The sequence below is a fragment of the Mixophyes fleayi genome, chromosome 3 (genome assembly GCF_038048845.1).
Source record: "Mixophyes fleayi isolate aMixFle1 chromosome 3, aMixFle1.hap1, whole genome shotgun sequence".
Lineage (NCBI taxonomy): Eukaryota > Metazoa > Chordata > Amphibia > Anura > Limnodynastidae > Mixophyes > Mixophyes fleayi.
Window position 1 is genome coordinate 29,836,313 of NC_134404.1, and position 144,179 is coordinate 29,980,491.

At 40.6% G+C, this 144,179-nt stretch overlaps 1 protein-coding gene across 1 annotated transcript; it reads right to left on the reverse strand.

The window, feature by feature from the left end:
- Positions 1-12,408: 12,408 nt before the first annotated feature.
- On the reverse strand, positions 12,409-111,930 carry LOC142143451 (cytochrome P450 2K4-like). The gene is made up of 11 exons (XM_075201301.1): positions 111,875-111,930; positions 107,633-107,699; positions 106,678-106,874; positions 99,646-99,808; positions 95,756-95,905; positions 54,280-54,440; positions 48,365-48,541; positions 25,928-26,069; positions 24,837-25,021; positions 17,833-17,974; positions 12,409-13,934 (listed from the first exon to the last, which is right to left on the reverse strand). The coding sequence occupies exons 3-11, from the start codon at positions 106,858-106,860 to the stop codon at positions 13,756-13,758; spliced, it is 1,482 nt and encodes a 493-aa protein (XP_075057402.1). The 5' UTR covers positions 106,861-106,874; positions 107,633-107,699; positions 111,875-111,930; the 3' UTR covers positions 12,409-13,755.
- Between the last annotated feature and the right edge of the window lie 32,249 nt (positions 111,931-144,179).

Consider the following 144,179-nt stretch of genomic DNA (forward strand, 5'->3'; position numbering starts at 1 on the left):
TCTTAGATTTTATTATATGGCAGCTCAATTATCTAATTTACAAGACGGGTTATATGCCACAGAAGATAGCACTTTAGTTGGTTTTCTTGGTGAGCGAGCGGGGCCATTTTGTTTACCACTCCAGGTGCTTCTGTAATACGGTGCATGGGGTTCCTGCTCTTACACCAAAGATTTGTTTATTTGGTATTTCCTTGAATGATAGTTCTTCTGAAACTCGTTGTCAATATATCTTTACCCTCTCAACACTAGCCAAAGTTATTGTAGCCCGCATGTGGATGGCAACGGATGCCCCTGATTTACAGAAATGGAAAGCTCTGGTTAATGACACCATGAATTGTATTTGCATACGGAAAGACATGTCATACACAAATATGAAAACATATGGTCTCCCTGGTATTCTTCAAAATTCACACTACACAGGCCTGAACTAGACCTTATTTAAGCTCAATTTCTTTTACTTGTCATCCTCCTCCTCTTTACTCTGTGCATTATGGCTGTAGCTCCCGAACACCCACTTTATTAAAATCTAATCAAGTTCTAACCGCTCCATCATAGTGGGAGCTGAAGGCAAGTTTTAATATATATGTATATATATTTATATTTACGTTTAATTACACACATCTTTTAATTCTTTCCCATTGGGACTTGGCTACAAAATATGGATAGGCGTAAAGTTATCCTTTCACCCTTCCTCTCTCATTAGTCTATGCAACATGACTATAGCTATTGAATACCCGCTCTATAAAACTCTAAATTAGTTCTAGATGTTCCTTCATAATGGTAGCTGATGATAAATTTGTAAAGTATCCTCTATCTATATATATTTTATCAATATATATATGTTTAATTACATACATCCATGTATCCATCTGTTCTGCTTGAATCAAACTTACTTACATCATATAACTAATTGTGCTATATGGCTTTATTTTGTTTTGTTTTGCTTTCTGTTTAATTTGTTTTATTTTATTATACTTTGTCTTTGGTCTACACCCTAGAATAAAATTTACTCGATTTAAAAAAAACATTCTTTACAGGCCCGCTCTCAAGTCTGAGACCTTGTGTCCCAACCTCAAATGCCAAATAAAGGTTATTTGCTCACCCTTATCAGGTTCTCTCAGGAGGCACCTAGCCTCCTCCCAGGTCTGAGAGACAGAGTGATCACTGCTGCAACACTTTACAGGTCCCACACAGGTGCAACTTTTAATTAGTCTGCTGTGAAACATACTCTGGGAAACTTTTCCCCACAGAACTAAACAATCTCCCTGCTGCTAGCATATACAAGGCAGGAGACCTGTGTTAAATACCTCTGTGATTAGCATTAATTCAGTGACTTTGTCACATGTAGGGACAGACACTCTGGGCACACATATATATATATATATATATATATATATATATATATATATATATATATAAAAAAGAACAGACAGTCTGGGCATACACATATACAGTCTTTTGATGAGACTGTGGAGGTAATGAGGACGTTTAAGGAATATGAATTAAATTAATTTATGATGTGGGGTTTAATAATTAAACTGGATAAGGAAGCTAATGATTATAAAGGGGGTAACTGATGAAAGAGGTTTTATAATGAGGTTGGAGTAAACAATTGAAGAGGGGTTAATTCATGATGAGGGGGGTGGTATTGTGAGGCAATCACAAAAATGATCAAGTATTATATGGGGTCACAAAGATGGTATCTGTATTGTATGGGGTCACTAGGATGCTCTCTGTATTGTATGGCGGTCACTAGGTGCTCTCACTTCAATGCTGGGTAGTTGATTGTTAAACCTGTTACACAATTTAATTGGTAGCTAGTAAACATAAATTTAACATTGTACATTTAAAGTGTACCAGAGCAGGACATATAGTTAAGTAATTTCAGTGTACTGTCAGATTTGATCTACATATATATATCTCTGTAACTCAGCTTGTTAAACATTAAAACAATACAAAAAGGAGAAAGTGAGATGTCTTGTAGTGTAAAATCATACTGTACTAACAATCTACTTATTAATAAAAGGATAAATATGCATTAACATTAAAAGAGGCTGACATCGTTCAATGGTATAAGGATCAAATAATGTTCCTGACCACCAGCAGACTGGCATTAGTCCTCGCCTATCTTTTTTTTTAATGAAATGTTGCGAGTCATTCATTTTTTTTAATGCGATGATTAATGAATATCTTGCCTTTCAAATTTCTATAACAAATTTTTGTTGATACAATTCAAAACAATAATCTTATCTTACATTTCTAATAAAATAACTGGCTGAAAACATGTCTAGATGCGAGGTATGGCGCAATTTTCAAGATGTAATGGTGCATTAGTGAACCCAGATACAGGGGTGAGGTCCAGTTTGGCTCCAGGTGGAGCCTGGAATGTCAAGTTCTGTAGCAGGGTCGTGAAGAACACAAACAGCGCTGCTTTGGCTAGGTTCTCTCCAACACAACTTCTTTTAAATTTAACTTCTTTTTTATTAAATATAAATGCTATTCATTTACTGCTTGGACTGTTTGGAGGGAGGGACATAGGTTTATTTATTAAATAGGAATACTATTAATTTAATGTTGGAGGGAAATAGATCTATTTATCAAATGTGAATACTATTATATTAAATTTAGGGCTTGAGGGGAGCCTAATTATTAAATGTGGGTGCTACTGATTTAACGCCAGGACTGGTTGGAGTTTACTACATTTCATGCATCCATATTTTTTTTTCAAAATGGGACCCCCAACATTCCAGGATCCAGATACTTTCCATGCACTGAGGCCACACTGTGCTGTCCCTGGGCATTTTATGGTAAATAATTTTTCAGAAACTACAGCTACACACACTAGGCACATATACTCAGGTACAGACACTGGGCACACATGCACTAGTACAAAAACTGGTGATGCATATACTGGTACAGACACTATGCACACATAATGTGGGCATACACATACTGGCAAAGACACTGGGCACACACATACAGGGACAGACACTCTGGGCACACACATACAGGGACAGACACTCTGGGCATACACATATATAGGACAGACACTCTGGGCAAACACACATACAGGGAGAGACACTCTGGGCACGCACATACAGGGACAGACACTCTGGGCACACACACACATACAGGGAAAGATACTCTCTGCGCACATACATACACAGACAGACAGTCTGGGCACACACATACAGGGGCAGACACTTTGGGCACACATACAGGGACAGACACTCTGGGCGCACAAACACATAGTGACAGATACTCTCTGCGCACACACATACAGGGACAGACACTCTGGGCACACACACACACACACACACACAGGGACAGATACTCTCTGCGCACATACATACACAGACAGACACTCTGGGCACACATAAAGGAGTAGACACTCTGCGCACACACACAAACACACATACATACAGGGACAGACACTCTGGGCACACACACATATAGGGAGAGACACTCTAGACATACTCATTGTGACATAATCAGGTGAACAGTTCCAATCAGGTCCAATAGGCTAATTTTCCTTTCTCGCCGCTCCTCGACTGTCTCCCCCTTCTACCAATCCCATCACTGGCTCCCCTTCCCCTACAGAATCCTCTTCAAGCTCCTCACTCTTACATACAAGGCCCTCGCCAACTCCACTGCACCCTACATCTCCACCCTCCTCTCTATTCATGCTCCATCCCGTCCCCTCCGATCTGCCAATAACCGTCGCCTCTCTTCCCCCCTTATCACCTCCTCCCATGCGCGTATCCAAGACTTCGCCCACGCTGCCCCCCTCCACTGGAACAAGCTCCCTCCCTCCATCAGAACTTGCCCTAATCTGTCCAGTTTCAAACGGGCTATAAAAACCCACCTTTTTTGAGAGAGTGGCAGAGCAAGAATTTCACATGCATAGGTAGGGTTAACATTATAAAAATGAATGTCCTACCTCGACTTCTCTACCTCATACAGACGTTACCTATTTTAATCCCCGACTCCTGGTTTCAGGGCATCCAACGTTTGGTGCGGGACTTTGTGTGGAGTGGGAGGCACCCAAGATTCAAGCACAAAACTTTATTTAGACCAAGACATAAAGTGGGCACACACATACCGGCAAAGAAACTGGGCACACACACATACAGGGACAGACACTCTGGGCACACACATACAGGAACAGACACTCTGGGCATACACATATATAGGACAGACACTCTGGGCAAACACACATACAGGGACAGACACTCTGGGCATACACATATATAGGACAGACACTCTGGGTAAACACACATACAGGGAGAGACACTTTGGGCACACACACACATACAGGGACAGACACTCTGGGCACACACACATACAGGGACAGACACTCTGGGCACACACATAGAGAGACACTCTGGGAACACACATATACAGGGAGAGACACTCTGGGTGCACACATACAGGGACAGACACTCTGGGCATACACATATATAGGACAGACACTCTGGGCACACACATACATGGACAGACACTCTGGGCACACACATACAGGAGCAGACACTCTGTGCACTCTCATACAGGGACAGACACTCTGGGCACACACACATACAGGGACAGACACTCTGGGCACACACACATATAGGGAGAGACACTCTAGGCATACACATTGTGACATAATCAGGTGAACAGGTACCATCAGCTGGGGAAGTTGGCTTTGAACAGCAGCAATAGCCCACAAAAATGCGTTATTTCTGGTACAACTGACCTCTGCTAGTTTTATTAAGCTTGTGCAAATAAACAATACATAAACAAAAATCCTTGCCTGTCCATCACTAAGTAAACATTCCTTACAGGTGAATGTTGTAAAGCATTAAGATATTTGGGTTGCATAATCATTTCAAATAGATTGATTCTCCCTGTTACAGTCAACAGGAGCCGCTTCCAAGTGGGAGACATGTGATTATATTTAATTTAATATAATCTTTTAAGTTAGGGGTCATCCAGATACTGAGGTACTTAAAACGCAGAGTCCATTCAAGAGAGATACCAGGTGGAAGCACAGATGGGAGGACACCATGAATTGGGAATATGCAGAACTTATCCGAATTTACTTTTAAACCAGAATAATGGCCAAAGTTATCTACAACTGTTGATAAATTATCCAGAGATTCACTTGTATCTGTTAGTAACTCCCAAGCCAGTACAATGAAACTCGGGGTCTACTCCGAAGGCGCGGTGTTCGCTGGAGCCCCTAGTGGTGGGGACAGACTTGGCCGTGGGCCAACAGATAGTCGAGTAACGTATACTGACTTAAGGAGAACCCATTAGCGGAATGATTGGCGAACAGAAGCGGGCCGGAAAACCAAGGTCAGAGGTCACAAGCACAGGTTCGAAATCCAAGGACAAGCGAAAGGTCAGGAGCACTAGCAGAGGAGCAAAATCTGGTTTATTCGGGCAAATAGTCAGGGTCAGAAGCGTAGGTTCAGTGGTCCAAGAACAAGCGAAGGTCATACACGGGAAGTCAATCAAAGGTAATAATCACCAAACACAGGGAGAACAAGCAGGCAGCAGAACTGAGGACAGGACTCTATAACTGGCAGTGAGGCTGCAGACCTCACTGCCCTAAATACCAAAGGCCACCAATCAGAGCCTAGCTCTGAGTCTCACACAGCCCCTAGTATTAATTAAATTAATCAGCCCACAGTCTGTGTTATTTTGCGCGCGTGCGCCCGGCTACCAGTAACGCCGGGACACAGCGCCAGAGGAGAAGCGTCCGGCCGTTGCCTTGGCAACGGCAGGGCAGGAACTGGAAATGACGTCCCGGTCGTCAAGGTGACGGCCGGGACACCAGATGGCACAGGAAGCGAGCCGCGGCGGCTGTGAGTGCCGCCGCGGCTCGTGACAGTATCTGACAGAAACAATAGCATGTCATCTACATATAAAGCAATGGTATCCGTGGCTGGACCACTTGGAGGGCCATGTATACCAGGATGAGCTCAAACCAAGCAGGCCAGTGATTCAATTGCTATTGTGAATAATGCAGGAGAGACTGGGCACCCTTGACGGGTACCCCTTTCAAGACTAAATGGGACCGAAGTGTATCCACCAACCCACACTTGCGCTGTTGGATTGAGATACAGCATTTGGATTCATTGAATAAATGTAGGTCCAAAACCAAACCTCCTCAGCACCTCCAGGAGATAAATCCATTCTACTGAGTCGAAAGCCTTGACGACATCTAGAGACACCACCACAGCCCCCAATTCGGAGACATGAGCCACCTGCAAGTGCATATACAAGCGACGCAGGTTAGTGGCAGCGGATCTGCCCGGCATGAAACCCGTCTGGTCTGGAAGAATGATCTGACTTATGACTGTATTAAGCCGGATGGCCAGAATTTTAGTGAGTATCTTAACATCTGACCCCAACAATGAGATTGGGCAATAGGAATCAGGATATAGGAGGTCCTTGCCAGGTTATGGTAAAACTACAATTAATGCTTCAGACATTGAAGAGGAAATGGTATTAGATTCCAGTAGAGAGTTAGAAGTTGAGTGACAAAAAAAGCTTTTACATTTTTTATACAGTTCAATCGGAATGCCATCCACTCCCGGGGCCATATGATTGGGAAAGGAGGTGATTGCCAACTCCATATCTTCTACTGTGAGGGGGGCATCCAGGAGGGCAACAGCCTCATTAGATAGCTTAGGGAGGTGGATGGTGCTCAGATATGTATTAAGTTGCATCTCTCTATAAGTTACCTTGGATTCATAAAGCGCACTATAGTAATTTAGAAAGGTGTTAGCAATACCCTTTCCCGTAAAATGTTTTACATGATTGTGATCAAAGATAGTCATGACAACTCTATGTAATCCCTCCTCCCTAGCCAGGCAACCCATATAACTATTACCCATGTCTGCCCCAGTGTATTGGTAATGTCACTCACCAATATATATCCCAAATCGTATATTTCAATTCATTAATTCTTTATTCTCCTCAGTCATCTGGAGTGATAATAAGCGGCACAGAATTAATTTGAATACTCTTTGTACATCTAAAGAAGAAAGTGGCCTGGCATTACCCAATCTTAAATTTTATTATATGGCAGCTCAATTATCTAATTTACAAGACTGGTTATATGCCACAGAGGATAGCACTTTAGTTGGTTTTCTTGGTGAGCGAGCGGGGCCTTTTTTTTTTTTACCATTCCAGGTGCTTCTGTAATACAGTGCATGGGGTTCCTGCTCTTACACCAAAGATTTGTTTTTTTTGTATTTCCTTGAATGATAGTTTCTCTGAAACTCGTTGTCAATATATCTTTACCCTCTCAACACTAGCCAAAGTTATTGTAGCCCGCATGTGGATGGCAACGGATGCCACTGATTTACAGAAATGGAAAGCTCTGTTTAATGACGCCATGAATGGTATTTGCATACGGAAAAACATGTCGTACACAAATATGAAAACATATGGTGTCCGTGGTATTCCTCAAAATTCACACTACACAGGCCTGAACTAGACCTTATTTAAGCTCAATTTCTTTTACTTGTCATCCTCCTCCTCTTTACTCTGTGCATTATTTTTTATAGTAACATAGTTGATGAGGTGGAAAAAAGACACCAGTCCATCAAGTTTAACCTATTTTGGATCTCCTGCGATCCTGCACTTATATTTGAAATTAATCCAGAGTAGGCAACCGCCCATCTGTTTCAATTTTGAAAATCCCCCCAGACTCAATATTGCAATCCAATTTTTACCCTATATCCACTACTATCGTTTATTTTAAATTAACGGTCGTATCCCTGGATACACCTTTCCGCTAAAAATTTGTCTAACCCTTTCTTAAACATATCTATTGAATCTGCCATCACAACCTTCCCTGGCAATGAATTCCATATCTTGACTGCCCTTACTGTAAAGAACCCCTTCCTTTGCTGGTTGTGAAATTTCCTCTCCTCTAACCTTAGGGGATGAGCATGTGTCCTGTGTATGGTCCTTGGGGTAAAAAGTTCCCATGAAAGCTCTCCGTATTGACCCCTAATGTATTTGTACATAGTAATCATATCTCCCCTTAGACGCCTCTTTTCTAAAGTAAACATGCCTAAACTGGCTAACCTTTCCTCATAACTTAATGACTCCATACCCTTTATCAATTTTGTCGCCCTTCTCTGAACCCTTTCTAGTTCCAAATTATCTTTTTTATAGAGTGGTGCTTAGAACTGTACTGCATATTCAAGATGAGGTCTTACCAACGATTTATACAGTGGCAAAATTACACTGTCTTCCCTTGCATCTATGCCCCTTTTTATGCATGCCAATACTTTTTTTGCCCTTGCAGCTGCTGCTTGACATTGAGCACTATTGCTAAGTCTACTGTCTACGAGCACTCCCAAATCCTTTTCCATTATAGATTCTCCCAAATTAATTCCATTTAATTTATAGATTGCGTTCTTATTTTTGATCCCTGAATGCATAACCTTACATTTATCTGTGTTAAACCTCATATTCCATTTAGCCGCCCAATCCTCCAGTTTATTTAAGTCCCTCTGTAGAGAAGCTACATCTTGCTCTGATTTTATTACCTTACAGAGTTTAGTGTCATCTGCAAAAATAGAAACTTTACTCTCTAAACCATCACCAAGGTCATTAATAAATATATTAAAAAGGAGTGGTCCCAGCACGGAACCTTGAGGTACTCCACTTAAGACTTTTGACCAATTAGAAAATGTTCCATTTATCACAACTCTCTGTCCCCTATTCTCTAACCAGTTTTCGATCCAAGTACAAATTTTGATTTCTAGACCCAGTTCCCTTATTTTGTAAACCAACCTCTTGTGTGGCACTGTATCAAAGGCCTTTGCAAAATCTAAGTAGACCACATCTACTGTCCTGCCCTGGTCTAAGTTCCCACTAACTTCCTCGTAGAAACTAATTAGATTAGTTTGACATGACCTATCCCTCACAAATCCATGTTGATTCCCACTAATAATTTTATTGCGTACCAAGTAATCCTGAATACTGTCCCTTAAAATACCTTCCAGTAGTTTCCCCACTATTGATGTCAGGCTTACAGGTCTATAATTCTCTGGTTGTGATCTTGTCCCCTTTTTAAACAACGGCACCACATCTGCTATTCGCCAATCCCTTGGTACTGAGCCTGATGAGATTGAATCTCTGAAAATTAAGAATAGCGGTCTAGCTATTTCCGAGTTTAACTCCATAAGGACCCTTGGGTGTATGCCATCTGGACCTGGAGCTTTATTTATCTTAATATTCTTCAGTCGCCTTTGGACTTCTTCCTCTGACAACCAAGTATTAATTAATGGCATGGTTTCATTTCCATTTTTATGTATTACTCCTGCCATTTGTTCCTCTCTGGTAAATACTGAAGAAAAAAATGTGTTTAATATCTCTGCTTTTTCCTTAGTATCATTTATCAATTCACCCACCTCACTTCTTAGGGGTCCTATATTATCTTTTTTAATCCCTTTGCCATTTATATACTTAAAAAACTTTTTGGGGTTTGTCTTACTTTCTTTTGCAACGTGCCTTTCATTTTCTAATTTAGCCAATCTAATTTCCTTTTTGCATGTTTTATTACATTCCTTGTACCTATGGAAGGACTCCTCTGACCCTTCAGACTTAAACAATTTAAATGCACGCTTCTTCCTTTGCATTTCTTCCCTTACCTTTTTATTTAGCCACATTGGTTTAGACTTAATTCTTTTACATTTATTTCCCATAGGAATGAACTTATCCGTGTATGTTTCCAACAACATTTTAAAGACAGCCCACATTTCTTCCGTATTTTTTCCTTCCAAGGCTTTGTCCCAGTCTATGCTCTTTATAGACTCCTTTAGCATATTAAAATTTGCCTTTTTAAAGTTTAAAGTCCTAGTTGATCCCTTATACTGTTGTTTCTGGAAACTAATTTCAAATGAGACCATATTATGATCACTGTTTCCCAAGTGCTCCTTTACTTGAATATTTGATATTACGTCTACATTGTTTGTTATTACTAGGTCTAGTATAGTCCGGTTCCTAGTTGGTTCCTCAACTAATTGGGACATGTAATGGTCTTTTAGCGTGCTCAGAAACCTATTTCCCCTAGCTGTACCGCAGGTCTCAGTACTCCAATCAATGTCCGGATAATTAAAATCCCCCATAATTAAAATTTGACCTAGTTGTGTAGCCTTTTCAATTTGCTGTAGAAGTTGGGCTTCCTCAATCGTACTAATATCTGGCGGTTTATATCATATCCCTATCAGAAACTTCTCTGAACTTTTTCCTCCGCTGGATATTTCCACCCACAATGCCTCTATATTATCACCAATATTCTCGTATATAACTTCCTGAATACTTGGTTTTAATTCTGGCTTAATATAAAGACATACTCCTCCTCCCCTTTTATTTACCCTATCCCTCCTGAAGAGAGAATAGCCTTCCAAGTTGACTGCCCAGTCATGTGTATCATCCCACCAGGTCTCAGTAATACCTATAATATCATACTGCTCATTCATTGCTACTAGTTCTAACTCCCCCATTTTACCTGTCAGGCTTCTTGCATTTGCAAGCATACACTTAAGTCTATTGTCTCTCTTAGGTATTTCTTTTTGCTTTAAAAAGGGCCGCTCCTTATCGGCTATGCTTCCCTTTCCCCCCTCTCCACCCCCTTTACTCTTGTTAAATTCCTCCTTACTACTCTCAATGTCTATCCCATAAATACTTGCTTGCCCCTCCCACCCCGGAGCCTAGTTTAAAATCTCCTCCAACCTTCTAACCATCCTCTCCCCTAGCACTGCAGCCCCCTCCTCATTCAGGTGCAATCCATCACGACAATAAAGATGGCAACTGACCGAGAAATCAGCCCAGTGCTCTAAGAATCCAAAACCCTCCTTCTTACACCAATCTTTTAGCCACGCATTAACCTCCCTAATCTCCCGCTGCCTCCCTGGACTAGCGCGTGGCACAGGTAGTATTTCCGAAAATACTACCTTGGATGTCCTTGCCTTAAGTTTGCGACCTATGTCCCTGAAATCATTCTTTAGGACACCCCTTCTTCCTCTAACTCGGTCATTGGTGCCAACATGCACCAAAACTGCTGGGTCATTCCCAGCCCCTCCCAACAATCTGTCCACCCGATCCGCAATATGCCGAGCCTGAGCACCCGGGAGACAACACACTGTTCGGCATGCACGGTCCCGGTAACAGATTGCCCTATCTACCTTCCTAATAATTAAATCCCCTACCACCACAATCTGCCTGGGTCCCTGAGTAACTTTGGTCCCCTCTGTGCTGGAGAGACCATTCCCCTGGTTGCTAGAGGAAGCAGTGTCATCCAACTCTACCAATTCTGAACTGCCTTCCACAGTATCTTCATCCAATCTGGCAAATCTGCTGGGATTGCCTAGCTCAGAACTGGCCTGCCTCTTCCTCCCTCTGCTACCCATAGTAACTGTTACCCAGCTGCCTACCTGTGCATCCTCCTCTATCTCTGCTCCACCCTGCTCAGCTAAAGCATCAACGGTGAGCTGTAAACTCTGCTCCAGGTTGGCAATGTCTCTCAATGTTGCAATGGTCTGCTTTAGATCAGTTACCTGGGCTTCCAAAGAGACCAATTGCTCACATTTCTCACAGAGGTATAAACCTTGGAGCACTTGCTCTAAGTGTGCATACATATGACAAGATATGCATTGAGTGAGATCATCAAGCCTGCTACTACTCATCTTATTATGGCTAACCTAACTTCTTATAGCCTACAGTGAACTTTAGTACTAGCCTTTCCTAGCCACTTACCAGATTAAACCCCTTCCTGGATTCAACTCCTTACTGGAACCAACTCCACACTTTAAACAAAAACAGCACTTGAAATCAAAAAAGCAGTGAAATCACAAGCTCAATGAAATCGCTTGCTACCTCCTGTTAAATAGAGCTTGCACTAACCAGCTGTATCAACTATGCAATTAAACCACACCCACTAGCTCTAACAGAGAGAAGGGAAAAAAAAAAAAGAGAGAGCTGTATTATGGCTGTAGCTCCCAAACACCCACTTTATTAAAATCTAATCCAGTTCTAACCGCTCCATCATAGTGGGAGCTGAAGTCAAGTTTTAATATATATGTATATATATTTATATTTACGTTTAATTACACACACATTACACACATCTTTTTAATACATTCCCTTAACAAAATATGAATAGGCATAAAGTTATCCTTTCACCCTTCCTCTCTCATTAGTCTATGCAACATGACTATAGCTATTGAATACCCGCTCTATAAAACTCTAAATTAGTTCTAGCCGTTCCTTCATAATGGGAGCTGATGATAAATTTGTAAAGTATCCTCTATCGATATATATTTTATCAATATATATATGTTTAATTACATACATCCATGTATCCATCTGTTCTGCTTGAATCAAACTTACTTAATCATATAACTATTTGTGCTGTATGGCTTTATTTTGTTTTGTTTTGCTTTTTGTTTAATTTGTTTTATTTCATTATACTATGTCTTTGTTCTACACTCTAGAATAAAATTTACTCAATTTAAAAAAAACATTCTTTACAGGCCCGATCTCAAGTCTGAGACCTTGTGTCCCAGACTCAAATGCCAAATAAAGGTTATTTGCTCACCCTTAGCATGTTCTCTTGGGAGGCACCTAGCCTCCTCCCAGGTCTGAGAGACAGAGTGATCACTGCTGCAACACTTTACAGGTCCCACACAGGTGCAACTTTTAATTAGTCTGCTGTGAAACATACTCTGGGAAACTTTTCCCCACAGAACTAAACAATCTCCCTGCTGCTAGCATATACAAGGCAGGAGACCTGTGGAAAATACCTCTGTGATTAGCATTAATTCAGTGACTTTGTCACATATAGGGACAGACACTCTGGGCACACACATATATATATATATAAGAACAGACAGTCTGGGCATACACATATACAGTCTTTTGATGAGACTGTGGAGGTAATAAGGACGTTTAATGAATATGAATTAAATTAATTTATGATGTGGGGTTTAATAATTAAACTGGATAAGGGAGCTAATGATTATAAAGGGGGTAAATGATGAAAGAGGTTTTATGATGAGGTTGGAGTAAACAATTGAAGAGGGGTTAATTCATGATGAGGGGGGTGGTATTGTGAGGCAATCACAAAAATGATCAAGTATTATATGGGGTCACAAAGATGGTATCTGTATTGTATGGGGTCACTAGGATGCTCTCTGTATTGTATGGCGGTCACTAGGTGCTCTCCCTTTAATGCTGGGTAGTTGATTGTTAAACCTGTTACACAATTTAATTGGTAGCTAGTAAACATAAATTTAACACTGTACATTTAAAGTGTACCAGAGCAGGGCATATAGTTAAGTAATTTCAGTGTACTGTCAGAGTTGATCTACATATATATATCTCTGTAACTCAGCTTGTTAAACATTAAAACAATAGAAAAAGGAGAACGTGAGATGTCTTGTAGTGTAAAATCATACTGTACTAACAATCTACTTATTAATAAAAGGATAAATATGCATTAACATTAAAAGAGGCTGACATCGTTCAATGGTATAAGGATCAAATAATGTTCCTGACCACCAGCAGACTGGCATTAGTCCTCGCCTATCTTTTTTTTTAATAAAATGTTGCGAGTCATTCATTTTTTTAATGCGATGATTAATGAATATCTTGCCTTTCAAATTTCTATAACAAATATTTGTTGATACAATTCAAAACAATAATCTTATCTTACATTTCTAATGAAATAACTGGCTGAAAACATGTCTAGATGCGAGGTATGGCGCAAATTTCATGATGTAATGGTGCATTAGTGAACCCAGATACAGGGGTGAGGTCCAGTTTGGCTCCAGGTGGAGCCTGGAATGTGAAGTTCTGTAGCAGGGTTGTGAAGAACACAAACAGCTCTGCTTTGGCTAGGTTCTCTCCAGCACAACTTCTTTTACCTAGTTAAAACATAAATAGAAAACAATGAAACCAGCTGTGGCATATGTGTGTTAACATATGTGAATAAAAGCAACATTCAATACATAATCAATAATGTTGAATGTTTTATAAGAAGTTATTAGAAAAATCAAAACAAACTAATAACTACATGTAATGTGTGCATTATTAGGCTGCATACTATAATGTTTAGATCCAAAAACAGATTATAAAGGCACATTTAATAGTGTAACTATATATATATATATATATATATATATATATATATATATATATATATATATAGGCTCAACAATCTAAAGTGCTTTATAGTGATACCAATATTTGTCAGGGGCATTCAGTGAAACCTTTATTAAACGTTTAAAAAGGTGTTTGCATTTGAGTGTCAGTGAGCCGCGCACTCAAAAAAACTTATATATTTCCTTCTTTAAATATCTAAAGTGTTTTTTCAGTGAAATCAATATTTGTCAGGGGCATTCAGGGATATCTTTATTAAGCGTTCAAAAAACAGGGATCCTGATTCATTAAGGCACGCATTCTAAGCGCACAGTGGCAGCAAAGTGGCTTAGTGGTTAGCACTTCTGCCTCACAGCACTGGGGTCATGAGTTTGATTCCCGACCATGGCCTTATCTGTGTGGAGTTTGTATGTTCTCCCTGTGTTTGCGTGGGTTACCTCCGGGTGCTCCGGTTTCCTCCCACATTCCAAAAAACATACCAGTAGGTGAATTGGCTTCTATCAAATTGACCCTAGTCCCTGTCTGTCTGTGTCTGTTAGGGAATTTAGACTGTAAGCTCCAATGGGACAGGGACTGATGTGAGTGAGTTCTCTGTACAGCGCTGCAGAATTAGTAGCGCTATACAAAATAGCTGATGAAGATGATGAGCCTGCTTTTGTTTAAAAGCGCACGTAAATTGCCTCTGCGTACTTCCGAATTCAACATGGAACGGGTCTGAAGATACGTGCGCTGATGATTTCGGGTGTAGGTCTGCTCTGTTCTACTACACAAGACATTGCAGGATAAGTCGAATGCCTTTCTGGAATATACATTTGCAAAAGAACTCAAGAAACAAAACCTGGTGAATTAATGTTACCTGTTAACAATATAAGCATTAATGAAAAAACAGTTATATATTAATATATTTTTTTCCATGAAATACATTTATTAGGATGACCTTAATGTCTACTGAACACAAAAAACTATATTAATATTATTATTCTTGTTATTATCGATTAATAGTAGTATATTACTATTCAGCCAGATCTACCTTATTTGTACTATAAACCAGCCACTTATAAGTAAAACAAGGTATTTGAAAGTTCTCCTAATTAAATTGCATTTCTTTGTGTTTTATTCAATTCTTTTTACCTGTTACTCCTTCTCTCCTTTCCTAACTTCTTTTCTGTTTTACCTCCGTCTCTCATACCCCTTTTACTTCCTTTTGCCTTCTCTGTCTCTATCTTTCTCTTACCCCCTCTGCCTCTTGTATTCAGCTGGAGCATATGGCACAGCCCCATACTCCCCTACACCCTCATACTTGCCTCAGGTAAGTGCTTGGACCCCCCCCCCCCCCCCCCCTTCCACTATTTTGTGCTAGGCTCCCATGCGCACAGACTCCGCCAGAATGCTCTTTTCCAGCAGTCTGTTCGTCCAAGCCTGTTAGTTCACAACATGTCTTATGGAAACATTTATCCTTATGTAGCTTCACAGGTTCCACCGGCTCAGGAGGTGTTTCCGGGAGACTGCCTGATTTTGGAGTCAAGAAAGACTGTACAGCCACCTGAGCATGACACAAGGGGAATAAGCTTGGTTGATACATGGGGATGGTTCACATTTCACTAAGTTTCAGTTTTGTGAAAGATTAACGTTCCATAGAATTTGTCAATCTAAATCCAAAACATTACGGGACCCATTCCTGTAGGACTGAGGTGACTACAGCTTCGACCTTGGACTGGTCTTCAATCAAGGCGACTAAGAACTTAGGGAGATGGAAGACTGATGTAAAAAAAGAGATATATCAGGCCCCCTAGGTAGGGCGGTACTCTGCTTTACCCTTGGTAACCCAGGGCTTTGCTGCTTGTCACTTTTAGTGAGGTCATGAAGGGAATTTTACTGTTTGTTCCCGGACCTGATTAGTTACGTACCTCCAGGTTGGGTTTTTTACGTTCATATGGGTTACCACTTATCCCCCTCAACCCCTTTTTTCTTCTGGCTTTAGTGTGTGATGGTTATTCCCAGTTAATTGTGATTAGAAGAAGATTTGACATAGGAATATTTTGTTTGCAGGTTTACCCGAGACAAAGATCCAAATCTAGGTTGTAGGACATTTTGTTTGTGTTCTAGCGTCCAGACATATTATGGACCATGAGTTGTCCTCCTTTCCCTGCCCTGTTGAGATTCATTGGTTAGGTAAGAAGGGTTTATGCTGGTCTGGTTTTATTGCCTTCGTGATCTCAGCAGTTGAAGAGCAGGGCCGTCCCAACATACTTGTAGTTCATTGAGGAGGGAATGATCTGGGTAAAGGAGAATCTTTAGACTTTCTGAGTAATATCAGGGAGGCTTTTCGGTTGCTGCAGACTAGATGGCCATCAGTTAAATTGTGCTAGTCAGATGTCATTCCCAGGATCTGATGAAGGGGTAATATTCCTCTCCCCATTATGAGAAGTCTGCTAAAAAAGCTTAATAGGGCTACTGGCAATGTCATTAGGACTCTTAGGGGCATGGTAATTGAACATCCCTTGATTGTGGTAGAACAGGCTCACTTGTTCAGAGTAGATTGGGGGAATCTTACGGACAAGGGTTTGTGGCTGCTCATAGAACATAGAACAGATTTAAAGTAGAGGGTTTTGTTAGGTCATTTGAAGGCAGGCTGTGTCTCCATTAGAGGACCACAGTATTGGCAGGAAAGTCTTGTGGTCAGTGGCTAATACAATGCGCTTCCATTGATTGGTCAATGGCCACTTCAAAGTAAAAGTGGCTCTTAGTCCTTTGTGTGTGGGTACCCCTTGACCTGTTTTGGGTGGGCACATCATTGTGTGTCTAGAGGGGGTGTAGTTTCTTTCATGCCAGATTAAGTTCCTGTCATTCATTAAGGGATAATATCCTTGGTTTAGTGGATTCTGGGCCATTTGGCCATCCACTCGTTGTTTAGTTTTAATCTGCTTAGATGCAATCACATTTTGCTTTCTCCACCACAATTTAAATTTTAATTAAAACTGTGTCCTTATTTGACAAATTTATATCTGTGTCCGTGTCTTTCATGAATGCATTTCATAAATACAGTAAAAATTTTAACATGTTAAAGAAGAGGTTTATTGTGCAGTGGAAAGGAGCCTTATTCAGTTTATAGATAGTCTGGTGTGCTAAAATAAACAATATATAAATCATTATGTTTCAGCATATACATACGTAGGAATCTTTGCGCACAATAAAGCTATATTGGGTTAAGCTCACTTGTCAAAGTCAAGACATCTTATGTAGGTAAGACCCTAGCCTCTGTAACTCAAATGTACTCAGGATGTCGCAGTTAAAACCTTCATGAGTCTCCATTCTTCATTCTGGTCTTAACATGTCGTGGCAGCACTTTCTCTAATAATTGTATTCACTCGTACACATATTTCATTAATTTAAAGGAGTGCACGTTGGTTTCACTGATTTATAGTAATGTCCCCGAGTACACATGGAAGAATTGACATGTAATATACAGTGTATATATATATATATATATATATATATACACACACACACACACACATATATTTACACATATTGTTCACCTTAAATGCATATGCTGATGCTAAAATTAAAATATAATACTATTCTACTTTCATGCTTTAGATACGAAGTAAATATTGTTCTTGAGTGACAGCATCAGAAAAAGGTGATCATAATGAAAATTACCTAATGAGAAAGGTATGAACGCTTCATTCTTCTTGAAATGTCCTTCTGAGTCAAGAAAATGCTCTGGATAAAACTGTTCTGGTTTCTCAAAGTAGGCTTTATCTCTCAGTGCAGAGGACAGTACTGGGATAACAACGGTTCCCTGGGGGAAATATAACAGTGTAGGTAAACACAGATTGTTTTTTAAGATAGTGATGCTTACTTTGACAAACATTTTCTGCACAGGTTTATCATGAAAATGACAAAAAGACTACTGTTAATAGATTTCAGATTAAAATTGCTGAGTTAAGCAACCTGAGTAAACATATGAAAACCATCTTCATAATGATGGAGCTGTGACATCAGAACACACAGATTAGAAATATTTTATTTATGTTATTTTGCAGCCTTATGTATTAAATGTGTACTTCTTAGATCAGTGGTGGTCAACAGACACCTGCGGAGCAGAGAATTAGGTAGACCGGGGGCAGCTGACTTCCGCATTGCGTATGACGGAAATGATGGAATCCTTGTGCTAAACTAGATTTGCGCTGGCTGGCCAGTGGTGCGGAGTCTAACGAACCCCCTGGTGTACACCAAGAACCCCCGCAAAGTGGGATGGGCTTAGCTGCTGAGGGCTCGCAGGACGCGGTACACTGGTTTGCCTCTAGAGGTAGCACTGCAGAAGAGATGACTGAAGACCACTGAGGGAGGTTGGCAGGTGAGGAATACAGGCTAGAAGGTAAATGCGGGAGATGTCCTCGGACACAGTAACACGCCGGGTCTGATAAGTAGAGCTGAATCAGCCGGCAATAACATAGTCAGGACAGGGGTATGGTACACAGGAGCAGGAGACCCGGGATGGTAAGACAAGCAGAATTGGAGCACGAAGAACAGAGGACAGGTACTGCACGAGCCAGGAGTCAGGATACACACAAGTTGCTCTGACGCTGGACAAGCATCAGAGCGAGTAAAAGAAATGGTGCACAAAGCGCTCAAGTGCAGGAGGAAAGAGAATGAAAAGTAGAGATGGTCACTGACCCCCGTGTTTTGGTTTTGGATTCGGTTTTGGATCTGGATTACCGTCGTGTTTTGGTTTTGGTTTTGGTTTTGCAAAACCGCCATTGCGTGTTTTGGTTTTGGTTTTGTTTGGTTTTGTTTTGCTATTTTGTTGGAAAATACATGTTTTTGTGCCTAAAATAACCCAATTTAGTGCTCCAACTGTTTTAGAGATAAGTAATCTAATTGTTGAGGTAATAAATCATCCAAAAAAACTGTTTAATTCTTCGTTGGTAGGCCTTCGTTTATTCTACACACAAAACAGATTGTCTTCCTCTCCATCTATGCATATTGGCAATGCAGCCATCGTCTTTGAATGTATATTACACCCTACACTTATAGTTAAATATGGAAAGAAATGGAAAAAGACAGTTTGCTTTCTGTCTCTATAGGCCCCCCTCCACTTTTTTAAAAAAACAAAAAATTCAGCCATTATAGACTGTACAATATTAATTGACATGGAGAAAGCCAGTTTGGTTTCTGTCTCTCTAGGCCCCCCTCCACTTGTATAAAATACCAAAAAATCCAGCCGTTATAGACTGTACAATATTAATTGACATGGAGAAAGCCAGTTTGGTTTTTGTCTCTCTAGGCCACCCTCCACTTGTATAAAATACTAATAAATTCAGCCGTTATATACTGTACAATATAAATTGAAATGGACAAAGGCAGTTTGGTATCTGTCTGCATCAGATCCTCTCTCCACTAGGAGTGAAATAGAAAACTATTCAGCCGTTATATAATCTAGAATATAAATAGAAATTGAGAAAGGCAATTTGGTATCTGGCTGCATCATAATCATCAACATCATCATTAGCGCCCTCGTCGCCTACACAAATCTCCCCCTCATCCTCTTCTAATTCCAAAGTGGCATCCTCAATTTGGGTATCACCGGCTACACTCGGGCTATTAAGGCACACATCAGCAGAATGCTCACGATTAGACATCCCACTGTTGGATGGACTCTCCACAGGGATTGTTGTCATTTGTGAATCAGAGCAAATATTCTCCTGTAATGCCTCACTGTTATCTTGCAGCTCGGCTTTGACGCGTAACAGTAGTTGTGCACCAATTGTAGGCTGGGTAACTTTTTGGGATCTGCCACTAATAGCCAAAGGTGAAGGCCTCATTCTCTCTTTGCCACTGCGTGTGTAGAATGGCATGCTTGCAATTTTTTTTTTATCGTCACTTAACTTTTGCTCAGTTACACTTCTTTTTCGCTTCAATACAGTAAAATTTTTTTTGGTTTTTGGTTTTTGCACTAATTTGAAAACACTCTGTTGTTTGACATCGCCTTGGCCAGATGACGTACTGGGAACACTAACATCACGACTGGTGACAGAACCTGGTTGCTCATTTAGATCATATGTGGACTGCTTTGAATCCATTCTGAGCGCAAACCACTGGGGAGTGCTAAAAATTATTTAGTAGATACTGCTGACAGATATGACTTTTGACAGCCAGAAATATTAATGCACAATTAGGGAGGACACCCCAAAAACACTGAGGAGTGCTAAAAATTATTTAGTAGATACTGCTGACAGATATGACTTTTGACAGCCAGAAATATTAATGCACAATTAGGGAGGACACCCCAAAAACACTGAGGAGTGCTAAAAATTATTTAGTAGATACTGCTGACAGTTATGACTTTTGACAGCCAGAAATATTAATGCACAATTAGGGAGGACACCCCAAAAACACTGAGGAGTGCTAAAAATTATTTAGTAGATACTGCTGACAGATATGACTTTTGACAGCCAGAAATATTAATGCACAATTAGGGAGGACACCCCAAAAACACTGAGGAGTGCTAAAAATTATTTAGTAGATTCTGCTGACAGTTATGACTTTTGACAGCCAGAAATATTAATGCACAATTAGGGAGGACACCCCAAAAACACTGAGGAGTGCTAAAAATTATTTAGTAGATACTGCTGACAGATATGACTTTTGACAGCCAGAAATATTAATGCACAATTAGGGAGGACACCCCAAAAACACTGAGGAGTGCTAAAAATTATATAGTAGATTCTGCTGACAGTTATGACTTTTGACAGCCAGAAATATTAATGCACAATTAGGGAGGACACCCCAAAAACACTGAGGAGTGCTAAAAATTATTTAGTAGATACTGCTGACAGATATGACTTTTGACAGCCAGAAATATTAATGCACAATTAGGGAGGACACCCCAAAAACACTGAGGAGTGCTAAAAATTATTTAGTAGATACTGCTGACAGATATGACTTTTGACAGCCAGAAATATTAATGCACAATTAGGGAGGACACCCCAAAAGCACTGAGGAGTGCTACAAATTATTTAGTAGATACTGCTGACAGATATGACTTTTGACAGCCAGAAATATTAATGCACAATTATGGGGGACACCCCAAAAGCGCTGGGGAGTGCCAAATATGAAGAAAAAATAATAAACCTCTATCCTCCTCTCTGCACTAGCGATTTTGGTTAGAGCAATTGCAAGAACAATATTGTATTCTCTGTCCCTGCTCTAATTAGCCTATGACTACACCCTGCTCTCTCCCTCTGTCAAATGGCGATGGATTGCTGTGGAGGCGTGTATTTATAAAGTTGAAGTATCGCGAGAACCGAGTCCCGAGATCCGACGACGTCACAATGACGTTCGGCCTCGATTTGGATTCGGAATGGGCGGGAGAGTACCGAGCTGCTCAGCTCGGTACTCGGATACCCAAAGTTCGGGTGGGTTCGGTTCTCGGAGAACCGGACCCGCCCATCTCTAATGAAAAGTGATAAGGGTTTTGTATGGCTGATAGGTAGATATGAACAATGGACATATCCAATGAAGTGTGTTGTATCGGAGGAACAAATGACAGATGGTGTAAACAGGGAACAGTGCTAATGTCCAATGTTTTTAGGCTCCATCTGCAATGCAACTAGGATATATATATTATCAATGTTCCTCAGATTGCCTCAGGGAGATGTGTGCATTGACCAGATGGTATCCGGGTGATACTGCCGTGTGCGGGGGGTGTGCAAGTACCTTAAGGCGGTGTGGATGGCGCCTGATGTTGATTCTTGGAGGATGTAAGCTGTGCTGGGGTGCGTTCAGTTGAGTGTCATCTCCAAAGCGCTGTTCATTGGGTGTTCAGGGCTTTGAGACTCTTAAGGTGATGTGGAGGGCACCTGATGCTGAATCTTGGACGATGTGAGCTATACTTGGGTGAGCTCGTAGAGTGCTATCTGTAAAGCGCTGTTTGGTAGGAGCTCCTGGCTATCAGACTCTGTTGAAGAGGTTGTGGTCTTTCGGGTGTAGCACCGTAACGAAGACTGCGCATGCACGGCTGGCAAAACTCGGAGAAAAGTAGAGCTAGATAGTGAATTTCTGGCAAGAAGCCTTATTAGTAATTAACAGATTTACACTTACATTCCAAGGAATGAATGACAGCTTTGGAACAGCAGTGCGGTTTAAATGGTAATCTCGTGATAATCTCCAATGTGTTTCGTCCAACAGGGGACATTCTCAAAGCGTAGATGGGTACTGAATGGGCTGATTTATATAAAGACCGGGAAAGCTAATGATTGGTTGGGAGCATACCTTAATCTGATTGGCTACAATACGGATAATGTGTTGTCCAGTGTTGTCCAATAATATACAGGGAAAGTTTCTTACAGACAGAAGGTACACTACACCATGACCAAATAGACTTTATACTTAAAGGCATTGAATTCATACTCACACACAACTACACCTGGTTTGATAACAACCATTATCTGCAGCACAGAGGGACCGCTATGAGCACGAGGTTCGCACCGAGTTATGCCAACCTCTTCATGGCAAAGTGGGAGGAGGATTACATTTGGAGCAGGGAGGACCTCGGTGCGAACCTAGTGCTATGGAGGAGGTACATTGATGATGTCCTCTTCATTTGGAAAGGGACCTCAATTCTCTCACCACATTCCTGGACTATATAGCTGACAACAACAGGAATATCAAAGTTACATCGCAAACCGGTAAACAGCAGATAGAGTCCTTAGATCTAGAGATCTCCATACTTAACTCCTTAATCACCAGAACCATCCACAAGAAAGTGAACATTAACAGCTACATTTTAGCCTCTAGTCATCATCACCCGAATTGGCTAGCCAACGTCCCTCGGGGTCAATTCACCCGAATACGCAGAAACTGCACGCATATTCAGGATTATGATACACAAGCAAGGGCACTTCAATCTCAGTTCATGGATAAAGCAGACAATAAAGATAAGGTTGAGCAAGCATTAACCCAAGTCAGGGAGCTCGACAGGAATGACTTACTCACATTTAAAGATAAGAAAGTAATCTCAAACTCCGCCAACGAGATACACTTTATCACTAAATACTCCATATCAGCCAGCAAAATCACGCAAGTATTTAGGAAACATTGGAAAATACTCCTGAAGGATCCCATTTTACACCATATCCTACCACCGCAGGATATGGTGTAAAATTTTCAAAAAAAGCACCTAGCCTAAGCAGAACTCTTGTACGCAACCATATCCCTCTGACACAATCCATAAAAAAAATACTTACTGATACCTCCTCCAAGCCCAGTGGATTCTACCACTGTGGCCACTGCCTGGGCTGTAAGAACATGAAAATCAAATCCACCAAGCCCATCACTAGCTTTTAAACTCACATTACAACCAAACAGTTTCCCGTAAAACAATTCCTGAGCTGCACAAGTACCAACGTAATCTGCATACTAGAATGTGCATGTCAAATGCAATATGTAGGACGGACAGTTAGGAGACTAAGAGTCCGAATAAATTAACCCATTTGAAACATTAAAAAGGGTTATTCACTAACACAGTGTTTCAGACCATTTTCAAAAAAAGCACAACTGTAACCCCGAGAGCCTCAAGTTCCTAGCCATAAAACAGGTGGGAAGAAACTGGAGAGGAAGGGATTTCATTAAGCAAATCAACAGGGAGGAGCCCGGTTGGATCTACAACCTAAAGACACACACTCCCAGGGGATTAGACATCGATTTCGACATCAAGTCCATATTAGGCTAGCCATTCCATACTGTTGACCCTCAGTTCTCTCACACCAGCACCACCATAATATTTACCATTGATGAACATCAGACTCTTGTCCTGCTCTCCCAAAATCACATCACATCATTCCTGCTTCGTCAACAAATGGGCCACCTAGTCATATGCACCTACGTGGTTCGAACTGTATCATCATGGTCTATTAATACTAGCATCCTATCATCATATTGAGAACAACAATACATACAATGACTCCTTAGTACAATGTCTCCTTATTACTGTCAAACAGATTATGTTACAAGCTGAGTTACTGCACGCATTTCCACAACCACTAATTAAGCAATTCAGTGTCATCTGTATGTAGAATTCTCAAATCCATATAATCTCAATGATTGCATTAACAGCCGGATATCGGATTAGATTGGTTTAATCTGTGGTCACAGGAATTACAGCTCCCTGAGCCGTGAGCAGAAAGCCGGGTTGAATTACCGTAATAAAAGTAATAGAGTTATCGCAGTGCTAATCTGGGGGGAATTGAATTCCCCCCTAAATCTGTCTTCACATTTTTAATTTTCTACCCTCATGCAGTGCAACATGGTGTTGCCATGGTACAAAATTGCCCTTCTAGCTGCTGATCATAAAGTTGTCCCTCATAGATGCTGATCATGTAATACAGTGCACACAATCCTCACTGAACAACCCCACAAGTCACTAACAGCCTGTATGTATTTTGCATAGATGTTGTGTATAATAATTACAGGGCCAAGACTAAATGGGGGAGGATTATGCCCCTGTAGTCAATGCAAGAAGAATTGTCGAAGCCAGGCTCTTCTACAGATGGGGAGAGGTGACACCAGAGGTCGACAACATCAGAGCCCAGGTTCCTAAAAGTATGTCACTAATGTACAGTAAGGAAGACACATAGCAAGAAGTATTTTATGACACTCACTTTTGGAATAAAATATCCTCTGAATGTGACATCTTGAGAAGTGGCATGTGGGACATTACTAGGGACAATATCACCAAATCGCTGAATTTCATGAATGACGGCGTCGGTGTACGGCATCTCTTTTCTATGCTCTGTTTGTGGCTGAGCTGATCCAATCACTCTTTCAATTTCATTTTGTACTTTTCCTGTAAGATAAAAAGATGTCTCTTTAATGCTAACACATAAGGACAATGACACCATAAGGACAATGACACCATAACTTGATCATTCATAGACAGATACATCACAGTACATGAAACTGACTAGGACAATGCTACTATAGACAAGGCAGGCCACATTCATCTTCAGACATAAGTCCCATTGCGTGCCGTATCTTGAGTAAAAATTGTTCTGCGCATGCTCAGAAACAGGCTTTATGCCGGTAAACGCAATTGCAAGCAATTCAAGTCCAAATGCAAATTACACTTTTCGACATCCTATGATTAAACGGGGGGAGGGAAGGGGCGGACGGGCATAGGCAATGTACAGTGAGGGCATACTGAGCTCGAGTGCACCCAACAGTCATCCGATTCAAACTCTGGGCATCTCTTATTTACGTGTTTTTTTTAGCCATATCACTAGCACCAGCTACATGGCAGGTGTAAGTGCCGATTTGGTAGTAATGACAGATGTGTACACATGCCAGAACATGTATTTGAAAGTAAGAGAAACTTTAAAAATGCATTTTAAATACACTAGGCATTAATAACATCCTGATATATGCATTATGTTTTAAATGTGCTTTCATTAATAATTATAGTATTAAGAGATGTTGAACAATTTAATTTTGATGGGACTTATATTGCACTTATGCATTGTGCGTATTCTGCAGTCTGCTTATGACAACACTGTTTAGCCAGAGCATGCTTATACATGTCTTCAAATAGAAACATTTCATGAGATCCGCTTATATATGAATACGGGCATATGTGCGTGCTATATCGGTCTAATTTTTAAAAAACGCAAATCGCATTCATATTGCATTACAAGATTAATCAGGCCTGACATGTCTAATCTATGACAAGACATTTATATCATGACTCATGTCTTACTTTGGATTTCAGGGTATTTCATCATTAGCAGGAGGCCCCATCGTAGAGTAGTTGTGGTCGTTTCCATTCCAGCAACAAACAGATTGACGACCAGTTCAGTTAGGTTGTTATCATGGTAATACAAAGCAGATTCTGGCTTTCCCTGCATAATATAAAAGTTAAAGTCCTTGTAACCAATGCAAGTCAAGTCCACACAGCATATCAGACCAATTAATTGTGTAACAGTCATTTTACAAGTCAGATTATTCTTCTAAGTGACAGAATATCTCTCTAACACATCTCTGCAAACGAGCAATAATTACCGTATTTTTCGCTCCATAAGACGCACTTTTTCCCCCCAAAAAAGTGGGGGGAAAAATGTGTGCGTCTTATGGAGCAAATACTGCTGGCAAGACGCTACCCTTGAAAAAGTCCCGAATGGGATGAAACTCGTTGGGATACACCCACTACACGTCATCTGTGACCCGACACGAACGCCGGGAATCCCCACTCTAACACTCAGCCTGCCGGTCAGCTGACCTGTACACGGACTGACGCAGGCACACCCCCGGAACTGCCGCGTGGCTGGAAGAGACTGAGAGCAAACAGCAAGTATCACTATATCCACCTCGTTCCATATCTGATAATAGCACTGATAACAGAACTACCTACTTGATTACTTATTATCCTCTAGTGTGATCTGGATGGATTTTTTCTACAGCAACACGTTATAGCGGTTGGATTATTTGGTATAACAGGACACGAGTTCTGTGTGGACCATCACTTAAGTATCATTAGACCACACTGGCAACGGACATCATTCTGGTCATTTTGTATTTTCAGCATCAGTTTGTACTATGTGGCTGGAGGTCACTGATAATTAGGAGTCTTAGTTAAATAGCCCCAATGGGACAGTGTAAGCCCGGTGGAAAAACAGCTAAGACTTTTTGTTTATACCACGATTTAACTAGGTGCGTCTTATGGTCAGGTGCGTCTTATGGAGCGAAAAATACGGTAAGCGGATTGTAACATAAAAAGGATTACTTTCTTGATTTTCACAAGCACAGGGAATTGTTTATGCTAGACAGTCTTGTGCTATCCTTCTCTTCAAGCTAATAGCAAACTCAAGGTTATGACAGCCACCTCTTTGCATGTTTCCAATCATGAATTCAGCCTTATAGGACAAGCTCCCAATGAAATCATATTCCACCACCAATGATGGCATACTTTACTTGCTACCAGACTATGCCACCTATCTATAGTGACAGGATAACTGCACCTAAAAGCTCTGGGAGGAGATAAAGTGATTATAGAAAAAGCAAATAATGGTAAATGTACTGAATGCTAAACTCTGCAAGCGAACTTTCTAAAAGTGAAAAAATGCAAACAGTTTTTTAACTGTTTTGAACTCAAAGGCGCAATATAATTTTGATAGCACTAAAATATCAATTACTGGAAAGAAAAGGGATATAAGAGTTAACATGTCAAAAGACTTAAAAGTAAGCAAAAATATAACAAAGCACTTGGAAGCTAGGTTTCATTGGGAGGGGAAAGACAGCAGAAAGAGAGAGTGATGCCACTATTAAAGGTTATTGGTGAGAAAACAACTAGAATACTGCGTTCTGTTCTGGAGGCCATATCTCCAGAAGGACAGCTATAAATTAAATATTGTGCAAAGAAGGGCAACTAAAATGGTTCATGGCCAGAAAGAATATAAACACATTTAGCTTGAGGCAGACAAGGAAAAAGGGGGATATGATAGAAGCTTTAATGTATACCAAGGGTTTTTACAAGATATAGGAGGGAAGTGATGGAGCAAGAGGACATGCACTAAAACGGAGGGGTAATTGGTCTTTGGGAAATTTGAGAAAAATTACTTCACCAAATGGAAAGTGGATAGGTGAAATTCCGGATAGAGGTGGTAGAGGATAATACATTAGGACATTTTAAACATGTGTGGGACTATTCTAAATAAATAACTGATAATTATAAATAAATGTGAAAAAGACTAAAGAGAAAATTAGGTGTGGGGTTATCAGGTATAAAAATAGGCAAACCAGATATATCAAATGGTTCCTAACTGCAGATTTTATGTTCCTATGTTAGCATCATCACAGAAATTTAGTTTTGTAACAGGAACATTTTTTATAAATGCATCTCTTTGTAGGGGTGTGGTCTGGTTAAGCATGGAGTAACAAGCACACTTGCAAGCTCTCCATCCTAATGTTATGTGCGTATTGTCGCTAACCAATAACGATTGTCGAACCTCGAGTTGTGTTTCCAAAGCACAGAGATTTATTCGCAAATAATAGAATATATATATGCTCAGGTGAATTAATAGTAAATACAGCCGTTACTTATCGCAGGCGCTCTGGATCCAGTGCAGTCATTCAATCCTGAAGTCTGGGGACAAGATGTCTGCACTCTGGATCACAAGCTGCTGCTTATATACACAATCACATACAGTAATACAATGAAGATGGAATAGCATGCATCTATTGGTCCAGGTCTCAGGAAGGTCCAAGGGGTCATCATCATTGGCCAGTTCAGACAAAGGAATCCAAAGGAGGGGGTCATCTCTGCAGGGGGTATGCTCTGCTCTTCCCGCCAAGATTCCTTAGTCTTAAGTAGTTCATAATTCCCTATCATTCATAACTTGCGTATGCACTCTGCGATTCCCTCGCAGAGTGAACCAAACAGTAGGATATGTGACAAGGTTCATTATGATACCACTCATGATGTTATTCCTTCAACCTGTTCCGTGTATTTCACTAATATGCATGTAACTCTGATATAACATATAAATACTACTATATTTCGATATGACTGACTATGTGTTGCAACTACCATTAATGTGTGCTATTTTATAAGTATGCGTGTTTGTGCGAATGTATGGTAAAAGACCGATTACTGTTGCTGCCACGTGTAGTGGATGCGTACGCCCTTTCACGCAGTAGCGTGCCCTTGTACGTCGTAGCGTACCGTACGCATCTTTTCAGACAAAGACAACCAAGTTTGCTAGACTTTAATTGAAATGACTTTATCCAATTTACTGAGTTCGACACTAAATACTAGAGATGTTCACTGAACCCTGTGTTCTGGTTTGGTTTTGGTTTTGGATCTGGATTAGCGTTATGTTTTGTTTTTGGATACCTATTTTTTTCTAAAATTCTTATTGTTTTTGCTAAACTCACATAATTTTGCATTTTTCCTCCTACATTATCATTAACCTCAATAAAACAAATTTCAAGTCATGTACAGTCAATTTTGACCACCTCACAGGTCACAATATAATTTTCATACACTTTCAAACAAAGACTGCAGTGACCTGGCTGGATGCTAAGCGACAGAGCAATGACACAAACACACAGCAGTTCCTAGCACATCTAGGAAACATTTACACACAGCGGTGGCAGAAAGAAAAGTGGTACAAGATGGAATTAGGCAAACTAAAGATTATATGATTGTGACAGCCCACTGGGTTGGTCATTCGCCTTCACCAGCAGGGACAGCAGAAGCATGTACCCAAGAACGTCACATTTTTCAGAGGCAGGCAGCTCTGTGTATCATCTGCTTCACTAAGAGGCATATTATTATTATAATTATTATTATTATCGCAGATTTGTAAGGCACCACAGTGCTCCACAGCGCCGTACAGTAGGGATGACAAGGGCATACATAAAACAGGACATATGTAAAACAAGAACAGACAAGGCAGACAAAATGAATGGAGACATGAAAACAAAGGATATGGCGGATCCTGCTCATTAGAGAGCTTACATTCTAAAGGGAAGAGGGCACAGCTGATAGTTGTGAGGGTGCATTAGTGTGAATAGTGTTATCGAGGATAATGTCACCTCTAAAAAAGAGATGGGTTTTCAGAGAGCATCTAAAGATTTGAAGGCTGTAGGAAAGTCTGATTGGGCGTGGTAGGGAATTCCATAAGTGGGGAGCAGCACGGGAGAAGTCTTGAAGGTGGGAGCAAGAGGTGGTTATCAGAGACGAGACAAGGCGCAGGTCAGAGGTAATACCGCTGACAACCTGTTTGAAAAACTAAGGGATGTCATTGCAACATGGCTGATCCTGCTTAGACTCTCCTGAGGATGTTATTTCTGATAACGCCACCAATATCGTAGGATTTTTAAGGGGGGTTCCCCCCCACCCAAAAAAAAAATAATTAGAGAGAGAGCTGCTGATTTCAGCTGCACTGTACTATACAGCAGCCGTGGCGCTGTCAAAGAAGCGTCCGCGGCTGCATAGTACAGAGCCGCTATGTGGGGGCACCTCTTTAGCGGAGGGGATGGTTTTCTGGAGACCCAGAAATTCCGCCTGTGTGCACCCCTTAATATTGTTAGATCATTACAGCGGGGGGAATTCTATCACATTCCCTGTTTTGCTCACACAATCAACTTGGTGGTACAGAACTTTTTAAAAAATGACAATGACAAGCAGGCAATGCTGTCTGTGTCCCAAAATATTTAGGATAATTTTCGGGATTCTGCAACAGCATGTAGGAGAATGCAGCAGCTGCAAGAAGAATAGAATTTAGGGGGAATGTACTTAAGTTCAGCACAGTGGAGAATACTTTCTGTGTTGTGCAAGGTGCTGAAACCACTCGAAGTAGTCACCTGTGAAGAGAGTGCGGACACTGTTAGCTAGAGTCAAATGATTCCCCTAATTAGACTTTTTGAGAAGCAGCAAGAGAAATTGAAGGAGGAAATGAAACAAAACAATTTCGCTAATTATGTTGGACTTTTAGATTAAGTACTTTATTCGCTTCACCAGAATTGAAGAGTTATCAACATCTTGAAATCGGATCATTACATTTTGGCAACTGTGCTTGATCCTAGGTTTAAGAGCTATGTCTTCTCTTTCTTTCCAACTGACCTAGATCTCAAGCGATGCAATGAGCTCCTGGTCAACAAGCTGACAGCTCAAGTGGTACATGACACATTGATGTTTCCTCCTTCAGTTTCTCTGGAAATTGCTGCTAGGAAAAACCTTAGCTTTCCCAAGACATCCAGTGGTGATGCAGATGAGTCTGCATATCATTTTGACATTTGGGGGTAAATGTATCAAGCTGAGAGTTTTCCGGCAGGTTTGAAAAAACAATCAGATTCTAGTTATCATTTATTTAATACATTCTACAAAATGACAGCTAGAATCTGATTGGTTGCTATAGGCAACATCTCCACTTTTCAAACTAGCCGGAAAACTCTCAGCTTGTTACATTTACCCCTTACATCAAAGTACACAGACTTCTGTGATGGTGGATTCCAGCGGGGATGAATTAGTATTGTTTCAGGATGATGTACACACTGATGAGGGTTAATATGATAACAGTATAGATTGCAGGTGCTGAGATCTTGCTGAGAGAAGTGAGCTAGCTGATGCTGGTATGCTTAGTAATAGTTTGGGTACAATAACATGTTGGCAATTTTAAGTTTTTCTACTGTAAACTTTCACCTTTATTAGAGAGGTGTTTTTTTCTTTAAGAAGGTACAAGCTTTTTCTGTGCATTTTTGTTTCCCTAAATTAAAACCACTATACACTTGAACATAGGCTTTAGCACATAAAGTAGAGGGATTAGTATCATCATGACTGAGACTGGAGAGTGACAAGAACAATGCCACCCCTCCCGTTTGTGTATGACCTATGGCACAGTAGAATGTCACTGGAGACTTTTAAGAACACTTACAGCCCTATTATTGCAATTTCTGTTTCCGCACTGAAACCTGCCACCTCTCCTGTTTCTGAGTGATATGACTCATACTGCCAAGTCGTATGGCACCTCTGTGCTTATTTATAAACGGCTCCCTTTTGTTTTAGACAAAATCCAAACTAACTCTGGGGGTCGCTATATATTTATTAATGCCACTATTTATTGGTCCCCGGTGCTTAATCTTTGCCATAGAATGGTGAGGTCCTTAAGAAATGTGATGAATTTATGTCCCTAATCCCTGACCTGCCAATTATCTTCTGCATAGGGGATTTTAATTATGAACAAAAGTGTTGATAGCTGGAGAGAACATATTTTTCTACTCAGACTGCCGCAGCCTTCACTGCCCTGATTGAGGAAGTCAGGCTCTTTGACGATTAGCATTTGCAGCACAATGACTATCCAATTTTCCTGTTTTTCCACCTCTTGCAATGCATTTTCTAGAATTGACCTGGAGCTTCTCTCTCTTTCTTTAGTACCTGCTGTGCAGAAAATAGAATATAGAGCTAGGGAATTTCTGACTCCTCTCCCCTCTTGTTATCCATAGATTTTAATATTAACAGTGGTCAGTACTTCTGGAAATTGAATCCTTTCTGGCCATCCTTAACGGGCACATTGTTGGTCCTGATTGCCCTGAGGGAAGAGTTCTTTGCTACTAACACACAGTAGGCCCTACCCCAGTGGTATGGGGTGCTTTTAAGGCCTACCTCTGAAGCACTCTGAACACTAGGGTGGCAGACATCAAGAAATCCTCCAGGCATAGGGAACAAGAGTTGGAACAGAAGTGAAGAGTTCTTGAACTGGAGTATATTGGTACCCGCCCTGATGCCGGGCAACTAGCTCAAAAAGTGTGGGCTGATTAGGTCCTTGACAAGTCTAAGATAAAACTGCTCTTTTCTAAGCATGCTCGTTATGCACAGGGAGATAGGAACAGTAGCTAATTAGCTTATATGGCATGATCGGAGAAGGCAACACAGCTGTTTTGGTAATATTGGATAGAGGAGAGGTAGAACAGTTTTTGATGTCTGACATAGTTGCAATTTTTCATGCTTACTTTACTGACATTTATGCGTCTCAGGTGTAATATGATGTGACTACATTGCAAGCATATTTAGATAATGTTTCTCTCACCATACTTTCGTTAGATAGTTAAGAATTTTTAGATTCCCTGTATACTCTTGAGGAGGTGGATACAGCTATAATTGTCCTTTTCAAATGCTAAAACACCTGTGTAGACAGCATACCAATAGAGCTATATAAACATCATAGAGCATTTTATGTTCCTAAACTGTTGGACACTTTTAACGAACTATATAAATCTGGCTCCCTCTATCTATGTCAGAGGCGCTGATAGTAGTTACACTAAAGTCGGGTAAGGAACCTTTATATCCCAATTCTTATAGACTTCTATCTCTGCTATCAGCAGCTGTGAAGATCCTCGCCAACCTGTTAGACCTTGTCCATACAGATCAAACGGGGTTCATGCCCAAAAAGTTAATTTCCTTAAATCCTAGACGCTTATTTACCCTTCTACAGGTTAGACCCTCACACATTGTGGCAGAAGTTGTGGTCTCATTGGATGCTGCTAAAGCATTTGATTCTGTTGCATGGACTTATCTGTGGGAGGTGCTGATCCAGATTGGCATGGGATCCTCATATGTTAAATGGGTTAAGCAGGCTCGGACTGGCCTGCAGGGCAGCAGGACTATCCACCGGTAGGCCCCACCACATTATAGCCACGCCCCCTCCATTGTTAGGGAGGAGCTAAGAAAACAGCTGACTCCCGACTTGAATACAATTCATCTTTTGGACATACGCGAGAACAGGAAGGGACAGATGCGTTCCACAGTGGAACGCAGGCACCTTCCTCTCCAACAGTAACAAGCACGGACCACGAGAAACATCCTCTGATTTCAGCACACTGGGTACCCGGCCACCATCTCTATATACATTGAAACTGTAAGTAAACAAAGTTAAATTTGAAAGCATCGCAGCAATAACCATGTGATATATGTGGACAGTGATCTGAATATTTATATTGCACTAGCAGAGACTTAAAGAAATACCAATTCCCATCTACTGGACTTGTATGCTATGAACATTATTTTATTGAGATATCAGTGACTGTGTTATATCTGGATCAATGCAGCATTTATACCCACTGCCATTTGCCTCCCAGTAGCTAGACTAGTCCAGGTCTATATAGCTAGGTTTGTCTGATTTTTTATGTATGTTCAATTGATGCCATACCATATGTATGTATATAGAAATCAATGCCTCATAATATAAATACTGTGGTTAAATTGGAGTATTTTATTTGTCTATATTAATGTATTTTTATGTATTTTAACCAGGATTCAATAAATTGCGATAAAACTAACATTAAATGTTATCCCACTAATTGAACCGAGCCTCTTGCTCACAGCCTAATACAAGATATAGAAAAATACGAATTGTATTCAAGATAAAAGAATACAAATTTTATTATTAGCATTACACTTGGAATAATACATAAATCAATGAGCGCTTAACTTTCAGTATATTATTAGTTCGTAGAGAGGGATAACCTCTGTTAATGCTGCTCTTGCAACAGTAGGGGTAGAGCGCAACTCCTCCCCACCCCCCCCCCCCATTTTTGCCAAACACTCCCGTTAAACACACTACCACACAGGTGCAGAGAGCCGCGTCTGGGCTCTCTGAACCTGCGCGGTAGTGTGTTTTTCACTTTGAGCAGGGCAGATGAGAGTAGGAGTTCCGGATATCCAACCGCCCAGAGGAGCATGAGCAGGTTAGTAACTAAGTGCGCAGTCAACCTGTCATTTTAAAAGAGAAGGATGAGCACACTACATTCTTTATATACTACACTATGGTGCTAGCTGTCCTTCGTGGGTTGACCACTCCCCCTCTAGTGTCTGGTCTTGCCTCTATGATGGCTGGCCACACCCCCTCTGGTGGGCCCCTAGCGTTGCAGTCCCCCGATGGGCCCTTCATGCCCCAGTCCGACACTGGGGTTAAGCATATCTATTCACATTATGTAGCACAAGTTGGCGTAAATGGTTATATCTCACACCCGTTTCAGCTAGGTAGAGGCACCAGGCATAGGTGTCCACGTGAATCACTTTGTCTGCATTTGCAATAGAGCCCCTCGGCTGTCCGATTAGGAATGACCGGTCTATAAAGGGTCTTACAACAGTGCATAGGGAGGACAAGTGGGCCCTTTATGCCGATGATATGTTATTGTTTTTATCTGATAACATACTTACAATCGCTCATCTTTGCTCAGGCTTCTAATCGTAAATGCCTTTTTAACACATTTAAATATCTTGACAACCCTCCCACCCCAAACCCTCCGACTTCAAGGACAAGATTGATAGGATCAGACTAGAAATGGTATCTTCCTCGACAAGCAATCAGTTCAATTAATCCCACAAATGGAGATGAAGTATCTACTCTCTTCTTATCTACCTACTCTACCTTCTGTACTCTTGACCCTATACCCGCAAAAATCAGTAGATCCCTGTCTCCTGTGCCCATTCCACCTCTAACTAAGATCTGTATCTCTCTCTCTCTACTGGTATCTTCCCGTCATTATACAAGCATACAGTGATTACTCCTATTCAAAAAAAACATAATTCTGACCCAAACTCCTTCTCAAATTATCGACCCTTCTCTTAGCTCCCATGCCCCTCCAAGCTTCTAGAGAGACTTGCCTACACTCGATTCACACGCTACCTTTCCTCAAACAACCTATTGGATCCTCTTTAGTCAGGCTTTCGTTCTCGACACTCCACAGATACTGCATTAACTAAGGTTGTCACTAATTTGATCACTGCTAAAACTAAAGGCTATTATTCTCTTCTGGCTCTGGATATCCCTGCTGCATTGACACTGTTGACCACTTCCTTCTCATACAAACGCTGCAATCCTAATGTCTTCAAGACACTGTCCTATCCTAGTTCTCATCCTACCTTTCTAATCACTCTTTCAGTGTTAATTTCTCTGGATCCATCTCTGTTTCCTTTATCAGTTGGAGTATCACAAGGCTCAGTACTAGGTCCTCTGCTGTTCTATATCTATACCACTTCTCTAGGATTTCAATATACACAAATTTATCTATGCTCTCTTAATCTCTCGCCATCTGTGTTGTCCTTCATTATTGACTGTCTTTCTGCCATTTCATAATGGATGTCCTCTTGCCAACTCAATCTCAACCTTTCAAAAACATAATTAATAATATTTCCACCCACCAACAAAATTTGCCTACCTGACATTTCTATTTCTGTTGACAACATGACCTTAAATCCCACCCCACAAGCTCGCTGCCTAGGTGTAATCCTTAAATCAGAACTTTCCTTTGTTCCCCACATCAACTCTATATTTAGATCATATTGCATACACTTAAAAAACATTTCCAGAAAACTCAGATATCTTACATAAGACACTGCAAAAACCTAATTCATGCACTTACCTCCTGCATTGATTATTCCAATTCCCTTCTTACTGGTCTTCCTCGAAACAGACTCTCACCCCTACAATCTACTTTTCAAGCAGCGACTGGATTGATTTTCCTTGCAAATTGTTCTTCTTTGGCTAAACCACTCTGTCAGTCTCTACATTGGTTGCTTGATTATTACCGTATCCAATATAAAATACTTCTACTATCCTACAAGGCCATCAACAAAACTGCACCAACATATATCTCCTCACTTGTCTCAAAATATCTCCCAAGTCGACATCTCCATTCTGCACAAGATCTACCTCTCTCATGCACTCTCATTACATGCTCCCATTCCCGTTTACAGGACTTTATTCGAGCTGCACCCACTCAATCAAATTCCCTCCCTTGCACAATAAGACTTTCCTCTGGTCTATAAACCTTCAAGCCTTCTCTGAAAACTCACCTCTTCAGGCAAGCATATAATATTACTCAACCACCCTCTTAACCTCACTAGGTTACCCTATTACCACCATTTGCACAATTCACACAGAAAAACAACCTTCTGACCCCCTGACCAACATTGCTATGTGACTGGATATTATGTCATACTAATCCCATTAAATTTGTGACCGAAATGCAATATGTAGCACTTAACCTCATGTATCCAAATCCCATTTCCCTATAGATTGTAAGCTTGCGAGAAGGGCCATCTTACCTCTTTTTCTGTATTACCTAGTATTGTTTATTACTGTACAGTCAGAGTGAATGGTAACTATAGTTAACCTAGATATGCATAAAGGTAAAATGAAATGTATGAGAATATAATAAGTGTAATGAGCTGATACATACATGGCAGAAGGTATCACTCTCTGTGTCTGGTAGAATCAATTTATTCTATCAGATGGTGCAACAACAAAAGTTTATTTGATTCAACAATCCCTGATTTTTGTCCCACTCTCTGTATTCTGTAGAATAGAACAATACCTCACTTCCCTGGTCTGGGGTGTGGAATAGAGCTGAGCTCAAATTAAGCCCTATACAGATCCAGATCCACGGGTTGTCTCACTCTCTCCAACTTGAGAATTTAATATTATGTTTCTCAGCTGGCCCACCTCAAATTCTGGTTTTCTGATCCTGACTTTCACAACCTACACAGGGAATTAATACAAAGGACTAATAAGATGTATATGTCCTCTTTCAAACTTGATTTATGTCCTCCACATGTTCCAAACGTTAATCACAAAAAAGATGGATTTTGAAATTTCTGATATCTCCTCTCCATAAGTGTGGTCATATATATAAAGAAAAGAAAAAAAGCATATCATAGCGTAACATGTATCATATGATTATGCTCTAAATTATGGGGTATCCCAGGAATCCAGTGATAGGTAGACATGGATATCTTCCTCAAATCTCATCCTCTCATTAGATCTCCTCAGAGTTGATGCTCGGAAGAAAGGATGAAGGCAATGATAATAGTGCATTATCTTCCATAAAACAAATGGTGTTTAATAAATTTGTTTTATGGAAGATAATGCACTATTATCATTGCCTTCATCCTTTCTTCCGAGCATCAACTCTGAGGAGATCTAATGAGAGGATGAGATTTGAGGAAGATATCCATGTCTACCTATTGATTTGTGTGGCTTAAAGGTGGAATCTTGTAAGTGCACACCCTACAGGGGAGTGAAAAATCTCTATCACGTGGTGTATACAGGTTATTATTCACCCTCACTGGATTCCTGGGATACATGGGCGACGTCACGTTGAGTGACGTCAGACCCGGAAGTGGGCAGGGCTGGTCGCGCCGTTTTGCCGCTAATGTAAACTAAACAAACTGATAATGAGATTCTTTCTAATAATATATATTAGCGCTATTATACCTGTTATCCCATCATAATATCCTATTGGAAGACTATATGGGGATATATCACTAGCGATCCAGCGCTATTGTAAGGAGACTAATACTATCCAAGAGATCAATTGCTGTATACAAGTTTCTTAGTAACATCTAATACCCTGAATGCCATATTAACCATTAGTGTACATGACTATTAAGGAAAGACTATTTGAAAGTCTTAGGAATTTTTACCCAAAATGTACTATGGCAGAATATCTAGAGCTATAACTCATTAGCCCAAACAGGCGCGTATATATGAGAACAAAAACAATTATATACCTGGTAATTTCCTGATACATCATACAGGACTCGTGGTTTATGAATCTCTATCATGTATTAAGATATATACGGTACTCTGAAGGAAGACTCTTTATTGGATCAACACTGTGGGGGAATAAATTAGGCAATACTGCCATCTACAGTTCATATTAAACACAACACAAATACTAAGTGCCATATAAGTGATACATTGTCACCATGCAGAATGTGCACGATTCTTACCATTCCATCTGATATATATGGACTAACCTGTGTTGTGCATATTCCCACAAGAGATCTCTATCGGTTACCTTCCCTTTGGAAGTGTTATACAGATTTTGATCGGCTCTACCTCAGGGTCAATCCATTTTTAATTCTATGCTTTTCAACACTTAATTTTTTTTTATATTTTGCTTCTTTACTTGTGTGGTATACCTATACGTATCATTTTTAGTGCATTCCAATAAAAACAATATGTATTAACCTATTATTTACATGTACCTGGAGTGCTTATTTAGGTCATCAACCTTTTCCCCTTTCTCTTTGGACTAAATATATGGACACTAAGGTGGAATCTATACAACTTGAGATTGATAAAATTCAGAAATCATTGAAGTCCTTTGAATCAATGGAAAGTTTTCATGAAAATGATAATAAGATTAATAAATGGGGAAGTTTAAGAAAAAATAAAAAAAGGGACCCCTGATAAAGAGCTTCTATAGGAAAACTATGGAGGACTTTAGGGAGCTGTGTGAAAGATCAATGTAGGAGCGCATAAGAGACAACCTAACACCCCCCGAAAGGAAGGCTCTTACTAATTTGATTGCTGATGTTACCATTATAATAAAACCAGCTGATAAAGGGGGGTCTAGTGGTCCAAGATAGATCTGATTATTTTAATGAAGCCATGAGACAATTGAAGGACACTCAATTTTATATGAAGTTAGGCAGTGACCCTACTTTGACATATCAACCACAATTAAGATGTCTACTAGATGATGCGCTCTTGGAGGGTGCCATTTCAAAAGAAGTCTTTGGATTTCTATATAACCAATTTCTTGTGGTTCCCACCTATTACCATCTGCCCAAGATACATAACACTGATTTTAAGCCACCCGGCAGACCTATAATCTTTGCATTGGGTCTCTGACCTGCAATCTGTCCTTTTTGGTGGATTCTTATCTCCAACCGATTGTCTCAACATTGAGATCCCATATCAAAGACACCACAAGTTTTCTCAAGATGGTACATGGTCTGTCTTGGAAGTCATCCTATCACTTTCTCACTTGTGATGTGGTGGCATTCTATTCTAATATTCCACACCATCTATTCCTAGATGCAGTAATGTTTTATCTTGATATCAGGAACAACTTGATCATTACTCTGCAAATTTTTGCTATCATCGATCAAATTTAGTCTTTATAATTATTTTGTATTTGATTCTGTTTTCTATCTGCAAGTGTTGGGTACGGCCATGGGGACCAGGTTCACCCCGAGTTATACGAATCTCTACATTGGTCTCTTTGAAGAGCAGTATGTGTGGGATTCTGCTTTTGGGGCAAACCTGGTCCTCTATGGTCGTTATATTGATAAGTTTCTGTTTGTCTGGGACGGGGACCCGCAGCCTATTTATGGGTTTGCTGCCCATCTGAATTCCAACCAATTTGGTTTAAGGTTCACCAGCAGTCACTGTTCCAGTATCAACTATCTAGATATCACCTTAAAAATTCATCAAAAGCTAGTGGTCATTGAAAATGAATCCAAAGATGTGGATACTTGCAGTCTTTTACACTTAAATAGCAGCCACTATAGGTCGTGGAAGGTCAACATACCTAAGGGCCAATTCCTCCATATAAGGAGGCATTGTTCTAGAAAAGAGGAATTCGAAATACATTCGGCCAAACTCTGCAAATCATTTGTTGGGTTATCCCTGTCATATTTTAAATAAGGCATATGAAGAGGTCTCAAGGCTCGATAGATCTAGCCTTTTAGATCATTAATTGAAACTACAACAAAATGATAAAACCTCAAACTCACATTTTCCAACTTGGCAAAGAGATGATGTTCCCGAAGTTTCTGGAGAACCTGTTTGACATGACCCCGATGCACAGACAGCGACTGAGAGTAAATCAGGATGTCATCCATGTAAACAACCACAAAGTGGTCGAGAAATTCACGGAGAACTTCATTAAGTAGGTCTTGAAATACTGCAGGTGCATTGCTAAGACCAAACGGCATGACCAGATATTCGTATTGACCACAGTGTGTGTTGAATGCCGTCTTCCATTCATTCCCTCATTGATGCAAATGAGGTTGTACGCTCCACGAAGAACGATTTTGGCGAAGACAGTAGCACCCCTTAGCTGATCGAATAGTACAGAGATGAGAAGAAGAAGTTAGGGGTTCTTGACTGTGATTTGGTTTAATCCTCTGTAGTCAATACAGGGCCTCAATCCACCATCTTTTTTTGACACGAAGAAGCATCTGGCTCCTACCAGAGATTTAGATGGCCTGATGAACCCTTTTTCAAGATTTTCCTCAATATAAGTCTGCATGGCCTTGGTCTCAGGACTGGACAGAGAATACAAGCACCCCTTAGGTAGTCTGGAACCAGGAATTAGCTCAATGGCACAGTCGAAGTCACGATGAGGTGGTAGAGAGTCAGCAGCTTTTTTTAGAGAACACATCCCAGAACTCATGATATTGAGAGGGAAGCTGATCAGTAACTGATTGCAGAATCCGGAGGGGTAAGGTCAAGCAGGGCTGTGAACAATAAGGGCTCCACTGAATAATTTCTCCTTCAATCCAATCCACAACAGGGTTATGAAAGGAAAGCCAGGGATGGCCCAGAATCAAGGGAACAGATGGACAGTCTATGAGAAAGAATGTCAGGGACTCGGAATGAAGAACTCCCACGTTTATTTGCAGCAAGGGGGTCTCCCAAATAATCTTGCGCCAGGTAATGGACTACCATCTAAGCCACAAACTGTAATTGCGGATTTGAGCTGTACTGTAGGAATCCCATTAGAGCGGGCGAACCCGATATCTAGGCAGTTGCCAGCAGCTCCACTGTCAATGAAGGCCGAGAGGGCCACGGAACAGGCACCAAAGGTGACCTGCGTGGGAACCAAAACAGCATTTTTTGGGGAAATAATTTGAATACTTAGGTGAACCTTCCCTTCATTCCCTAGGCATGCTCTTTTCCCGGTTTGTTGGGGCAAGAGAGGGAGAAGTGACCTTTGGTGCCATAGTAAAGGCAGAGGCCTTGTGACCGTCTTCTGTCCTTTTCCTCAGAAGAGAGACGGTATGCCCCTAGCTGCATGGGCTCCTCAATGTCTGCAGAGATGGGAATACAAGCAGAAGGAAGAGAAAGTGTCTCTTTTTCCGCCTTCCTCTCCGTGATTCTCCTGTCAATCTTGATGGCGAGCTGCATGAGGGTCTCCAGAGAGGTTGGAGAAGGGTACTACACCAGAGAGACCTTGATCTGCTCTGACAGCCCTAAGCGAAACTGTCTGCATAACGCTGGGTCATTCCATTCGCTGTCAGTCGACCACCAACAGAATTCAGCACAGTACTCCTCTGCAGAGAGCCGGGCTTGCTTCAAAGCCCGCAGATGAGTACAGGGATAAGTGCTCTAATCCAATAATCACAATCAACCTGTCACGAGCAGCATTTGGGGAAACTCTCCCAAAATCTCAATACTGCATATGAACAATTCAATCCTACAGCGCTCAGTGCCAGACCATGAAGAGCAACACATAAACAACCATAAAAAATAATAATAATAATAATAGATAATAAAAATAAAATATGATAAAAATGTATGCAATGGTGCACACGATGTAAGGTGTATGAGTAATAATATGCTCTATTTACATCAACACATGAAAATGATAAAAGCCATTGTAAATAGCATTCACAAAAATGTTGGAGAGACTTTGTAAATATGCATATTCACACATATACTCCTCTAAAATGGTTATTGTTGAGCTCAATATCCTTTCCGGTATAAGTCACTCATATATATCGTAACATCTTGAAACTGGTTTTCCGGCAGTAGTATAATACCGAAATATGTTTTCTGGAATCGTTGGAGCTGTCATATATCCAAGACGACGCTGTGCAATAATGGATAATGTCCCCAAAGGAAAAAATATACCGCCTAATATGTGCCGCCAGACGGAATATCACTCCCTAATGAAATTGCTCTGGTCCGTAAGGCAAACCCAAAAGGAGGCCAGAGCATGAAATTAATATCATAAAACTTTATTGTACTAGTACAAAGCACATCAGTACTTACACTTAGGTCATGATCAATGAACCTGCATACTCCTCAAGCGTTTTGTTCCAGCACGGAACTTTATCAAGACTTTTGACGCGAGTCGTCTTTATCAAGACTCTTGATAAAGACGACTCGCGTCGTCTTGGATATATGACAACTCCAACTTTTCCAGAAAATGGATTTTGGTATTATAGAGATTTCCTCTTGAGCGGACTGACGCTGGGATAATTCCTGGACCATCTTTGACCAGCCAGGACTTGGGCTGGGGACAGATTGGATCCGCTTTAATCCATCCCGAAGATTCCCTCCCTGCCTTAAATACTAACACTGGCCAATCAGGGCTTGCCCTGTTAATAACAATCAGGAGGAGACCAACTAATAGTGCCAAACTTAATTAACCCGCAGGCTTGCAGAGGCGCACCCGGCAGCGCCGAATAGCCAGGGCGGAAGCACTGTTGTTTAGGCGTCCAGCTGTTGCCCTGGCAACAGTCGGACCAACTGCAAGAAGTAGCCATCTCCTTGACGACCGGGAAGCCAGGCGGGGCCAGAGAAGAGTCGTGGCAGTGCCCGTGGCCTCCAAGGCTTCTAACAGCGCCCAGTTATTATAAAAGCAATAATGTGTTATCTTTTCCTGTTAAGGTTTCTCATGCTGAGAGATTGCTGAGTAGAAGTAAGGGTTATTTTAGATGCGGCAAATTAAGATGTATTTCATGTAGATATGCAGACCATAAAACTACAGAATTCAAATCCTTTATCTCAGGTGAAAGATTTTCGATTGAGAAGACTTTAGACTGGCAATCAACATATGTAATCTATATGATTAATTGCAAGTGCGGAATGCAATATGTTGGCCGCACTATAAGGTTCCTAGCCGTGCGTTTCTTAGAACACCGCTGGAATATATTGAAGAATGTAAGAACTCATACTCTATCAGCACATGTGAATTTGTGTCAAGGTACTAATTTAAGAGGCCTATTGGTTAGAGCTATTGAACAAATTGATATTACAAATAGAGGAGGTGACAGATTTAATCTATTATGTAGAAGAGAAGCTTACTGGATCTTTAGGTTAAAGTCTTTATCACCATGTGGTTTAAATGATTGTATATAACCTACTAACTTCTAAATAACCCTTCAATTATATATCTTGAAATATGTTTATGGCGATTGTCATTCGTATATTTTTATATGTGCAAACCCTTATACTGGTTTAAGATACTCTACTTGTATATTAGTATGTTTCTATTGATTAATTTTCTCTGAGTACTATTCTATTATTGGTTTACATGCAGCAGATCATTTAATCATCACATATTTTTAGATTCACAGTTGAGTACTGAATATGATTTAAATAAACAGTCTGATTTTGGTAGCTAAGTAGGACTCCCCTGGGTTAACACCAGGATGGGAGGTCTTGTCAGTATCCCAAGATTTGAGAGCCTGAGCCATATTGAATTTTATTTAACTTATCTATGCTGCCATTTAATAAGACAGTAGATTATATGATCTCCTCTATGTTCTCTGTCGGTTTGAAGTTATCAGCTGAATAGATATTTATGTTTTTTTTATATGCTTTCATTACATTTGTGTTTAGCTATACTGATATTGAACAGTCTGACTCAGGAAGTTAAGCAAGGCTCTATTGGGTCTATGTTAGGATGGGAGACCTTTTAAGACTCCCGAGTTTGGAGAGCCCACGTTATATTAAAATATTTTATGTTTATTGAATATAATTTTAGTCTAAGTGATTTTGTTTATATATATTATTATTATTTACATTGCTTATTATGATAAGGATCATTTTAATGATAGTTACAGGGAGTTTGAATCAATTTTTCTTTATTATGGTTCTAGAAAAATTTCTAGAGGAAATATTATATGTTGCATTATATGTATATATTTGTTGTTTACTTGAATATTCATTCTAATAATGGCTTGCTGCCTATACTATACTGGACTATGGATACCATCTGCGAACAGAGACCATTATTTAATAAAATGTCGGATGTCCATAAATAAGCCTAACGATTTCACCTGCAGGCTCTGAAGGTCACATGATAGCTTAAGAATGAATGGGCTAACTGGATGATCCGATATCGGCCTGATGTAATAAATACTAACTCGAGTTTGGACTTGCTTCTGAGAAAATGGCACTTGTGCCGAGAAATGCGTCAAGCTGTTCCATATGAGCTTATACTTTAATCCATTTGGCATCTGTGTTAAGATTCTACACTAGCGCTTACAGTTTTGAGGACTACGGACTTGGCGCAAATCCAAATCAGTTCTTTACCTCTGTCGACTCCAGAAGCTGGATATTAAGACTAGACTGGACACCGTTATAAGGTACTTTACAGCACTGGAATTTATATTTGGTTATCTGCACTTGGAATTATTCAGTATTTTCCGCACATCAAACTGCGCTGAACATTTTACTGACAGCATTTTATGTACACGTAGCTGTGCTCATTATATCATTGGCAACTGGCAACAGTATATCGGATTCACTACGAGGGGGAATTCACCAATATCTCCCCTCTCCACGTGTTGGAAGTACCGCAGATTGATTCAATCTAATATCTTGCAACCATTTATATGTATTGTCACATCTTTGACTTTATTCACTACCAGAGATTAACTTTTGAAAAAGCCTTGTCATCTGTTTAGCGCTACTGTAAGCTCTATATTCTCCTTTAGGGAGATACATGATATTTGATCTTACATTATTGTTTTATTTATTATTATCTGACCTGAGGGTGTATATGGCCATATTCACTTTACACTTATTAATGTGTGTACTTTTTTAATAAATATCAATTAAGTGTTTTACCAAGCGCTCCTTTTTCCTTTTTATTTTAAAATTACTAATTGTGCATCTCTATTTTTGCTACAAAATGTGAAAATATGGACAACTACCAAGAAATAGTGAAATATATCCATGCACTCCTTTATGGGGTACTACCTATGCTTAAAGAATTGTTTTCAGTGGAGTGTAATTCTCTTTGGTCCTTACATGGGGTGACAGCTGTAGGTCAACTTTACGCATATTATTATTATTATTATTATTATTATTATCATAGATTTGTATGTTTTTATGATTAGAAATTATGTCTTTAAATCCTTTGAGCAACTGCGAGTGGACTTTTAATATTCCCCTGTAAATGTTTTTCTCATATCTGCAACTATGTCACAATTTGACAAGGGAATGTCAACCTTTCTGGAGACCCCTTTAAAAAGCTGATTCAACTTCTTAGATATAACGGGCTAATCTTCTATGTCTACTTCTACCTTCTGTGTGAATCTACTGCCAATGATCTTCTGCATTTAAGAATACAATGGGAAACAGATTTGGGTCCTATTAATGAGAAGGACAGGGGTATCACTCTTAGTAGCTCTACTGCCTCCTTAAGGCTTCAGCAGATTCAAGTGTATATTTTACACAGAGAGTAAACTTCTCTATGCTTAGTGAAATTTGGTTCCGTTCATACTACTAGTTGCCCAAAAAGGACTGAATCTGGGACCCTTTGGCACTTCCTTTGGGAATGCCCCACAATCCATGCCTTCTGGCTTAAAGTCACTCGCTGTTTATAAAAACAGGTATTTTAATTTTCTTACAGTCACCAGCCACTTGCCTTTTTGGGTTACACCTAAAGCATATGACGAATAAAGTTACACAACCATACATACTATATTTATTTATGATGGCTAAGGTCTGCATAGTCCGGCGATTCATAACTGGATTTCATTGGTCAATACCATGATAGGCCATGAAAGATTTGTTTACTCGCCCTAACGAAATTGTAAAGTATCTAAGGTAGGTGGTTTGACCCTCCTTATGCTTTGGCCTCCATGAGCAGGTTGAGTGTAGATGACGGAGTCGGCGAGCACCCATGACATTTATTATAATGTTCTCAATCCCATCACTGTTATGGATGCTTCCGTATTTCTGCACATGTATTGACAGACTTTCCTTTTTTGTAAACAACATGTCTATTTGGACAGTGGTGCGATGTTTGGTGTGTTAATTTAATTACTCTGATTTTTCATCTGTTCCTTTTTTTTTTTTTGCACAACCTGTGTTTGGGCTGCACTTGTGATGCTTTAAAATACCAATAAAAATACTTGATTTAAAAAATGCATCTCTTAGTATTTATTAGAAAAAAAAGGGAAAATAAAAAATAAAAAGTAGTGTTCTTTCAAGCATGGGAATTCATAAAAAAAAATGTCCAGGGTCACTTATGTTACAAAGTGAAAGCTTTTAGAGTTAGACGGTTTTTTTGGCCCAAGATTGTTTTGAATAGTTATTGTAACAGAGAGGTTGGATGTGCCACCAAAGATATCCTCTGGACCTCTCTACATGTGCAACTGACTTATGTCAGACAATGTTGTAGCATGATGCAATTGTGTGACAATTGGACAGTAGTCTAACAGACCGGCTCATGGGTTCACAAACACAGGCCATGCACCGCAAACAGGTCCAACAAATTCCTACCTCATGCACATGTTTGCTGTACAACATCAGAAAACGTTAGCAACGTCAGACCATGTTCTTTGTAAAAGAAGTGTCTAGAGGATGGGGAGGGTTTAATGAGCCAAGGCTTACACCCTTACAGACTCCAGTTATGTAAACCGGTACCTCAGATGAGTGTATTTTACCTACCTAAACCTAGTGCTTTATCCCTCGTTGGAGTGGAAGAGTGAGGCTCGTTATGTCTGCCGTCTTGTCTAGCTTAGCACTGATAGCTCCGCATCAGCCAGCAGTAACAGGGACTTATCAATTTAAGGCACTGAGCAATATACTTGTTTCTTAAATGTCCATGCCTGGCACTGTCATGGGGCAGGCATCTGTGTAATGCAAATCCCTTAGGGGAACTCTGACAAGACATTAGTCCTGTCTCATATCATGTGAAATATAGCTATCCAGACATATCCACTACAAATGCACGCCATACTGCACGTTCAGACCAAGTCTTAAACCGTCCAGCCTCTTACACAGCCACATTGAATATATTTCTGATAATTAAAAGCCTTGTCATTAAGGTGCTGATGTACCGTACCAATTTGCATATTACATGAAATCACTCTGCACATGCTCAGAAGTAGGCACATGCAGATTTGCATGATTTTACCACCTAAATCTGTTTGTGCCTGGATTGGCAGGCAGGTTTGTTTGACCATAAGCCATGTACAATGTATGTGGAATTACACAGACTGGGACAAAGATGTATATGGGCCTGATAATGTTGTATTATTTGTAGGTGGTCAGGGGCAGGTGCCAATCCTCTCTGCTACATCTTCAACCTCATCTCTGCCAACACACCTAATACAAAATAATAATAATAATATGACTGTTGCAGACCAGTACACATCTTAAGATACTTGCCTCTTGGCATATGATCACAACTGTTTTTTTTTTTATTAATGCAAACATGCTTATGATTTCAGGGCAACTCTGCACCAGACCCCAAGTGCCTTACTAACAGCAAAATTGAAAACAAATTATTTAACAAAATATTCGCCTCATTCTGCATTTGACCTCAAAATGTTGTTCACTACACCAGGAGAATTGGACTCTCAGTGTTCCTGGTCCAACACAAACGCCACAGCACATGAGAATGATTTGTCTGTTATTGCTGCAGCTCTAACCATCGTTAAATAATAATTCAATAATAAATAAAATGAGTATTATGATTATGTCTATAGGGAAAACAACAAAACAACCTCACAAGAGTTAATAAACAAACAAAAAAAAAACTAATACTTGATTGCCTCACTGATTTTACTGAATTCTATCCTTACATGGGTACATGTGTTTTTATGGACATAACATACATGTATATACATGCACTTAAATTCAATACATACCTCTTGTTGCTTGGCAAGGAATGACTCAATAAGATTCCTCTGATCATTTATGTCCAGTTCTTTCTTCTGTTTTGTAAATGTTGCTCTTATAAATTTCTGCAACTCGTTTCTGTTTTTTAAAATTTTTCTGTGACTCCCAGGCAGCCAGCCTATCACCGAGGGATAACTATTGTACAGCTTAAAATGAAAATAAAATAAAACACAATCAGTTTAAATATAGAGTTTTATGTGAAATACGAAATGGTGACAAATGAAATGCAGTGATTTGTATTTAAATATTTCATATACATTCTAACAAACAGATGAGCGCTGGTAGAAGTAGTATCTTAATATAATATTTATTATATCATATTAAAATAGTGAAATACACATATAATAAGAACAATATGCTATGTGTGATAGGTTGAAAGGGTCAGAACCCAAAAGGATGTTGACTGGTCCTCCAATTTTATGGCTCATAGATCATGTATTATATAGAGACTCTCGGACTTTTAAAATTTAGTCCCAATATTGAAAATGAACTCATTCAATGTTACAAATATTGAGATTGTTGAGTTCCTACTACATGCCTCCTTAAAAAGGTCCAAAAAAATCTTTATACCTAAGCTCCTTTAGGGGGAACCCCTTTATATCAGTTACCGTTCATATGGATACACGGCAAAACAGAGTAAAACTTCATAAGCAATTAGGTACTCTTCATCCAATCTGTTTTAGGCAACCAATGAAGCCATTTGGAAAGCAGGTGAACTTGATTGTAGAATAATTATAATCACGCTGTACCTTATATCCTGAAGTAGCATCCCCAGATGGAGGTTGGAATTCCAAATATGGAACAATTCCAGATAGATGGTATTCAGGAGAGTTCAAGAGAGCCAAGAGTAGTTTGAAAACTCGCACACATTAACGTCACCTGATGCGTTTCTCTGCCTCTTAGGGGGCTGTTTCATCAGAGGTAACCATTTAATATATATATATTTATACAGGATTTAAATATTTAAGCTCTCTTCAGTGGATGTTGCCATAGTCTAAAAAAAGTCATATATGCTGGGAACTAAGCCATGATTTCCAGCCCTGGCTTTCAGACACCTCTGAAAGTATATATTTCTATTATACACATTCCTTAAAATATACAAGTTCATCCTGACCATTAAATAACACAGGTGTCTTCAAACACTGATATATTATTATTATTATTATTATTATTGTACTAACATTTTGCCTAGCATGATAGACATAAATAACAGATGGAGCTTGACCATTTTAGATGTTTTAATGGGACTTGATACCTGCTGCCATGCACAAAGATCATGCGGATGGATTCTGACCGCACCCCATTCACATACAAAAATTATGTAAGTGGTTGGGTCGTAAGTGTCTCTCTCTGCTGCATTTACATGAATCAGACAAGTGCTGGAATCATTCACTGTCTGAAACAATCAGGCTCCATTAGTATGCACCACTAGCTGTCTACAAGCAGGGATATTCTGAGAACATCATCATCACCACCATTTATTTATATAGTGTACTTTGAAGTGTGGGAGTAAACCGAAGCACACCCACGCAAAAACGGGGAGAACATACAAACTTCTCACAGATAAGGCCATGGTCGTGAACTCATGACTCCAGTGCTGTGAGGCAGCCCGTTGGCACTAAGCCACCGTGCTGCCCATGCGGTTAGTGGTCTCTGAGCACTGGATCTGAAAACAATTTTTTTTAGAATTACTGCATGACTCTGTTTTAAACAGGAAATTAACACAGCTTATGTACCCACTTCTCCTGGTAATGTAGATAATAATTACATATTAAGCTGATTATTAAAATGGTATGGGATACAGGTATGGTAAATTTAGGGACAGATTGAATATTATTTCAAGCATAATATTACCCTCACAGATGTCAATGTCCAAGACCTCAGCAAGTGTCACCTGTCTGGGATAGTGGATTTCTAGACATTTACATTGCTTGAGAAATGGACCTGACATCTCCAAGGCATATAACTTAAAACTTAAAAGTCTTTAATAATATCTCCCAATTGATAATAAGATGACATTTATTTTATTGGGTGGGGTACGGCATATCGATGCCCAGTACCTTGACAAGACTTAGCCCGACCTGAGGACTCCGAAGGGCCCCTTCCCGACCATCACCGATGACGACTCCTCTTCAAACCGACATCAGCCAATCACGATCAAGTAAAAAGCCGGCTCCACTTGATGACGTCTTTCACCATGCGACGGGATGATTGCTAATGTAAGTATGCACTCATGCACTCATGTACAATGTAGTTTACAAAGGTTTCTACATTGTACATGGGTGTATACTTACATTACCCTCTTAACAACAGCGATCATCCCGTCGGCATGGGGAATGATGTAATCAAGTGGAGCCGGCTTCTTACTTGATCGTAATTGGCTGAAGTCGGTTTGAAGTCTCGTCACTGGTGATGGTCGGAAAGGAGCCCTTCGGAGGCCTGATGTCGGGGTAAGTCTTGTTGGGGTAGTCAGCATCTATATGCTGACTACCATTTTTATTACCTTCCCTTATGCTGAAGAATAACTAAATATTCAACTTATTTGTAGCCTATTTGTAACCCAAACTTTCTTTTTCCTCTTTGGAAGTCTATTCTATCCGTCTTTTCTACCCTATCCATCTCCGTGTCTCTGGACCCATCTCCCAATTCCTCGACAATTTTGCTGCCTGGCTTCCCCACCACCTCTCCTCTGATGAACCCTCCATCATCTTAGACAACTTCAACATCCCCATCAACAACCCCACCGACCCTGCTGCCATTAAGCTGCTAGCACTTTCTTCCTCCCATGACCTCTCGCAATGGTCCTCTTCCCCTACTAACTGCCTTGGTCATTCCCTTAACCTTGTCTACTCCAACTAATGTAGTCTTTCTGACTTCTCCATCTCTTCCTTCCCATTATCTCATTCACCATCTCCTCTCATTGTCTCTTGCACCCCCCATTCCCAAATCTACGCTGACTAGATGCAACCTCAACGCTCTTGATCCTGCGATTTTGCCGTCTTCTCTCGAAACCCATCCACCATGGTCTGCCCCAACCAAGCGGCCTCTCTCTACTACCAAGCCCTCACCTCTGTTCTTGATGCTGTTGCCCCTGCCTCTTCCGTCCACCTTCGACTGCTCCAAACCCCAACCGTGGCACTCAAAATTTACCTGCTTCCTAAAAAAATGTGTTCGTACCGCTGAACGACACTAGAGAAAATCTCGCTCCCTGGCTGATTTCCTTCACTTTAAGTTCATCCTCTCTTCTTACAGTTCTGCCCTCTCCCTTGCTAAGCAAACTTTCTTTAAATCTCTCATCTCTTCTCAGACATCTAATCCCCGCTGCCTCTTTGCCACCTTCAACAGTCTCCTATGCCCCCCCTCCTCCCCTTCCATCCTCCTTCACTGCCACTGACTTTGCCTACTTTTTCTCCTCTAAAATTGAGGCCATCAGGCTTGAAATCTCTTTCTCTGCTCACTCCCCCATCACACCATCCACTCATCCCTCCTTACCCCCAGCCACCAATTCCTACATTTCTTCCACCTCACCATGGGTGATGAAGTCCACTCTCTCATTTCATCCACTCCCCCCACAACCTGCCCCATGGATCCTATCCCCTCTCACCTCTTTCGCTCCCTCTCCCCTCACCGCCAGCTCCCACCTCGCTCACCTCTTTAAGCTGTCCCTCTCCTCTGGCATCTTCCCCTCTTCCTTTAAAAATGCTCTCATCTCGCCCATCATAAAAAAAAACCTACTCTTGACCCCACTTCACTCCCCAACTACCGCCCCGTTTCTCTCCTCCCCTTTGGCTCCAAAATACTTGAGGCTTCTCTGCAACCGTCTCACCACTACCTTTCTGAACATTCCCTCTTTGATCCTCTCCAATTTGGCCTCCGTCCCCTCCACTCCACTGAAACTGCCCTGGCTAAAGTCACCAATGACTCCTCGCAGTTAAAGCTAGGGGCCATTACTCCCTTCTTATCCTTCTGGACCTTTCAGCAGCATTCAATACTGTTGTTCACCCCCTCCTGCTTCAAACCCTCCAGTCCATTGGTCTCTCCGGCACCGTCCTATCCTGGATTACCTCCTACCTTGCCAAACGCTCTTTCTCTGTTTCCACCTCTGCTTCCCTCTCCACCCCTTCCTCCCTTCCAGTTGGGGTCCCACAGGGCTCTGTTCTTGGTCCTTTACTCTTTTCACTATACACCTCCTCCTGGTGAACTCATTAGCTCCTTCCGCCTCTAGTAACACCTTTATGCCGACGACACCCAACTCTAACTCTCAACTCCTGACCTTTCCCCATTCCTTCTCTATAGGGTGTCCACATGCCTCTCTGCTATCTCCTCCTGGCTATCCTCCAGATTTCTAAAACTTAACATAGCTAAAAACCAAACTTATTGTCTTCCCTCTATCTAGATCCTCCTCCCACTCCTCCCTTTCCATCACTGTTGACAACTCCACTATCTCATCTGTTCCCGAACTTCGCTGCCTGGGTGTCATCCTTAACTTCTGTCTCATTCATTTGGCTCCCACATTCATTCTCTTGTCAAATCTTGCCACTTCCAGTTACGCAACATTGCTCGCACTTGGCCCTTCCTCTCACAGGATGCCACCAAATCCATCATCCACTCCCTGATCATCTATTGGTTAGGCTATTACAACCTTCTCCTCATTGGCCTCCCCCACTTTCATCTCGCTCCTCTTCGTTCTATACTCAATGCCGCTGCTGGACCTACTTTCCTTTCTCGCCACTCCGCATCTGTCTCCTTGCTCTACCATGCCCTTCACTGGCTCCCCTTTCCCTGCAGAATCATTTTCAAGCTCCTCACCCTCACTTACAAGGTCATTGCCAACTCCACTGCTCGTTACATCTACAACCTCCTCTCTGTTCACTTTCCTTCTTGCCCTCTGTGATTGGCCAATGATCATTGCCTCTCCTCCCCTCTGATTAGCTCATCTCGCTCACGTATTCAAGACTTCTCCCATGCTGCACTCCTCCACTAGAACAATTTCCCTCATGCAATCAGAACCTCCCCCACTCTAAGAAGTTTCAAATGAGGATTAAAAACCCACCTCTTCTTAAAAGCCTTTCAGTTATCAGCCCAACTACCCACCTGTCAGCTTCCTCTACCTCTCATCCCCTTCCTCCTTCTCGCTCCCTTTGACCCCATTCCCATCTCACTTTCCTCGTGTCCTCTGTCTGTCTGCCCTTTCCTTAGATTGTAAGCTCCTCTGAACAGGATCCTCTCTCCTCCTGTTTCCACTACTTTTAACTCTGCTCCACAGCTTCTCTGCCCACCTCCTTCTTGAGCACACCAACTCTACCCCTGCTTTTCTATGCACCTTGTCAGTAGCTATTAACCTGTTAACTGCGCCCACACTCTTGGGCACAGGTTCCCTGCTGTGCTGACTTTCTCCCACCCTTTATTATTAGCTGTGCGCTGAGCTACCTGAGTAATAGTGCTACTTGTTTATTGTACCATGATGTTTACCTTGTACTGTAGTACTGTTTGTTCCTGTATGGTGCTGCGGACACCGTGTGGTGCCTTACAAATAAAAATTATTAATAATAATAGCAATAATAATAATATTTACTTGTTAGCTGGCATCAATTAGTTAAACCTTAAAACACAGATGACTGAGCTCTCACTCCTCCCTTACTTATTCATTACAATAAAACTTGTCAGAACTTCTGCTTTTTATTACTTAGTTGCGACAATGTTGCTGCACTCTGCAAACAATTAACCAGCAGTGTAGCAGAAATACTGATAAGTTCAAATGTTTTTCAGCTATAAAGCAGCAGAATATGAATCAAAATATTTATGGATGATATATTGTCCATTGGAGAAATATGGATTTAACAAAAATACTTTAAAATCCATCTGGCAGAGTGAGAATACTTACCCTGACCATAGGGCTTTCCAGGAGTCTGACATTTTCGTTAATTAATTTTATGAGCCTCCGTATGGTTGGATCATCATATTCATATCTATGACCGAGTAGTATGGACACTATTATATTGGCTACAGCAGCGCTAATGATGGTCATATTATCAAAGGGTTTCCCTGAAAATAAAATAAAGATAGATTTTTACAATGAAAACTGACAATATTAATAGTAAGAAAATGTAAAAATGTACAAATAAGAATATAATGTATCATTATAATACATGAGCGGTGTCAATGTTTGTATAATCAGCTGTGAAAGATCCTTATTTTAAATAACGTCGACATCACCAGTCATCAGAGACTTCAGTGTCCATGACATTCATATAAAATGATTCATATTTCTTCATACAACTTCTATTTCATCCACACTCCATCCATCAAATTTACCTTAACCAGACATTACACTGATCCCAATATACCCAGATTAAGCCCTGCACCTAAGTCTGCTATAGCTCAGCACAACTAATCATTTTGTTTTTTCATTTTAGTTTAATTAGCAATAGATCAGTTAAAGTTAAAAATGTTGTGAGAGGAATAGATCAAAAGGTAGAAGTCTTTGGTCAGTGGTATAGTGTTTAAGTGCACAAAAGCGTCATTATACAATTATCGATAATATATTAATAACCCAGTGAACTCAGTCTTTTAAACCATAAATGAGCTTTAATTATCAGAAAATGTACAGCAAAATAACACTGGCCTAATGAAATTGCTCTCTCCAACCTGTTCTTGCAGCTTTCACTACCTATTGCTGCTGGTGGTGTCTTAATATCAGTTGCTGTTTATCTGAATGCTGAACAATAGAAAGTGTTATTCACTTCCAGAAAAGCCAGGTAATGAAGGAACATTCTAGGGGGTAAATGTATGAAGCTCCGATTTCTGCAAGTCGCCGGCAATCGGCGACTTTGCAGGGATAATTTAAAGCGGCGATGGCTTGTAAAGGCATTTGCTTTTACAAGCCATCGCCACCTCCATCCCATAACCCGGACTGAAAGATTAAATTTATAGCATTTATGTTTATTAAACAAACACACACCCAACCATTATTAAATAGCATTCATATTAAATAATTAACCTTATCTTTGTAGAGTTTATATGTTCTCCTCATGCTTGCGTGTGTTTTCTCTGGGTGCTCCGGTTAATTGGCTGCTGACAAATTTCCCTCTAGTCTGTGTGTGTGTATATGTTACAGAATTTAGACTGCCAGCTCCAAAGGGGCAGGGATGGATGTGAATTAAAATTATACTCTGTACAGCACTGCGGACTTGGTGGCGCTATAGAAATAAGTGCTGATGATATGATTATTTCCCCTCATTCAGTCCTGACATTAAATCAATAGCATTAACATTTAACAAAATTTTCCACACAAACAGCCCTAGCATTAAATTAATAGCATACACATTTAATATAGAACCCACGTTACATTAATAGCCCCACTAGCTCTCGCATACCATTAGCCTACCTCCATCAGTATATGTAAGGCAGTTATCACCATCAAGTTTATGATGATGACTGCTGTATCTTTTTTCAAGGCACATCAAGATACACTCAGAGCTTATCGTGATGTGGTTGCATATTTACACTTTATTTGCAGTTGCACATATCTTCGGATACTTGAAACTTCATGTGCCGACAGCCATATTTTTGTAGCTGCAGGTTTACTTCTGCTGTTCAACATTCAAGAGCAAATTTTAGCCTTCTTTAACTTTGCATGTTCAGTAAAACAACTTGGAATTTTGAGTTCCTCAAATGTTGCACTCGTTTCCCACTGAGATTTAGAGATCAGGATAGAGCAAGCAGGGCCACAACTATGGCTGTTGAGAAGGACAATTGCCCAGAGCGCAAAACTGAAGGGGGGCACATGGACATGAATATTTAAGATTAATTGGATTACAGTTGAAGTTGAGGGATGGCGGGCATCCATTGTTCTTCTTGCCCCAAGCACTAGTTTCTAGGTACAGCTCTGAGAACAAGTACAACTGAAGTACAATATTCTGAGTAGGCCACATATATATATATATATATATAATATAAATGTATAGTGGCGTGTGTTAGTCTGTCTGTGTGTGGAAAAAATAAAACCAAGATCAGCACCACCTGCTGGGCGGAGTTATACACTGACCTACTAAATTCTTAGTGTGTGTGGAAAAAAAAATTCAGAAAGGGCTGAAATTTGGTATACTAAGATGTTTTTAATTTTTTAAATTAATTTGTTAATTGTTAAAAGTGTTTATAAAGATTTAAAAATAATATATATATATTTCTTGAAGGAGAAGTGACAGTGGGGAGTGGTTGGTGGTTGAGGCCTGGGCTATGGCCCAAATGCATGACAAGAACCTTTTTAACACCTTAAGTAGCTTGATTTGACTAGAATGCATGAGTATCATGCACGGGTTAACTTGCATAATTATATATATATATTTGCTTCCTCTTGCAAAGGATTGTTTAATAGTCAATTGTTGTAAACTACTAGTAGTCTTCTTCTCGATCTGCTTCTGGTTTGAAGATCCACCCCCAGCAGCAGGAACAGCAGCAGTGGGCCTAACACTCAAGGATTCTTCTGAGGAGTCCTGGATAGGGGAGAAGTCATCTTGCATTAGCAACTTGGATGCAGGACTAACTCTGATCACTTGTGAGAATATTGATGATGAAGGTGTTGGGGGTGAAGATTGCAGGTGCTGGGATCTAGCTGAGAGAAGGGAGGTAGCTGATGCTTGTTGCTATTTCTTGAGCATATGTTTCTGATTTTCCCAAGTGCTTTCCATGAACTTGCTTCAAATGGCGTGGTTCCTAGATGGTTAAGGTCCCTACCTCTACTGACTGTGGCTTTACAATGCTACAAATAGCTATAAAACTGTTGACAGGATTTGGGTTAAAATAATTCCACACATAAGAGGTAGATTTTTTGGTCTTATGCCCAGGCATGACAATGGTCTTCTTCTTATCACTGTCGATAACTGCTTCCACTGGTGCATGACTTTCCACAGTAGAGTTCATTAACAGCACTGTTTGCTTAGGTGCCCTAAGCCCAATATTAGCTTGTTTTGTGGGGGCCCTAACAAACCAAGCACTGCAGCCATAAAAGTGGCACTCCTTGTCACTGGAGCACTTGCTTTGTTAAACTGTACATGTCCTTTTCAATATCTTAAATAAGGGTGGGTAGAAGGGCCCAAGGACAATTCCATCTTGCACCACTTTTTTTTCTACCACTGCTGTGTGGCAATGTTTCCTAGATGTGCTATGAACTGCCGTGTGTTTCTGCCGTTGCTCTGTTGCTTAGCATCCAGCCAGGTCGCTGTCACCATTTGAACTTCATTCAGTTATTCTTAATGGGAAGACAGTTTTCACATCAGTGTGCACCATATAGACCCGCCTACTCTAATCCCTCAAAATATCAATCCTTCATAGGAACTAATCCAGAAGCAAGGATTCTATGGCCGCCTCCATTAAAAAGAAGGACTGAGAGTATTCACTTTTTACCTATCAATTCATCCCTGACAAAGCCCATGAGGGCGAAACGCGTAGGGTCATTGATACTGATTGCTAGCTTATCAGCTCTAATCTACACATCTCTATTTATCGCATCTCATTGCGCCTCTGCGCATGCGCACAACACACTGCATCTCGTTGCAGACGCGAACTACACATCTGCCAGGACGTTGGGACGGCTGGACAGGACCTCCCTCCCCGCTGAGACAGAACCTGGGGGCGGTTGTGTGCATACACGTGGACCGCTCACTGCCGGACCAGGACTTTTTCTGGGAAGAATTTCCGGCATTGAGGTTAGTTCTCCCTTCTCGATTTTATCTTTATTATTCCCACTCTTATTGGAGCGTATTTCCCTTCTCCAGCATTTTCTACACACTCTGAATGGATTCAGACTAGACTTTATTGGAACTTAGTTTATGCTGCTTGGACAATATCCTACTATAACGATAATCATTGACCAAGTCATCATTGATGTTATTCACCATTGATCTTGTTGCTGAGCGGTGACTGCATTGATTTGGAATTTTCAGTTTGTCTGGTTTACATTCTGCAACTCCGTTTGCATAAGTTTTTTGTATTCACTTTCATTAAATTTTGGACTGATTTTTTGTTTTGTTTTATTGAGATCCAGTGCAGTGGGACATTATTATTGTGCAGATATCACTTGTGGTTAGAATAAATATTGGCATTTAGCCACTTAATGCATATCCAGCTACATCAATATTTCTCCTGCTACATTCACACATTTTTGTGCCTGGGAGCCAACCTATTTTTACAACCCTGTATATCTACGTCCAGTTACCATGTATATCTACATCCATTTACTATATATATCTACATCCACTTACCATGTATATCTACGTCCAGTTACCCTGTATATCTACGTCCAGTTTTTCATGTAGCACACAAATATCAACTTTAAATTTCAGTGTACAAATAAGCTATCAAGTATTTGTGTGCTACATGAAAAAACAGTCAGTATTTAACTTATGTGCAAAACAGAAAACTAACTTGCATTGTAACATGGTTTTGTCCAGGAGACTTAAATAAGAAGTTTCTTAAATTAAGATCCTTAATGAATCAGGCCCCTAGTGCTATAGGTTTTTAAAATTAGTAACAAAGATATTATTAAACACTAGACAAAAATGTTCTAAATAAAACAAATGAGGGCTACAGGTCCTCCTACCAGATAGATGCCAAAAGCAAGCGTACTATAAAGATGGTAATCAAGTCCCGGGATATGATGGCAGCAAACACTTCACATCTGTATGTTACGGTAGATTCTCCTGCCACACTCAGCTTGCAACCTCAGATGCGTTTCGTCCTAAAGAAGGGGTCTTTTTTAAGGTAAATGCAGGCTCAGTGTAATAGGTACATATTTATAATGCCAAATACAGGTCACATGATCTAAGGGTCAATTAGGCTGTATAATCAGCATGTTAAAATTGATGTAAAATTATATTTATAAATCTATATAAGAATATAAACAGGAGTATTTACCAGTTGCAATATATTCAACCTTCTACTATAAAAATAACAATAGGACTCATAAAAACATAGAGGTTAAATATATAACAAATATACAGTAAATCTAAATAAAACTGCCTAAAAAACAATTTCATTATTAAAAAAAAAGACCTACAGTGAATTTCATCCAATTTTAATTTCATAATAATAATAATTGCCAAAAGTCCGTTATTGTTAAATATATGTCCGGATGTACGATCCTTGTGTTCCTCTGTTGGTGTTCCAAGACTCTTTTTCATAATCCTATATCATTATTAGGCCTCGTTCTAGTCAGGTGAGTCCCTGTTTTATGTTTCAAGCCTCATGCTCATATCGATATCCAAATACAAAGCCTCGTGTTCAATCCCGTTTTGGAGATTTGGTTTGGACATCTCCTGGATATGAGTTCCATGTTTATTTACGAGGCTGAAGTTAGCTTCTTATTCACTTCTTATTCATGCCCAGCTTCTTATTCAGAAAAGCGTAATTTTAAAGGATTAAATCAAGTTGGATCACTGATTTCACATCAGATTAACACTAAAGAGTGTCCCTTAAACCAACTGCAATAGTATTTAGCCTGACCCAACTAGGTTTTGGGCAAAGTCACCATATTTTATCATTTTGATAAAGTAGCTGCAGTTTTGCAATTGGGCCACCAATTTGACAGTGAGAATCAACACAGGGTGGTTAGTTACATATAAAACACCTGTCTTTTGCCTGGCCCAACACTGTTTTTGGCATGCAATAAGGTGGCAAAAAGGGCACAGACAGCATTTTCATTATTTTGAATAAGTAGCTGCAGTTTTGCAAAGGTTGATGTTTTTATTAAAAATTGCAACAAAAATAAATCCAATATCACTTTGTCCAAGATATAATAGACTACAAAATAGACTATATACATTGTCAAATTGTAAAAAGGACCAATATGAACAAAACACACCCAATTCTACTACAATCCCACCACAAAACAACTAATACACCACTTCACAAATAAAAAAATAAAACTATGTTCACTAAAGAAACATGACTACCCCTAGCACAATACTCTGCGTTACCACAACCCTGCAACCAATCTATAATACCACCCAAACATCCTTTACTGTCAGGAAATGAAAGCAAACTTTAAATGTATGTAAATCTTACTATAAAAAAGCAGATTTCCACAAATAGTGGTTTTATCTAATAGTGAAAGAACAGGATAGATAGCGAAGAATCGAGAGACTGCCAGATGTTAGCTACCACCTAGGGAGGTCTCAAACTCTGCCAGAGTCTACGCCAGCTCACAGCATCCATCCGGCCCCTCTTCATTTACCTTATTTTCCAAACCTCGTGCAGAATACTATCGACCACCTCACTACAGGGAAGGATTTTTACCCTAATGGACACTAAACACTGTGCGCTCCACATGTAAAACAGAACAACTGCGCTAGCTAAAAAAAACGAGTGCTTAAATCAAAATCCCCACACCTTTTGAGCACTCCATACACCCACTCAGGGTAACTAAGCCCCAAAAGACACGGAAGGCCTAAGGCGTGGGACACTCCCTTGTAAACCTCTATATTAAAAGGGCACTGAAACAAGAAGCCGTCCTTTGTCTCCACCTCCCCGTGACATTCCTCCCATGGACAACCACGATCATCGACACTCCTATGCTTCAGGTTCCCCTTAACAAATAGCATCCCGTGAAATGCAAGCCAAGTGAGATCTCTAAACTTCGGAGGAATCCGCTTTGAATTCACCAAAGACAGACCCTTCTAGCACATATGACCTGGGCAATCCTTTAGCAACAGGGGCACATCAAAGTGAGTACTCAAAATCCTCCTCTCCAACACCCTCCTAGAGGAGTTTTTTGCCTCGCCCACCTCGATCTGCCATTTCCTTGTCATCTTTAAAACCTGAAACACAAAGGCCGGGAAGTATCCATGCTTAACTCAAAGATTTTTTACAAAACCCTCATCCAACCATGCGTTGAGAAAGGGGTTCACCCAAACACGAAAGCCAGCTACCCACCGAGGGGGAGACTCCAAAATGAGACTCCCGAGATGAAGGCAGTACTAAAGAACAGCACTGGGCTTACCATTCCTAGGCCACCTTCATCCTTCAGTTTGTAGGTCACACTCCTCGTGATGAAGTTCAACTTGTTCCCCAATAACAACTAAAAGAACAAGGAACTGACCTTGACATTTAATGATTCTGGCAACAGACATATATAACTGACGTAAAAAAAAATTGGGATCTTGATGAAATCAATATGTTCTCTCTAGGGCAGCTTCCACTTCTTCCAGTTATATACCTTAGAGGCGGCATCTGCCAGTTTCAATTCTCAATGTCGCTGGGCATAATCACCCGATCCAAATCGAATGCCTAAGATTTTAACCTCTCGACTGACCTGAGGGAGTGCATCCGGAAGGACAAACTGCCGTCTTTCCTCCCCTTCCTCCCCTAACCAGAGAACTTCACTCTTTTCTTGGTTTATCTCTGAGGCCGAAGCCTCAGAATATTCACAGATCAGATTTTCGATGCCATGCGCCTTGGCCATGTCTGACAAGACGACTGTGACATCACCAGTGTAGGCCGTTACCTTCGAGGGAACATATACAGCCAGCTGCACTCCCCTCACTGCACCATTCTCAATCCTCCTGATTAAAGGATCAATCGCAAATACATAGAGGAGAGGGCTCAAGGAACAACCTTGTCTGACTCCAGATGACACCGCAAAAGTAGGACCCACCCAAACATTTACAAGAGGGAAGTTCTTAGCCTGCCTATAAATGGTACATAGCCAATCAACCACCCTCACTGGCAGACCATACCTCTCAAGAAGTGACCACAGATATTCATGATTGATACTATTAAATGCCTTAGATTGATGTAGTGCCAGAAAGTACTTACCCCACTTCCCAGTCCTGCACTGCTCAATGGCCTCCCGGATGCCAAGGACAGCATCAAAGATGCTTCAACCCTTTACCGTACAGTGTTGAGAAGGGGAAAGCAACAGGCCTGAAACTTCCATAATCCTGTTAAAAATGACCTTTGCCAGAATCTTTCTATCTGAATTGAGAAGAGCAATGGGGCGCCAATTCTCAATCCTGGATGGGTCTTTCCCCTTGGCTAGCAAAATAAGTACGGACAGCCTCATGGAGTGAGGAAATAACCCTCTACCCAAGCTTTTGTTAAAACCGCCAATAGGTGCAGGGCCAGGAGGTCCACAAAGGCTTTGTAAAACTCTGAGGTTAAACCATACGGGCCTGGGGATTTCTTATTTGATAAACTATCAATCACCGTCCTGACCTCGTCCACCGTCAGAATCCAAGGGATCAAGAGAAGCCTGATGGCCACCAAGTCCAGACACCCCCCTCAGAAACCGTTCCATCTTCTCTCTGATAAGTACCTTCCCACACAAAAGGCCAGAGTAGAAGGAGTGCACAACTGACAAGATGCCTCCTTGGTCTTTCCGGAGGACCCCTCTGTCATCGCGCAGTTCCCTCACCTCCTTTGTATCAACCAAACTCTTACAGTTAAAGGAGGGATCCGGAGAGTGTTACTTACCGCAGTCCCTTTCCAAAACCAAAGAGGCATATTGGTCATACTGGCACTCTTTTATCTGGGATTTTACCCGGGAGATTTCCCCACTATCTCCACCGTCAGAAAAGAGGAAATCGAGTTTCCGTCTCAAGGCATGGCAGATGTTCTCTTTAATCCAATTCCTCTGAACTACCAGTTCCCTAAAAAACCTTCTTTTGAATTCCTCCCACCACTCTGGCCTAGCCCAAACTGCGTCCAAAAGTGTTTCTTGGGTTTCAAGGAAGTCCCTAAATGATTGTCTAACTTCCTCATCATCCAGAAGGCTGGAGTTCAGACACCACAGGCCTCTGCCATTCTGAGAGGTGTCTGAAGTGTCCAAAGACACGCAAAGACAATCGTGATCCGAGAACTCTACCGCCATCAGCTTTGGAGTTGATGTGACAGAGCTCCCTTTAACAAAAAAAACTATCTATTCTTGACCTACTTCTACCTCTAAAAAAGGTGAACCCCGTGAGTTCTAGGGAGTGATGAATATGCAAATCTACCAGCGCAGCCTGACTTACCAAACTGACTAAAAAACCTGCATCATAGCCCAGCAATGTCCACAAGCCTTCCCTATCCACTGGCCTAACAATGGTGTTAAAATCACCCCCGAAGACAATCTGCCGACCCGTAGAAAGCTAAGGTTTAATTTCTCTGAAAAGGCATTTCCTGCCCTGTTGGGTCTGTGGACCATAGATATTTATCAACCTTAGGACCTGCCCCATTAGGGAACTTCCATAACCGTACATCTGCCCATGCTTTCTATAATCCACTGAATGGTTATCATGCCAGTAAAAAGGACTGTCACTCCACAGTACAGCTCGGCCGCAAGAGCCCAATAGGAAAGACCTCGCCTCCACTCCCGTTTGCATTTGTGAAGGTCCACGAGGCACCCAACCATAGTCTCTTGCAAAAACAAAAAATCAACCTTAAGCATGTTGAAAAAAATCAAGGGCCAAATAGCGAGCTTGATCGAAACGCACAGATGCCACATTAATGGTGGCAAACCAAATGTGTTGGGGACCCATCATTAAAGATAATAGGCATGGACATTGCCTTCATTTCCTCTCAGCATTATATTACCTTGCACCTTTGAGCCTATTCCCGAATTCTGTACACTTATGGCCATAGTCTTCTGACCAAACCACAGCATCAATCCCTGGAATTGTCCCCTCCGGGCCCTCCCCTTCTGGATATATTTCCTCCTCCCCCGGTTCTATCCAAACTCCCTCCCTCCTATCCTCCTCCTTATCCCCCGATTCCCTCCACCTGAACCACAAACTATCTCAGTGATAGTGTCAGTATCCTCAGAAACCTTAGTAGGCACCCCACCTACTTGAATTACAGACTTATAAGGAAATATTACACCCACAGCGATGATCTCCCCATAATTCTCACCCCCTTCTACACCACCTGTTCCTGTGACCTTAGCACCCACCACCTTTTGAACAAAGGGATTAGCATGCCTAACCCTAACCTTTGCCCTAGTCCTCTGCAATTTGGGCCTCAGGACCATCTCTGCACCAGCAGTACACACAATTTCCTCATACTCTTCATCACTTGACAGGGAAAGAAATCTGTTGGCCAGAACAACTGGTTCAGGAGAACTCGGACCCTCCCTGCCCCCTTTCCGCTTTCTTAGCACCTTCTAGCTTCCACCTTTTTCCATATCTTCCTCCCCTCCTTCCTTACTAGTACTAGGCTGGGCTGAACCCTCCTTTGACCTTGGCTTAGGCTGCAGTTTCTCATTCTGCAGCTGAGCAGACATCCCAGACCTTGGTCTTGACTGAGGCTTAGATTGAAATAAACCAAATGGCTGCAAATGGAAGGTGGACTGGTCCAGAATCCAGTTGCCTCAGGCTAATAACAGCCATCCAGGCCCCACCCCAGACATGCCTCTCTGAATCTGGAACCTTAACTAGAGGGGATTCCATTGCTGAATACCGTTTTACCCAATGGGAAAGGTCTTCCACTAATAAGGATTCCTTGCGTACCAATATAGTCATTCTGATTTCATTCTGCTTGGTGAAGGCTGAAACCTCATAATTCATCCAGTGAGACACATTCTTGACACTCCCCCACCATGCCCAGAAATTCTATAGGCCTTAGGGGGGTCTTAAAACTTAGATCATACTCAGCTGTCCCCAATGGTTAATACAGGCAAAGAGATCCTTGGCCACAAATCCCAATCCAAATACCTGGTCCAGAAAAGTACCCCAATTTGTGGGGAACCCTCCCCTTTCCAATTCAGTTGGCATACAATCCTTCTATTTGATTTTCGGCTGCCCAGAATTCTGGCATATAAAATGTATTACTGCTTTTCCTGACCTCCCCCTCCACCATCGTTAACCCCTTCACTCCTTACTTCTCCACTCATACTCCTATTGCCCTCTCTAGACTTTCTTTCTTGCTCCAACTCATTTTCTAAAGAAAAAAGCCAATAAGAAAGTTCATGTTCCTTAACAGAAACACACATTTCCAATAGGCTATCAGTCACTTTCGTTACTCTCGTTGGCACATCCCAGTCTGCTTTTAACATGTCTCTGCCTGTAAGGCAGTCCTTGGTCACCATACGAATTAAATTACTTCTTAAACTGAGCTTTGACAAATTAGCATCACTTGCACCACGCATGATATTGCTCTTTGCAACATTCTCGCCTGAAGCAGTCTCCATTTGCACAAGACTACCTGAGGCCCCTGCCGCTCGCACACCTATGCATAGTGCATCTGCCTCATGTTTGTCATGTCCAGGAAAGGGGATGCCAGCCTTCTCACATATTTTTCCAACAGCTGCAGGAAAGTCTACCCCAGCCAGTGACATTTCTGCAGATACCTGAATCTTTCTGTACTGCGGCTACAGATCACCATTTGCAGATTTCTCTGCGGATGTCATCAGCCTGGGAATCCATTTATTCAGTGGCAGCTGGACTATAGTCTCTGAGACTTCTTGGAATGAAAACACTGCAGGGATTTTCACTCTCTCCCTCTGCTGGATGTTCTGTGAATCACATGCTGACACACTGTTAGGCTCAGTCCCAGAGATAATGAGATCACAACCTGGAAGTCCTCTCCCTGCTGCATCCATTTTCATGGTGCCAGAAGTAACATTGTCTGTATTTTGTACATAGTCTGAATAAACAGGCAAATTAGGTGGAATGTGTGATCTTTGTGTACTCTGAGAGTGTTGCATGCTTGTCACTGATTCTTCCTCTGCACTTGTAGACTCAGCTTCTTCAGCATTTATCCAAGCACTTTGTAAACGCACTGTTGATTCTTTATCTTTTTGCACACTCTCCAGTTCTTTTATTCTTGGGGAAAAAACTGCTCTATTTGAGCTAAATGCTGTGTTTCTTTTTTTTAAGCAATAGTACTGGTCATTTAATTTCTCCACCTCACTTTTGGCTACTTCTAGTTTACCTTTTGTTTCCCTCAATTCCATGGTATCGCCCCAGTCACCAGAAGCACCATTCTCCTCTTTATTATTTTCACAGTGTCTATTATAGAGGCATCCTCTGCTAAAATTGTGGACTCTGTCATGATGTTATCCTTCTCTTTACACTGCACCGCCTCCCCCAGTATTGCACCAGTACCTTTAGCCACCACAACATCTTCTGGGGCCTTAACCCCCTTTTTCTTTTCTTGCACAGGCTGAGTTCTTCCTCCAGGTTTTACCTCCCCAGATTTGGAGGGCTTTTTGAAAGTCCTTGAAACACATTCAGCTCTCTTTTTCCTAACCCAGATGGGGTAACCACAATCATGTTCATGTCCAGGCCTTACTCCCTGGCTGCTGGTACTCACTGGTGTTTCTGTGAGTTGTCCTGGACTAGGCCCAACAGCCAGGAGACTCTCCCAGAGAGGATCCCCAGGAGACTCCATCAGATTTGGATAGACAGCAAACAGCGGTATGGAAGTCAGGAGCTCACAAGCACACCTCAATGCTGTTGGGCCAGCACTTTAAAAGTGGGAATCAACACAGGGTGGACAGTTACATATAAAACACTTGTCTTTTGCCTGACCCAACACTGTTTTGGGCATGACATCAGGTGGAGAAGTGGACACAGACAGCATTTTGAGCATTTTTAATAAGTAGTTTGTAGAGAAGAAAAGATATCCGCACTAGGTATGTTTCATAACAAAGTCTAATAATAGGCTCTAATTGTTATGGCCTATCAATCAGGATGATTGAATTATGGTACAAAACATCCTGAGCGGTGCACCCTATACACCAAAGTTATAATGAAGTGTCAAAGAGAGGAAAAGTAGGTGACTGAGGGGCACTCAGAGACGATGTATGAATATGTATATGAAATAAAATCAATTTTTAATGATATGCCTTGAAAAATTATGTATTGACATTTCATCCTAAACCCAAAAGCTAGCGAAATATTTAAAAACAAAAAACAAAACAATAATTGTTAAAATTGCAGATCCACTGCAAACTTAGCTCAGTGGTCATATAATAAATACTAGACTCAATATAGAGAATAACGCTATTGATATAGATGAGTTCATATAGAAATTCCACTATTAAAGAAGAATTCCCTATTAACAATATTGACCTCTAGGTATCTTAAACGATATATAGGATCAAAAGGATGCCATTGTAGATCAAAAGAAGCCCCTTGATAAGGGTTATAGTAGTGACTAACTAATATATCATAGTCAAAATTATTAGGAAATTGAGTAACCTTTCAGAGTAAGCCCCTATTTGTATAGTTGGTTATTAAATGGTAAAGGATAACTTGGGAGAGATGCCTGTGAACCTTTAGAAGCAGTCCCCCTAGTGGTCGCTAGTATAGAGAATCTCAGGTTTGTCCTGTATCTACTAACTCTGATAGTAAGTCTCCTAGAGGTCTGTATATGAGAACAAGGTGTGTTTGTTAAATAGACTCAGGGAACAACGTGAGAACCCTGATGGTAGTAACGCTAAATATCCTACACTATTTCTCCCTAAATGCCCTGTATATTCTAAAACCGCTAATTGGTCAATCAAGGGTAGGAGAGAATAGTGAGAGCGTGAATAGATGATATTACATATTATGAACACTGAGCTAAGAAACGCCAACGCGCGTTTCGCTGAACAGCTTTATCAAGGCTAACCAGAGCCTCTTGTTCGTATGTCTTAAATAGTCAATCAGATCAGCCCCTGAAATGACGCTTAAAGTTCAGCCAATCACGCCACAGCATGAGTGGCATTGATGGACATGTGCCTTGGCCAATGGAGGGGAATTGGAGCGGTTAGGCTCCGCCCCCAAATCGCCGTGATGCAAGGATAATGAAAAGACTAAGAATAGAAGCAAACAGCTGCAGTTCTTACTGTTATATATGCTGATTTTGTCAGAAACTTTGTCAAATGTGGTCAAAGAATAAATACTATCAGAAAAGAGATTCCATTCATATTATTAATAAGATTAATATCGGTTAGCTGTTCCTATAGATTCATGGATATATAAATGATAACAATAGTAAACCCTTGCATCTTCTATATACTCCATTATATGCAAAAATTATAATTATTAAGAAATCTGATCATGTGGATGATAAAAAGAACATATATATAAAAAATGTTTGTGAATCTATTTTACGGTAAGTATAAATAATATTCGTGTGTCATACTAATAGATCATAATGATCTGATGTTAGAACCATTGAAGAAGGTAGTCAAATATTGAGAATAGAGGGATCAAATATAACCACATGTGAAAGGTAAGTGTTATTAATATGAGGTTGGTATCATATTCTTTGAAGACCTGAAACAGGAAAGATAAAAGGGAAGTGAAAAAAATATGTTATAACAGTGATAGAATTAATTGTGGAAGGTGGGGTGTGACTTTGTATGTGAAAACATAAAGTGATATAAGGGGTATAAACCCGTAAGGATAGTATTGTGATTAAGAAGGACCTATTCCATGGAACGGTATATAAGAGTGTAAATAATAAATCGGATATTATAGAAAGGCAGAGTAGCTATTGTAATCGTTAAGACCATTAGGAACCATACTGCCCATCAAGAAGATAGTTCTAGTTTCTTTCCTCAATAGCTGTGATTGTAGATCACCTCCTCTTAGATTTAGGACAGTTTTCTCCATGGCGAAAGCTTTTATATGTTTGGGATAACAATTGTGACAGTTCATAAAGTGTCTGGCTACAGTAGTTAGTTTTTTAAAATTCTTTTGGTCTCTTAGGGCATTTTTGATATTGCCAATGTGTTCCAAGAGACGTTTTTTAAAAGGGCGACTGGTCATCCCTATATATTTTAGTCCACATGGGCAAATCAAACAGTAGATGACTACCTGAGATTTACAGTTTAGGAATTCAGTAATATGCCAGACCTTACCATATTTGTCTACATACTGTTTTGTTGGAGTGGTGAATTGGCAAGCTTTACATGTGCCGCAATTGAAGAAACCTTTCGGTTTATTATCTTCTTTTCTTAGGGATTGTAAATGGCTATGTACCAGTTTATCTCTTAGGTTTGTTGATCTTCTCCAACTAAAAGCAATATTATCATCCAATTCTTTCTTAAGGTCCTCGTCAGATAGTAGGATGTGCCAATGTTTTTGAAAGATGGTTGATAAATCACGCCATTCTGCACAAAAAGTCCCTACCATTCTGACTGAGGTCTTATCCTTATTTGAATTTGGAGATGGATATAGGGATGACCAGTTGCCCTTTTAAAAAACGTCTCTTGGAACACATTGGCAATATCAAAAATGCCCTAAGAGACCAAAAGAATTTTAAAAAACTGACAACAGTATGTAGACAAATATGGTAAGGTCTGGCATATTACTGAATTCCTAAACTGTAAATCTCAGGTAGTCATCTACTGTTTGATTTGCCCATGTGGACTAAAATATATAGGGATGACCAGTCGCCCTTTTAAAAAACGTCTCTTGGAACACATTGGCAATATCAAAAATGCCCTAAGAGACCAAAAGAATTTTAAAAAACTAACTACTGTAGCCAGACACTTTATGAACTGTCACAATTGTTATCCCAAACATATAAAAGCTTTCGCCATGGAGAAAACTGTCCTAAATCTAAGAGGAGGTGATCTACAATCACAGCTATTGAGGAAAGAAACTAGAACTATCTTCTTGATGGGCAGTATGGTTCCTAATGGTCTTAACGATTACAATAGCTACTCTGCCTTTCTATAATATCCGATTTATTATTTACACTCTTATATACCGTTCCATGGAATAGGTCCTTCTTAATCACAATACTATCCTTACGGGTTTATACCCCTTATATCACTTTATGTTTTCACATACAAAGTCACACCCCACCTTCCACAATTAATTCTATCACTGTTATAACATATTTTTTTCACTTCCCTTTTATCTTTCCTGTTTCAGGTCTTCAAAGAATATGATACCAACCTCATATTAATAACACTTACCTTTCACATGTGGTTATATTTGATCCCTCTATTCTCAATATTTGACTACCTTCTTCAATGGTTCTAACATCAGATCATTATGATCTATTAGTATGACACACGAATATTATTTATACTTACCGTAAAATAGATTCACAAACATTTTTTATATATATGTTCTTTTTATCATCCACATGATCAGATTTCTTAATAATTATAATTTTTGCATATAATGGAGTATATAGAAGATGCAAGGGTTTACTATTGTTATCATTTATATATCCATGAATCTATAGGAACAGCTAACCGATATTAATCTTATTAATAATATGAATGGAATCTCTTTTCTGATAGTATTTATTCTTTGACCACATTTGACAAAGTTTCTGACAAAATCAGCATATATAACAGTAAGAACTGCAGCTGTTTGCTTCTATTCTTAGTCTTTTCATTATCCTTGCATCACGGCGATTTGGGGGCGGAGCCTAACCGCTCCAATTCCCCTCCATTGGCCAAGGCACATGTCCATCAATGCCACTCATGCTGTGGCGTGATTGGCTGAACTTTAAGCGTCATTTCAGGGGCTGATCTGATTGACTATGTCACGGGCACTAGGAGTCTTTACCCAGGGATCACGAGGTGATAAGCTTACCAGAGCAGTATAGGTGGTAATATGGTACTCTGGTAGCAGGGTGATCACGGAACAGGAGACAGCAGATGATAGAGGTGCTCAGGAAAGTCTATGACTAGCAGCGCTGGTAATATATATGTAGTAATACACGAGGAACTGAATGGACAAAGGACACGTGAGGGTAGTCAGTGGTCTGCGGTAGCAAGTTGTACCACTGCTATAGTGAGGAGGAATGTCCAACAGAAACGAGGAGGTGATGAGAGTCAGCGGTCTGCGGTTAGCAAGTTGTACCGCTGTCTGGGTGAAGGAATGGAATCCAAATGGAGGTATCCGGGGAGTCAGTGGTCTGCGTTAGCAAGTTGTACCACTGCTATGTGAGAGGATACTGGAACAGGTGACACAGGAAACAGGGATCAGTGGTCTGCCTCTAGCAAGTTGTACCACTGAATATATATGTGAGGAGGAGCACGGGGAGAGACTGCAATACAGAGGATACACGGGCACCTTGAACTTGATCCACAATGACATGCACAATATAGTAATGACTGAACAGCACTGCAATAACACAAAGTCACAGAAACTATCGGGGCAAAAGATAACACAGTCAATGATGGCAATAGTCTCAGCGGATAGTAAACTCCAGAGGAGAACAACTCAGTCCAGCAAGATATGCAATACACCAGCACAGTCAATGAGAAGTATGCATACCGTGGTTCAGGAGCAGGCTGTCAGACAGGAGTGCAGAGATACCTGAACGGCTGGAGGCCGGCAGGATGCAAAGTCCCTGGAGGGTGAAGCGGTAATCAAGTAGGTGCAGCGCACAGGTAGGTAGACCAGCAGGGGAACAAATACTCAGGAAGCAGTAGTATGTAGAACTGGACTCCTGGAGGACCCTGAAGAGTAGCGATGGTCTAGACGAGATGAAAGCAGTGAGGCGCAGATCCGATGCAGACTGGCGAGTAGAGACCAGCAGGAACACTGAGAAGCACGGAGAGCGGATCAGCTGCTGTGGACACGAGTAGAACTGAGGAGTAGCAGCCAGCAGGACTCTGCAGGTACACGGAGGTAGCGGATAGCAACCAGCAGGTGCATCCACGATGAAACACGGGAGAGCAGAGCTGAGCTGGAACTGTTGAGCACGGAGAGCAGCGGATAGGAATCAGTTGTAGCAGTCTCGAGGAAACATGGGAGAGTTGAGATGAGCTGAAGACTGAAGCGCACGGAGGCAGCAGAGAGGAATCAGCCAAACAGTCACGATGAAACACAGCCGAGTTGAAGTAGTCTGAAGACTGTAGTGCACGGAGGCAGCGGATAGGAATCAGCTAACAGTCACGATGAAACACAGCAGAGTTGAAGTGGTCTGAAGACTGTAGTGCACGGAGGCAGCGGATAGGAATCAGCTAACAGTCACGATGAAACACAGCAGAGTTGAAGTGGTCTGAAGACTGTAGTGCACGGAGGCAGCGGATAGGAATCAGCTAACAGTCACGATGAAACACAGGAGAGTTGAAGTGGTCTGGAAACCACAGGAGTAGAAGTGGTCTGGAAACCACAGGAATCAGCAGAGCTGAATACACGAGGAAACACAGGAACACCTTCAGAGGCTCATGGGGAATGAGACTCCAAGATCAGGCAACGAGGTATGGACAGCAGGTGCTTTAAATAGGGAGTGTTGCCTGATCAGCCAATTAAGTTAAAGGAACAGGTACTGAAGGTTTTGAAAGGGCTGCGCATGCGCAGACCCTCAGGATGGTGGACGGCCACGGTTCCTAAACATACGGGAAGAAGCACTCACAGTCTGGTGAGTGACAGACTATTTAAGACATACGAACAAGAGGCTCTGGTTAGCCTTGATAAAGCTGTTCAGCGAAACGCGCGTTGGCGTTTCTTAGCTCAGTGTTCATAATATGTAATATCATCTATTCACGCTCTCACTATTCTCTCCTACCCTTGATTGACCAATTAGCGGTTTTAGAATATACAGGGCATTTAGGGAGAAATAGTGTAGGATATTTAGCGTTACTACCATCAGGGTTCTCACGTTGTTCCCTGAGTCTATTTAACAAACACACCTTGTTCTCATATACAGACCTCTAGGAGACTTACTATCAGAGTTAGTAGATACAGGACAAACCTGAGATTCTCTATACTAGCGACCACTAGGGGGACTGCTTCTAAAGGTTCACAGGCATCTCTCCCAAGTTATCCTTTACCATTTAATAACCAACTATACAAATAGGGGCTTACTCTGAAAGGTTACTCAATTTCCTAATAATTTTGACTATGATATATTAGTTAGTCACTACTATAACCCTTATCAAGGGGCTTCTTTTGATCTACAATGGCATCCTTTTGATCCTATATATCGTTTAAGATACCCAGAGGTCAATATTGTTAATAGGGAATTCTTCTTTAATAGTGGAATTTCTATATGAACTCATCTATATCAATAGCGTTATTCTCTATATTGAGTCTAGTATTTATTATATGACCACTGAGCTAAGTTTGCAGTGGATCTGCAATTTTAACAATTATTGTTTTGTTTTTTGTTTTTAAATATTTCGCTAGCTTTTGGGTCTAGGATGAAATGTCAATACATAATTTTTAAGGCATATCATTAAAAATTGATTTATTTCATATACATATTCATACATCGTCTCTGAGTGCCCCTCAGTCACCTACTTTTCCTCTCTTTGACACTTCATTTTTAATAAGTAGCTGTAGTTTTGCAAGGGTTGATTTTTTTAAATTAAAAATTGCAACAATAATAAATATCACTTTTTCCAAAATGAAATAGACTATATACAATATCAAGGAGTAAAATGAACCAATAGGAACGAAACTTCACTTTATTATAACACCCAATTCTCCTACAATCCCTCCACAAAAACTACTGCATCACTTCACAAATGCGAATTATGTACATCAAAGAAACATGACATCTTCTAACACAATTCTCTGCATTACACCCAGTCACTAATCTATATTACCACCCACACACCCTTTACAGTCAGGAAATGAAATCAAACTTTAAATAAATATCAACCTTACTAAAAAAGGGATTTCCACAAAATCTAATAGTAAAAGAACAGGATAGATAGCGAAAAATTGAGGAGAGACTACCAGATGTTGGTGGATTTAATTATTTATGTTGCACATTTTGGCATTACATAGTGCCCGAATAATATAAGTAAATAACTTTGTCCCCTTAATATAATTTTTTTTTTTCCCCATAAGATAATATTAAATTCATTTTGCCCCTTAATCAATAAATAATGATTGTCCAAATAATTTAAATGTCAGTTGTGCTTTCTCTTATGTTCTGAATGGCAAAATAGTTCAAACATCATGTTTGAGCTATCAAGCCATTCAGAAACAGGTATTAAAACTATCATGTCCTATTTTGATGGCGGTTTTAACCAAACCAGTTTGGACAAACCACTTGCAGCTTAGCTTTTTCAATCCGTCATACATCGCCATTGATTTTAAATTGCAGCCACAAAATGCCTTATAGTAAATGCGGCAGTTTGGACCACTAAACCGCCAGCGATGGGTGGCGGTTTCATACCGCAACCAAGCTCGATTCTAGCCCATGCAGTGCACTGTGTTAAGTGTCCATTAGTGGCAAAACCCTTCCCTGTAATGAGGTGGTGGATAGTATTCTGTACGAGGTCTGCAAAATAAGTGAAATGGAGAGGGGCCGGATGGATGCTGTGAGCTGGGGTAGACTCTGGCGGAGGTTGAGACATCACTAGGTGGTAGCTAACATATGGCAGTCTCTCGATTCTTTGCTATCTATCCTGTTCTTTCACTATAAGATTTTGTGGAAATCCCTTTTGTTTAGTAAGGTTTACATACATTTAAAGTTTGTTTTCAATTCCTGACTGTGAAGGGTGTGTGGGTGGTATTATAGATTGGTGACGGGGTTGTTTAAATGCAGAGTATTGTGTTAGAGGATGTCATGTTTCTTTGATATATATAATTATTCTCAATTGTGAAGTGATGCAGTAGTTTTTGTAGAGATATTGTAGGAGAATTGGGTGTTATGATAATGTGATGTTTCTTTACAATTGGTCCATTTTACCCCTTATTGTTGTATATAGTCTATTTTATTTTGGACAAAGTGATTTGGGATCTATTTTTGATGACATTTCTAATTAAAAAAACATCAACCCTTGCAAAACTACAGCTACTTATTCAAAATGCTGTCTGTGCCCATTTTGCAACCTGATTTCATGCTTAAAACAGTGTTGGGTCAGGCAAAAGACAAGTGTTTTATATGTTACTGACCACCCTGTATTGATTCCCAGTGTCAAATTGGTGGCCCAATGGCATCTAACCCTTGAAAACTGCAGCTACATATTCAAATGATAAAATATGGTGACTTTGCCCACTTTGCCCCCTGATTGCATGCACAAAACTTTGTTGGGTCAGGCTAAATACTATTGCACTTGGTTTAAGGGACAAAAGTTAATCTGACATAAAATCAGTGATCCAATTTGATTTAATCCTTTAAAAATAAGCTTTTCTGAATAAGAAGCTGGAGAATGAATAAGAAGTGAATAATACGCTGACCGAATAAGAAGCTAACTTTAGCCTCGTGTTTATTTATGATGTATAATCAGAGGCTTTAATAAAGATCCATAGGAACTGTCATCTATATTGTAAAACAGCAGAAATAGAGTAGGTCATAAACTGCATTTTTAAAAAATAGAAACTGATATTTGTATTAAACTTGTAGTAGAACAAATCTATATAATGTTCTAATAAATAGCCCCTACATAGAACAATCACATAAGTATACTGGAATTCGATAATAATTTTTATATGACTGATTATTAACTATGAACTCTTGAAATTTACTGTGATTACTTCTTATCGTTTTACAAGCTAGACATGTGCCACATCTATGGAATCCTTTGGTTGTTATTGTTCCTATGATGGAATTCTCAACAAGGGCAACTCTGACTAGTCTGTCGTTTACATTTTTAGATTGTCCATAGATGAAATGAGGTTTAGAGGGAATTACTTGTGCAAGAAACTGATCTTTATTGAGAATCTGCCAATGCTTGGTTATGATTCTTTCTATCTGTTTATGATAGCTATTAAATTCGATAATAAAAGCCAGTTCCAAATATTTCTTTGTGTTATTATCTTTCTTTGTGGAAATAATACTTTATGGGATACAAGCAGATGTGGAACTAGCGAGCTTTGTGCCCCGCTGCGGGGAAGCAGGGAGGAGAGCACCAGGGCCCGTTATTTCCCCGTGCAGTGGGCCCCATTTTCTCCATGGGCCTTAGTGCATCCCACCTGCTGCACCAATGGTAGTTCCACCACTGGATATAAGAATTGAATACAGCTAATGTGGATAGACAATTTTTTTTTTCCGTTCAAACAAAGATAATAACACAATAGTAATAACACAAACAAATATTTAGTATATAAGTATAGCATACTTCATCTTGTCACTTAGTATGCACTACAATGCTCTTATTATTAATGTCTTGCTGATATGAAATGTGATCCAGATGCTTAAGGTTATTCAAATTGAAAACAATTTCTCTAATAGCAGAGGAAAAAACAGTCTCTGAAAAGATTTTAAAGCCACATAATATATTCAACATGCAGCCTCTATTCAGAAAAATGAGCCTAGGATAACCATCCAATAGATACCAGCCTAATCTGGAGTAAGTAAATATTAAGCACTTACAATCTCCACGATTCTTCGGTCTTGATCGGCTCTCTGAGTTTCAGCAGCCTCCAATAAGATGGTGGGCTCCTTTTTGCTGTCCGGACAGCACCCAAGTATGGAGTACAAAAGTTCCGTATAGGATAATGCTTTCTGCGGCAGTTTAGAGAGAAATTAAGCTCACTAAGCGGATCCTCCATGTGCGATACCGATCTAAGGGGGAATTCAATTCCCTCCAGAATAACGCTTCGTAAACCTATTACTGTTAATACAGTCATTTTAACACAGATTTCTGCTCACTGCTCAGGGAGCCGCTAGCAAAAAGCCGGCGTTAAAATTACAGTATTAACGGTAATAATGTGCACTATTACCGTAATATCGATAATAGTGCGCAAACCGCATTACTTTTTTCAGTAACGCGGCCAATTGAATTCCCCCCTAAGGATTAACTGTCTGACTCGTTTCGTCCACTTGTTCATAGACAAGGCTTTGAAAAAGTCTACACATGTAGGCATGTTGAATATATTATGCGGCTTTAAAATCTTTTGAGAGACTGTTTTTTTTCCTCTGCTATTAAAGAAATTGTTGTTCAATTTGAATGACCTTGAGGATCCGGATCCTTTTTCATATCAGCAACATATTAATAATAAGAGCATTGTAGTTCATACTAAAGGATGAGATGAAGTATGCTATACTCAAATGAAAAATAGACTGTGCTTTTTAAGAATATTGGCCGTTCAAAGCTTGTCATAGTCCATCTATAAGCGAGCTTAGTCACATACTTGACTTGTGTACACAAGACAACAATTTTTCCATTCTTTTTATTTTTTATTATGTTTTATATGTAAGATTTTGAGATGATAAATAATAAATAAAGAACTTTATTTACCACAGCAGTATTGTTGCTGTATCCGTATTCCTAGCATTTGTACACTTATTACTGTTTTAATCTACTGATATTATGTAGATTTCCTATTTTGTGCTGTATAGCTTGTTTTCAGTTTTCATTTCATCTATGGACGATCTAAAAATGTAAAAGACAGACTAGTCAGAGGTGCCCCTGTTGAGAATTCCATCACAGGAAGAATAACAACCAAAGGATTCCATAGATGTGGCACATGTCCAGCTTGTAAAATGGTAAGAAGTAATCACAGTAAAGTTCAAGAGTTCACAATTAATAATTAATCATATAAAATTAATCATTTTATTTCTTGTAACTCAACCAATGTCATTTACCTCCCAGAATGTAAATTTGGTATGTTTTATGTGGGCAAAACTACATAACCCCTAAAAAACGAATATATGAACATTTACATAATATCAAGATTGTTCATGAATTGCATTAATTTTCAGTACATTTTAAGAATAAACATAATTGCTCTGTGAAAGACCTGAAGAACTTCATAGGTATAGAAACAATTTTTAAAAGTTGGATACATAGGGACATAGATAATATGTTGATGAAAAAAGAGATGGCATGGATTTTTAAATGAAATATTTCAGGGTCTAAATCATACTTGCCAACTCTCCCGGAATGTCCGGGAGACTCCCGCGTTTTTCGAGAGTCTCACGGACTCCCGGGAGAGTGTGGCAATCTCCTGGATCTGCCCACTTCCTAGTGAAATGGGCAGAATTAAGATTCCCAGTGAATCGCGGCGTTTGGCCCACGCCCCTTGCTGTCAAATGACGCATTTGCGTCATTACGTCACGGGGACGGGTCCAAAATGACGCACATTTTGGAGCCCTGCCCCCCATCACGCCCACTTTCCCCGGCAGGCTCCCGGAAACCAACTTTCTAAAGTTGGTAAGTATGGTCTAAATAAGGACTTTCAGTTAAAATGCTTTATTGAGTAATGTGTTTTATGTTCTTTTAAGCTACAATTTGCCAAGGTTTCTAGGTATGAAATAAGAATTACTATGGTTTGATTTAAATATACAATGTGAATGATACTTACGAAGGTTGGTCACATCTTTCTGTGAATTGTAGGGTTGATTTATGTAGGGGTCACTTATGAGAACTTTATACTTACCTGCTTTACTATATTTCCAAATAAACGTCTAACGACCCTTATTTCATTGTTGTTAAAACCTCAGTTTATGACTTAAGTATGTGATTGTTCTATGTAGGGGCTATGTCTTAGAACATAATATAGGCTTGTCATAATACACGTTTAATACAGCCATCACTGATTTCTATTTTACTACATTTATTTTATATATATATATATATATATATATATATACATATATATATATATATATATATATATATATATATACAAGTTAACCCGTGCACGATACTCATGCATTCTAGTCAAATCAAGCTACTTAAGGTGTTAAAAAGGTTCTTGTCATGCATTTGGGCCCAGCCCAGGCCTCCTCAGGGGAACAGCGTTACTTCCCGACGCAAGCGGCCTTTTTAATGTGTGTTCATGAGGTAAAATTACCTCACGAAAATGAGTTTGACCCCTCAACTCGTAAATTTAGCCTTTACTACCCCTCCCACGGGGGGAAGGGGGGATGATGGAAGTTAACTGACTTGACTATTCTAATTTTTTTGTCAAATAATGTCAGTATACTAAATTTCAGGTCAATTGGATGAGCCCTTTCTGAGAAAATAGTTTTTTCCACACACACACACTAACGCACGCCTCTACACATGTGTGTTCATGAGGTAAAATTACCTCACGAAAATGAGTTTGAGCCCTACCAAATTTCAGCCCTTTTTGAAATTTTTTTCCCACACACACTAAGAATTTAGTAGGTCAGTGTATAACTCCGCCCAGCAGGTGGCGCTGCAACTTGGTTTGTTTTTTTCACACACACACACACACACACAGACAGACAGATGCCACTAAGCATTTATATATTAGATATAAATAAAATATAGGAGATGTCCAAACCAAGTTTCCAAACAGGACTGAAAAGGAGGCTTTGTATTTGGATACCGATATGAGAATGAGGCTTGAAACATAAAGAAAGGGACTTTAGGCCCCGATACCTGACTAGAACGAGGCCTAACAATGATATAGGAATATGAAAAAGAGCCTTGGAACGCCAACAGAGAAACACAAGGATCGTACATCCGGACATATATATAATAATAATAATAGACTTTTGGCTATTATTATTATTATTATTATTATTATTATTATTATTATTATTAAATTGAAATTGAATGATATTCACTGTTGGTCTATGTTGTAATAATGAAATAGTTTTTTATGCAGTTTTATTTTGATCTATATTTGCTATATATCGGACCTCTATGTTTTTATAAATCCTGTCACAATGAGGGCCTTATAGAATATTAAATGTCAGGGCCCCAAATAAAATATTCAATTGATAAATAGAAATGATTTTCCCTCAGATAAAAGTTTTGTTTCTTTTTTAAAGCATTTGGTCAATTAGTTCAGTAGGAGATAATTAGGTAATTAGGTTGAGCAGACCCTTTGTGACGAAATCAGCTTAAGATATGCAGATCACAGACATCCATTGTCTTTGATCACGTATTCCACTTCCTAATTAGAGGAGACGTCCTTTCAATAGGTATTGTAAAAACAAAATAACCACTAGGTATAAAATAGGGAAAGCCATGTGTCTAGGTGAGATCCTTGTAGACAAAGCCAACCCATGAAGGCTATCTATGCAGGTATATAGAAATATGAACTTCAAAGAAAATGCCTTCGTATTTCATATTTTGGGAAATCTGTGTGCCACTCCATACTGAGGGGCAAAAACCACACCTGGGTTGTGAATTACAGGTACTTGCGGTACCAGGAAACAGCTGTAGTCACATGTCTTTGGGCAAGATATGTAATATTGTTATAATTCCATCATGTTTGGTATTTATGGTATGTGCGTGAGATTATGACCGGTTTATTGACGAGGGAGTTATGTCTTTGGGATATATCTGAGGAAAATTAAGACAGGTCAAAACGTTAGGAATAGTTTGAACAAACCCTAGGTAACACCCAGGAAACATTTATACCCACACATTAGCATTCACACTGTCCTTGTGAATGCCGTCCCATTTAATTTTGCTTAAAACCTGGGTTGTAAAGGGACAAGGGGTCAGCTCTTAGGGATCAATCTAATTGAAGGACTATTCACCTTTTCTGTCTGCCCCTAGCATACCGATTTTTATACCTGAGTTATGCTCTGTATTTCTTCCCATTTGTTTTCATATGCAATTTTTTATGTGTATGTTAATTCTTATCTATTTGTTTTTATATCTGAATGCCCTGTACCTTTGTATATTAAATCTATACATTTAATACGTTGCGTCCTTGATACTCTATTGAATCCATAAGCCTGTTATGAAGAATATAGCTCCACCGTGTTAACCCTTTGAATGCCGATGTGTGATTTATTTATTTTTTAATACATTTGACTAACAAGCCTAATGTGTGCTTGCGTTAACATTTGTGCAACAGTCTGGAGGTGTTAACCCTTTGGTTGCTGGTGTGGACCTTCATAACCTGTGGGTAACCAGAAGCCTTGTGTACCAGTGTGGGACAGTATATCAGGGTCCTATTAACCTTATTCAATAGGTGGTGGCAATCCTGAAGTGTGTGGAGGTGTGAGAGCACTGTTTTGGGGGTGAATCAGCAGATCTATAACCTGTGTAATAGGTAAGAGAGAGACCGAGTGCTGGAATTGTGTGTTACCCCATACAGTAAACAACTAAAGTCACGGAAGTTGGGAGCGTGTTCATGACAAATCCTACTGCTATTATTTTTATAGTAGAAGGTTGAATATATTGCAACTGAAAATAACCCTGTCTATATTCTTATATAGATTTATAATTATAATTTTACATCAATTTTATGCACTAAGATAGACACACCCTGTCTGTTTGCTCTGAGGAGGAACATTTCAAATAATTTTGAGTAGTGCCACTGAAGAGCACAGTCCTAGAAAGAGGACTCTCCGGGGAAGGATCAAGGGACTCCGGGAGATTAATATTTTATATACAGATAAGCTTCAAAGTTATATTATTTGGTACGCATTTGCACTATAGGAGTTCCTGGGAATTGCATGAAGTCTCTACTCACGATTTTCCATAGCTATTCACAATTGCACTTCTGTGTGAAGCAGTCACACCTTTAAACTTTGTGTGAATTTTTAATCACTATATGTGTCAGTCCTAGTACTGTCATACAAACAGTATTACACTATTGTGCAGTGCCGTAACTAAACATTTTAGTGCCCTGGGCGAGACAGGACACCAGCTCCCCCCATCTATGTGGGAGTGGCATTTGACAAGTGGGTGTGGCCAACCTAATGTGTGGGTGTGGCTAGCACTTTACTGAAAGAATCACACCAACTATGATAATTATCCCTAGAAGTTAGGCGCAGAGTCAGTGACAGGAAAAACAGGTTGCAAAATAGCACGTGAACTAATAAAGAGGTATAAAGATAAATGCAGACCATTGGTCATATTATAAAACATTTGCACGTAAAAACATAAACAATAAGGAGGGGAGAAATATTATTAATGCAAAACTATAATAAAAAAATTCTAAAATAGATGGTACATAGAGAATTCCAAAGGAGGTTGTTAACATATAAACTGAACCTAACCAAATTGAAGTTATTCATATTCTGTAACAAATTACTTTAAAACAAATTAGTAGTTTCTTTGAACTGCAGTACATCAGCTCCAAGTGAACCATATCTGAAACAAAAATGTAAAAGTACCAGACAACGCTTCCTGGGTATCTCATAGAAGGAGGGGGAGACATCAGAAGATGGAGTAACGCGGCATAAAGGCATGACAGGTGTACAAGAACTATAGTGACAAAAGAGGAGGTGTAGCAAAGAAATGGGAGGTGAGAAGAAGGCTGAGCTGACAGAGGAGGAAGGTGTGAACCAGGAAAAGAAGAAGGGCAGTGAGGGTCAGACTGAGGTGGTAACTGAGCGGCGAGACTGAGCAGGACAGGGCAAAAAGTGCAGGAGAGAAAGAGAGCGTGAGACTTAAAAAGTGACCAGGACCTAGGGACCGTGTAGGAGACCACCGAGATATACAGACATGGCGGCATGCTCCTTCTACCGGAACATCTATGCAAAGATACTGGCCAGCTGTCTAGTACCTGTCAGCGCATTGGTAAGGAGTGACCCTTCTGTTATACATATATACTCCACCTGTGTAACGCACACATGTCCTGCAACCTTTCAAAAAATAGCGCACACACACAGAGACACTACAACAAGTCAGGGTTCTGTGCCATTGCCAAGGTCTGCACCCTCTTTGACTTCTGCAGTGGAACGCATGTTCCACAAACAGAAAGTTTGGTATTTGCGCTCCAAATGCCAAACTTCCTGTCTGTGGAACGCACATGCGTTCCACTGCGGAAGTCAAAGGCTTTTCTTATCACTTACAAAAGAGCTAGGTAGTGGGTGGCTGCTGCGCCCCTTTGGGGCTTGCGCCCTGGGCGACGGCACCACCCTAGTTACGGCACTGCTATTGTGGCGCCTTGTTCCCTGTGTTTTTGTTTTTAGATTCATTCTGGATACACCTTCAGGCTTTGGAAGCTGGCAGCCGCCTGAAAATAGGCCATTGTGTTGAAGATATTTTGTTGGACTCTGTTGGACTTTGTATAGTATTGGGTTATGCGCCGTTCTTTCCTTTTTTTTTCTATCTACATTGGTAAATAACCCTGTTTATATTCTTATATAGATTTATAATTATAATTTTACATCAATTTTAACATGTTGATTATACAGCCTAATTGACCCTTAGATCATGTGACCATAAGTTGGCATTATAAATACGTATCTAGCACACTGAGCCTGCACCTACTTTAATAAAGACCCCTTCTTTTGGTCGAAACACGTAAGTAGGAGAGCCTATCATGATTTAACATACAAGTGTGACGTGTTTGCTGTCATCATATTCTGGGACTTGATTAACATTAAATCAACAAATGAGGAGTACCTGTACCCTTCATTTGTTTTATTTAAAATATTTTTCTGGAATTAATTTTTGTTTAGTGTTTAATAAAATCTTTTTTTCTGATTTTAAAAACCTATTGCACTAGATCTTTCCTTTAAATTTTTCATCTATGATCTCGCTTCTATTCCAAGGCAAACAGTAGGTATTTTTTGGAAGAATAAAGATATATGAAAGTTTCAAGATTATATCTAGTAAGTGACCTAAAGGGGAGATTCACTGTGAAAGGTGATCTATAAGCTGGTTCTCTACTATGTCTCTGTCATAAGTTAATGTTCACTCACAAGAGGGAACCCACAGCTTGGATGAACATTTTTGACTACAAATCATCACATTTATTTTGATATTTATGAATTCGAACTTTATTTGCTAATATAATTTTGCACTATTATCCCTATTTTTGGGGGGCGAGACATGGAGAGGAGAGTTTTTATTCTACATGTTTGGATCACATTTTTGAAAAATCAAAGGAGATCACCCAGTCAACAAATTGAATATAAGTATTTCTCTTCTATGTTATAAGCAGTAGAGATATAGGGCCTGATTCATTAAGGAAGGTAAGGCAAAAAAGGAGTCATTTTCTCTTGGACCAACCATGTTACAATTGAAGGGGTACAAATTAGTTTATTATTGCGCACATAAGTTACATACTGGCTGTTTTTTCATGTAGCACACACATACTTGATAGCTTTATGTTTCCACTGGGATTTAAAGTTGATCTAGGACAGTGTTGGGCAAACGCAGTCCTCAAAGGCTACCACCAGTTCATGTTTTTAGGATTTCTTTAATCATGCACAGCTGAGTTTATCTATTTGGCTGGGTCAGTAATTATCCCAGCTGTTTCTACGGACAGAAATCCTAAAAACATGAACTGTTGGTAGCCCTTGAGGACTGAGTTTGCCCACCTCTGATCTAGGGCATGCCCTATCCCAGCTATAAATCTATTATCACATTTTCAATTTTTCCTCACCCTTCATTTCAACATGGGTTTTTTACTGTACATTTCTTTATGAATCAGGCCCACAGATTTATGAGAGATAGATAGTACTTAAATATTTTTTCAACTTTTGCCTTTGTCTTTAGTATCTGACACAGTATGGTTGGTGCGAGACACCCTGAATGGGTGTGTCTCCTTGGTCTGGTGCCGGAAGTCCGGTGGTCTTTGGAGCCTGAGGTGCCTCTGCCTCCAGGGAACAGGGCCAAAAGATGACCTGAAAATGCAGTAAAAGAGCAGGGGCGTTGGGACTGGAACCCTCACCTTGCACAACTTCGGAGTAAAGGGAACTGCCTGAGACTTGAGGTGGAGGCGGTCCCAAAGACCCATGTATATAAATTTGTACTGCATATAAATATTGAATGTATAAATAATAAATATATATATATTTTATATTAGTGTACTATAAGAAATATGTAAATCAGACAATTCAGTCAATATCTGGCCTTCCCACACAAGTAAGTATGTAACACTGGCAGTGATGCATATTTGGTTGCCAAAAACATCTGTTTTGACAAGACAATGCAATTGAAAGTCCACATTCTGAGAAATTAAGAGGACAGAGTTTTGCACTGGCAAAGAATACATGTATAGATGGAGATATGATGGCTGACAATTTTGACCATAAGCCAAACGCACTTAAGTCATGTGTTTATGAGAATGTCATGCACTTACCCATTCGGCGTTAAGTCTCCTGCATTCCCAGCTAATAGGTTCCACAGGGAGGGTACTAGGCTTCCCTATATATTTTCCCCTAGTAGATGCTGGGTCTCTTTTTTTCCTGCATCAAATTGGAGGCAGACCTAGGAGTTCAGGCTCAGTATGTTGATTATCCCTGCCCACTCTCCTCCAATGGCTCTCCTCTTCACTGAGGGGGCAATCGCTCAGCTTCCCCCCCCCCCCCCCCACTTAATGGACACGGCCGCCTCACCTGGCTTAGGCGTGGTGGGTTTTGCTGGACAGGGAGCTGACGCTCCTCTGGGCTTGCCGGCTGTAGTGCCCCTTCTCCTGGTGCCGGAGCTCAATTTGTGCTCTAGATGCATGGAAGGCACGTTGGTCGCATCTTGACCACTGTTCCAGAGCAAAGGCACAGAGGCAGGTAGCGGTGGGGAGGGGATCTTCTTCCCCTGTCACCATCTGGCCTCTGAGATATCAGTCTGGGGGAACCTCACATACTCCTTCTCACTCCAGTAGGCTACCCTCCATCGGCACACCTTCTCACAGGGGGGTGGAACATGCCACCCTACCTTCTGATTTGTATGCTTCCCCACTTGGGGACAGCCCAAACACTCTCCTCTCTCCCCTCATGCACCATATTTTGGGCTATGCATTTAATATTAGGTTGACACTACTCCCTTAACCCCCAACCCGTGGTGCCATTCATCCTTTCCCCCTCAGCACTTCAAGTAATGGCACTCAGGCCACCTTCCCTCAAGCCAGAGTTGTGGACACGGGGCAGGATCCATCCTTACATGCCCCAGTAGAAGTTATTGTTTGCCCCTCTCCCACCCGGTTCCCCCATGCTCTACTCACAGTCAATTGCATCAGCCCCTCTAACCCTCCTGTCGGCCTCCATCCCTTCATGGGTCCCTGGGCTCAGCCGATCATTCCGTTCCCTTAGAGTCATTTTCACCCACCACCCCCGGCTTCCTCTAGTCACAGGGGTACCCCCCGCATCGGCAGATGCCACTTCCCCCTGATTTATGGACATTTTTCCCCGGCCACCCTATGTATCCTAGATCCCACACACGCCCTCTCCGACTGGTCCCTGCCATACCCACCACCCGACTTCCAGGTGGTGTTGGACATTCCACCACTGTGGGCAGACCATTACCCCCCGCCTGCTCATTACCACCCAAACACATACTCAAATTCCTCAGCCTCAGGGCCATGGCTCTTCCCCTACCCGGTACACTCCCCCCCCCCCAGGCCTTGCACAGGGTTGGCACAGGGTCCCCCCTGCCCTCGGTCTCCTGCTCAATCCTGTCCCCCTCCCCGTGGCTCACCCATCACCCATTCGGTCCACTGCACATTGCTTGTGATAATATATTTTATATGGAATGTAGTGTACCTTAAGAATGCTTCACATTTTAATATACTCAGGGATATATTCTAGAATTTGTAAGAAGTTTGCAGATTATTTTAGAAGCAGAAGTAAAAATGAGATCTGCAGAATTAGCTGATTATAAATAACCTACTAGCTCAAGGCTTTTTGGAAAATTGCACCATAAGGCTAAAGTGTAAATACAACCGCAGGCTTATCAGGAAACTGATCTTGAGATTCATCAACTGTTTTTGTACATGAACAAGTTCCTCAAACGTACTATAAATGTATATACCTTGTACGCAATAAAGCAGAACAGAGTTGATACAGAAGAGATGTTGTATATATTCTGGTCTCTTATCGATCATAATGCATGCAGGAATATTTCCTTTGATTGTGTATAAGCTCGGCATCAATCCACGGATAGCATCTGTTGGATTTGACACATTGTTTTCCTCAGGGGACTTTTCTGTTTCTAACATATACTCTTATTCAGTACCACAGGGGCTGCAACTTTGTGAAGTTCCCAATCGGGGTATGATGTCAGCTACTGGGGCTTTTACACCATTAGTAAGCCACATCAGTGTAGATGCCACAAGAGAGGTGCCAGAGAAGATTTGGGATGATTAAGTGGAGTCACAGCATTGTGTAGGATTTGCTGCCTACATACATGACACGCACAAAGCCCTCCCATCTCCACCATTAGTGAGGACTCTTCCGAGGCAGATCAGGGCACGCACAACAAGTTTTTGAAAATATTGCAATCTCATTTCGGGTGTAGCTGGGTTCCTAAGGTAGCCGACGCTGTGGCTGAGCAGTCGGGTGGTGAGATGGTTTAAAGCTCCAATACGGCGCTCTTGTCCGAAATCCGGCGTAGCGCAAAGGATAAGATCAGGAAGGGTCTCTACGTTGACGTTAGCCCATGGCTAAAAAAGACCTCGCAGTTGCCTGCAAAAAAGGGGGATTGGCGAGAAGGCGTATCAGTCTTTCCCTAACTGCTTGACGAGTTATTGCGTCTTTGCGGCCTTCTATTTGGAGACCTTGGATTAACATTGATATAGTCCACCTGACTAGCGAAATGTTTAGGGTTGGAATTTGGAACACTTATGATGAGCATTTCAGACACAAGGTTAGTGGTCAGATGCTTATTCCCTTTGGCTTTAAAAGACATGGAGATATGGATGGGACTGAGGCGCCTGAGCGGGGTCGCACTGCCCATGGCCAGGGGAGCTAGGTTTCCAGCATTGCAAAGGTGTAGCACTCCCATCCCAACTAGAAATCATTATTTATCTTACAACAACGCGGCATGTGGTCGTGGGGAGTACTATCATTACTGACACCTCTGTGCCAACTGCCATGACCCTCACCCAGCGTGGGAGTGCCCAAAGAGCTTGGCAGGTCTTGGTAGAGGGCGCAGAAACACTGCCACAGCCAGTTTTCGGCAGCCACATGCACAACTGTGCTTGACAGCCTTGACCTGCGGATTTGGTTGCAATTCTTGCAGAGCTTCAACAGAATCCGCATATGGCCTATCCCTCGGGTCTTTAACCTATCCTTGGATTTCCACATCGATGCCTCTGGGGCCAATGGCATTGAGGCTTTCTTTCAAAGGGAATGGTGCTGGGCCTCGTGGCAATACTGCAGTTTAGTAATGAATCTGCTGGTCCTGACATTGTTCCACATAATCATGTCTGTCATACTGGGGTCACACCACCTGCGAGGCTGGGAAGTGGTTTTCTGGTGCGATAACCTGGGGGTGGTGCTGGCGATCAATCGCCTGAGAGCCACCTCACCCCCTGCAGTTAATCTATTGTGTCGTTTTTTACTGCGCTGCCTAGCACAGGATATAACTTTTCAGGCGTGTCACTTCCCCAGCATGGACAACGTGTTGGCGGATGACCTCTCATACTTTGGCGGAGCTTTAGGAAACTTGTCCCCTCTGCTCAACTCAACCAAATCCCCTGTCATTCTTATGTTTGGCAGATGGTCGAGCCAGCATAGTGGGTCTCACAGAGGCATTGTTGGCACCATCTACCAGAAGGGCATATCAGGCGGCCTGACCTCAATGGGTACCTTTCTTGAGTTCGCTTTCTCCAAGTACATCAGGTCAGACGGATGCAATCCACGCTTTTATGTGTTATAGATATCAAGGAGGGGCTATGAAGTCAGCTATGGCTTCTACAGGCATTTCCTTTATGGCTCAGCTCCAATGTTGTACGGATCCCATCAAGTGCTTCCTGATAACTAAGGCCCAGAGGGGAGGGGCAAAGAAGCACCCTGCTAGGGAGGATAGCAGGAACCTAATAACTGTAGTTATACTGAATGAAGCAATTGATTGGTGCATTTACTGCAATAGTGAACGGCGTGTACGAAACTATTTAGCTCTGTCTTTTCACTTGCTTTCCATGGTGTGTTTAGGGTCAGTAAGCAGGTGGCACAGTCCAGGGATTCTATAAGGGCAACGTTGCTGTCTAGGCACAACTAGCTTGTAAATTGCTCTGGCCCAAATGGATCAATCAGGTAAAGGCCAGTCGATAACCTTGCCCGCACAACATGACACGGCCATCTGCACAGTCACCCTGTGTTCACAATTGGCTGAGGTTTGCCCCAAAGAGAGTGGTATGTGGTTGATACATGACACATGTTAAAGTTCTACTTATTGCTTTGTCTGCCATCACAAGTAGGAAGAAATGATACTGAATTTGAACCACTCTCTTCTCTCATGACTCTGCAAAAACTCAGCTATTCAATCACCTGCTCTTTATTACTCTCCATTCAACACTTCCACCCATTCCCCCACATGGCTACCACATCATTACTCTATACTATCCAGACATCCATGGATAAACTACATTTGCTGTAGCCTAGCCCTGTACTACTTATCTGGTTACACTGGACATTGCAATTAGGTAATTCCTTAATTCCCTCATTTTTGCTATTTGACTAATAACTCCCAATGCTTGCCAAAATATTTTTCTTTCTCTCTTTTATCTTAAGGACTATTTCATCCCTCACCCATCCTGCAACACACACCTCTGTCCACATTGCCCCTTCATTTCTTCACTCACCTCTAGTGAACACTCATGAACTGTTTTCCTATTTAAATTCAATAACTTTAATAGCCGCACCCTGCCGCCAGAAACTAAAAAAACACACATCTTACAATCATCTTTCCTACCTTTCTTCCTCCCTGCTTCTATTAGCTGGTGATATATCACCTAATCCAGGTCCCCCTCAATTCTCCCACACGCATATATCTGACCACTACAGAAATTCAGCCAACCTCCAATGCATCACCTGTCTCCCCTCTCTTCCAAAGTCCTTTAAATGTGCCCTTTGGAATGCACGTTCTGTTTGTAACAAACTTACCTCCATTCATGATCTCTTCCTCTCAAACAACCTCAACCTTCTAGCAATAACAGAAACATGCCTCACGCAATCAGACACTGCCTCACCTGCAGCCCTTTCAAATGGTGGTCTCCATTTCACCCACACCTACAGACTGGGAGGCAGACAAGGGGGGGGGGGGGGGGTTGGACTACTTCTCTCCCCACAGTGCACATTCACAGTTCTACCAAATGTCCCATCACTCACGTTCACATCTTTTGAAGTACATGCTGTTAGGATTTTTAACCCATTCTCTATGCGTGTTGCTGTCATCTATCTCCCCCTGTTCCACACGAACAATTTCTCGAACACTTCTCTGCATGGCTCCCTCACTTCTTATCTACTGACATCCGTATTTCTAATCCACGTTCCAATGCTGCTTCCAAACTACTCTCTCTAACATCCTCACTTGACCTCTCCCAGTGGATTGAATCCGCTACTCATCAGGATGGCCACTGTCTTGATCTTGTTTTCTCTAGACTATGCTCAGTTTCTCATTTCCTTAACACTCCTTTCCCCCTCTCGGATCATCCCCTTATTAGCTACTCACTCACCACCAGTTCTTTACTCTCCCTAGTGTCAAACCCTTCCAAGCCTCCTCACAACCGCAGGAATTTCAACTTTATTAATTTTCAACAGTTTTCCACCTCTCTCCAACACCTTCTCTCCCCAATTTCTACATTCTCCTCCCCTGATCGGGCAGTACCCCATTTCATCAAACTCTAGCAACTGCCCTGGATCAAGTGGGTCCAGCGACACTACATACTTTGCGTAGAATTTGTTGCCATCCGTGGCACACTACAGTAACACAAACTCTACAAAAACGTTCTCATAAAGCAGAACGTCACAGGCGTAAATCTTGGACCTCTAATGATTTCATCACATATACTGATATCTACCACTCCTATAGAAATGCTCTGGAAACTGCTAAACAAATCTACTTCCAATCTCTCATCTATGCTCAGGCTTCTAACCCCAAACGCCTCTTTAACACATTTAAATCTCTTCTGAATCCTCCTGCCCCAAATCCTCCAACTACCATCAGTACACAGGATCTTGCTTCATATTTCAAGGACAAAATTGATTTGATATCATCTCCCTTGACAAGCATTCAGATCAATTCCTTTGTAGCACCCTCTGACACTCTCTCTTCATTTGATCCCACAAATGAAGAGGAAGTTTCTACTCTCTTCTCATCTTCCTACTCTACCTCCTGTCCTCTTGATCCAATTCCCTCACAAATTGGTATGTCCCTGTCTCCTGTGCTCATTCCCCCTCTAACTAAAATCTGTAATCTATCTCTTTCTACTGGTATTTTTCCATCACTACTCAAGCATGCAGTGATTACTCCCATTTTAAAAAAACAAAATTCTGACCCTAACTCTCTCGTAAATTACCGCCCCATCTCCCAGCTCCCATGCCAATCCAAGCTTCTCGAGAGAATTGTCTACACTCGCCTCACACACTTTCTTACAGCAAACAACCTATTAGATCCTCTTCAGTCAGGCTTTCGCTCTCCACACTCCACTGTGGTGACCAAGGTTGTCAATGGCTTGATCACAGCAAAAATAATAGTCATTACTCTCTTCTAATTCTCCTGGATCTCTCTGCTGCATCTGACACTGTTGACCACTCTCTCCTCATACAAACGCTACAATCCCTAGGTCTTGAAGGCACTGTCCTATCCTGGTTCTCATCCTACCTATCTAATCGCTCTTTCAGTGTTAATTTCTCTGGATCCAGTATCATCTCTATGAGGATGATACACAAATCTATCTATCCTCTCCTGATCTTTCACCATCTGTGTTGTCTCGCATTACTGACTGTCTTTCTACCATTTCATCTTGTATGTCTTCTCGCCAACTCAAACTCAATCTTTCAAAAACTGAATTAATAATATTCCCACCCAAAAACAGAAGCTTCCTGCCTTACATTTCTATTTCTGTTGATAACATGACCATAAATCCCACCCCGCAAGCTCCTTTCCTAAGTGTAATCCTTGATTCACAACTGTCGTTTATTCCCCACATCAACTCTATATCTAAATCATGTTACATACACCTAAAGAACATTTCCAGAATACGCACCTATCTGACATAAGACACAGCAAAAACATTAATTCATGCACTCATCATTTCCCGCATCGACTATTGCAATTCCCTCCTTACTGGTCTTCCTAAAGTCAGACTTGAACCCCTACAATCTATTTTGCACGCAGCGGCTAGATTGATTTTCTTTGCAAACCGTTATTCCTCTGCTGAGCCACTCTGTCAGTCTATACATTGGCTGTCTGTATTTCAATGAATCCAATATAAAATTCTTCTACTAACATATAAGGCCATCAACAAAATTGCACCGACATATATTTCCTCACTTGTCTCAAACTATCTCCCTACTCGACACCTCCGTTCTGCACAAGATCTACGTCTCTCTTCCACTCTCATCACATCCTCCCATTTTCGGTTACAGGACTTTTTGCGGGCTGCACCCACTTTGTGGAATTCCCTCCCACGCACAGTAAGACTTTACTCTAGTCTTCAAACCTTCAAGCGTTCACTGAAAACCCACCTCTTCAGACAAGGTTATGATATTCCTCAACCACCATCTTAATTTCCCTAGATTACCCTATTACCATCCTCTACACTGCTAACGCAAGACAACAACCCTTGCCACACACACAGCCCACTCAATACTTTTACCTTTGCATTCTAGCTGGTCCATTATGCAAATTTATGTAGCACATGCCCTTGTGTTTCTAACTCCCATTGTCCTATAGATTGTAAGCCTGCGAGCAGGGTTCTCTTACCTCTCTGTCTGTATGTATTACCCAGTATTGTCTTATTAATGTTTGTTCCCAATTGTAAAGAGCTACGGAATTTGCTGGCGCTTTATAAATAAATGTTGATTATGATGAAAGTGCTAACTGGTATGTGTGGGTCCCTGTATGGCACCCTTTCCTTCAGGACTGGGGCAGCTACTGCTCCGGCAGAAAGGGGAGCTTCCATCACAGCCATTCAGTCCCTGGGGTGATTAAAGTCGGAAACCTACAAGACATACATGATGTTCAAACTCTTGGTCACCGTTTGGCTCTATGGCCGATCCTACCTCAGTAACCCAGGGCGATGTTGCTTGTCGATTTTAGCGAGGGCATGAAGGGAATTTTTTCCCTCGATCAATGCCTGATTAACACAAGTCTCTGTGTTGTTTTGGGTTGTTTTACCTTGATATGAGTTACAGTCCCCCTCCCGCCCCCCAATGCCCTACTTCTCTGGCAGGGGTGGTTATTCAGTGTGCTGCCCACTGTTCTGGCAGGGACCTGCTGCCTGATTGTGTGACCCACTGTTCTGGCTGGGGTCTGCTTATTTGGTGTGCGACCCAGTGTTCTGACTGGGGTCTGCTTATTTAGTGTGCAACTCACTGTTCTGGCAGGGGTCTGCTTATCGTGTGCATGGCCCACTATTCTAGCAAGGGTCTGCTTCTTGCTGTCTGGCCCAGCGCTCTGGCAGTGGCTGGTTATAGAGCATATGGTTTACCCCTAATTGGACATTATTTTCTTTGTCCTAGGTGTCCCCGGCCGGAGGATCTGGATTGGCAACTCTTATGTGTATTGGGCCTATAGACACCGTTTAGCCCACGATTGCTCCTCTTTTCCATGTCCCATAGACATCAGGTGGATGAGGAGGAGGGGTTAGGATGGTCGTCCCTTATTCCCTTCTTGCCAGCTGAAATGGATAGGTTGGTTTCCCCCGATATACTGGTCTTACACCTCGGGAGTAATGACTTAGGGAAGGGCAAGTCATTGGACTTACTGATCTCCATTAGGGAGTACCTGCATGCCATCCAGACACATTGGCTATCAGTTAAGTTGTGTTGGTCCAACCTCTATCCCCGACTCTCGTGGACGTTCGCCATACCTGCCCCCATTTTACGTACCCTGCTTAGAAATATAAATACCCAATTTTAAAGCGGTACGGAATCTGCTGGCGCTATATAAATAAATGTTGATGTTGATGATAAATAGGTCCACAGGGCAGATCATTATTTTACTGAGGGGTATAGTCAATGAGCACCTATTGATAATAGTAGAGCAGAAACACCTGTTTAGGCCAGCTGGGGTTCACCTAACGGATGGAGGGATATGGATCTTTATAGAACAAATTTATTAGCGATTAGGGTCTTTAGTGAGATCACCTGGTGGCGGGCTGTGAGTCCTCTAAAGGATCACAGCTTTTTGGCAGGTGACTTATTTATACGGTGCTACCACTGATTGCCCGCGGGTCACTGCCCCTTTTGAAACAACCTGACTCTTGGGGCTAGATTTACTAAGCTGCGGGTTTGAAAAAGTGGAGATGTTGCCTATAGCAACCAATTCTAGTTATCATTTATTTAGTACCTAATACAAATTGACATCTAGGGGTAAATGTATCAAGCTGAGAGTTTTCCGGCGGGTTTGAAAAACCAATCAGATTCTAGCTATCATTTATTTAGTACATTCTACAAAATGAAAGCTAGAATCTGATTGGTTGCTATAGGCAACATCTCCACTTTTTAAACCCGCCAGAAAACTCTCAGCTTGATACATTTACCCCCCCAGGAATCTGATTGGTTGCCATAGGCAACATCTCCACTTTTTCAAACCCGCAGCTTAGTAAATCTGGCCCTTGGTCCTTTTGTGTGGAGGATCCCTTGACCTGCTTTGTGTGGGCACATCATTGTCGAGTCCAGAAGGGAAGTAGTCACTCTGATGCCAGATTTAGCACCGGCCAAACGTAAAGAATTATATCCTGGAACCAGTGGTGCAATGGCAATCTGACCTTCCACTGTTTGATTTTGCAATTTGTTTTAGCTGACTGCTCTTGTCGTCGTCATATATATTCACTTATGTTTTAATAAAACTGTGACTTTTTGCCAAATCTAAACTTGTGTCTGTGTGGTTATTTCTTGAGGCTATCAACATGGTAATAGGAATCTGAGCATACAAAGGAGGATTGAGTGCATGAAAGATGAGACATCAACACTATGCAGTTTAATGCTATGTGAGTTAGAGAACCGTATAGACTGGTTAATTATTATTTGAATTGCAATGACGGCAAATTCCTTCATTAAGACAGCTCACTGCAGACTTTTCAATTATGAAGGGATCATTAGAAAACACACCGGAAAGGACTGGAAATTAAAGTTAATGTTATAAATAGAAATATAGGAGCAAAAACAGCTCGAGATCACATAATTTTACCTATTTTTCACAATTTTTAATTAAATCCAGATCCAAAACCATAAACAAAACCTTTCATGATTTCTGTCCAAAACCAGTAACAAAATCAAAACATGAAGACGTATTAGAACCAACACCACATCCAAAACCACAACAGGGGGTCAGTGCAGTGGCGCACTCAGGGGGGGTTTCTGGGTCTCCAGAGACCCCTCCCCTCCGCTAACGAAGTGCCCCACATAGCGGCACTGTACTATACAGCAGCTGCGGCGCTGTATACAGTACCGCAGCGGACGCTTCTTTGACAGCGCCGCGGCTGCTGTATAGTACAAGGCAGCCGAAATGGAGCTGCTGCGCATGTGTGAGCTCTCTCGTGGTTTGGTTTTTTTGGGGTTTTTTTTTTCCTGCGTGCGCCCCTGCAATGCATATCTCTAACTCTCTCTCTCTCTCTCTATATATATATATATATATATATATATATATATATATATATATATATTAATGCTATCACAATGGTAATAGTGTAATACAGCCATGTTATCTATCTTGATATGAAACTTATACAAGAGCAGACACTCACCTTCGTAGGATCTAAATGTCTGCATTAAACATTCACATTCATCACTCATCTTGTTTTTTATGCTTTTCTTCCCCGTCCCATAATCTCGTAACGTTGAAAGAGCAAATCGTCTCATCACTTTCCAGTTCTCACCATGAGCAAAGGCAACACCTGAATAGTATGAATACAGATCACTGCATTACACTTTTTTCTACTGCATTTGCAAAACTATTTATGCTAAGATATGAATGTCACCAAAATGACAGCTGTCCCTAACAATTAAATGTCACAATCTCCCCACCACCCAAAACCAGGTCCTGTTCCCCTCTGTGGTTCCTGTAGTCAGAAGGGATCTTCACCCATTCTGTGCTGTGTGACTGCCTATATTGCAAGGCAGCACGAGTCAGCAATCTAAGGCTCCAAAGTTAAACTTTGCTCAGACGAGAATTCTGATGTTCCTTTCCTCACTGAGCAGAAGTGAAGTGCAGAGCGGAGAGCAGTGGAGGTAGAGGAGGCGGGTTTCCTGTCCTAGAAACCTTGTGGGCCCCATCAAAGTTTTGCAGCATAGCCCCCAAACTTCTAATTACAGACCGGGCAAACTAAAACCTACTATATCATACTTGCCCACTCTTGTGGAATGTCCGGAAGACTACTAAATTCCGGGTAGGTCTCCCAGACTCCTGGGAGGGCAGCCAAGTCTCCCTTATCCTGCCCATCAGGTGCCAAAAGTACTTAATTTGCGGGGAATTGTGTAATTTCGGCCCCGCCTCCCACAACAAATTGACAATTTTGTTGCAGGGCCAAAATTACGCTAATGGTCCCACCCCTCGATTAAGGAGGGCAAAGCATAAAGAAGGAGTAACTTTGCACCTGGGCAAAACCATGTTGCATTGGTGGGGAGGGAAATTTAAAATGTGGGGACAGATTTATAGTTGGGGTGTTGCATGTCCTAGATCAACTTTAAATTTCAGTGTAAAAATAAAGCTATCAGTATTTGTTTGCTACATGAAAAAACAGGCAATATTTAACTTATGTGCAAAATAATAAACTAATTTGCACCACTTGCATTGCAACATGATTTGTCCAGGAGAAAACTTACTAGCATTTTTTTGTTTTGCTCTCCTTAATGACTCAGACCTGTTATTTCAAGGGAATGTGTGTAGGCAATAGCAACATTTTGAGACACTTATTTCTTGACCCTCATTTATCTTACCGGGTTGCCCACCTGCCTGACTATTGTCTGATGCTCTGCTGCTCTCCACTCTGCTTTTCTGCTGAGACGTGATCAGTTCCCCTCTGACTAATGATGGATCAGCAACAGGTATGTGGGAATAGAGGGAGGATTTAATATACTTGGTCGGAAGTTGATGTTGAAGGGGTTAGGCATAATGAGGGTGAGGGGATTAATGATTAAGGAGGTTAATGAATATAAAAGATATTTTAATGATGTTAGGGTTAATTAATTTTGGGATGAGGGAGTTAATGATTATAAAGGGCTTCAGGGCTTCAATAATTTTGAAGGGGTTTTAATGAGGTTAAAGGATTTAATGATTATAAGGAGGGGTTCATTAATTATGAAGGGGATGATGTGGGAGTTAATGCTAAGTGAGTGAATTTCTAATATTTGGGGTTAATTAATGATGGGGAGGTTAATTTTGATAAAGAGATTATTATGATCATGATGATCATTATTATCATCAACATTTATTTATATAGCACCAGCAGATTCCGTAGCTGATGATGAAGAGATATTTAATAATTTTGAAGAGGTTAATGACAACATGAAGGGATTGATTGATGAGGGTGTTAATAATTATTATGAGGTGGTGAATTATGGTGGGGGTTATGTATGAGGACTTAGGGGTTACTTAAGATGGACCGCTGCTGTGTGGTGTAATGTGTAGGGAGAGGGATGGGTATGGTATTGGTGTAATGTGTGGGGAGAGGGGTGGAGATGGTATTGGTGTAATGTGTGGGGAGATGGGTGGGGTGGTATTGGTGTAGTGTGTGGGGAGAGGAGTGGGTGTGGTATTGGTGTAATGTGTGGGGAGAGGGGTGGGTATGGTATTGGTGCAATGTGTGGGGAGAAGGGTGGGTGTGGTATTGGTGTAATGTGTGGGGAGAGGGGTAGTTGTGATATTGGTGTAATGTGTGGGGAGAGGGGTGGGGTGGAATTAGTGTAATGTGTGTGTAGCGGGATGGGTGTGGTATTGGTGTAATGTGTGGGGAGAGGGGTGTAGATGGTATTGGTGTAATGTGTGGGGAGAGCGGTGGGTGTGGTATTGGTGTAATGTGTGGGGAGAGGGCTGGGTGTGGTATTGGCGTAATGTGTGGGAGAGGACTGGGTGTGGTATTGGTGTAATGTGTGGGGAGAGAGGTGGGTGTGATATTGGTGTCATGTGTGTGGAGAGGGGTGGAGATGGCATTGGTGTAATGTGTCGGGAGAGGGGTGGGTGTGGTATTGGTGTAATGTGTGGGGAGAGGGGTGGAGATGGCATTGGTGTAATGTGTCAGGAGAGGGGTGGGTGTGGTATTGGTGTAATGTGTGGGGAGAGGGTTGGGTGTGGTATTAGTGTGTTGTGTGGGGAGAGGGGTGGGTGTGGTATTGGTGTAATGTGTGGGGAGAGGGCTGGGTGTGGTATTGGCGTAATGTGTGGGAGAGGGCTGGGTGTGGTATTGGTGTAATGTGTGGGGAGAGAGGTGGGTGTGATATTGGTGTCATGTGTGTGGAGAGGGGTGGAGATGGCATTGGTGTAATGTGTCGGGAGAGGGGTGGGTGTGGTATTGGTGTAATGTGTGGGGAGAGGGGTGGAGATGGCATTGGTGTAATGTGTCAGGAGAGGGGTGGGTGTGGTATTGGTGTAATGTGTGGGGAGAGGGTTGGGTGTGGTATTAGTGTGTTGTGTGGGGAGAGGGGTGGGTGTGGTATTGGTGTAATGTGTGGGGAGAGGGGTGTGTGTGGTATTGGTGTAATGTGTGGGGAGAGGGGTGGAGGTGGCATTGGTGTAATGTGTGGGGAGAGGGTTGGGGGTGGTATTGGTGTAATGTGTGGGGAGAGGAGAGGGGGTGGTATTGGTTTAATGTGTGGGGAGAGGGGAGGGGGTGGTATTGGTTTAATGTGTGGGGAGAGGGGTGGGTGTGGTATTGGTGTAATGTGTAGGGAGAGGGGTGGGTGTGGTATTGGTGTAATGTGTAGGGAGAGGGGTGGGTGTGGTATTGGTTTGTTGTGTGGGGAGAGGGGGTGGGTGTGTGGTATTGGTTTAAAGTGTGGGGAGAAGGGTGGGGTAGTATTGATGTAATGTGTGGGGAGAGAAGGTGGAGGTGATATTGGTGTAATGTGTGGGGAGAGTGGTGGGTGTGGTATTGGTTTAATGTTTGGGGAGAGGGGTTGGGCTGTTGCCGGCTTACTGTCAGAAGTTTTTATTTGCTTTGTATCAAAATCTAACATTTGGAAAACCCCACCCCAACCCTTCTCGAAATCCTGCTTTTGCCAGTGGTACAGCGTTCTGCATCAGACATCGGTACCCCTAGACTGCAGCCTTACCTGCCAGCCAGGAGGAGATGAGTTATAATTTTTATTTTAGAAATGTCAAGTGTGTGATTATTGGGGCTCTTAGACTCCTTGCACTGCCCCTGTTAAAACAGCTGTTAAAAGATCAGAGCAATGATGACAATTTTTACACAACAGATTTACTTCTAGCTGTAAAATGTTTAGATATATTTACAGGCATATTTCCCTATAGTGTCAGTACCTATTATCACATATAATATAATTGGTTTCATGTCAGTGGCACTGTATGGGAGCAGGGACTGGAATAATTTTATTTATTTATAATTGATGCACATTTAATGTATGCATCCAACACTGAGCTTTTTATGTTTTCTAATGACTTTTAAATCAAAATAATTACCATATCCCTGTGATGTTTCAGTAAATAGTGGTGAATCGGGTCTTTCAGAAAATTCCTCAGCATAGTTGATTAGAGCATCTTTTACAGCATCATAACCACACAGGATGACCATCTTTTCTAACCCCAACTGGATGCTGAATACTGAGCCGTACTTCTTTGACAACTATAAAACAGTAAAAAGTAAACCAATAAAAGATCAATTATGATCCATTTAAGCTATGAACTTGGCTCTCATTTCCCATAATCAGCCCACCCATGCTTTCTCTCTAACAAATGTTGATGACTCCCCCCATCCAATGTGGAATGATCCATCTAGCTTGTGAGGCTTCATTTATTATTTTCCAGTATTCCCTCAATCCTTACATACCAGTTGGACAGTTCTCAAATAGGTGAGACCAGACTACACAAAACTCAAAGGGCTAGATTAACTAAGCTGCGGATTTGAAAAAGTGGGGATGTTGCCTATAGCAACCAATCAGATTCTAGCTGTCATTTTGTAGAAGGTACTAAATAAATGAAAGCTAGAATCTGATTGGTTGCTATAGGCAACATCCCCACTTTTTCAAACCCGCAGCTTAGTAAATCTAGCCAAAAGAGTCTTGACAGTATAAATAGGCTGAGTTTAGTGAAGTGAAATATACAAATATCTTTTATGAAAAATGTTTAATATCTCAATGCATCAATTCATTAATACCAGTATATGAAGAAACCTTTATTCATAGTGAAATGTTAATTTTTTTATTTTAGGGCAATGTTAGTGAATGATTTGAGATAATTAATTGACAGTTTAAATATATATTTTATCTCTCTCTCTCTCTCTCTCTCTCTCTCTCTCTCTATATATATATATATATATATATATATATATATATATATAGATATAGATATATATATATATATATATATATATATATATATATATATATATATATATATAATTCGTTTTGGTGAACCAAATAAAGGTTGTTGATTTTGTATCAACAAGAAGAAAATTTTAAACACATGCACACAAAACCATAGGTCTTGGATAGCTGTAAGTTGGTAATGCAATAAAATATTTAAACATATGTTTATACCAGTGGTTCCCAAACTTTTGCAGTTCGCGGCACCCTTAGAGTCTCCAAATTTTTTCAAGGCACCCCTCCAAAATAATTACTGAGCAGTCCTGTTTTAGAAGTAGTTGGGTCAAAAAATTGTAATAAGTATTTAGGTCACGACAGAAATACTTATTTAGTTGTATGCAAAAATGCCCCTCTGCATCCAGACACTTTGCCCCCTCTGCATCCAGGCACACTGCCCCCTCTGCAACCAGGCACACTGCCCCCTCTGCATCCAGGCACACTGCCCCCTCTGCATCCAGGCACACTGCCCTCTCTGCCCTCTGTCCCCTCCTCTGCCCTCTCTCACGCTGTCCCCCTCCTCTGCCCTCTCTCACGCTGTCACCCTCCTCTGCCATCTGCCCTCCTCCTCTGCCATCTGCCCTCCTCCTCTGCTCTTTATCCCCCTCCTCTGCTCTCTGTCCCCCTCCTCTGCCCCGCACCAGGCGCCAGCTATAGAAAAAAAGAAAGCAAACTGAAACTTACCAATCCGCGCAGCGCTAGGACCCTGCAGCCTCCTCTCTTGCGCAGCTGTCACTGACGTCGATATTCAGTGACAGCTGTGGGAGAGAGGAGGCTGCAGGGTCCTAGCGCCGCGCGGATTGGTAAGTTTCTGTTTGCTTTCTTTTTTCTATGGCTGGCCCGCGGCACCCCTGGGAGCCGCGGTGCACACTTTGGGAACCGTCGGTTTATACATATAATAGCATGCTGACTTGTTTGTGAATTCTATTTAATATCTACTAACATTGCTCGACTGTTAAAATCTGCACTCAAACTTTTGCACCCAATCAGATATCTACTTTGATTGTCTTATACTTGACAGATAAAATATAGTTGCTGATTGGTTGCTGTTGTTCAGTAGAGATTTGCTAATTTGAGCAATGCTAAGAAATAATCCTCTGTTCTTCTAGAGGGAATGTTTACTTCTCATTTAAATGAATGTATGCAAGTAAAAATCCCACATGTCAATGTAAAATTCTAAAGTAGGTGATATCTTAATCCTCAGTAATATTTATGAACCTACTGCTGTGGAAAAAGGAATGTACACCAAAAGTTATTTTGCTATGTTCCTTCCTCTCTTAGACTAGTAGAAGTATCAGTTCAACTCTTGGCAGCTACAGAGTTCCCCAATGCAGCCCTACCCAAACTCTGAGGCATCATTTTGTGATTACTATGGGAGAAGAGGGTAGTGCTTGCTTCTGGAATTAAAAAAATATATATGATTGTGAAATAAAGAACTTAACCCTAAACATTTAAGGAAATTAATGTATATATTATATTTTTGCACTAGCTGAGGGTGCAATGTTTTGACTACTTTTATATAATGTTTTATTGCTGTGTTTTGTACACTTGTGTTGCTGAGTATTCTGGAGCTATAGAAAATAAATACATACGGCTAATAAAAATATCCACTTTTTTGGATCTGTGACCTTTTAGATAAATCAATATATATATTACTGTAATTTGCACACAATATCGTAGCTATTATGTGGAGAACTGTGTACCTTGCATCAGGAAGCACCATGAGGAAGATGACAGGAAGGCAGGTATTAAGAATCTTACTTGCTGATTCAGCATTTAAGAGAGTTTACATCTAAGCCCATGACCTTACTTTCATTTTGCCACTTGTGATTGCTTCTGCCTCCTCCTTCCCTCTGACCAGATAACAACCGGTGCTGTATTAAACTTTGGCTGGCACAGTGCAGATCAGGAAATTATTCAAAGGCTGCACAGAGCTATTAGTGACTCCTCTCTTTAAGGGGATGTTTATAGACACAATCAAATAAAACAACCAAACCTTCTGCCCCTGAATCGTTGTTCTGTTTTGTTACTTTCTGTATTTCCATCAAGAAACATACCCCTCATGGGGGTGGATCACTAATACCTGTGTGTAGCCTTTGAATATTATTTTCATGCAGATTTAGAGATTTTTTTGGGGATGAATCTGTTCTTGGCTATCACCAGTCATACAAAGAGTTAATCATGGGTGTGCTTTGTTTCTGTGATAACTAGAGTTCGGAACATCACAGGAAACAGTGATATCAGCCGACATCATAAAAACCTAATATCGGTGTTAGCGGGACCCAGAGATTGAGGCTGGGGACATGTAATTAGCTGAGTTCAGAAAGTGCTTTTTATTTTGCATCACTTAAGAGTGTGCACATCAAACTGTCCATTGGAGAATGGTCTGCATATCAAACTGTCCATTGGAGAATGGTCTGCATATCAAACTGTCCATTGGAGAATGGTCTGCATATCAAACTGTCCATTGGAGGATGGTCTGCATATTAAACTGTCCATTGGAGAATGGTTTGCATATTAAACTGTCCATTGGAGAATGGTTTGCATATTAAACTTGTCACCAGATATGTCCTGCATTTTAAACTAGTTATTGGATCATATAAAACTGGATACTGGTATGGGTCTGCATATTAAACTGAAGGGTCTTTATATTAAATTGGGCACCAGAAATGGGTCTGTATAAAAAAACTGTGAACCAATCAAGAGATCTGCATAATAAAATGGGCATCGTATACGGATATTAAATTTGGTACCAGGCATAGCTCTGTATTTCACACTTGTTACTAGGTAACGTTTGGCATATTAGACATGGCACAGGATATGGCTCAATTTAATATACTTGACACAAGGTATGGCTGAATGTTGTGTATATGACACAAGGCATAGCTCTGCAGGATATACTTTGTGCTAAATTTGTTTACTTTGTATACCTGACACCAGGTATAGCACATCATATGATACTTGGCACCAGATTTGGCTCAACATATGATAGTTTATAATTATGCTTATTGTCTCCTAGATTTTGTGTGTACTTGTTGAGACTTGCTGACACAATATGGGGAAGTTGCAGGTATGATCCATAGCAGTAACTGCTGATCACATTTTAATGTAATAATGTGGCTCCTCTCCAATTGCAGTAAAAAAAATAAATAAAAAAATCTATGGGAGTCCGTGCAATGTTTAATTTGTTTAGTGGGGTCTACATAATGTAGTGGGCAATGTGAAACTACATTTAGCTGCAGTTCAACATGTTGACGATATAGAGGGCTCACCATGATTTCTCCCCAGAGTATCATTTTGTCTAAAATTCTCCCTGACCATAAGTGAATTCTAAATAGTCACTGTCTGGTAGCCAATCAGAGCAGACAGAGTTGAAACTAAAGTTACTAAGGCCCTGATTTAAGTCCGAACGCAACTTGCACGGAATTAGTGCGTAGTTACGACTGTAATGAAACTCAAGCGTATCTCGAGATACGCTTTGATTTGAATCTGAGAGTAAGTTCGCAGTACTTGACGTACATAGACACACACAACAGACTGCAGTATACGCAAATGCGTATGTACAGTAAAAGTTCACATTTGAATGCATAAAAAGACAACAGTATAATTACTTATAAAAGTATTTGAAAGAAAAGTTTGTAGGTTTTTTTTTTTACATTAAATGCATGAAGATGCTTGCAATGTATAATATACATCCAATGTGTTCTTATAGTCTATCTTACTTGCATATAGATGTTCTGTTCTAGCCAGTTTAACACATACAGGGTCTGACTGGCAGAATTTAGCCCGTGGGGCAACACACAGCACTGGCCCATAAGTAGCGGACCATCCTTAACGTGTGGTTTTTGGTACAATATATAATTATCAATGGAAAAAGAGGCAAATTTAGTGTTGCTTAACCCAGCGATACTTTATTATTATAAATTATAAATCTTAAATAATGAAAACAAATAATGCAATAAAAACAAACCTCACTTTATATTGCATTTTATTTTATATGTTCCTTCTCCCTACAACACTTTTTTTTTTTTTTTACACATACCTGGTTGATTATAATTGGGTATAGATCATATAGCAATAGATTATATAATAAAGTTTTATTACAATACTGAACAAAGGGGCTGATTTATCACAATGCAAAAAGCAATTTTGCTTTAAAAACCTGAGGGTATATTTACTAAATTGCGGGTTTGAAAGAGTGGAGATGTTGCCTATAGCAACCAATCAGATTCTAGCTGTCATCTTGTAAAAAGTACTAAATAAATGATAACTAGGGGCTTGATTCATTAAGGATCTTAACTTAAGAAACTTCTTATTTAAGTCTCCTGGACAAAACCATGTTACAATGCAAGGGGGTGCAAATTAGTATTCTGTTTTGCACACAAGTTAAATACTGATTGTTTTATCATGTAGCACACAAATATCAACTTTAAATTGCAGTGTACAAATAAGCTATCAAGTATTTGTGTGCTACATGAAAAAACAGTCAGTATTTAACTTATGTGCAAAACAGAATACTAATTTGCACCCCTTGCATTGTAACATGGTTTTGTCCAGGAGACTTAAATAAGAAGTTTCTTAAGTTAAGATCCTCAATGAATCAGGCCCCAGAATCTGATTGGTTGCTATAGGTAATATCACAACTTTTTCAAACCCACAGTTTAGTAAATACACCCCCTGATGTTTTTGCCAGCAAAAGGGCTTGTTCTTTGCTTTGCACTATATACTAATAGGGTTATTATTTGTTTTAGGGCTAAACCAAAACAAATAATATGAGGGGTGCTACTAGGAGGAGGAGCAGAGCACTAGGTGTCAATCTGACATCCTCGACCATAGCTAGATTAAGGCTCTGGGGTACTTTAGACAGGGGGGCCCCCTATTATGTAACATGGTTATCATTTTAGAAAAATACACAGGCAATACTGTGTGCACTACTGTTAGGTACATGTAGCTCTGCCTTCACGAGCAGTACAGTGTGAGGCAAGACATACCTCCCAACTGTCCTTCCAGTAAGACCAAATCCTGACTAAACGAGACAGTCACCCAAATTCGCCCCCACCAGATTCAGGACAGTTGGTAGACTGTCCTGCTCTCTCCTACCTATTCTTGTGTAAGGATTTACCCTGACATTTGCACCTCCGACCACTAAAGGTCTCTGTATTTGCAATAAGAGAATATAGAAGCGCTATGTCAAACACTTGATATAAATGAATTTATTTTTATTTTGTTATTATTTTTACCATTACATTGTGATTATTAAGCACTTATTAATGTGCACAATGATTATGGCCATGAGCATCCCCAAGGTACATAAAAATATATATAAAAACATGCAGTAAATACATGCAGGTATACATTGGAAGGGAGGGAGGGTGGATGGATCGCAAGGATCTGGGGCCAATGGGAGATGGTGGCTGGTCCCGGGGTAGGGGCCAGCCACCGAGTAGAGACTATAGGCACTGGCCCGGGGGACAAATGCCCCTCTGCCAAGCCCGCCCCTGAACACATATGTATATTTTTTAATGCACCACTAACATTCGTCATTTACGCTTGTTCTGTAATAGGTGCAAATTATACCGCTGAAATCAAGCATATTTACGAGAAACCCACGACTTGAATTAGCTGCATCTGTATTGGAATGTAATTACTCTACATGTGTTACGTTAGTCCGCCCCTTTCTTCTCCCATCCCGCCTCTCAAGCCATAGGCAGTCATAAGTGTCATTTGCATTCAGACATGAATTGCATGTAAATGTGTTTATTGGCATAAAGTCCAGTTCCAATAATTCACCTTGATACTATTAAGGAGAAACAAATTTGAGACTTTGAGCGTAAAGTTTGGGTCATTGGATGAATATTCTTAAAAGGACTATTATATCCAAAGGACTGGAGAACATTATGAGCATTTTATAAACATTATTGAGTTTGAGAAAACCAGTCAGCATATACTGGAATGCAATTTTTTTTATATTTTATCACATATCTGCCACATTTAGCGTGATTATATAGGTTATGTTTTATGTGATTTTTATATTTTTTTAGATTAAGGTTTGCAAGAAATCGTACATAGGTATGACTTTAACCAGCACTCTCTTGTTTATTAGTTTATCTGTTAAGTACAAGTACTGCATTACCTCTATAAATGTATTATGAGGTTTTGCCAAGTCAATGATGTGCATATTTCCAATGATCGGTAAAGGAGTTGGTCCAGGGGGGAAATTGTTGTTATTGTGTTGTTTCCGGTTGTTAAAAACTTTGGCCAAAAATAGGATGATAACAATAAACAGAAGAATTGTGACAGGGTCAATGGTAATCATGTCTTCTGTACAATCTAGAGAGGGAAGACAAAATATAGTTCTTTTATAAGGAAATACATTAATTGATATCAAAGTACAGAACAAACCATGGTCAATGAATATCTAACGCCTGTCCTGCTATGATTCTGGCCATCAGTGTGAAACAGAAGAAGCTGCAAGACTCATGCAGATTAAACTACACAAGAATGTATTTAGTATGTCATTCTATAGGTGTTAACATCTATCCCTACACAAGCTTACTCTTCTATGTGAGTGCTAAGTGGTTCACATGGTAACGAGTGTTAGATTCAACAGATCTTGTTAGATCTTAATATTAAAATCCACCAGATGTATAACATATACACTGTGGTTCAATAAAAAGTAAGCCAAACTTTAATAATAATATATTTAAAGTAAAATTATCCACGTACTTACTTTTTTATTTTAATGACTGTCACAAACAGCACTCACCTTAGCCTGCGTGATATGTGTGTGACAAAGGGTTAACCAAAAACAACCACCTGGTCTGTCTAAAATGATTAAATCCTTCCCTATCTATGCCACACACTAGCTCTGCTGTACTGACTATGCCACCACCAAGGTTTTTTTTTATGAAGAGCTGACACTCTTATTTAGGAAGCCTTCGGTTCTCCCTTGCACTTATTAAGTGTAATTTAATATGGAAACTACATCCACAATGCTCAAGATAAAACAGTTAGTAAAATGACATACAAATATAATGCAATTGTTTCTTATAAAATAAAAAGGATAAAACACAGAATTGATAACTCACGTATAATCAAATTTCTGGTGCTGGGAGAAGCAGGCAAATGGGACACTCTTCAATATCAGAGTGACTCCTAAAAGTGAAGAACAATTTAGTCACAGTGCAATTTTAAACCCAAGCTGCAGGACACACAGTCCCCCGTCCTGTGATGTAAGAACTAAGGTCTGTGTGAATACCAATATTAGGGTTTTATGACCCCTGTGGATATAAATGGACCATCTGAGGAAAACAGAGGAGTTTAGCATAATCAAACACACTGATTTAAACAGCTCCTCTGAGCCATGTCACGCTATTATTAAGAATTAATTCACAAACAAATATAGATTTATATGCCTAAAGATTAGTTTGCACATGACAATGACTTACGGTTTTTATTTCACAAAAAAAAAATCACACGATATTATGATAGAAAACAAAAATAAAAAAGTTGTAATTACCATAAAAATGCCTTTTAGTAAAGAAGATTTACACATGATAAAAGGTTTGAGGGAATACAAGTATTACAGAGTCTGTCAATTTCTACGAGAGTTTCCAAAAAACCATTGGACCAGAAACGGATTAAATAAATTGCTTAGAAAAATTAGGGTAACAGGGTAGGTCGACCGCGTCATTGGTAGTGGCAGACAAAGGTCATTGAGCACTGAAGAAAATGTCGCCCTTGTTGGAGATCTTATTCTGAGTCAAGAGGACGCTCCTAATACTCATAGAGCAATACGTCAACTATCCAGAGAAATCGGAATTCATCGGTCCAGTCTTGTTCAAATAATTCATAAAGATCTTCAATTCAAGTGCCTTGAGAAGAAGCCTGCACATGAACTGACAGAAGCTAATCGACTGTCACGTTTGGACAGATCAAAAGAACTGTTGAGAAAATATCCTCGTCATATGGTTGACTTCAATTTCTTTACTGGCAAGAAGTTGTTCACTACCAAGTAGCATGCAGAATGATCGCCTGTACGTCAAGTGTGGCACTAAGAAAAGGCAGGTTGCTGCAAACAGACTGTTGCGTACGCATACCCATTTCAGCAAGGCTGTTATAGTGTCCATTGCGGTTTCGACGCTTGGTCGCTCACATTTGATCTTCATTGATCCTGGAAAAAAATTCAATGGCGCCTATTATCACAATGTTCTGCTGTGACAGCATCTTCTACCTGCTATCAGAAATCTGGCCCCAGAAGGCTAATTTGTTTTTCAACAGGACAGTGCGCCACCCACAGAGCCAGGGAAACCATTGAAGTGCTAATAAGAGAGACACCAGACTTCATTACTCCAACATTATGGTCTCCGAACAATCCAGTTTTGAATCCTATCCAGGGCCGGATTAAGGGAAGGGAAGCCCCCGGGCTAAGGATACTCTGAGGGCCCCTCCATGAGGCCCCTGTGAACTTACCTCCTTCCGTTGTTTCACTCCCTGAAGCAATTAAGCGGTAAGTCCTACAGTGACAGCAGGCAGTTAACAGCATAACATTTGCTGTTAGCTGCCTACCATTTTCCTTGAAGAAGTGACAGTCAGAGACCCGATAAATGTCGGCGGGCCCCCCAGCTGCCCGAGGCCCCTGGGCTGTAGCCCCTTTAGCCCTATTGTTAATCCGGCTCTGATCCTATCGATTATAAAGTGTGGAGCGTGATGCAAGAGAGAGTCTACCAGAGAGCAATCCATGATGTAAATGATGTGAAGCAATGTTTATTGGAAGTGTGGACAGGTCTGGATCAGAGGATTATCGACAATTCCGTTGCCCAATAGCGCCAGCGCCTCCAGGTTGCGTGCACACGGAAGGAGGACATTTTGAACATCTTCTTTAATTAAATAATTAAATTATACTACTGAGAGTTTCTTCACAAAAAATATTAAAGACTATTTCCAAGTAAAAAGTAGTTTGTTACAAAATCTAAAAAAAATGTTGTTCGTAAAATTACATTTTGGCAGATAAAGTTTAAAAACTGATATGTTTTTATCCGTTGAATACATTTTTATGATATGTTGGAATCATATTGTTGGTTCAATTCTCCAAATATCGGGAAAGTTTTAGTATGATATGATCAGGCATTATAGATGGAATAAACCGTTTGGCCCACTTTTTATTGAACCACAGTATACACACCACAGTACAGTATACGTTATAATGTACTGTGGAAAGTCACTTAGTACAAAAACATCCTCATTCTATAGGTAAAGGTCTACAATAAATAAATATGTTTTATATAATTTCAAACTCTCAGTTAATAGTTCAGAATAATATTGGGTTTGGCTGAGGTTTAGAGGAAAGGACATGCTGCCTATATTTTTTTAAAATGTTTATAATACCCTTAGGTATTTCCATGCAAAATGGAATTAGCTACAAATCACTGCTATTCAGTTTTGGGTTTTTTTTGTTCCAAGTGACTAACAGCTACATCAAACTGTCAAACATTGAATGTCTACCAGTCAGCGGCTGCCCATCTTTTCTTTCCACACATTTCTTGTGGCAGTTCGGGACAGTAGAAAGAGCAAAAGCTTGTGGGACAGAAGATTGAACAGCACGGTGGTTTAGTGGTTAGTACTTCTGCCTCACAGCACTGGTAGGTTAATTGGCTGCTATCAAATTGACTCTAGTCTGTCCGTGTGTGTGTGTATGTTAGGGAATTTAGACTGTAAGCTCCAATGGGGCAGGGAATGATGTGAATGAGTTCTGTGTACAGCGGGGGGGGGAGGGTGCCTTGACAGGACATGGTGTAGGATGTCTAGAGTCTGCTCTCCCGGTAACATCCGTACAAAATCCGCTTACCTATGCATATAAGTTTTAAAAAAACAAGACATCTGCCCTCTGCCAGGCGAAGAGGCTTCCCAGGGTGTCTGGAATGTGGAACCGGCTGTCTGTTCGGCGAGGAGTACACGCATCGCATCGGCTTTGCGAGGAGTGAGGGAGTGCGGGTGCAGATCTGTGACCGGAGCGCCTCTTTGTCCTGCTGGCTCATTAGAGGGAGTCTTTTCTCCCCCTTATACCTCCCGTGATTGTGGGGAACCTTACCTGGTCGGCCAGTGTGCTGTGGCGGGAGTGTGCCAAAAGTCTGGGCGAGTGGCGGCCATCTTGGAGAGAAGTCGGAGGATAACAAGAAGCAGTGCCAGGGTGAGTTCTCCTTCTCCCCTCTCTCTTGTGCTCTCGGTGAGAGGGCACGCAGCTGGACCTCTTCCTCTATCTGAACCCTCAGCATTACTCCAAAGTTTTTCTCTCTGTAAATCAGTCTATGCTGCTGCCTCGATCTGTGCCTTATTATATGCATAACACTATATCAGCAGATGCCTGAGCTGAGAATTATTAGCCTGCAATGCAACTTTATCTTTGGTATTCTGTAAAGAGCTTTTAATATTATCTGCAACAACGATGTGTTCTGATGTCACTAGTTATAATCCTTGAGTTCTGATGTCATCATTTCAATATTTATTGGGAAATCTTGTGTATTATAAACACTAACACCACCCACTGTACAGAAATACAGATATTCAAATTCAGCACAGAATCCCATGAACTATATAAAAGCCCTAATCCTGCAGTCTTGTACCTTTAGTACAAGACTGCAAAAAAGTATACAGAACTCCATGGTGGCTTTTGATATCCGGTTCATTTACAGTTGGGGTCGATAATGAATTATAGCCACACAAAAACATTCATAACAAACATCTTGTCAGTTCCTTTAAGCTATAAAACCAATAACAATATTTTTATATTTAATAACTTAAATCAGTATAATACATCTCAACATATCAAATGACCAATGAGGATAATAATCAATAATCAGGAGTTGTTTCAAATGAACAAAAAATGAAGACACATTTCAGTGCAATCATAGTCAGGTGTATAGACGTTTGCAGACATTTACTAGTGATCGTAGGTTACAGCATTCTATATATATATCCAGCTACAAGTGCTTATTTGAGTATGTCAAGCTTATACTATATTTTAGTATACACAAATGGAATGCTTAAGCTTATGTTTGCCTACAAGAAAAGCTGTCACAACATGGAATTAGGCAAGCTGTCCAGCGCAGTGCGATGGAGACGAGGGAGGATGACAAATCATATCACATAACAGACATAAACTGAATAATAACACAGATAGAGTTTTCTACACTAAACTTAATGATTACAAATTTGAATTATATTGATAGAAATCAGAAGAGGGAGAATTAAGAAAGAATGAGAGAGAAAGGGTAGTTTTCTAGAAATAAAAACAGCTATTTTATGGAAAGACTTAAGCTTTAGTATCTTACTGTACAGTGTGGAGCATAAACAGTTTGCTGGTCCGGTCTCTCCTCCTGGTGAGAATCAATTGCTTTTAATCCCTGGGAGAATATATAAGCCTTATCTTGTCATCACATGCTGATATTTATTGTCTGTTAATACTCAAACTGCTGCTCTCTTAATGGCCCCACCCATAACAATTATATACTGTACATTTTTACGAGATGGTGCAAGAGGCTATTGCCACACAGTAGTTACCAGTCTACCAGCCTAACAATTCATAATGTGGTTAAGTAAGTTTACATAAATAACTCTGACATCTATCAGTCAAACAGAGAATAATAGTAGGTAGAGATTGTCCCTCAGATAATACAGTATTTCTGTTATACTCTGCCTTTTCGTATGACATACATAATACATGAATCAGAGAGAGAGAAAATAAGCCATGGGAAAGAAGACATTGGATTCTAAAACGATATACCAAGAACAGATTATTGAAATATATAATTAGACTAATGTTACAGAACATATTCACAGTGAGTTATGTGACAAAATTGACATCACTACTTTTCAAATATAAGTTATAGTTTATGGTAGTGACATCACTACTTGGCAGTGTGTGATTCCAATACTGACCTGGATAAGAGTGCTTTATATCTATTTACCATGTTTTAAGCCATTTCTTTTTGATAAACTTTTCACATTAAAGAATTGTTTTTATTATTTTTATTTATCTTTATGTTTCTTAATAATAATTATTATTATTATTATTTATAAGGTGCCACAGGTTCCGTAACACCGAATACAGAAGCAAGTAACAAATAGATGAGGTAATACATATAAATAGCACAGATGAGTGTGAGTAATGCTATGGGGACTTACATGGAGTGCAGAAAAATACATGACAGGATGTACAAGGAAGTCAGACAGTGGACCGACATTAGACAATAGGTAGAGAGGACACTGCCCGTGAGAACTTACATTAAAGAGAGAGGGGTGGTGATAGACTGTAGGACCAGCTAGGAGAAAATGGACATGGCAGGTGAAGGAAGAGGAGGTGATGGATAAGCTGGTCAGGAGGTGGTAGGATAGGGGAGCTTGAAAAGGTGAGATTTGAGTGAGCGCTTGAAGGACTGAAGGTTGGGGGAGAGTCGAGTGAGGTGGGGTAGAAAGTTCCAAAGAATGGTGGCAGCACGGCAGAAGTCTTGGAAGCGAGTATGAAAGGAAGTAATGACAGGTAAATTGAGGTGGAGTTCAAAGGCGAAGTGGAGTGGACAGGTAGGTATGTACCTCGAGACAAGGTCAGAGATGTAAGGTGGAGAAGTGTCAGGATCTGGTGAGGGACTGGATATAAGGGGTAAAGCTGAGGCAGAGTCAAGGGTGACTCCAAGACAGCGGGCTTCGGTGACAGGAGAATGAGTTATTTTGTCAACCAAGAGGGATATTGGGAGGGACAGCAACATTGGTGGGAGGAAAGAAGATGAGCTAGGATTTGGAGATGTTGAGTTTGAGAAAGCACTGTGACATCCAGGTATTTACAGCCGAGAAACAGCTAGATACTTGGGTTAGGTAGACGGAAGAGAGGTTAGGGGAGGAAATATATATTTGCGTTTCATCAGCATAGAGGTGGTATTAGAGGCCAAATGATTGCATAAGTTCACAGAGAGAGGTGGTGTAGAGAGAGAAGAGCAGAGGGCCAAGGACAGCGCCTTGGGGGACTCTAATAGAGAGAAGAAGAGGGGGGGAAGGAGAGTCGGAAGCAGAGATGCTAAAAGAGTGGCCAAACAGATAGGAGGCAAACCAGGAGAAAGCTGTTCGCGAAGACCCAGGGAGTGAAGTGTGGCGAGTAAAAGAGAATGATCGACTGTGTCAAAAGCAACATAGAGGTTGAGGAGTACGGGAAGGGAAAAGTGACCTTTGGACTTAGCTGAGAGTCATTTGTTACTTTAGCAAGGGCAGTTTCAGTTGAGTGAAGGGGTCGGGAGCATGACTGAAGAGGGTCAAGAAGAGAGTGGGAGAGAAAGTGAGTCAGATGATTGAAGACAACTCGTTCAAGACGCTTAGAAGCAAAGGGAAGCAGAGATACGGGGCAATAGTTGGAGAGAGAGGATGGGTCAAGGAAGGGTTTCTTGAGAATAGGATAGATGAGTGCATGCTTGCAGGTCAAGGGGAAGATGCCAGTAGAGAGAGCGAGGTTAAAGGGATGAGAACGGTGACAGCAGGTATTGGGAGAGAGGAAGTGGAGGAACTTGGAGAGAATAGGGTCAAGAAGACAGGTTGTAGAAGAAGAGGAGGAGAGAAGAGTGAGGATCTCAGACTCAGTTACAGGAGGGTATAAGCCAAAGGTGAGTAATAGAGAGGACGGGTGAGGGGAGGTGAGTCTATCAAGAGCAGATATCATTGGGGATAGAGTCAGTCTTGTCTTTGAAGTAGGTGGCAAAATCAAGATCAGTGATAGACGAGGGGGGAGGAGGCGGGGAAGGACACAGTAAAGAATTAATGGTAGTGAAGAGGCATCACGGTTTATCAGACAGGGAGGAGATGAGGGGTGTGAGATAGGTTTGTTTAGCAAGAGAGAGGGCAGAATAGTAGTAGGAAAGGATGAATTTAAAGTGGATGAAGTCAACAATAGAACGGGATTTCCTCCATTAATGTTTAGAGGAGCAGGAACACGTTTGGAGTAGAAAAGTAAGAGGGGGTGCCAGGGTTAGGTTTTAAATTGGCGAAAATAGAGTGGTGTGGCTGAGGCTGCAGTGTCAAGGGCAACAGAGAATGTGGTGTCGTGAAGAGAGACTGCAGCATTGGGACATGACAGGGAAGAAATGGGAGCATAGGGGGATTTACAGGAGGATGCAAAGAAGATGGGGTTAATTCTGTTGATGGGACGCTGCATGCGAGTGACTTTGGGTGGGAGAGGGGGGTAGGAGGTAAAGAGAGGTTACAGGAAAGGAGGGTGAGGTCAGAAAGTGGGAAGACAGAATTGAAGAAGTTGGAAATGTCACAGAGATGGGAGAACACTAGGTCCAAGGAGTGACCATCACGGTGGGTGGCGGAAGTTGTCCAATGGGAGAGGCCATAGGAAGAAGTGAGAGTTAGGAGTTTAGAGGCAGCTGTAGTAATGGGAGAGTCAGTAGGGATGCTAAAATCACCGATAATAATTGTGGTAAGATCAGAAGAGAGGAAATGGGAAAGCCAGGCAGCAAACTTATCCAGAAATTGGGAGGAACGGCCAGGGGGACGATAAATGACAGCAACACAAAGGTGGGGAGTGGAGAAGAGGCGGATGGAGTTAACTTCAAAGGAGGAGGAGGAAAGGGAGGGTTCAGGGGGATAATACTGAAGTTGTAGCCAGGAGACAGCAGGACACCTACACCACCTCCTTGGTGGTCCCCAGGACGGGGAGTGTGGGAGAAGGAGAGACCCCACGGGTGAGCGCAGAGGGGGAAAGCAGTATCAGAGGGGGGGCAACATGTTTCTGTAAGGGCCAGGAGACCAAAGGATTGGGAGAGGAAGAGGTCATGAATGGGAGTAAGCTTATTGCAGACAGATCTTGCATTCCAGAGTGCGCAGGACAGGGGAAGGTGTGTGAGTGGAAGAATGGAATGAAGGTTGATGGGATTGGATGCCCTGGGGGACAAGGTGATATGTGGTGGAGGGGGGGAGCGACAGCTAATAGAGGGGAAAGGCTTGGGCATGTAGTATGAAGTAATGATGTGGGTAGCCATGTGGGGGAGTAGGTAGAAGTTTTGAATGGAGAGTAATAAGGCACAGGTGATGTAGTAACTGAGTTCTTGCAGAGTCATGAAATAGGAGAGTGGGCCAAAGTCAGTTCAGACTCAGTTTCAACTCTTCATACTTGTGATGGCAGACAAAGCCTTGAGTAGCCTTGAAAGTACAATGATGAGATAGAAGACTGAAACAGTTGTAGCAGGGGGTGGGAGTGGCTCAGCAAGTAGTACAGCAGGCTGATTAAACAGAGGGGATGTTGCAGGGAAATAAACTGACAGATAAAACTAACTTTCATGAGCTGAGAAGGAAATAAGAGTCAAAAACAGTCTTGTGGTGTGAAGCTTGCAGCCAGGGAAAAATGTAAGCATCAGGAGAAGAATAAGGAGTTTCAGGTGAATGCTGACTGTTGTCCTTGTGTGGCTGTGGTAATGGGTAGAATGTTCTTCACCTGTTTCCTCCTGTTTAACTTCGGCATAACTCCAAATTATGCTATTTAAATCTTAATACACTTGTAGCTACACACTAGCTAATCAGCCATTCTACAATGATTATATATGGTTAACAAACACATGTGATCAGTATCTGCAATCAAACCTTCAATAAACTCTACCAGCAAAGACCAGCAATAAAAGTTTTAAACAAACAAGCAGTAAAAAGACAGCATACCATGTATTTAGAAATAAAAATGCACTTTCTAATTCAGCTCAGACTCTGGTACAGATAAGGTAGGAATAATTATCTGTGTATGAAAGAGTTGATGTAGAGATTAGTCACTTCTCATAGCCTGGTACAGAGACAGTGTCGGACTGGGGCATGAAGGGCCCACCAGGGGACTGCAACGCTAGGGACCATCAGAGGGGGTGTGGCCAGCCATCAAAGAGGCGAGACCAGACACTAGAGGGGAAGTGGTCAGCACACAAAGTACAGCTAGCACGATAGCGTAGTATATAAAGAATGCAGTGTGTGTATAAAGAGTACACAGTCTTGATCAGACCCTTAGATTGTGCAGAACAGTCACCAAAAATCGTGATTGTCCCACTAGACTTAAAACATTTGACAGACTGTTCTACCTGTTGTTGTCACCACCTGTGTCTGCTGATTTCTTTAGTTGCGGCTTGTCTGGATCCTGGAATGTTGGGGGACCTATTTGGGAAAAAAATGGGTACATTTAGAAAATTCCAACCAGCCCCGGCGTTAAATCAATAGGACCAACAATTAATACTTAGGCCTCCTCCAGCCCCAACATTAAAGTAATAGTATTCCCATTTAATAAATAAACCTATTTCCCTCCCTCCAGACAGCCCCAGCAATAAATTAATACATTTACATATAATAAATATACCTATTTCCCGCAACCGTTACTGCCATTAAATAATTCATAATCACATTTAATAAATAGACCTCATGCCCCTCAAACTCAGCCCCACATTCAATTAATAGCCCCCAAACCGACCCATCTTAAATTATTAGTCCCCACTATAAAATTAAATTGCCCCACCATCACCCACAAGCAAAATAGCACCCATTAGTTAGCCACCACCTACCACACAGATTACATTGCCACAAGCCCGCTATGCCATCAAACACACATTTCTGTGCCCCTTCATCACGATGCTGCACCTCCTTATGATCACACTGCACCCTCCGTGCTGCTTTTGCTCCCCCTTCTTCTGGCCCCCCTTCATCACCCTGTGCCATGCTGCTTTTGCTCCCCCTCTTCTCCGGGTCACCCTTCATCACCCTATGCCATGCTGCTTTGGCCCCTATTCATCACCCTATGCCATGCTGTTTTGGCCCCCCTTCACTTTCTGCCTCGCTGCTTCGGCCCCCCTTCACATTCTGCCATGCTGCTTTGGCCACCCCATGCTGTCTTTACTCCCCTTTGCTTCTGTACCTTTACTTACCTTTTCTATCGGCTTCTTTCTTCTCTTCTTCTGTCTTCTCTCTTCTTGCCGGCTCCTCTCTGCCCCGTTCCTCACTGAATGTCGGGCATGATGATGGAGCAGAGAGGAGGGGCGCCGGCGCCACGGCCACGGGAGTATTTTTTTTTCTATTTTTTGTTTTTTAAGTTAACGAAGAGGGGAGCGATCAGGGTCGGGGCCTACCGGGGGATAGCCTGGCCTCCCGGCGGCCCAGTCTGACCCTCTATAGCCGTGATGGCGAACCTGTGACACGCGTGTCATGAGTGACACGCGGAGGCAGTTTGACTGACACACCAGGTCAAACTGCCTGTTTTAAACATGCCCAACATTTTTTTCTATACAGCAGCCGCGGACACTTCTTTCACAGCGCCGCGACTGCTGCACATCTCCCCGTCGGCGAAATGGAGCTGCTGCGCATGCGCGGTCGCAGCAGCTCCTCCCTTGCATACCTCCCGGCGTTAGTTCAATGGTGCGCATCCCTGGAGCACGGTAGGGCTTGTAAAGCCTATTTATAATATTTAATTGTAACAGTGCCTCAGATACTGGCCACCAGCAATGTTATGTATTAATAGACAAAAGCCTCCATTTCTGGTGAGACCTGCAGGGTATGCAGAGCTGTCTGATTATATATAAATATTGTATTAAAGGATTAAAAAAGTAGAGGAATCCTCTACTTTTTTTTATCCTATAATACAATATTTATATATATCAGACAGCTCTGCATACCCTGCAAGGCTCACCAGAAATGGAGGCTTTTGTCTATTAATACATAACATTGCTGGTGGCCAGTATCTGGTTTCACCCTGTAACCCACTAACAAATATATATATATATATATATATATATATATATATATATATAAAGCCAGTATTTTGTAGTGCTACTCTTTGCTGCCATGACACCGGCATGGAATTAAAGCAGGCATGGAACTGTTAAAGCAAAAAAATTACATCAAAACTTTGTATAAAACAAATGATATAATGTGTAAATATATATATATATATATATATATATATATATATATAAATGATGATGATGATGATATATATATATATATATATATATATATATGTCCACACTTGTGTCATGTTATCAATGTTTTTTTAATGTACACATTAGCAATGTGCGATATCATTGTCAGTTTTAATATGGAGTGTCAATACTCATTTTAATGAAGGGTTTAGTTTGATTTAATGTACAGTATCTTAGTGTGTGGTAGGAATGATTTTTTTATGCTTTATTTTGCTATCTTCAGAATTCAACTATTTGTAAACACCCCATTAAAAATTTGCCAATGGGTGGTGGGGTAAAACCTCCAGTTTCAGAGGATGCCCTTTGATTAGCTGCGCTCTGCTCCAATCCCTGGTTGTTGCATGGAGGCGTGGTGTCACCGCTAGCACAAGAGTTCTGCAGAGAACCAGTTTAAACTGCCATAAACAGCGGTTTTGTTGTTTGTCATTGCCTTAGGAAGGACCCTACAGGAGCAAAGGAGCCACAGCCCTGAAACGTGAGTCATACAGCAGCGCATCAAGACCGAACCAGGGAGACCAGCGAGGTTCACAGCCCTGCACAATTACCCCAGTTAGTCATAAACAGCGCACAATGAGAGCACCGCAACAACCAGACACTGTACTCGCGATACGCAGCATTGCAAGTGGCTCTCCTGTAAGTGCAATTGTCTTACATAAAAATAAGATCTGCATTAACGTACTCCCTATACAACCCATATAACTTGCTTCCAGAGCACCTCATGCAGTTCCTGCTTCGAGAGAGTGTTCTCACTTTCCTCAAAGAGCACCATACAACCCCCCCAATTTCTAAAACACCACCCAAAAAAACAACCCTTATTTTGGCCATCATCTTGACTTTTATCTTTATCCTGGCAGGGTTCTTCTTCTTTGGAGGCTGTGTTTCCCTGTCCTGCCATCTGGAGCCTCTTCTACTGTTCCAAGCCCTGCCTAGTTCCTGCTCCACAGACTTGCTGAGTTCTGCCAACAGTGCTGCAGGTACGCTCCTGCCTACTGCTAGTTACAGAAGGGAGTACGTAGTGTAGTGCTTTCAATTATTTTGTACAGGAGTCTGTCCAACAACACCGTTACAGAGGTAATAAAGCAGTCAATAGGTTTTTAATTACCTCTGTAACAGTGTTGTTGGACTGACTCCTGGTACAAAATAATGCAAGTTAATTTATGAATTAACTTTTTATAGAAAATGCCCTGATTTTTATTTATGTATTGTTGCAGCCCTGAGATGGAGAAACCAAAACATAAAAAAGCAAGATTGAATGATAAAGAGAGTGGTAGTAGCAGTAGCAGACCCTTTCAAGACATATGGACAGAGATGTATGGCATTATAGACAGAAAAAACAGATCATTGTGCATACTATGTAATGAGACAGTAGTAAGCAGAACGTGGAACATAAATAGACATTTTGAAACTAATCATCGCCAGCTCTTGGAAAAAAGTCTGGATGAAAGGAAGGAATACATTTCTAGGCAGTTACACCTCTATAAGAACCAATCAAATTCCCTCCTTAAATTTGTAAGAGGCTCTACAAATTTAACATCAGCAAGTTTATGCGTTGCTCACTCCATAGCTCAGCATGGAAAAGCCCTCAGTGAAGGAGAATTTATTAAAGAAACTCTTCTAAGGTGTGCACCAATTTTATTTCACGATATGCCAAATAAAAATGCTATTATAAAGCGAATTTCTGAGTTACCAATCAGTAGATATGTCATCAAAGACAGAATAATGAGATTGAACACAAACATACAGCATCAATTAAAAGGAGACTTAGATAATTGTAAATATTTTTCAATTTCTCTTGATGAAACTACTGATGTCACATCAAATGCTCGGTTGGCCATTATTGCTAGATATTCAGATGGTCTCACAATGAGGGAAGAGTTGATAAAGTTAGAATCAGTGCCAATAAGTACATCAGGGAAGGAAATATGTAAGGTTGTTACACAAACATTCCGTGACCTAAGCATTGATATGTGTAAAGTTGTCTCAGTGACGACAGATGGGGCACCCAATATGGTGGGAAAAAGTGTAGGATTTGTGAAGTTGTTTATGGAAGCTATTGGACGTCCACTTGTGCCTTTTCATTGTATTATCCATCAGGAGGTGTTGTGTGCCAAGGCAGGATTCACAGAATTAAATGATTTAATGTCAGTTGTAACAAAAATAGTAAATTTCATAGCTGCTCGACCACTTCACAAGCGAGAATTTACTGCACTTTTACAGGAAGTTGATTCAACCTACAGTGGACTGTTGATGTTCAATAATGTGAGGTGGCTAAGCCGAGGAAAAGTACTTGAGCGATTTGTGGAGTGCTTTTCAGAAATTAATTTTTTTCTGGAGAATAAGGATCTTGCAAACTTTCCTCAGCTCAATGATCATAAGTGGGTCAACTCATTGATGTTTTTCACAGATATCTCTGTTCATATGAATGAGCTAAACTTACAATTACAAGGTTTTGGCAAAAGTATTGATGTTATGTTTGGATACATCAAAGCCTTTCAAATTAAACTTCAAATCTTTAAGCGAGATATAAAAAGTAAAACTTATAAGTATTTTCCTCGAGTAAAAAAGTATTTTGAGAACAACAGCACTACTGTACAAAATGCAATAGAGCCCATGCACATGAAGTACCAGCATATTGTGAACTCGTTACTTGACCAGTTTGGTGAAAGATTTAATCAATTTCGAAACCTGGAACAGACCATCAAAATAATTAAGTATCCGGATTTAGTAGTCTACAGTACTTTAGAATTAAATAGTTTTGAATGGATGCAAATTGATGATTTGGAGATGCAACTTGCTGAATTTCAAGCCAACATCTGGATTCAAGTGTTTGTCGATTTGAGGTCCAGACTTGAGAATCTGGAAAGAAATCGTTTGGAGAATGAAGAAGACTGCCCCTACGAACAGGAAATTTGGAGTGCTTGGAACAGATTACCAGACACTTTTAGCACCCTGAAAAATCTAGGAATGGCTTTGCTCACAATTTTTCCCTCGACATACTTTTGTGAGACTTTATTCTCAGCATTAAATAATATTAAAACAAATAAAAGAAACAGACTGACAGATGAAGTTAGCAGCGCTTGCTTGGCCCTGAAGTGCACAAAATAAAAACCTGCAATTGAAGATCTATCAAATGCAATTCAGCAACAGAAAAGTCACTAAGGTAAATCATTATTTGTTTTTGCTTTTCCAACTAATAAATAGTACAAATATATTAAAAATATAACTCTCTCTTTATTAGGGCTGTAAATATCACCAAATTATGAAAATTTCTTGAAGTGACACACGACCCAAGGACGGCAACACTTTTTTCCGATTTTCGACATACTAAGCTGAAAAGGTTAGCCATCACTGCTCTATAGAGATAACTAATGTCACAGGGGTAGAACACTGGTAGCTACCTGCTGGTATTAGCACTGCACGAGAGAGAGGTGCAGAGTCTAACACGCCTCCAGTCTTCACCAGGGAGCTCCGCAAGGGGGTTTGGATTTCGCTGTAGGAGACATGCATGTCACGGTCCTCCAACTAAGCCACCAGTGAGGAAACGGAGAGTAGAAGGGTAGTCAGACAGTCCGGTTCGGTAGCGTTCAGACAACGATGGTACACCAGAGTGATCCAGGAAGAATGGTCTCAGACAAACGGGGTCAATATGGTTGGGATCAGCATGGTACACAACGTAGATCCATAGAGAATGATCACAGGCAGCAGGGTCAAACACTAGGAGACAATCTGAGCCAAGGATAATCCGAAGCAGGTCAGGAACAAGCCGGGATGATTGACAGGAAATCAGAAGCATAGGAACAAAGTAAGTAACGCTGGAGCTGGGTGACCCAATACTCTGGCACCAGGCATCCTTATACAGTATGAGGCCCCAGATGATTAGCGCCATCAGTGCAGCATCACAGGATGCCACCGGAGATTCCTGTAGCATCCCATTGCCTAGCAATGGGACGCGCATGCGCTCTGAAGCCGGAGCTATACCCGGAAAAGCCGCATCTTTTTGCTAGGCAACCAGGCGCGGCCGAGAGAATAGAAGGTGGCCATCCCTAAACAGAAGAGGGACAGCGACTGACAACTAATAATAACTAATAACTAAAATGAAGTCCGGTATAACTCCAAATTATGCTATTTCAATGTTAATACACTTGTATCTACACTAGCTAAGCAGCCACCCTTGGCTTGCAGCTGTTATGCACGTTTTGTTGCTATCCAATAACGATTGTCGAATCTCGATTTGTGTTTCCAACGCACAAATATTTATTCTCAAAAAGTAGCAGAATAATTCAAGCGAAATAATAATAAGTACAGCCGTTACTTATCGCAGGCGCACTGGATTCAGTGAACAGTCATTCAGGTCTGAAGTCTATGGTCTATATGACTGAACACTAGATGAAATCTACTGCTTATATGCAAACAGAAATACAGTAAAACAATGCAGATGGTATGGCTTGCTTCTATTGGTCCAGACTTCAGGAAGGTCCAGGGGGTTGCAGATCATAGGCTAGTTCAAACTAAAGAATCCAAAGGTGGGGGTCATCTCTCCAGGGGATGTGCTCCTTTGTTCCCGCCAAGACTCCAGTTACAACTAGTCTATTAGCATTTTATAGTCAGCATTATATTAAAGGTTTATTCCCAAACATCAATATTTAGAGTATGCAATGTGCGATCTCTTCACCGAATGCACCGGACAGCTGCTGATGTAAAGGGGATTAATATAATATCAGACATGACACATTTCCTTTAACCTGAACCATATGTATCACTAATATGCATATAACTTATAATATTACACATAAACACTACCATATTTCGACATAAATAACTATGTGTTGCAACTACGATTAATGTGTACTATTTACAAGTGTGTGTGTTTGTGCGAATGTATACAAAAGTGTAATAACTGTTATTGCCACGTGTTGTGGCTGGATACGCCCTTCCACGCCGTGGCGTGCGCTACGCATAATTTCAGACAAAGACAATCAAGTTTGCTCGATATTAATTGAAATGACTTTATCCAATTTGCTGACTTCGACACAGCCATTTTACAATGTTTATATATGGTTAACAAATACATGTGATCAGTGTCTTCAATTAAACCCTCAATAACTCCCCCAGGAAAGACTAGCAATAAGTTTTAAACAAACAAGCAGTGATAAGACAACATACCAATACTTTCTAAAATACTTATTTACCTTACCTCAAGTTCAAAAACTTGCTTCACTTTTCTATCTTGTCTACTGCAGGTACATAACATTATCTACAGAACTCGCTCTGTCCCACGTTTCACTTGTCTGTAACAAAGATAGTAAATACAAACTGGATATAATAAAGGACAGCAAAGCATACTGTTTCCTCTATCCTCAGGTCACAGTTAAAGGAATTAAATATCTGTTAACTTGTTCATTTAGACACTAATATGCTGGACAAATGGGCAAAAGTCTAAATAAATGTAGATTACTATAAAAGAGAACTTCCATATTAATACCCAACCTAAGGACGATCATTGGAAATTTCTGTGCTTAAGTACAATTCTATAAATGAAAAGGAATTAACAGATTCCCTTAACTTGTCTTTAGTATTGTTCTTCTCTGTGCTCCATATAAACGTGTCTTTAGGAATTGTCCTTTTTCGTTCTCCACATTCCATAATGTTATATTTCTCCATTACTTCTGACTCTTCTTGAGTGGCTGTGGATATGTTAATGACACACTAAGCTTTTACCTGTATAGAATACACAGAATACAATCATTTTTGTCATACTTTTGAAGCTGAGGGCCCCATTTACGAAGTTTACAATGGCAGCAGCAATTTTGTCAAAGTGCATTGGTTTGCAGAAGAACATGTTGTTAGTGATTGCGGAGGAGCAGGAATTTACACCGGCTGAGGGGAGCAGTTGGGCACAGTGAGGGTGTTTCTTGCTAAGTGTTTGATTAGGAGTATTATTGGGGATATTCTTTGCTGTGTTGAAGGGAGCACAGTTATTTTCACTCACCAATTGGACTCTGACCTGGCAGAGATTGTGTATCATCTTATACTGTTAATGAAAGACATTTAGCACTTTTCCATCGCACTTTGGCAAAGAAACACATTTTTGGCCAGACTTTACTCAATATAATAAAAGGTTTCCTAGTCTCAAAACTTACCTTGTAATAAAAGCAGTCCTAATGGGTCCTGTCTCATGGTTATTTAATCCATAAATGAGGCTAAACTAAGCAGTGTGTTAGCAGAAGAAAATAAAACAACTGATAAACCAATTTAGAAACAACCCTTTTCATTTATATATTAAATTATACAAAATATAATGCGTGAGAATTAAGTTTTAAGATTTTTATTATTCTTTATTATCTCTTCAATCAAAGCTTTTGGTAGGTTCAAATTAAGCACTGAGGCCAGTGGTATACCCTGTAATGGTAAGGATTACAATTATTAGGTTACAGATGAGATTATTATTTGTTTTTGGTGTTTACATTCTTCCTAGGTGAGTACAGAAATCTTAGAATTATTATGGTGTATAAACTGATTTCAAATAAGAGACGTTCTCTCTGAAACAATGGGCCTCTTGTTTTCTTACAACACCAGTAGTGGACTCCATCTAAACTCCATTTCTAGGAAGTCTAATGGTGAGTTCCTTTTACCAATAGACCCAGGTTGAATGGCAATTATATCTTAACTTCTCTTTAGGACTGTTCTTCTCTTGCTCCATGTACATTTTCCTTTCCTTTTCTCCACTATGTGGAGTGGAGACTAATTCTGGACCAGAAGGGATGCCTGTGGAATACTAAAGTTTGTAGGCTCCCAAGCATTGACAATAAAAAGTAAGCCCGCTGGGGACCCTCTTGCGTTGGGAGAATGACAGTGACACTTCCTTAGAGTTTTTTACATTTTCCTATGTGGGAAACAAAGTGTTCACAGTACTGTAATTTTACTTAAAAGAGCATGGTCACATATTATTATAGATAATGTTTATCATAGTGCATCTCCCTTCACTAATAGTATGGACTGCAGGACTTTGGGCACGAGTGGCCAGATTCTAGAAGCACCAGACAACTCTGCATCAGTTTGGGGGAAAAGCCACTAATGCATTATCAACATGATCAGCCCTGAACTTTATGTGATAAGTGGTAGTAGAAAGCAGAGCGTCATGGGATACTGACACTCCTCAAAAGATAGTGTCTTGTGAATCCTGATACTAGGGGAAGGTGTCTCTACAGGTAACCAACTCCTCATGGACTATGGGAACCTCAAGGGGCTTAAAAGAAGGGTGTAGAGTACAGATCAGGGTTGGCTTCATTGGCAGGACTGGCTGGAGGTTACAGCTTATTTTGTATTAAAAGGGATCTAACTACAGAGATGGGCAGAGACAGCAATGATACTGTCACGATTGGCTTACTGAAAATAGATCCCTAGGCTCTGCTGAACATGCTTAGGTTAACCCACGGGCGTGTAGTCTAACAGGCGGGTGGTTTTCACCAGGAACCCCCACAATGAGGTATGGTCTTAATAGCACCAAACCTGCAGGTCGCGGTCCCGCAAGTGAGTAAACATCAGAACGAAGTGGGGGAGCCAGGTGAAGCGGGTAGAGACGATGGAACCCACAGGTAAGTGGTATAGATACAGAAACAACAATAATATATGCTGATGGTCAGCAGCCAATGAGTTACTAGGAGGATAGGTGCTCTGCAGAATAACAATTAGAGAACAGGAGCTGTCACAATGGTGTACTCAGGAGTAGATAGTAGAGATACTGGAACAGCGGAAGTTCAACACTAGACATAAGCTGAGAGCACACTGAAAAAGCGGAGGTAACTCAGGACAACAGCTGATGAGTCATAGATGTAGTAGCGGCTCTGGGAGGCAGCAGTGAGAGAACAGAGGTTGTCACGATGAAGTACTCTGGAGATGGCAATGGAAGTAACGGAACAGCAATAGTTCAACACGGCCACACACTGAAGACAGACTGGAGTAGCGGAGGTAACTCGTAGTAACAGCTGATGAGTCACAGACGTAGTAGCGGCTGAGTGGTAGCAATGAGAGAACTGGAGTTGTCACGATGAAGTACACTGGAGATTGTAATAGAGGTACTGGAGCAGCGATGGTTCAACACAGGCCAAGAACTGAGAGCAGGCTGGAATAGCGGAGGCAACTCGGAATAACAGCTGATGAGTTACAGGTGTAGTAGCGGTTCTGAGTGGTAGCGATGAGAGAACCGGAGCTGTCACGATAAAGTACACTGGAGATGGTAAGAGCGGTACTGGAGCAGCGATGGTTCAACAGAGGCCACGAACTGAGAGCAGGCTGGAATACACGCAAACCACAAGGAGAACAGGAACCAGAACCACAGGCTGCAGGAAGTGAGCTTGAAGAACAGGCATCAGACAGGTGAATCCAGGAGGTTTAAATAGTGCTCCAGAAATGCTTAGCCAATGAAAAGAGAGAGGAGGCCCTGAAGTGCAATGGACTTGCACCTGCGCAGATCTGATAATAGCTGAATGAATGAATGAGTGAATGAAGAGTGTCTGACGCTGAAACATGGCAGTTTCCAGATCAATGGAATGCAGGTAATGAGACCGGGACCGGAGCGTTACAGATATTTTGAAATTTACCTTATTATTATTATTATTATTATCCTTTATTTGTTAGGCGCCACAAAAGTTCCGCAGCGCCGTACAATGCACAAACAATAGACAGTACAGGGTAAAATATTACTGAGCAGTAAACAAAAATACCAAAACTTCGGAAGCTCCAAGCAGGCTAATGCAGAAAAGACGGAGCAGAAGAGTAGGTAAGGACACAGGAGGGAAGAGGGCCCTGCTCGAATGAGCTTACATCCTAAGGGAGGGTGAACAAGACTCAGGTACAAAGGGGGCCAGATGATGTAAAGGAGAGAAGAGGGGACGGGAGGAGGGAGGGGAGAGCGGGTTAGGAGGAAGGATGGTAGGCTTTGAGGAACAGGTGGGTTTTTAGTGCCCGTTTGAAGGAGCTTAGAGTGGGAGAGAGACGGACGGAGCGAGAGAGGTCATTCCAGTGAAGGGGGGCTGCTCGGGAGAAGTCTTCGATTCTGGAATAGGAAGAGGTGATTAGAGTGGAGGAGAGACGACGGTCATTGGCCGAGCGCAGGGAGCGGGGAGGAGTGTAAATGGAGAGGAGGTTGGAGATGTAGGGGGCAGTAGACTGGGAGAGTGCCTTGTATGTGGTGGTCAGGAGTTTGAAGATGATTCTATAGGGGATGGGGAGCCAGTGTAGGGCAAGGCAGAGAGGGGAAGCAGAGGAGGAGCGGCGAGAGAGGAAGATGAGTCTGGCAGCCGTGTTCAGAATAGAGCGGAGGGGGGCGAGGTGGGAGAGGGGGAGGCCGGTGAGAAGGAGGTTGCAGTAGTCGAGGCGTGAGATAATGAGAGCGTGAATGATGGTTTTGGTTGCATCCTGAGAGAGGAAAGGTCGGATGCGGGCAATGTTGCGAAGTTGAAAGCAACAGGCTTGAGCAAGGGATTGAATGTGGGGGGTAAAGGAGAGAGAGAGAGGAGTCGAAGGTAACGCCCAGGCAGCGAAGTTGGGTGACAGAGGAAATGGAGGTGTTGTTGACAGTGATCGAGAGGTCATGGTGGAAGGGGAGCCTGGGGGGAGGAAAGACAATTATTTCAGTTTTAGTGATGTTAATTTTGAGAAAGCGCGAGGACATCCAGGAGGAGATGGCCGAGAGGCAGTCGGATACACGAGAGAGAAGGGAGGGGGAGAGATCGGACGAGGAGATGTAGAGTTGGATGTTGTGACGAAATGAGTTTGATAACCCTGTGAGCATGTCTCATTTCTCACATAATGTGGATTATAGTACTTTTTATAGCCCATGCTGTTTGTTCCCCAGCTCACCAGACTACAACTGCACTGTCCAATAACGTGTGGCTAAGGGGACATTGTAGTTCAGTGTACATATGTATATTGTTTATTGTATATTGATAACTTGAAGTAAGGTTGCTATTCATTGTCTTTAAAGTGAAGCCAGGGGGATTATGGGTAGGGATCAGGCTGCCATGTGCCTGAGTAGGAAAACTAATTAGTGTCCATTGTTCTCACCAGGCTAGTCCAGAGAGGCCATCTAACAGGGGAGGTTCTCTGAAAGGACAGCTCATCTTCACTCCCCTGTCCAACCTCCCCACCCCCCCCCCCCCAGTCCAGCACTGACCAATGGTTAAGTAGAATAGACGCAGGGGTTTGCCCAGGGAGGGGAAAGACTGTGGAAATTAGACCTGTGATATATAAGGAACAACTCCAGGGGGGAAGGGCATTCTGGGATTTCATTCATGAAGGTGCAAGATCTAGCTTTTGAGTTGTCGTTCTCTAAGTAGAGTCTATATATGCAGCTGAGAGAAATCCATGGGTTGTGAAGTCTGGACAGCAGGTGACTATATCTCCTTAAGTTATTGGGGTAAGGGACGGAGGATGTGGTAAATCTGCCTGGCATTTATTTACTGTGTGTATATAATATTCTAGTGTTGTTTGTATGACAAAAAATATACTGTTGTATTTTTATAACTGCATTTTGCCTGAGTGACCATACGAATGCTAGAAGGTACTGGGTAGCACTGGGCCAGATATACCCGGTATCTTCACAGATGTCGTCAGCGTAAAGGTGATACTGAAGACCTTACATTTTGTGTGCACACTGAAAGTGGCCTGAAGTTCGGTACAGACATCTGCCCTGCCTGGCAGATATGAAGCAATGAATCAACAGTATTTTGTTTATAAGAGAATAAAATGAATAAAAAAAAATAAAACAAACAAGAGATAAAGAGGAAAAAGGGGGAGGGGGAAGATTCACTAAAAAAAGAAAAAGTAAAGAACACATAACTGAAAGATCCATATCTAAAGAGAATAAGAAAGAGGGAGTAAAAATGTACAATCTTTATAAATCCAAAAGAGGAAAATCAACTTTTTTGGCATCGCACTGTAAAGGATCGATAGTGGAAACATTTGAAAATCAGTAAAAGAAAATCTACCAAAAATGCAGTTAAAAAGAAATAAATATAAGTTAAATTTGAGCAAGACAGAAAGATTGGCTTTGAAAAATCTTAAAATTGAATAAACAAATAGTTATAAAACCTGCTGAAAGGGCAGAAAGTGTGGTCATATAAGATATAGAGGGGTCTTATTAGTAACGGTAATAATACGCAGCCATTGCGTTAGTAACGGTAATAATACGCAGGACGCGTTGTTCAGAAGAATAATGTGGATAATTGAATCTACCCCAGAAAAATATTATCAAGAAAATATGAGACAATTAAAAGATTCAAATAAAAAAATTAAGGGGAACCCTACTGATAAAATTACAGGAAAATTAGATTCCTTTCTTGACAAATTTGAAAAGAAAGGCACTATTTCAACAAAGATAAGAGAATACATAAAAAGATCTAATCCATCTATCCTGGTACTGTACACTTCCAAAAATTCATAAAGATCCACTTTTGCCCACATGAAGACCAATTGTAGCAGGTATTGAATCAGAATCGAACTCTTCAAATTTATCACATTATTTAGATTCTTACCTCCAGCCCTTTATGAAATCAATTAGATCATATCTAACAGATAATATGGATGCATTGAATAAACTAAAAAGTTTAAAATGGCAAAATTCATACACACTTATTACTGCTGATGTCAGCTCATTCTACACGAAAATCAATCATGAAAAAGGTGTAGAGTTGATTCAATATTTCTTGGATAAAACAGAGATGGAAACAGATTGAAAAGATTGTATTTTGCAGGGGAATGAATTTATCCTCAAAACAACTTTTTGGGGTATGCTGACAATTTTTAACTACAAAACCAAGGTATGGCCATGGGAACTAGATCGACCCTTAGATATGCAAATATGTTCATTGGGTGGTGGGAGGACCCCCATATTTGGAACAAATATGCTATGCGGACAAATCTGGTTATATGTAATAGATACATTGAAGACATTTTGTTTATATGGCAGGGAGATGTAACTTTGGACAATTTCTGCAACAAACTAAATTCCAATATCCTAAATATAAAATTGACTTTCCATATAAGGAAAGAGGAGGTACACTTCTAATAACTGATGATCTATATTTAAGAAATCCAATTATTGACCAGTAATTACAGGAAACCTACGGATTTGAATTCTTTCATTGCAATTGAGAGCGACAAACATTATATGGTTGGAAAGTATTCCAGTCAGCCAATTCCAGAGAATAAACCAGAATTGTACAGAAACAGAAATCTTTCTAAAACAAGCACAGGATAGAAAAAAAAAAACAGTCTTTAGAAAAAAAGGTACAAAGATGATAGTTTAAACAAGGTTATAGAACAAATAGAAGATTTAGATAGAGAAAATCTTTTGATTACAAAAAAGAGAAAAGATAGCAAGGAAATTAATAACAAAATTGGCCTATTCTACTTAGAGATCCCATGTGACATGACATAATTACAAAGAATCCTCTATTCATCTATAGAAAGGCATCCACTTTAAAAAAAAACATTTAGCTGAAAGTTGTCTCTCAAAATTCAAACAAGAAACCATCAACTCTAAAGGTTTTTTTGGAAGTGGATCTTGTACAGTATGTATTAATATAAAAGGTGACATTACAAAATTTGTAGAAGTTAGGTCTTCCACTACAGGGCAAATATACAAGATAAACGAAGTTATAACCTGCAATTCAAAAAATTGCATTTATTTAGTGGAGTGTATTTGTAATAAACAATATAAATGATGAACCTCAAAAAACTGAAGGAAAGATAGAGTGAACACATTAGAAATATAAATAAAAAAGGATATGAACTACATTCCTCTTCAGCACATGTAAAAAAAATTCTGTGGTTTGGAAATGGTAAAAGGAGATTGGGGGATAAACAACAATGTAGAAATAGCCCAGGCTGAAATGAGATTCATTTATTCGATGGACCCACTTGTTCCTATGAGTCTTAATAATGATTTTGAGACCAATTGGTTTCTTATGTAATTTATAAATTGAGAATGTGGGATTCAGATCCCACTATTTCTATTTTCAATGTACAGATTTTTCTTTTTAGATTTTCTCAATGATATTTTTTTTTACTTTTTATATGACCACAGTATACATCTCTTTTCTAATAAACGAGGTGCATATATAAAATAAAAATGGAAGATAAAGAATATATTAGATAAAACATTCAAATTAAGTGGGGTTCTATAATATATTACATAAAATGCAAAGGACACTAGTTGAGATATTGTTAGAACAAACCAAAATAAAAACAAACCAAGATAAGGATTAAAATTTGGATGTTTATTAGTAGGATGGTTTATTTCATGAAATACGATTTTTTTTTCCAGGAGTGTAGTATATAGATTTTCTTTCCTTCAAGATACATATAACATGTATAACAAAAAAACACAGATAAATCTATGGGGTTCCCAGGCGCCTGATAATGTGTAAAAAACATAAGATGCAAACAAGAAAATAATGTAAAAAAATTGGTGTATTCAAACACATAGAAACTGACTGTACTTAGACAGAGAGCAAATGCTTGCTAATGTTAACAAACAGTGCACAATCAGAGATAGAGTTATTAAAACGATAATCACCATTTACATAAAGGTGCAACTGCTTGAGGCAAAAAGGTCCAGTGTAATAACGGCACTAAAAGTCTTAGAGATAGACGGTATATTCCCCCTTTGCAGGCAAGGATGTTTGACTGCACTGCGTGTGGGGATTGTCACAATCCAGTGTATAATAGGGATCCAATTCCCTAACATGTAACTAAATCAGTTGCAAAAACACAAAAAAATCCGTGGGTAACAATCATGCATGATAAACTGAGTTCCATGTAAAAGAAAGTGAAAAGAAATGATAAAAAAATGCAGTACGAGATATTGAAAGCACAGATGCTGAGTCGCTTCCAGGAGTATTTCCGTGATATCTAATCAGTTTAATTATCACTCAAGGATAGGGGCAGCTCTGGTGGGGTTAATAGGAGAGAGAGAGTCACTCACCTGGCTCCCGGGGATCTTGCTGCAGAGTAGGCTTTCCTCCTTGTTCCTCGCATCTGAGCTGCTTGATATCCAGATGCCAGCCAAATCTGCATGTGGACGCATGCATAGTACGGAAATGCAAATTATACACAAAAAAATGACTCTCCATGAAGACAAAATTAGCGTCATCTTCACCTTGTCTCACCCACATGATTATGTAAATAGAGCAATCAATCATCTCCTGTAGGCAAAGTATGAAAAGTAGGCAAGTATATGCTCAGTGCTTCTCACACTAGATTGCTAGCTCTTGTGACCTCTGTCAATAAATCAGAATAAATCAGTGGGTCCTCTCAATGTCATTAGTGTGCCTAGTATCTCTAAAAAACAAGTAGTAGAATGATCAGAGCAGCTCAATATAGGATAAGACATATGCTGCTGCCGTAAGGGAAAATAATAGGGAGGGAGTGAATTCCAGAAAGTTTCCCAGAAATACTAGAAACAAATACATATTTCCCAAGGCGCAAAAATAATAGTATACAGTGTATACTATACACTGTGTTATGTAAATTGATAACATTTTTATAAATGAACAGGTTAAAACCACAATAACAACACATATAAACAAGGTCAAACAGTGATAACCTTAATATTCAAAAATGGATCCTGTTATAGTGTTCATTTATAACAGAGCAAGCCCTTAGTGTAGGACACTGATCACTGCATCTTTGGGTCCGGTGGTGATGATATTAACGGTGCTAATAACACCGACAATGACTTTATACACAAAATATGCCCGAACGTGACTTCAGCGACATTAAAAAAAATCCAGACTTACCTTTTTAATGACAAGAGAACTATCTGGCTGTGTTCTCAAAGATACTGATCACAAGTAATAAAGGCACTGCGTTTTCACGTCATTTAAAATGGCGGCCACCGTATTAGAAGTTTTTAAAGCTTCAATTCCGGCTGTCATGTAAGGTAAGTGATAGTGTTAGGGTTAGGGATTGGGTTATGGATAGGGTTAGGCATCAGGTTAGGGTTAGGAATCGGGTTAGGGATTGGGTGTGGGTTAGGGTTAGGAATCATCAGCCGGAATTGCCACTTTAAAAACATCTAATACGACAGTCGCTATTTTCAATGACATAAAAATGCAGCGCCTTTATTACTTCTGATCGGGATCTTTGAGAACACAGTCGGATAGTTCTCTTGGTATTAAAGAGGTAAGTCTGTATTTTTTTAATGTCGCTGAAGTCACGTTTTGGTGTTATCAGCACCGGTAATTAGTACCCCACCCTTTGGATGTGTCCTACACTAAGAAATTTGCTCTGTTATAAATGAACAGTATATTTGGCCAGGATCCATATTTGAATATTAAGGTTATCACCTTGATTTTATGTGTTGTTATTATAGTTTAACCTGTTTATTTATAAACATTTTATTAATTTACATACTACAGTGTATACTATTATATTTGCGCCTTGGGAAATATTTATTTGTGTCTAGTATCTCTAGCTTGCATCAGGGCTTGTAACCTATGACATCACAATGCTGACATGACAGCACTCTGACATTACAATGCTGACATGACAACACTCTGACATTAAAAGACTTACATGACAGCCCTCAGTCATAAGATATGAGGAGGTCAGCCTGGGAGGAGAGGTAGTGGTAGATACAGGAGGATATAACCAAGGGGAGTAAGATATTTACTATTATTGTTCATGTAATATCTGTATATGTGTATATAACTTTATTTGTTCCCAGCCATGGACAAACAATCAGTGTCATCTTCCCAATATTTATCATATTCAGGATATTGAGTATGTAAGGGAAAGTATTCTGTATCTGTAATGTACACAGGCTGGATGTACTATATAATGCAATAGTAATAATATATTAGCAATATACACTCATATATAATACTAATTTATCCTAGCAGATGCAGTATGAGCAGACATCTGGATCTGTATGGATGGGAAATGAATATGCAGTGAGTACAGTCATGGTCAAAAGTTTTGAGAATGACACAAGTATTAGTTTTCACAAAGTTTGCTGCTTCAGTGTTTTAAGTCCTTTTTGTCAGATGTTACTGTGGTATACTGAAGTAAGATTACAAGAATTTTATAAGTGTCAAAGGCTTTTATTGACAATTACATTAAGTTTATGCAAAGAGTCAATATTTGCAATGTTGATCCTTCTTTTTGAAGACCTCTGCAATTCGCCCTGGCATGCTGTCAATCAACTTCTGGGCCACATACTGACTGATGGCCGCCCATTCTTGCCTAATCAATGCTTGGAATTTGTCAGAATTTGTGGGTTTTTGTTTGTCCATCCGCCTCTTGAGGATTGACCACAAGTTTTCAATGGGATTAAGGTCTGGGGAATATCCTGGCCATGGACCCAAAATTTCGATGTTTTGATCCCCGATTATCAATTTTGCCTTATAGTAAGGGGCTCCATCATGCTGGAAAAGGCATTGTTCGTCACCAAACTGTTCTTGGATGGTTGGGAGAAGTTGATCTTGTTGTATTTTGGTACCATTCTTTATTCATGGCTGTGTTCTTAGGCAAAATTGTGAGTGAGCCCACTCCCTTGCTTGAGAAGCAACCCCACACATGAATGGTCTCAGGATGATTTACTGTTGGCATGACACAGGACTGATGGCAGCGCTCACCTTTCCTTCTCCGGACAATTGTTTTTCCAGATGCCCCAAACAATCTGAAAAGAGATTCATCAGAGAAAATGACTTTACCCCAGTATTCAACAGTCCAATCCCTGTACCTTTTGCAGATTATCAGTCTGTCCCTGATGTTTTTCCTGGATAGAAATGGCTTCTTTGCTGGCCTTCTTGATACCAGGCAATCCACCAAAAGTTTTCTCCTCCCTGTGCGTGCAGATGCACTCACACCTGCCTACTGCCATTTCTGAGCAAGCTCTGCACTGGTGGTGTCCCGATCCTGCAGCTGAATCAACTTTAGGAAATGGTCCTGGCATTTGCTGGACGTTCTTGGGAGCCCTGAAGCCTTCTTCACAACTATTAATCCTCTCTCCTTGAAGTTCATAATGATCCGATAAATGGTTGATTTAGGTGCAATCTTACTAGCAGCAATATCCTTGCCTGTGAAGCCCTTTTTGTGCAAAGAATTGATGACTGCACGTGTTTTCTTGCAGGTAACCATGGTTAACCGAGGAATAACAATGATTTCAAGCACCACCCACCTTTTAAAGCTTCCAGTCTGTTATTCTAACTCAATCAGCATGACAGAGTGATCTCCAGCATTGTCCTGGTCAACACTCTCACCTGTGTTAACGAGAGACTCATTGACCTGATGCCAGCTGGTCCTTTTGTGGCAGGGCTGAATTGCAGTGGAAATGTTGTTTTTAGGATAAAGTTCATTGTCATGGCAAAGAGGCAGTGGAGGGCTGACAGACTTTAACCCGGGGGGCAAGTACATAGCCCTTACCCATAAGGAGCGGCCCATCCTTAAAGGGTGGTTTTTGGTACAATATATATCTATATAAAAAGAGGCTATTTTAGTATTGCTTAATCCATATATATATTTTTTTTAGCTGGATTAAGGCTCTGGTGGGCCTGGGCACTTTAGACAGGGTAACCCCCTATGATGTAGCATGGTTATTATTTTATACAAATACACAGGCAATACTGTGTGCACTACTGTTAGGTGCACACAATTCTGCCTTCACGAGCAGTACATAGCAGTACATAGCAGTACATACCGCCCAACTGTCCTGAGCGAAACAATCACCCAAATTCGGAACTGTCCCACGAGAATCAGGACAGTTGGCAGACTCTCCTGCTCTCTTCTACCTGTTCTTGTCACTTTCACCACTTGTGGCTGCAGGTTACTTTAGCTCATTTGCTGGTTGTCTGGATCCTGGAATCTTGGAGGCCCTATTTGGAGAAAAAATGGGTACATAAAATTTAGTTTTAGAACCCACGTTTTATAATTAGGCCTCCCTGCAGCCACAGCATTAAAATAATAATATTCACATTGGCTAAATAGATCTCTTTCGCTCCAACCAACCCTGACATTAGATAGCAAACACATTTAATATATAAACCTATTTCCCTCCCTCCAAACAGCCCCAGCAATAATTTAAATAGTATTTACATTTAACAAATATTACCATTTCCCACAACAATCACAGGCATTAAATAATACATAATCACATTTAATAAATAGACCTCATTTTCCACAAATAGCCCACAAATAAATAGCTCCCAAACCACACACTACATTCATTTACTGTCCCTCACACACACACACTACATTCATTTACTGTCCCCCACACACACACACTACATTCATTTACTGTCCCCCACACACTGCATTCATTTACTGCCCCCCCTTCCCCCCACACACACACACTGCATTCATTTACTGGCCCCTCACTCACACTGCATTCATTTACTGGCCCCTCACTCACACACACAATATACTGGCCCCTCACTCACACACACAATATACTGGCCCCTCACTCACACACACAATATACTGGCCCCATACTCATATATATATATATATATATATATATATATATATATATATATACATATATATATATATATATATTATGCTGCCACACACATATACAATATACTGGCCCCTCACTCATACACACAATATACTGGCCCCTCACTCACTCACACAATATACTGGCCCCTCACTCACTCACACAATATACTGGCCCCTCACTCACACACACAATATACTGGCCCCTCACTCACTCACACAATATACTGGCCCCTCACACACACACAATATGCTGACACACACATATAGAATATGCTGCCACATATACTATATGGCATACACATACACACATATATACATACATACAATATGCTGACACTGATACACACACACAATTACTATACCACCCCCACACTTACCTTGTTTTATTCGCGCCACACACTCTGCAGTCTTCTGACATGGGGCGGCACCTATCACGTGCTGTGCATCCCATGTGACAGCAATAGCCAGATAAACCATTAGTGGGAGGGCGGTCGGATCTGCAGTCCAACAAGAAGGTGACTGGTCCCGGAGGAGGGGCCAGCCACAAAGTAAGTGAAATAAGGCATCGTGCCAGCCCAAAATAGATTTTTTTTGGGCCGGCAAATTGCCATCATAAAAACGGAGGCAGCAGACTTTGTGAAAATTAATATTTGTGCCATTCTCAAAACTTTTGCCCATGACTGTACCTGAGTTGGGTAAGGCATCTGATGATGTCACAATGTTGTCATGACAACACTCTGACATCACAATGCTGATATGACCTCACACTAATATTACAATGCTGACAGCACTCACTTACTCACCCACTCACAAGACAGGAGGAGGTGAGCCTGGGAGAAGTAATGGCAGATACAAGATGTAAGTGAGATGAGAGGTTTTATACAGAGGGTTTACTGTAATCAAGAGCCCAAATGCAAAATATTTACTATTATTATTCATGTAATATTTGTGTACTATGTGTATATAACTTTATTTGTTGCTGTATAAAGATTATATTATAAATAAGTGGCAATGACCAGCGCTGTCACCCCAATAAATTCCCTCTAGAGTTACAACAAACCTTTTCATTAGATTAAAGATTCCATTATTCATATAAAATTACCACATAGCTAAAATTTCTGCATGTGGGGCACTTTGAAAATATGCCCAAATTACGTTATTTATAGCATGTCTACATTACTTACCACAGCAATATATCAACACAATGTCTTTTCTCATGCAGAAACTAGTTGGATGTTTGGTTCTTACAGTATAACTTAAGATAGGTTATTCCTGTGGATATATACGTGGCTGGTCCACGGTGCAAAGTAAGCCCATTTGTCTTACATTTCATCTCACATCAAGCATAGATTGTAAGCTCTTATGAGCAGAGCCCTATATATATGTTCCTGTATAGTTATAATTATGTTACATTTGGCACCAACCAGAACCATAACGGCAAAATGTTAGCCACACCCCTGATCGGCCCAGACACAGCCATATTTTGCTCAGACAAGGCTCCAAATAGTCCTCCTTGGGCATCACAAATCTGTCCTGGAAAAAAATTAGGTCTTTCTGGGGGTGTTTCAAAATTACAAGGCAGCACTCGTCAATAGATTTTTGACATTTAGCGGCTTTTAAGCATACAGTGGTCCATTCACTGTCAGTAATCCAGAGACAATAAACAATAGTATTAGGCCTTCATTATATGTGTTACAGAAGACACATAACCAAGACCTGATAAAGAGTGTTAAAGATTCAATAATTATACTTCTCATCTAAAAAAGGATACTTCAAGTCTACTAACATACTATTAATTAAACAGAATGAAGTATCCCATAAGTTGAGTCTGTAACATTAGAGGAATGGTAAGACGTATGTATTGTGAATATTTACGTCACAATTTTCTCCCTTTAGGTCTGGATCTGACAGAGTCGCAGATAGTCAGTTCCCATACATGAGAAGTAAGAAGACTCTGAAGGCCCAGATCATGACTCTTATACTGCAGTAGGGCAGTTCTGTCACTATAGAGTGGATGGCTTATTCCATATGGACATTATGTCCTTATGTGGGTTTAATACATGGCAACTTGTGCCAGGCAGCCGAGCGATCGTCTATCTCTGTTATCTAAATTCTGTTTTATCAGTATCACTTCTCAGTAGATACTACCTTTGGCTGCAAGGTCCTCCATGCTCTTTTCACTGTAAGAATTACTTCTCACCCATTCTGGGTGGCTTTGGGACATACCCTTGTGTCTGTGACCCCAACTGGCGGTAGGAGAGAAAAGGATGTTCTTCTTAGTGCTAAATTCCTTTCTCCAAGGCTTGTTAGGGGGCCCTAACTTCTGTCTTGCCTAATGATTGTCTGAACTTTGTTAGTGGTAAACTGAAGACGTACATGAGCTGCAAGGGATTATGGGATGGTGAGGTTTACTCTTAAAGTGCTGTAACTCATAAATCTACACCCAGTTGTCTCTGTATCCCTCAATAAACACCAAAGAACAGAAATGTAAAGGTAAGTAAAAAGTACACTCTTCTACAAGTTACATTGCTCATAGAGCTGCGGTAGCGGAATTATAGTAGTGCTCACGTTGATAAACTTTTTTATTTTGCATATAGCAATTCACGTGAGGTAGATAGTAATCAAGACTAATAAGGTCCAGATGTAACTAGATGGACTTCAGACTGTCCACGAACCATAGTATAGCATTCTTTGAATCTTTAAATTCCAAGGCTGAACCTCCCATGTATTATAGATATAGTTCAACATGCAAATATAAATGTAGTTAAGCAGCAATAGAGACAATGTAGCAGATGAATCAGTACGGAAATAAAGGCAGTCCACGGGTAGTAATATAGTATATTCTTACCAGATTCCTGGTGTTTAGGATGTATCATCCAATCTGTATTTTGTATTTTACCCGTCAGCATGAACAATATGGAAACATGCTGCTATAGTTACCCGGAATAAGTATTCCAATCTGTACTTGCTCCTCCGTATACATGTGCTGAATAATGCTGTTCCGGCAGAAATACCTGCCCAGTAGAAATGCCCGTTTACACGTTCCTCTGTAAATCGGATATAAAGATATTTCTAGGAGGCTCCTGTCAGCCGACGTGGAGTTTACGGAGTATATTTGCAGCCTCCTGCACCAGCAGTGATATTCCTGGGTTTCTGGTTTAAGATCCAATATAGAATTGCTAAGAAGAAAATTCCAATCCTGGCCGATAAGAGAGCTATCTGTCCACAAAGTTAGTATATGAGTGCTCTAAAGGGTTTAGACAAAAAAGTCTACCTTACGCGTTTCGTGGTAGCAAACCACTTCATCAGAGATAGTGTTCATACTGTCTCAAAAGGATCATATGTAGTTCCAAAAGTGTTTAATTGATTAATTAGAAACACACGAACACCTGATAGTAATCAAATTCACAATCAGTCCACACTGCAGAAACCAGCTTAATACATAGGGAAAGCACACCTTCACTCGGTGTGTCATCACTAAGTAATAACAAAACGGAACAAGTCTAACTTCATATTAAATACCACTTTACCATCAATTACAGTCAAATACATTGGTAACACATTCACTGTGTGTCACATTATAATATTATTTTAATCCAAAAGGGTCCCAAATATTTTCATAGTACCAATGCATTCAAATTTTGCTGACTATAAAAATAAATATCCAAACACATTAACTTCAAAAAGATGAAGCGATTAGGACTTACGGAAATAGTATGTAATATAATATATAAATCGTTATCCCATATGAAAGTAACATAGTTCCGAATGTTTTATTACTCCACTAATTATCGTTACTGTTGAAATAGTAACGGACATCCAAATATTTAAAAAGATATCACAAAATAATTACTATAAATAAAAAAAATCTATTAGATAAAAACTACTAGATATTCCATTCATCCTTAGCACTAATGATAAAATTTTATTTTATTTCAATTACTCAGAAGGGTTAAGATTACTAAGTTATCTACATCTATTAGTGGGACCCTTTATTACAGTAAATCTATTAAGACTAGGTATATATTATTGAACTACCCAGCTAGTAGAAACCACTAGAAATAAATCTCTTAATGAATGTAACAATAACCAAGGGTCTCAGCAATCTACATCAAGAATATGCTTAATTAAACATGTATATGAGATGTAATGGAACTTATATGAACCACCTAACCACATATAGCAAAAAACTATCTAAACATATATAGACAAAAAGGGACTGAATACCTATAGCTGATATACTGGTCTAATAGTCTAAACTATTTCGTTTAGTTCAATAGACTCATTTAGACCCATCGGAGAAAGGGTATTTAGGAGGTAGATCCAGTATGCCTCCTGGTTACATAAGGCCCTGAACCTATCTCCCCCTCTTGGGGTGGGTTTAATAAATTGTAGACCCACGATAGATAGACACTCAGGGTTACAATCATGTTGTTCACAGAAATGCCTTGACACACTGTGGGTTTTAAGACCTTTTAGGACATTTCTTCTATGTTCATTAAACCTCATTTTTAGTTTTCTCGTGGTACATCCCACATAATATAAGTTGCAACTGCATCTTAACAAATAAATAACAAAGACTGAGTTACAATTTATGAATCCCCGTATGTCAATTTTCTTTCCATCATCCTTGGATTCTACAAAAGATACTCTGTTACAAATATGCTTACACGTGATGCATCGTGTTCACCCACATCTAAATGTGCCATCTGGAGTGGATAGTATCCAGTCCAGAGGAGGCTCATTTGATAATATAGCTACAGAGACTTTCTTTTTCAATTGTTGTTGAAATTTTATATTCTGTGGTCTCAGAAAACTGGGCGACAGTATATTCCTCAGATTACTGGCTTTTTTGAAAACTACTATTGGATCTTTGGGTAGAAGTGATTTCAGTAGCGGATCTTGTGTTAAAATGGGATAGTTTGAAAGAATAATTTGTTGTATTTTCGAAGAAGCTTTATTATATTTAGACGTAAAAGCCCATTCGAGCCTTGCACCTTGATCCTTATTTCTTACTGGACTACCTGAACTTTTTTCAGTCTGAATTCGAAGGGAATTTTCATTAGTATTGTTCAAATCAGCTACATTATCAAATGAGCCTCCTCTGGACTGGATACTATCCACTCCAGACGGCACATTTAGATGTGGGGGAACACGATGCATCACGTGTAAGCATATTTGTAACAGAGTATCTTTTGTAGAATCCAAGGATGATGGAAAGAAAATTGACATACGGGGATTCATAAATTGTAACTCAGTCTTTGTTATTTATTTGTTAAGATGCAGTTGCAACTTATATTATGTGGGATGTACCACGAGAAAACTAAAAATGAGGTTTAATGAACATAGAAGAAATGTCCTAAAAGGTCTTAAAACCCACAGTGTGTCAAGGCATTTCTGTGAACAACATGATTGTAACCCTGAGTGTCTATCTATCGTGGGTCTACAATTTATTAAACCCACCCCAAGAGGGGGAGATAGGTTCAGGGCCTTATGTAACCAGGAGGCATACTGGATCTACCTCCTAAATACCCTTTCTCCGATGGGTCTAAATGAGTCTATTGAACTAAACGAAATAGTTTAGACTATTAGACCAGTATATCAGCTATAGGTATTCAGTCCCTTTTTGTCTATATATGTTTAGATAGTTTTTTGCTATATGTGGTTAGGTGGTTCATATAAGTTCCGTTACATCTCATATACATGTTTAATTAAGCATATTCTTGATGTAGATTGCTGAGACCCTTGGTTATTGTTACATTCATTAAGAGATTTATCTCTAGTGGTTTCTACTAGCTGGGTAGTTCAATAATATATACCTAGTCTTAATAGATTTACTGTAATAAAGGGTCCCACTAATAGATGTAGATTACTTAGTAATCTTAACCCTTCTGAGTAATTGAAATAAAATAAAATTTTATCATTAGTGCTAAGGATGAATGGAATATCTAGTAGTTTTTATCTAATAGATTTTTTTTATTTATAGTAATTATTTTGTGATATCTTTTTAAATATTTGGATGTCCGTTACTATTTCAACAGTAACGATAATTAGTGGAGTAATAAAACATTCGGAACTATGTTACTTTCATATGGGATAACGATTTATTTATTATATTACATACTATTTCCGTAAGTCCTAATCGCTTCATCTTTTTGAAGTTAATGTGTTTGGATATTTATTTTTATAGTCAGCAAAATTTGAATGCATTGGTACTATGAAAATATTTGGGACCCTTTTGGATTAAAATAATATTATAATGTGACACACAGTGAATGTGTTACCAATGTGTTTGACTGTAATTGATGGTAAAGTGGTATTTAATATGAAGTTAGACTTGTTCCGTTTTGTTATTACTTAGTGATGACACACCGAGTGAAGTTGTGCTTTCCCTATGTATTAAGCTGCTTTCTGCAGTGCGGACTGATTGTGAATTTGATTACTATCAGGTGTTCGTGTGTTTCTAATTAATCAATTAAACACTTTTGGAACTACATATGATCCTTTTGAGACAGTATGAACACTATCTCTGATGAAGTGGTTTGCTACCACGAAACGCGTAAGCTGGACTTTTTTGTCTAAACCCTTTAGAGCACTCATATACTAACTTTGTGGACAGATAGCTCTCTTATCGGCCAGGATTGGAATTTTCTTCTTAGCAATTCTATATTGGATCTTAAACCAGAAACCCAGGAATATCACTGCTGGTGCAGGAGGCTGCAAATATACTCCGTAAACTCCACGTCGGCTGACAGGAGCCTCCTAGAAATATCTTTATATCCGATTAACAGAGGAACGTGTAAACGGGCATTTCTACTGGGCAGGTGTTTCTGCCGGAACAGCATTATTCAGCACATGTATACGGAGGAGCAAGTACAGATTGGAATACTTATTCCGGGTAACTATAGCAGCATGTTTCCATCTTGTTCATGCTGACGGGTAAAATACAAAATACAGATTGGATGATACATCCTAAACACCAGGAATCTGGTAAGAATATACTATATTACTACCCGTGGACTGCCTTTATTTCCGTACTGAATCATCTGCTACATTCTCTATTGCTGCTTAACTACATTTATATTTGCATGTTGAACTATATCTATAATACATGGGAGGTTCAGCCTTGGAATCTGAGGATTCAAAG

What these genes read in the sequence shown, in the direction of transcription:
- LOC142143451 (XM_075201301.1), bottom strand. Translation starts at nt 106,860, where the DNA reads ATGATTACCATTGACCCTGTCACAATTCTTCTGTTTATTGTTATCATC. An exon ending in GACATTTAGATCCTACGAAG is followed by an intron (nt 54,441 to 95,755) that starts GTGAGTGTCTGC and finishes TTTTATTTTCAG; the next exon opens with GGAAACCCTTTGATAATATG. An exon ending in GAAATACCCTGAAATCCAAA is followed by an intron (nt 25,022 to 25,927) that starts GTAAGACATGAG and finishes TTTATCTTACAG; the next exon opens with GAAAAGTACAAAATGAAATT.